Here is a 137562-nt window from a genome sequence, read left to right on the forward strand (position 1 = left end):
CGGCAAAGAGACGCAGTCGTTGAGTAGTCGGTGAGGTGGCGTAGCGGCACCGCGGTTTGCTTTAGCACGCGGAAGCCAAGAGACACAGCTGTTTGCTTGATGGCGAGGAGGGGAAGAGACGCAGCGGTTGCTTAGTTTGCGAGGCAGCGCACAGACCTAGTCGTAAGTTAGTGTGCGAGGCAGCCAAGAGACGCCGAGGTCAGTTAGTTTGCGAGGGAGCGAAGGGACGCAGCGGTTAGTTAGTTGGCGAGGCAGCGAACACATAGGAGCGGCTTGCTTGTTTGCGAGGTAGGGAAGAGCCACGGTCGTTTGCTGTTTGCTGAGGGGGCGAATAGACGCAGTGATGTGCTTTTTCGAGGCAGCCAAGAGACGCAGCGGTTTGCTTGTTCAGCAGGCAGCGAAGGGACGAAGTGGAATGCTTGTTCGCCAGGCAGTGGACAGATTAGGCAGTCTCCTTTTTCGTGAGACAGCGAACAACCGCTGTGGTTCCTCATTCTGTGAGGCAGCGAAGAGACGAAGCGGTTTGCTTCTTCGCCAGGCAGCGGACAGATTCGGCAGTCTCCTTGTTCGTGAGACAGCGAGCATCCACAGTTTTCACTCATTCTGCAAGGCAGCGAAGAGACGAGGCGGTTTGCTTGTTCGCCAGGCAGTAGACCGATTAGGCAGTCTCCTTGTTCGTGAGACAGCGAACATCCACAGTTGTCACTCATTCTGCAAGGCAGCCAAGAGACACAGCGGTTTGCTTGTTCAGCAGGCAGCGAAGGGACGAAGTGGAATGCTTGTTCGCCAGGCAGTGGACAGATTAGGCAGTCTCCTTGTTCGTGAGACAGCGAACATCCACAGTGGTTCCTCATTCTGCGAGGCAGCCAAGAGACGCAGCGGTTTGCTTGTTCAGCAGGCAGCGAAGGGACGAAGCGGTTTGCTTCTTCGCCAGGCAGTGGACAGATTCGGCAGTCTCCTTGTTCGTGAGACAGCGAACATCCACAGTTGTCACTCATTCTGCAAGGCAGCGAAGAGACACAGCGGTTTGCTTGTTCAGCAGGCAGCGAAGGGACGAAGTGGAATGCTTGTTCGCCAGGCAGTGGACAGATTAGGCAGTCTCCTTGTTCGTGAGACAGCGAACATCCACACTGGTTCCTCATTCTGCGAGGCAGCCAAGAGACGCAGCGGTCTGCTTGTTCGCCAGGCAGCGAAGATACGTAGCGGTTTGCTTCTTCGCCAGGCAGTGGACAGATTCGGCAGTCTCCTTGTTTGTGAGACAGCGAGCATCCACAGTTGTCACTCATTCTGTGAGGCAGCGAAGAGACACAGCGGTCTGCTTGTTCACCAGGCAGCGAACCGATTAGGCAGTCTCCTTGTTTGTGAGTCAGCGAACATCCACTGTGGTTCCTCATTCTGCGAGGCAGCCAAGAGACGCAGTGGTTTGCCTGTCCACCAGGTGGCAAAGCGGCATCACGCATTGCTTTTTCGTCTGGAGGCGAAGCCAGGCAGCACTTTGCTAGCTGGCGAGGCAGCGAACACATGCAGCGGTGTGCTTGTTGGCCAGCCGGCGAGGCGACGCTGCCGTCTGCTTGTTGGCGAAGCGGTGAAGAGATTCTGCCCACTGCTTGTTCGCAACGCCTCCAATAGAGGCAGCGGACTGCTTGTTGGCGAGGCGGGAAGAGATGCAGCACTTCCTTCTTTTGGCAGGCCTCAAAGAGACGCAGCGGTTAGTTAGTGCGCGAGGCGGCAAAGAGACGCAAGGGCTTGCTTGTCTGCGAGGCGGCGAAGAGACGCAGTCGTTGAGTAGTCGGCGAGGTGGCGTAGCGGCGCCGCGGTTTGCTTTAGCACGCGGAAGCCAAGAGACACAGCTGTTTGCTTGATGGCGAGGAGGGGAAGAGACGCAGCGGTTGCTTAGTTTGCGAGGCAGCGCACAGACCTAGTCGTAAGTTAGTGTGCGAGGCAGCCAAGAGACGCCGAGGTCAGTTAGTTTGCGAGGGAGCGAAGGGACGCAGCGGTTAGTTAGTTGGCGAGGCAGCGAACACATAGGAGCGGCTTGCTTGTTTGCGAGGTAGGGAAGAGCCACGGTCGTTTGCTGTTTGCTGAGGGGGCGAATAGACGCAGTGATGTGCTTTTTCGAGGCAGCCAAGAGACGCAGCGGTTTGCTTGTTCAGCAGGCAGCGAAGGGACGAAGTGGAATGCTTGTTCGCCAGGCAGTGGACCGATTCGGCAGTCTCCTTGTTCGTGAGACAGCGAACATCCACACTGGTTCCTCATTCTGCGAGGCAGCCAAGAGACGCAGCGGTTTGCTTGTTCAGCAGGCAGCGAAGGGACGAAGTGGAATGCTTGTTCGCCAGGCAGTGGACCGATTAGGCAGTCTCCTTGTTCGTGAGACAGCGAACAACCGCTGTGGTTCCTCATTCTGCGAGGCAGCGAAGAGACGAAGCGGTTTGCTTCTTCGCCAGGCAGCGGACAGATTAGGCAGTCTCCTTGTTCGTGAGACAGCGAACATCCACAGTGGTTCCTCATTCTGCGAGGCAGCCAAGAGACGCAGCGGTTTGCTTGTTCAGCAGGCAGCGAAGGGACGAAGTGGAATGCTTGTTCGCCAGGCAGTGGACAGATTAGGCAGTCTCCTTGTTCGTGAGACAGCGAACATCCACACTGGTTCCTCATTCTGCGAGGCAGCCAAGAGACGCAGCGGTCTGCTTGTTCGCCAGGCAGCGAAGATACGTAGCGGTTTGCTTCCTCGCCAGGCAGTGGACAGATTCGGCAGTCTCCTTGTTTGTGAGACAGCGAGCATCCACAGTTGTCACTCATTCTGCGAGGCAGCCAAGAGACGCAGTGGTTTGCCTGTCCACCAGGTGGCAAAGCGGCATCACGCATTGCTTTTTCGTCTGGAGGCGAAGCCAGGCAGCACTTTGCTAGCTGGCGAGGCAGCGAACACATGCAGCGGTGTGCTTGTTGGCCAGCCGGCGAGGCGACGCTGCAGTCTGCTTGTTGGCGAAGCGGTGAAGAGATTCTGCCCACTGCTTGTTCGCAACGCCTCCAATAGAGGCAGCGGACTGCTTGTTGGCGAGGCGGGAAGAGATGCAGCACTTCCTTCTTTTGGCAGGCCTCAAAGAGACGCAGCGGTTAGTTAGTGCGCGAGGCGGCAAAGAGACGCAGTCGTTGAGTAGTCGGCGAGGTGGCGTAGCGGCGCCGCGGTTTGCTTTAGCACGCGGAAGCCAAGAGACACAGCTGTTTGCTTGATGGCGAGGAGGGGAAGAGACGCAGCGGTTGCTTAGTTTGCGAGGCAGCGCACAGACCTAGTCGTAAGTTAGTGTGCGAGGCAGCCAAGAGACGCCGAGGTCAGTTAGTTTGCGAGGGAGCGAAGGGACACAGCGGTTAGTTAGTTGGCGAGGCAGCGAACACATAGGAGCGGCTTGCTTGTTTGCGAGGTAGGGAAGAGCCACGGTCGTTTGCTGTTTGCTGAGGGGGCGAATAGACGCAGTGATGTGCTTTTTCGAGGCAGCCAAGAGACGCAGCGGTTTGCTTGTTCAGCAGGCAGCGAAGGGACGAAGTGGAATGCTTGTTCGCCAGGCAGTGGACAGATTAGGCAGTCTCCTTGTTCGTGAGACAGCGAACAACCGCTGTGGTTCCTCATTCTGCGAGGCAGCGAAGAGACGAAGCGGTTTGCTTCTTCGCCAGGCAGCGGACAGATTCGGCAGTCTCCTTGTTCGTGAGACAGCGAGCATCCACAGTTTTCACTCATTCTGCAAGGCAGCGAAGAGACGAGGCGGTTTGCTTGTTCGCCAGGCAGTGGACCGATTAGGCAGTCTCCTTGTTCGTGAGTCAGCGAACATCCACTGTGGTTCCTCATTCTGCGAGGCAGCCAAGAGACGCAGTGGTTTGCCTGTCCACCAGGTGGCAAAGCGGCATCACGCATTGCTTTTTCGTCTGGAGGCGAAGCCAGGCAGCACTTTGCTAGCTGGCGAGGCAGCGAACACATGCAGCGGTGTGCTTGTTGGCCAGCCGGCGAGGCGACGCTGCAGTCTGTTTGTTGGCGAAGCGGTGAAGAGATTCTGCCCACTGCTTGTTCGCAACGCCTCCAATAGAGGCAGCGGACTGCTTGTTGGCGAGGCGGGAAGAGATGCAGCACTTCCTTCTTTTGGCAGGCCTCAAAGAGATGCAGCGGTTAGTTAGTGCGCGAGGCGGCAAAGAGACGCAAGGGCTTGCTTGTCTGCGAGGCGGCGAAGAGACGCAGTCGTTGAGTAGTCGGCGAGGTGGCGTAGCGGCACCGCGGTTTGCTTTAGCACGCGGAAGCCAAGAGACACAGCTGTTTGCTTGATGGCGAGGAGGGGAAGAGACGCAGCGGTTGCTTAGTTTGCGAGGCAGCGCACAGACCTAGTCGTAAGTTAGTGTGCGAGGCAGCCAAGAGACGCCGAGGTCAGTTAGTTTGCGAGGGAGCGAAGGGACGCAGCGGTTAGTTAGTTGGCGAGGCAGCGAACACATAGGAGCGGCTTGCTTGTTTGCGAGGTAGGGAAGAGCCACGGTCGTTTGCTGTTTGCTGAGGGGGCGAATAGACGCAGTGATGTGCTTTTTTCGAGGCAGCCAAAAGACGCAGCAGTTTGCTTGCTCGCCAGGCAGCGAAGAGACGAGGCGGTTTGCTTGTTCGCCAGGCAGTGGACAGATTCGGCAGTCTCCTTGTTCGTGAGACAGCGAACATCCACACTGGTTCCTCATTCTGGGAGGCAGCCAAGAGACGCAGCGGTTTGCTTGTTCAGCAGGCAGCGAAGGGACGAAGTGGAATGCTTGTTCGCCAGGCAGTGGACAGATTAGGCAGTCTCCTTGTTCGTGAGACAGCGAACAACCGCTGTGGTTCCTCATTCTGCGAGGCAGCGAAGAGACGAAGCGGTTTGCTTCTTCGCCAGGCAGCGGACAGATTAGGCAGTCTCCTTGTTCGTGAGACAGCGAACATCCACAGTGGTTCCTCATTCTGCGAGGCAGCCAAGAGACGCAGCGGTCTGCTTGTTCGCCAGGCAGCGAAGATACATAGCGGTTTGCTTCTTCGCCAGGCAGTGGAGAGATTAGGCAGTCTCCTTGTTTGTGAGACAGCGAGCATCCACAGTTGTCACTCATTCTGCAAGGCAGCGAAGAGACACAGCGGTCTGCTTGTTCACCAGGCAGCGAACCGATTAGGCAGTCTCCTTGTTTGTGAGTCAGCGAACATCCACTGTGGTTCCTCATTCTGCGAGGCAGCCAAGAGACGCAGTGGTTTGCCTGTCCACCAGGTGTTAAAGCGGCATCATGCATTGCTTTTTCGTCTGGAGGCGAAGCCAGGCAGCACTTTGCTAGCTGGCGAGGCAGCGAACACATGCAGCGGTGTGCTTGTTGGCCAGTCGGCGAGGCGACGCTGCCGTCTGCTTGTTGGCGAAGCGGTGAAGAGATTCTGCCCACTGCTTGTTCGCAACGCCTCCAATAGAGGCAGCGGACTGCTTGTTGGCGAGGCGGGAAGAGATGCAGCACTTCCTTCTTTTGGCAGGCCTCAAAGAGACGCAGCGGTTAGTTAGTGCGCGAGGCGGCGAAGAGACGCAGTCGTTGAGTAGTCGGCGAGGTGGCGTAGCGGCGCCGCGGTTTGCTTTAGCACGCGGAAGCCAAGAGACACAGCTGTTTGCTTGATGGCGAGGAGGGGAAGAGACGCAGCGGTTGCTTAGTTTGCGAGGCAGCGCACAGACCTAGTCGTAAGTTAGTGTGCGAGGCAGCCAAGAGACGCCGAGGTCAGTTAGTTTGCGAGGGAGCGAAGGGACGCAGCGGTTAGTTAGTTGGCGAGGCAGCGAACACATAGGAGCGGCTTGCTTGTTTGCGAGGTAGGGAAGAGCCACGGTCGTTTGCTGTTTGCTGAGGGGGCGAATAGACGCAATGATGTGCTTTTTTCGAGGCAGCCAAGAGACGCAGCAGTTTGCTTGCTCGCCAGGCAGCGAAGAGACGAGGCGGTTTGCTTGTTCGCCAGGCAGTGGACCGATTAGGCAGTCTCCTTGTTCGTGAGACAGCGAACATCCACACTGGTTCCTCATTCTGCGAGGCAGCCAAGAGACGCAGCGGTTTGCTTGTTCAGCAGGCAGCGAAGGGACGAAGCGGTTTGCTTCTTCGCCAGGCAGTGGACAGATTCGGCAGTCTCCTTGTTCGTGAGACAGCGAACATCCACAGTTGTCACTCATTCTGCAAGGCAGCGAAGAGACACAGCGGTTTGCTTGTTCAGCAGGCAGCGAAGGGACGAAGTGGAATGCTTGTTCGCCAGGCAGTGGACAGATTAGGCAGTCTCCTTGTTCGTGAGACAGCGAACATCCACACTGGTTCCTCATTCTGCGAGGCAGCCAAGAGACGCAGCGGTTTGCTTGTTCAGCAGGCAGCGAAGGGACGAAGTGGAATGCTTGTTCGCCAGGCAGTGGACAGATTAGGCAGTCTCCTTGTTCGTGAGACAGCGAACATCCACAGTGGTTCCTCATTCTGCGAGGCAGCCAAGAGACGCAGCGGTCTGCTTGTTCGCCAGGCAGCGAAGATACGTAGCGGTTTGCTTCTTCGCCAGGCAGTGGACAGATTCGGCAGTCTCCTTGTTCGTGAGACAGCGAACATCCACACTGGTTCCTCATTCTGGGAGGCAGCCAAGAGACGCAGCGGTTTGCTTGTTCAGCAGGCAGCGAAGGGACGAAGTGGAATGCTTGTTCGCCAGGCAGTGGACAGATTCGGCAGTCTCCTTGTTCGTGAGACAGCGAACAACCGCTGTGGTTCCTCATTCTGCGAGGCAGCGAAGAGACGAAGCGGTTTGCTTCTTCGCCAGGCAGCGGACAGATTAGGCAGTCTCCTTGTTCGTGAGACAGCGAACATCCACAGTGGTTCCTCATTCTGCGAGGCAGCCAAGAGAAGCAGCGGTTTGCTTGTTCAGCAGGCAGCGAAGGGACGAAGTGGAATGCTTGTTCGCCAGGCAGTGGACAGATTAGGCAGTCTCCTTGTTCGTGAGACAGCGAACATCCACAGTGGTTCCTCATTCTTCGAGGCAGCCAAGAGACGCAGCGGTCTGCTTGTTCAGCAGGCAGCGAAGATACATAGCGGTTTGCTTCTTCGCCAGGCAGTGGACAGATTCGGCAGTCTCCTTGTTTGTGAGACAGCGAACATCCACAGTTGTCACTCATTCTGCGAGGCAGCGAAGAGACACAGCGGTCTGCTTGTTCACCAGGCAGCGAACCGATTAGGCAGTCTCCTTGTTTGTGAGTCAGCGAACATCCACACTGGTTCCTCATTCTGCGAGGCAGCCAAGAGACGCAGTGGTTTGCCTGTCCACCAGGTGGCAAAGCGGCATCACGCATTGCTTTTTCGTCTGGAGGCGAAGCCAGGCAGCACTTTGCTAGCTGGCGAGGCAGCGAACACATGCAGCGGTGTGCTTGTTGGCCAGCCGGCGAGGCGACGCTGCAGTCTGCTTGTTGGCGAAGCGGTGAAGAGATTCTGCCCACTGCTTGTTCGCAACGCCTCCAATAGAGGCAGCGGACTGCTTGTTGGCGAGGCGGGAAGAGATGCAGCACTTCCTTCTTTTGGCAGGCCTCAAAGAGACGCAGCGGTTAGTTAGTGCGCGAGGCGGCGAAGAGACGCAAGGGCTTGCTTGTCTGCGAGGCGGCGAAGAGACGCAGTCGTTGAGTAGTCGGCGAGGTGGCGTAGCGGCGCCGCGGTTTGCTTTAGCACGCGGAAGCCAAGAGACACAGCTGTTTGCTTGATGGCGAGGAGGGGAAGAGACGCAGCGGTTGCTTAGTTTGCGAGGCAGCGCACAGACCTAGTCGTAAGTTAGTGTGCGAGGCAGCCAAGAGACGCCGAGGTCAGTTAGTTTGCGAGGGAGCGAAGGGACGCAGCGGTTAGTTAGTTGGCGAGGCAGCGAACACATAGGAGCGGCTTGCTTGTTTGCGAGGTAGGGAAGAGCCACGGTCGTTTGCTGTTTGCTGAGGGGGCGAATAGACGCAGTGATGTGCTTTTTCGAGGCAGCCAAGAGACGCAGCGGTTTGCTTGTTCAGCAGGCAGCGAAGGGACGAAGTGGAATGCTTGTTCGCCAGGCAGTGGACCGATTAGGCAGTCTCCTTGTTCGTGAGACAGCGAACATCCACACTGGTTCCTCATTCTGGGAGGCAGCCAAGAGACGCAGCGGTTTGCTTGTTCAGCAGGCAGCGAAGGGACGAAGTGGAATGCTTGTTCGCCAGGCAGTGGACAGATTCGGCAGTCTCCTTGTTCGTGAGACAGCGAACAACCGCTGTGGTTCCTCATTCTGCGAGGCAGCGAAGAGACGAAGCGGTTTGCTTCTTCGCCAGGCAGCGGACAGATTCGGCAGTCTCCTTGTTCGTGAGACAGCGAGCATCCACAGTTGTCACTCATTCTGCAAGGCAGCGAAGAGACACAGCGGTCTGCTTGTTCACCAGGCAGCGAACCGATTAGGCAGTCTCCTTGTTTGTGAGTCGGCGAACATCCACTGTGGTTCCTCATTCTGCGAGGCAGCCAAGAGACGCAGTGGTTTGCCTGTCCACCAGGTGGCAAAGCGGCATCACGCATTGCTTTTTCGTCTGGAGGCGAAGCCAGGCAGCACTTTGCTAGCTGGCGAGGCAGCGAACACATGCAGCGGTGTGCTTGTTGGCCAGCCGGCGAGGCGACGCTGCAGTCTGCTTGTTGGCGAAGCGGTGAAGAGATTCTGCCCACTGCTTGTTCGCAACGCCTCCAATAGAGGCAGCGGACTGCTTGTTGGCGAGGCGGGAAGAGATGCAGCACTTCCTTCTTTTGGCAGGCCTCGAAGAGACGCAGCGGTTAGTTAGTGCGCGAGGCGGCAAAGAGACGCAAGGGCTTGCTTGTCTGCGAGGCGGCGAAGAGACGCAGTCGTTGAGTAGTCGGCGAGGTGGCGTAGCGGCGCCGCGGTTTGCTTTAGCACGCGGAAGCCAAGAGACACAGCTGTTTGCTTGATGGCGAGGAGGGGAAGAGACGCAGCGGTTGCTTAGTTTGCGAGGCAGCGCACAGACCTAGTCGTAAGTTAGTGTGCGAGGCAGCCAAGAGACGCCGAGGTCAGTTAGTTTGCGAGGGAGCGAAGGGACGCAGCGGTTAGTTAGTTGGCGAGGCAGCGAACACATAGGAGCGGCTTGCTTGTTTGCGAGGTAGGGAAGAGCCACGGTCGTTTGCTGTTTGCTGAGGGGGCGAATAGACGCAGTGATGTGCTTTTTCGAGGCAGCCAAGAGACGCAGCGGTTTGCTTGTTCAGCAGGCAGCGAAGGGACGAAGTGGAATGCTTGTTCGCCAGGCAGTGGACAGATTAGGCAGTCTCCTTGTTCGTGAGACAGCGAACATCCACACTGGTTCCTCATTCTGGGAGGCAGCCAAGAGACGCAGCGGTTTGCTTGTTCAGCAGGCAGCGAAGGGACGAAGCGGTTTGCTTCTTCGCCAGGCAGTGGACAGATTCGGCAGTCTCCTTGTTCGTGAGACAGCGAACATCCACAGTTGTCACTCATTCTGCAAGGCAGCGAAGAGACACAGCAGTTTGCTTGTTCAGCAGGCAGCGAAGGGACGAAGTGGAATGCTTGTTCGCCAGGCAGTGGACAGATTCGGCAGTCTCCTTGTTCGTGAGACAGCGAGCATCCACAGTTGTCACTCATTCTGCAAGGCAGCGAAGAGACACAGCGGTCTGCTTGTTCACCAGGCAGCGAACCGATTAGGCAGTCTCCTTGTTTGTGAGTCGGCGAACATCCACTGTGGTTCCTCATTCTGCGAGGCAGCCAAGAGACGCAGTGGTTTGCCTGTCCACCAGGTGGCAAAGCGGCATCACGCATTGCTTTTTCGTCTGGAGGCGAAGCCAGGCAGCACTTTGCTAGCTGGCGAGGCAGCGAACACATGCAGCGGTGTGCTTGTTGGCCAGCCGGCGAGGCGACGCTGCAGTCTGCTTGTTGGCGAAGCGGTGAAGAGATTCTGCCCACTGCTTGTTCGCAACGCCTCCAATAGAGGCAGCGGACTGCTTGTTGGCGAGGCGGGAAGAGATGCAGCACTTCCTTCTTTTGGCAGGCCTCAAAGAGACGCAGCGGTTAGTTAGTGCGCGAGGCGGCGAAGAGACGCAAGGGCTTGCTTGTCTGCGAGGCGGCGAAGAGACGCAGTCGTTGAGTAGTCGGCGAGGTGGCGTAGCGGCGCCGCGGTTTGCTTTAGCACGCGGAAGCCAAGAGACACAGCTGTTTGCTTGATGGCGAGGAGGGGAAGAGACGCAGCGGTTGCTTAGTTTGCGAGGCAGCGCACAGACCTAGTCGTAAGTTAGTGTGCGAGGCAGCCAAGAGACGCCGAGGTCAGTTAGTTTGCGAGGGAGCGAAGGGACGCAGCGGTTAGTTAGTTGGCGAGGCAGCGAACACATAGGAGCGGCTTGCTTGTTTGCGAGGTAGGGAAGAGCCACGGTCGTTTGCTGTTTGCTGAGGGGGCGAATAGACGCAGTGATGTGCTTTTTCGAAGAAGCCAAGAGACGCAGCGGTTTGCTTGTTCAGCAGGCAGCGAAGGGACGAAGTGGAATGCTTGTTCGCCAGGCAGTGGACCGATTCGGCAGTCTCCTTGTTCGTGAGACAGCGAACATCCACACTGGTTCCTCATTCTGCGAGGCAGCCAAGAGACGCAGCGGTTTGCTTGTTCAGCAGGCAGCGAAGGGATGAAGTGGAATGCTTGTTCGCCAGGCAGTGGACCGATTAGGCAGTCTCCTTGTTCGTGAGACAGCGAACAACCGCTGTGGTTCCTCATTCTGCGAGGCAGCGAAGAGACGAAACGGTTTGCTTCTTCGCCAGGCAGCGGACAGATTAGGCAGTCTCCTTGTTCGTGAGACAGCGAACATCCACAGTGGTTCCTCATTCTGCGAGGCAGCCAAGAGACGCAGCGGTTTGCTTGTTCAGCAGGCAGCGAAGGGACGAAGTGGAATGCTTGTTCGCCAGGCAGTGGACAGATTAGGCAGTCTCCTTGTTCGTGAGACAGCGAACATCCACACTGGTTCCTCATTCTGCGAGGCAGCCAAGAGACGCAGCGGTCTGCTTGTTCGCCAGGCAGCGAAGATACGTAGCGGTTTGCTTCTTCGCCAGGCAGTGGACAGATTCGGCAGTCTCCTTGTTTGTGAGACAGCGAGCATCCACAGTTGTCACTCATTCTGCGAGGCAGCCAAGAGACGCAGTGGTTTGCCTGTCCACCAGGTGGCAAAGCGGCATCACGCATTGCTTTTTCGTCTGGAGGCGAAGCCAGGCAGCACTTTGCTAGCTGGCGAGGCAGCGAACACATGCAGCGGTGTGCTTGTTGGCCAGCCGGCGAGGCGACGCTGCAGTCTGCTTGTTGGCGAAGCGGTGAAGAGATTCTGCCCACTGCTTGTTCGCAACGCCTCCAATAGAGGCAGCGGACTGCTTGTTGGCGAGGCGGGAAGAGATGCAGCACTTCCTTCTTTTGGCAGGCCTCAAAGAGACGCAGCGGTTAGTTAGTGCGCGAGGCGGCAAAGAGACGCAAGGGCTTGCTTGTCTGCGAGGCGGCGAAGAGACGCAGTCGTTGAGTAGTCGGCGAGGTGGCGTAGCGGCGCCGCGGTTTGCTTTAGCACGCGGAAGCCAAGAGACACAGCTGTTTGCTTGATGGCGAGGAGGGGAAGAGACGCAGCGGTTGCTTAGTTTGCGAGGCAGCGCACAGACCTAGTCGTAAGTTAGTGTGCGAGGCAGCCAAGAGACGCCGAGGTCAGTTAGTTTGCGAGGGAGCGAAGGGACGCAGCGGTTAGTTAGTTGGCGAGGCAGCGAACACATAGGAGCGGCTTGCTTGTTTGCGAGGTAGGGAAGAGCCACGGTCGTTTGCTGTTTGCTGAGGGGGCGAATAGACGCAGTGATGTGCTTTTTTCGAGGCAGCCAAGAGACGCAGCAGTTTGCTTGCTCGCCAGGCAGCGAAGAGACGAGGCGGTTTGCTTGTTCGCCAGGCAGTGGACCGATTAGGCAGTCTCCTTGTTCGTGAGACAGCGAACATCCACACTGGTTCCTCATTCTGCGAGGCAGCCAAGAGACGCAGCGGTTTGCTTGTTCAGCAGGCAGCGAAGGGACGAAGTGGAATGCTTGTTCGCCAGGCAGTGGACAGATTCGGCAGTCTCCTTGTTCGTGAGACAGCGAACATCCACACTGGTTCCTCATTCTGGGAGGCAGCCAAGAGACGCAGCGGTTTGCTTGTTCAGCAGGCAGCGAAGGGACGAAGTGGAATGCTTGTTCGCCAGGCAGTGGACAGATTAGGCAGTCTCCTTGTTCGTGAGACAGCGAACAACCGCTGTGGTTCCTCATTCTGCGAGGCAGCGAAGAGACGAAGCGGTTTGCTTCTTCGCCAGGCAGCGGACAGATTAGGCAGTCTCCTTGTTCGTGAGACAGCGAACATCCACAGTGGTTCCTCATTCTGTGAGGCAGCCAAGAGACGCAGTGGTCTGCTTGTTCGCCAGGCAGCGAAGATACGTAGCGGTTTGCTTCTTCGCCAGGCAGCGGACAGATTCGGCAGTCTCCTTGTTCGTGAGACAGCGAACATCCACACTGGTTCCTCATTCTGCGAGGCAGCCAAGAGACGCAGCGGTCTGCTTGTTCGCCAGGCAGCGAAGATAAGTAGCGGTTTGCTTCTTCGCCAGGCAGTGGACAGATTCGTCAGTCTCCTTGTTTGCGAGTCAGCGAACATCCACTGTGGTTCCTCATTCTGCGAGGCAGCCAAGAGACGCAGTGGTTTGCCTGTCCACCAGGTGGCAAAGCGGCATCACGCATTGCTTTTTCGTCTGGAGGCGAAGCCAGGCAGCACTTTGCTAGCTGGCGAGGCAGCGAACACATGCAGCGGTGTGCTTGTTGGCCAGCCGGCGAGGCGACGCTGCAGTCTGCTTGTTGGCGAAGCGGTGAAGAGATTCTGCCCACTGCTTGTTCGCAACGCCTCCAATAGAGGCAGCGGACTGCTTGTTGGCGAGGCGGGAAGAGATGCAGCACTTCCTTCTTTTGGCAGGCCTCAAAGAGACGCAGCGGTTAGTTAGTGCGCGAGGCGGCAAAGAGACGCAAGGGCTTGCTTGTCTGCGAGGCGGCGAAGAGACGCAGTCGTTGAGTAGTCGGCGAGGTGGCGTAGCGGCGCCGCGGTTTGCTTTAGCACGCGGAAGCCAAGAGACACAGCTGTTTGCTTGATGGCGAGGAGGGGAAGAGACGCAGCGGTTGCTTAGTTTGCGAGGCAGCGCACAGACCTAGTCGTAAGTTAGTGTGCGAGGCAGCCAAGAGACGCCGAGGTCAGTTAGTTTGCGAGGGAGCGAAGGGACGCAGCGGTTAGTTAGTTGGCGAGGCAGCGAACACATAGGAGCGGCTTGCTTGTTTGCGAGGTAGGGAAGAGCCACGGTCGTTTGCTGTTTGCTGAGGGGGCGAATAGACGCAGTGATGTGCTTTTTCGAGGCAGCCAAGAGACGCAGCGGTTTGCTTGTTCAGCAGGCAGCGAAGGGACGAAGTGGAATGCTTGTTCGCCAGGCAGTGGACAGATTAGGCAGTCTCCTTGTTCGTGAGACAGCGAACATCCACACTGGTTCCTCATTCTGCGAGGCAGCCAAGAGACGCAGCGGTTTGCTTGTTCAGCAGGCAGCGAAGGGACGAAGCGGTTTGCTTCTTCGCCAGGCAGTGGACAGATTCGGCAGTCTCCTTGTTCGTGAGACAGCGAACATCCACAGTTGTCACTCATTCTGCAAGGCAGCGAAGAGACACAGCAGTTTGCTTGTTCAGCAGGCAGCGAAGGGACGAAGTGGAATGCTTGTTCGCCAGGCAGTGGACAGATTCGGCAGTCTCCTTGTTCGTGAGACAGCGAGCATCCACAGTTGTCACTCATTCTGCAAGGCAGCGAAGAGACACAGCGGTCTGCTTGTTCACCAGGCAGCGAACCGATTAGGCAGTCTCCTTGTTTGTGAGTCGGCGAACATCCACTGTGGTTCCTCATTCTGCGAGGCAGCCAAGAGACGCAGTGGTTTGCCTGTCCACCAGGTGGCAAAGCGGCATCACGCATTGCTTTTTCGTCTGGAGGCGAAGCCAGGCAGCACTTTGCTAGCTGGCGAGGCAGCGAACACATGCAGCGGTGTGCTTGTTGGCCAGCCGGCGAGGCGACGCTGCAGTCTGCTTGTTGGCGAAGCGGTGAAGAGATTCTGCCCACTGCTTGTTCGCAACGCCTCCAATAGAGGCAGCGGACTGCTTGTTGGCGAGGCGGGAAGAGATGCAGCACTTCCTTCTTTTGGCAGGCCTCAAAGAGACGCAGCGGTTAGTTAGTGCGCGAGGCGGCGAAGAGACGCAAGGGCTTGCTTGTCTGCGAGGCGGCGAAGAGACGCAGTCGTTGAGTAGTCGGCGAGGTGGCGTAGCGGCGCCGCGGTTTGCTTTAGCACGCGGAAGCCAAGAGACACAGCTGTTTGCTTGATGGCGAGGAGGGGAAGAGACGCAGCGGTTGCTTAGTTTGCGAGGCAGCGCACAGACCTAGTCGTAAGTTAGTGTGCGAGGCAGCCAAGAGACGCCGAGGTCAGTTAGTTTGCGAGGGAGCGAAGGGACGCAGCGGTTAGTTAGTTGGCGAGGCAGCGAACACATAGGAGCGGCTTGCTTGTTTGCGAGGTAGGGAAGAGCCACGGTCGTTTGCTGTTTGCTGAGGGGGCGAATAGACGCAGTGATGTGCTTTTTCGAAGAAGCCAAGAGACGCAGCGGTTTGCTTGTTCAGCAGGCAGCGAAGGGACGAAGTGGAATGCTTGTTCGCCAGGCAGTGGACCGATTCGGCAGTCTCCTTGTTCGTGAGACAGCGAACATCCACACTGGTTCCTCATTCTGCGAGGCAGCCAAGAGACGCAGCGGTTTGCTTGTTCAGCAGGCAGCGAAGGGATGAAGTGGAATGCTTGTTCGCCAGGCAGTGGACCGATTAGGCAGTCTGCTTGTTCGTGAGACAGCGAACAACCGCTGTGGTTCCTCATTCTGCGAGGCAGCGAAGAGACGAAACGGTTTGCTTCTTCGCCAGGCAGCGGACAGATTAGGCAGTCTCCTTGTTCGTGAGACAGCGAACATCCACAGTGGTTCCTCATTCTGCGAGGCAGCCAAGAGACGCAGCGGTTTGCTTGTTCAGCAGGCAGCGAAGGGACGAAGTGGAATGCTTGTTCGCCAGGCAGTGGACAGATTAGGCAGTCTCCTTGTTCGTGAGACAGCGAACATCCACACTGGTTCCTCATTCTGCGAGGCAGCCAAGAGACGCAGCGGTCTGCTTGTTCGCCAGGCAGCGAAGATACGTAGCGGTTTGCTTCTTCGCCAGGCAGTGGACAGATTCGGCAGTCTCCTTGTTTGTGAGACAGCGAGCATCCACAGTTGTCACTCATTCTGCGAGGCAGCCAAGAGACGCAGTGGTTTGCCTGTCCACCAGGTGGCAAAGCGGCATCACGCATTGCTTTTTCGTCTGGAGGCGAAGCCAGGCAGCACTTTGCTAGCTGGCGAGGCAGCGAACACATGCAGCGGTGTGCTTGTTGGCCAGCCGGCGAGGCGACGCTGCAGTCTGCTTGTTGGCGAAGCGGTGAAGAGATTCTGCCCACTGCTTGTTCGCAACGCCTCCAATAGAGGCAGCGGACTGCTTGTTGGCGAGGCGGGAAGAGATGCAGCACTTCCTTCTTTTGGCAGGCCTCAAAGAGACGCAGCGGTTAGTTAGTGCGCGAGGCGGCAAAGAGACGCAAGGGCTTGCTTGTCTGCGAGGCGGCGAAGAGACGCAGTCGTTGAGTAGTCGGCGAGGTGGCGTAGCGGCGCCGCGGTTTGCTTTAGCACGCGGAAGCCAAGAGACACAGCTGTTTGCTTGATGGCGAGGAGGGGAAGAGACGCAGCGGTTGCTTAGTTTGCGAGGCAGCGCACAGACCTAGTCGTAAGTTAGTGTGCGAGGCAGCCAAGAGACGCCGAGGTCAGTTAGTTTGCGAGGGAGCGAAGGGACGCAGCGGTTAGTTAGTTGGCGAGGCAGCGAACACATAGGAGCGGCTTGCTTGTTTGCGAGGTAGGGAAGAGCCACGGTCGTTTGCTGTTTGCTGAGGGGGCGAATAGACGCAGTGATGTGCTTTTTTCGAGGCAGCCAAGAGACGCAGCAGTTTGCTTGCTCGCCAGGCAGCGAAGAGACGAGGCGGTTTGCTTGTTCGCCAGGCAGTGGACCGATTAGGCAGTCTCCTTGTTCGTGAGACAGCGAACATCCACACTGGTTCCTCATTCTGCGAGGCAGCCAAGAGACGCAGCGGTTTGCTTGTTCAGCAGGCAGCGAAGGGACGAAGTGGAATGCTTGTTCGCCAGGCAGTGGACAGATTCGGCAGTCTCCTTGTTCGTGAGACAGCGAACATCCACAGTGGTTCCTCATTCTGTGAGGCAGCCAAGAGACGCAGTGGTCTGCTTGTTCGCCAGGCAGCGAAGATACGTAGCGGTTTGCTTCTTCGCCAGGCAGCGGACAGATTCGGCAGTCTCCTTGTTCGTGAGACAGCGAACATCCACACTGGTTCCTCATTCTGCGAGGCAGCCAAGAGACGCAGCGGTCTGCTTGTTCGCCAGGCAGCGAAGATAAGTAGCGGTTTGCTTCTTCGCCAGGCAGTGGACAGATTCGTCAGTCTCCTTGTTTGCGAGTCAGCGAACATCCACTGTGGTTCCTCATTCTGCGAGGCAGCCAAGAGACGCAGTGGTTTGCCTGTCCACCAGGTGGCAAAGCGGCATCACGCATTGCTTTTTCGTCTGGAGGCGAAGCCAGGCAGCACTTTGCTAGCTGGCGAGGCAGCGAACACATGCAGCGGTGTGCTTGTTGGCCAGCCGGCGAGGCGACGCTGCAGTCTGCTTGTTGGCGAAGCGGTGAAGAGATTCTGCCCACTGCTTGTTCGCAACGCCTCCAATAGAGGCAGCGGACTGCTTGTTGGCGAGGCGGGAAGAGATGCAGCACTTCCTTCTTTTGGCAGGCCTCAAAGAGACGCAGCGGTTAGTTAGTGCGCGAGGCGGCGAAGAGACGCAAGGGCTTGCTTGTCTGCGAGGCGGCGAAGAGACGCAGTCGTTGAGTAGTCGGCGAGGTGGCGTAGCGGCGCCGCGGTTTGCTTTAGCACGCGGAAGCCAAGAGACACAGCTGTTTGCTTGATGGCGAGGAGGGGAAGAGACGCAGCGGTTGCTTAGTTTGCGAGGCAGCGCACAGACCTAGTCGTAAGTTAGTGTGCGAGGCAGCCAAGAGACGCCGAGGTCAGTTAGTTTGCGAGGGAGCGAAGGGACGCAGCGGTTAGTTAGTTGGCGAGGCAGCGAACACATAGGAGCGGCTTGCTTGTTTGCGAGGTAGGGAAGAGCCACGGTCGTTTGCTGTTTGCTGAGGGGGCGAATAGACGCAGTGATGTGCTTTTTCGAAGAAGCCAAGAGACGCAGCGGTTTGCTTGTTCAGCAGGCAGCGAAGGGACGAAGTGGAATGCTTGTTCGCCAGGCAGTGGACCGATTCGGCAGTCTCCTTGTTCGTGAGACAGCGAACATCCACACTGGTTCCTCATTCTGCGAGGCAGCCAAGAGACGCAGCGGTTTGCTTGTTCAGCAGGCAGCGAAGGGATGAAGTGGAATGCTTGTTCGCCAGGCAGTGGACCGATTAGGCAGTCTCCTTGTTCGTGAGACAGCGAACAACCGCTGTGGTTCCTCATTCTGCGAGGCAGCGAAGAGACGAAGCGGTTTGCTTCTTCGCCAGGCAGCGGACAGATTAGGCAGTCTCCTTGTTCGTGAGACAGCGAACATCCACAGTGGTTCCTCATTCTGCGAGGCAGCCAAGAGACGCAGCGGTTTGCTTGTTCAGCAGGCAGCGAAGGGACGAAGTGGAATGCTTGTTCGCCAGGCAGTGGACAGATTAGGCAGTCTCCTTGTTCGTGAGACAGCGAACATCCACACTGGTTCCTCATTCTGCGAGGCAGCCAAGAGACGCAGCGGTCTGCTTGTTCGCCAGGCAGCGAAGATACGTAGCGGTTTGCTTCTTCGCCAGGCAGTGGACAGATTCGGCAGTCTCCTTGTTTGTGAGACAGCGAGCATCCACAGTTGTCACTCATTCTGCGAGGCAGCCAAGAGACGCAGTGGTTTGCCTGTCCACCAGGTGGCAAAGCGGCATCACGCATTGCTTTTTCGTCTGGAGGCGAAGCCAGGCAGCACTTTGCTAGCTGGCGAGGCAGCGAACACATGCAGCGGTGTGCTTGTTGGCCAGCCGGCGAGGCGACGCTGCAGTCTGCTTGTTGGCGAAGCGGTGAAGAGATTCTGCCCACTGCTTGTTCGCAACGCCTCCAATAGAGGCAGCGGACTGCTTGTTGGCGAGGCGGGAAGAGATGCAGCACTTCCTTCTTTTGGCAGGCCTCAAAGAGACGCAGCGGTTAGTTAGTGCGCGAGGCGGCAAAGAGACGCAGTCGTTGAGTAGTCGGCGAGGTGGCGTAGCGGCGCCGCGGTTTGCTTTAGCACGCGGAAGCCAAGAGACACAGCTGTTTGCTTGATGGCGAGGAGGGGAAGAGACGCAGCGGTTGCTTAGTTTGCGAGGCAGCGCACAGACCTAGTCGTAAGTTAGTGTGCGAGGCAGCCAAGAGACGCCGAGGTCAGTTAGTTTGCGAGGGAGCGAAGGGACGCAGCGGTTAGTTAGTTGGCGAGGCAGCGAACACATAGGAGCGGCTTGCTTGTTTGCGAGGTAGGGAAGAGCCACGGTCGTTTGCTGTTTGCTGAGGGGGCGAATAGACGCAGTGATGTGCTTTTTCGAGGCAGCCAAGAGACGCAGCGGTTTGCTTGTTCAGCAGGCAGCGAAGGGACGAAGTGGAATGCTTGTTCGCCAGGCAGTGGACCGATTAGGCAGTCTCCTTGTTCGTGAGACAGCGAAAAACCGCTGTGGTTCCTCATTCTGTGAGGCAGCGAAGAGACGAAGCGGTTTGCTTCTTCGCCAGGCAGCGGACAGATTCGGCAGTCTCCTTGTTCGTGAGACAGCGAGCATCCAGAGTTTTCACTCATTCTGCAAGGCAGCGAAGAGACGAGGCGGTTTGCTTGTTCGCCAGGCAGTAGACCGATTAGGCAGTCTCCTTGTTCATGAGACAGCGAACATCCACACTTTTTCCTCATTCTGCGAGGCAGCCAAGAGACGCAGCGGTCTGCTTGTTCGCCAGGCAGCGAAGATACATAGCGGTTTGCTTCTTCGCCAGGCAGTGGACAGATTAGGCAGTCTCCTTGTTCGTGAGACAGCGAACATCCACACTGGTTCCTCATTCTGGGAGGCAGCCAAGAGACGCAGCGGTTTGCTTGTTCAGCAGGCAGCGAAGGGACGAAGTGGAATGCTTGTTCGCCAGGCAGTGGACAGATTCGGCAGTCTCCTTGTTCGTGAGACAGCGAAAAACCGCTGTGGTTCCTCATTCTGCGAGGCAGCCAAGAGACGAAGCGGTTTGCTTCTTCGCCAGGCAGCGGACAGATTCGGCAGTCTCCTTGTTCGTGAGACAGCGAGCATCCAAAGTTGTCACTCATTCTGCAAGGCAGCGAAGAGACTCAGCGGTTTGCTTGTTCAGCAGGCAGCGAAGGGACGAAGTGGAATGCTTGTTCGCCAGGCAGTGGACAGATTAGGCAGTCTCCTTGTTCGTGAGACAGCGAACATCCACACTGGTTCCTCATTCTGCGAGGCAGCGAAGAGACGCAGCGGTTTGCTTGTTCAGCAGGCAGCGAAGGGACGAAGCGGTTTGCTTCTTCGCCAGGCAGTGGACAGATTAGGCAGTCTCCTTGTTCGTGTGACAGCGAACAACCGCTGTGGTTCCTCATTCTGTGAGGCAGCGAAGAGACGAAGCGGTTTGCTTCTTCGCCAGGCAGCGGACAGATTCGGCAGTCTCCTTGTTCGTGAGACAGCGAGCATCCACAGTTGTCACTCATTCTGCGAGGCAGCGAAGAGACACAGCGGTCTGCTTGTTCACCAGGCAGCGAACTGATTAGGCAGTCTCCTTGTTTGTGAGTCAGCGAACATCCACTGTGGTTCCTCATTCTGCGAGGCAGCCAAGAGACGCAGTGGTTTGCCTGTCCACCAGGTGGCAAAGCGGCATCACGCATTGCTTTTTCGTCTGGAGGCGAAGCCAGGCAGCACTTTGCTAGCTGGCGAGGCAGCGAACACATGCAGCGGTGTGCTTGTTGGCCAGCCGGCGAGGCGACGCTGCAGTCTGCTTGTTGGCGAAGCGGTGAAGAGATTCTGCCCACTGCTTGTTCGCAACGCCTCCAATAGAGGCAGCGGACTGCTTGTTGGCGAGGCGGGAAGAGATGCAGCACTTCCTTCTTTTGGCAGGCCTCAAAGAGACGCAGCGGTTAGTTAGTGCGCGAGGCGGCGAAGAGACGCAAGGGCTTGCTTGTCTGCGAGGCGGCGAAGAGACGCAGTCGTTGAGTAGTCGGCGAGGTGGCGTAGCGGCGCCGCGGTTTGCTTTAGCACGCGGAAGCCAAGAGACACAGCTGTTTGCTTGATGGCGAGGAGGGGAAGAGATGCAGCGGTTGCTTAGTTTGCGAGGCAGCGCACAGACCTAGTCGTAAGTTAGTGTGCGAGGCAGCCAAGAGACGCCGAGGTCAGTTAGTTTGCGAGGGAGCGAAGGGACGCAGCGGTTAGTTAGTTGGCGAGGCAGCGAACACATAGGAGCGGCTTGCTTGTTTGCGAGGTAGGGAAGAGCCACGGTCGTTTGCTGTTTGCTGAGGGGGCGAATAGACGCAGTGATGTGCTTTTTCGAGGCAGCCAAGAGACGCAGCGGTTTGCTTGTTCAGCAGGCAGCGAAGGGACGAAGTGGAATGCTTGTTCGCCAGGCAGTGGACCGATTCGGCAGTCTCCTTGTTCGTGAGACAGCGAACATCCACACTGGTTCCTCATTCTGGGAGGCAGCCAAGAGACGCAGCGGTTTGCTTGTTCAGCAGGCAGCGAAGGGACGAAGTGGAATGCTTGTTCGCCAGGCAGTGGACAGATTCGGCAGTCTCCTTGTTCGTGAGACAGCGAACAACCGCTGTGGTTCCTCATTCTGCGAGGCAGCCAAGAGACGAAGCGGTTTGCTTCTTCGCCAGGCAGCGGACAGATTCGGCAGTCTCCTTGTTCGTGAGACAGCGAGCATCCACAGTTGTCACTCATTCTGCAAGGCAGCGAAGAGACACAGCGGTCTGCTTGTTCACCAGGCAGCGAACCGATTAGGCAGTCTCCTTGTTTGTGAGTCGGCGAACATCCACTGTGGTTCCTCATTCTGCGAGGCAGCCAAGAGACGCAGTGGTTTGCCTGTCCACCAGGTGGCAAAGCGGCATCACGCATTGCTTTTTCGTCTGGAGGCGAAGCCAGGCAGCACTTTGCTAGCTGGCGAGGCAGCGAACACATGCAGCGGTGTGCTTGTTGGCCAGCCGGCGAGGCGACGCTGCAGTCTGCTTGTTGGCGAAGCGGTGAAGAGATTCTGCCCACTGCTTGTTCGCAACGCCTCCAATAGAGGCAGCGGACTGCTTGTTGGCGAGGCGGGAAGAGATGCAGCACTTCCTTCTTTTGGCAGGCCTCAAAGAGACGCAGCGGTTAGTTAGTGCGCGAGGCGGCGAAGAGACGCAAGGGCTTGCTTGTCTGCGAGGCGGCGAAGAGACGCAGTCGTTGAGTAGTCGGCGAGGTGGCGTAGCGGCGCCGCGGTTTGCTTTAGCACGCGGAAGCCAAGAGACACAGCTGTTTGCTTGATGGCGAGGAGGGGAAGAGACGCAGCGGTTGCTTAGTTTGCGAGGCAGCGCACAGACCTAGTCGTAAGTTAGTGTGCGAGGCAGCCAAGAGACGCCGAGGTCAGTTAGTTTGCGAGGGAGCGAAGGGACGCAGCGGTTAGTTAGTTGGCGAGGCAGCGAACACATAGGAGCGGCTTGCTTGTTTGCGAGGTAGGGAAGAGCCACGGTCGTTTGCTGTTTGCTGAGGGGGCGAATAGACGCAATGATGTGCTTTTTTCGAGGCAGCCAAGAGACGCAGCAGTTTGCTTGCTCGCCAGGCAGCGAAGAGACGAGGCGGTTTGCTTGTTCGCCAGGCAGTGGACCGATTCGGCAGTCTCCTTGTTCGTGAGACAGCGAACATCCACACTGGTTCCTCATTCTGGGAGGCAGCCAAGAGACGCAGCGGTTTGCTTGTTCAGCAGGCAGCGAAGGGACGAAGCGGTTTGCTTCTTCGCCAGGCAGTGGACAGATTCGGCAGTCTCCTTGTTCGTGAGACAGCGAACATCCACAGTTGTCACTCATTCTGCAAGGCAGCGAAGAGACACAGCGGTTTGCTTGTTCAGCAGGCAGCGAAGGGACGAAGTGGAATGCTTGTTCGCCAGGCAGTGGACAGATTAGGCAGTCTCCTTGTTCGTGAGACAGCGAACATCCACAGTGGTTCCTCATTCTGGGAGGCAGCCAAGAGACGCAGCGGTCTGCTAGTTCGCCAGGCAGCGAAGATACGTAGCGGTTTGCTTCTTCGCCAGGCAGTGGACAGATTCGGCAGTCTCCTTGTTCGTGAGACAGCGAACAACCGCTGTGGTTCCTCATTCTGGGAGGCAGCCAAGAGACGCAGCGGTTTGCTTGTTCAGCAGGCAGCGAAGGGACGAAGTGGAATGCTTGTTCGCCAGGCAGTGGACAGATTCGGCAGTCTCCTTGTTCGTGAGACAGCGAACAACCGCTGTGGTTCCTCATTCTGTGAGGCAGCGAAGAGACGAAGCGGTTTGCTTCTTCGCCAGGCAGCGGACAGATTAGGCAGTCTCCTTGTTCGTGAGACAGCGAACATCCACACTGGTTCCTCATTCTGCGAGGCAGCCAAGAGACGCAGCGGTTTGCTTGTTCAGCAGGCAGCGAAGGGACGAAGTGGAATGCTTGTTCGCCAGGCAGTGGACAGATTCGGCAGTCTCCTTGTTCGTGAGACAGCGAACATCCACACTGGTTCCTCATTCTGCGAGGCAGCCAAGAGACGCAGCGGTCTGCTTGTTCGCCAGGCAGCGAAGATACGTAGCGGTTTGCTTCTTCGCCAGGCAGTGGACAGATTCGGCAGTCTCCTTGTTTGTGAGACAGCGAGCATCCACAGTTGTCACTCATTCTGCGAGGCAGCCAAGAGACGCAGTGGTTTGCCTGTCCACCAGGTGGCAAAGCGGCATCACGCATTGCTTTTTCGTCTGGAGGCGAAGCCAGGCAGCACTTTGCTAGCTGGCGAGGCAGCGAACACATGCAGCGGTGTGCTTGTTGGCCAGCCGGCGAGGCGACGCTGCAGTCTGCTTGTTGGCGAAGCGGTGAAGAGATTCTGCCCACTGCTTGTTCGCAACGCCTCCAATAGAGGCAGCGGACTGCTTGTTGGCGAGGCGGGAAGAGATGCAGCACTTCCTTCTTTTGGCAGGCCTCAAAGAGACGCAGCGGTTAGTTAGTGTGCGAGGCGGCAAAGAGACGCAAGGGCTTGCTTGTCTGCGAGGCGGCGAAGAGACGCAGTCGTTGAGTAGTCGGCGAGGTGGCGTAGCGGTGCCGCGGTTTGCTTTAGCACGCGGAAGCCAAGAGACACAGCTGTTTGCTTGATGGCGAGGAGGGGAAGAGACGCAGCGGTTGCTTAGTTTGCGAGGCAGCGCACAGACCTAGTCATAAGTTAGTGTGCGAGGCAGCCAAGAGACGCCGAGGTCAGTTAGTTTGCGAGGGAGCGAAGGGACGCAGCGGTTAGTTAGTTGGCGAGGCAGCGAACACATAGGAGCGGCTTGCTTGTTTGCGAGGTAGGGAAGAGCCACGGTCGTTTGCTGTTTGCTGAGGGGGCGAATAGACGCAGTGATGTGCTTTTTCGAGGCAGCCAAGAGACGCAGCGGTTTGCTTGTTCAGCAGGCAGCGAAGGGACGAAGTGGAATGCTTGTTCGCCAGGCAGTGGACAGATTAGGCAGTCTCCTTGTTCGTGAGACAGCGAAAAACCGCTGTGGTTCCTCATTCTGTGAGGCAGCGAAGAGACGAAGCGGTTTGCTTCTTCGCCAGGCAGCGGACAGATTCGGCAGTCTCCTTGTTCGTGAGACAGCGAGCATCCACAGTTTTCACTCATTCTGCAAGGCAGCGAAGAGACGAGGCGGTTTGCTTGTTCGCCAGGCAGTAGACCGATTAGGCAGTCTCCTTGTTCGTGAGACAGCGAACATCCACACTGGTTCCTCATTCTGCGAGGCAGCCAAGAGACGCAGCGGTTTGCTTGTTCAGCAGGCAGCGAAGGGACGAAGCGGTTTGCTTCTTCGCCAGGCAGTGGACAGATTAGGCAGTCTCCTTGTTCGTGAGACAGCGAACATCCACTGTGGTTCCTCATTCTGCGAGGCAGCCAAGAGACGCAGTGGTTTGCCTGTCCACCAGGTGGCAAAGCGGCATCACGCATTGCTTTTTCGTCTGGAGGCGAAGCCAGGCAGCACTTTGCTAGCTGGCGAGGCAGCGAACACATGCAGCGGTGTGCTTGTTGGCCAGCCGGCGAGGCGACGCTGCAGTCTGCTTGTTGGCGAAGCGGTGAAGAGATTCTGCCCACTGCTTGTTCGCAACGCCTCCAATAGAGGCAGCGGACTGCTTGTTGGCGAGGCGGGAAGAGATGCAGCACTTCCTTCTTTTGGCAGGCCTCAAAGAGACGCAGCGGTTAGTTAGTGCGCGAGGCGGCAAAGAGACGCAGTCGTTGAGTAGTCGGCGAGGTGGCGTAGCGGCGCCGCGGTTTGCTTTAGCACGCGGAAGCCAAGAGACACAGCTGTTTGCTTGATGGCGAGGAGGGGAAGAGACGCAGCGGTTGCTTAGTTTGCGAGGCAGCGCACAGACCTAGTCGTAAGTTAGTGTGCGAGGCAGCCAAGAGACGCCGAGGTTAGTTAGTTTGCGAGGGAGCGAAGGGACGCAGCGGTTAGTTAGTTGGCGAGGCAGTGAACACATAGGAGCGGCTTGCTTGTTTGCGAGGTAGGGAAGAGCCACGGTCGTTTGCTGTTTGCTGAGGGGGCGAATAGACGCAATGATGTGCTTTTTTCGAGGCAGCCAAGAGACGCAGCAGTTTGCTTGCTCGCCAGGCAGCGAAGAGACGAGGCGGTTTGCTTGTTCGCCAGGCAGTGGACCGATTAGGCAGTCTCCTTGTTCGTGAGACAGCGAACATCCACACTGGTTCCTCATTCTGGGAGGCAGCCAAGAGACGCAGCGGTTTGCTTGTTCAGCAGGCAGCGAAGGGACGAAGCGGTTTGCTTCTTCGCCAGGCAGTGGACAGATTCGGCAGTCTCCTTGTTCGTGAGACAGCGAACAACCGCTGTGGTTCCTCATTCTGGGAGGCAGCCAAGAGACGCAGCGGTTTGCTTGTTCAGCAGGCAGCGAAGGGACGAAGTGGAATGCTTGTTCGCCAGGCAGTGGACAGATTCGGCAGTCTCCTTGTTCGTGAGACAGCGAACATCCACACTGGTTCCTCATTCTGTGAGGCAGCGAAGAGACGAAGCGGTTTGCTTCTTCGCCAGGCAGCGGACAGATTAGGCAGTCTCCTTGTTCGTGAGACAGCGAACATCCACACTGGTTCCTCATTCTGCGAGGCAGCCAAGAGACGCAGCGGTTTGCTTGTTCAGCAGGCAGCGAAGGGACGAAGTGGAATGCTTGTTCGCCAGGCAGTGGACAGATTCGGCAGTCTCCTTGTTCGTGAGACAGCGAACATCCACACTGGTTCCTCATTCTGCGAGGCAGCCAAGAGACGCAGCGGTCTGCTTGTTCGCCAGGCAGCGAAGATACGTAGCGGTTTGCTTCTTCGCCAGGCAGTGGACAGATTCGGCAGTCTCCTTGTTTGTGAGACAGCGAGCATCCACAGTTGTCACTCATTCTGCGAGGCAGCCAAGAGACGCAGTGGTTTGCCTGTCCACCAGGTGGCAAAGCGGCATCACGCATTGCTTTTTCGTCTGGAGGCGAAGCCAGGCAGCACTTTGCTAGCTGGCGAGGCAGCGAACACATGCAGCGGTGTGCTTGTTGGCCAGCCGGCGAGGCGACGCTGCAGTCTGCTTGTTGGCGAAGCGGTGAAGAGATTCTGCCCACTGCTTGTTCGCAACGCCTCCAATAGAGGCAGCGGACTGCTTGTTGGCGAGGCGGGAAGAGATGCAGCACTTCCTTCTTTTGGCAGGCCTCAAAGAGACGCAGCGGTTAGTTAGTGTGCGAGGCGGCAAAGAGACGCAAGGGCTTGCTTGTCTGCGAGGCGGCGAAGAGACGCAGTCGTTGAGTAGTCGGCGAGGTGGCGTAGCGGTGCCGCGGTTTGCTTTAGCACGCGGAAGCCAAGAGACACAGCTGTTTGCTTGATGGCGAGGAGGGGAAGAGACGCAGCGGTTGCTTAGTTTGCGAGGCAGCGCACAGACCTAGTCATAAGTTAGTGTGCGAGGCAGCCAAGAGACGCCGAGGTCAGTTAGTTTGCGAGGGAGCGAAGGGACGCAGCGGTTAGTTAGTTGGCGAGGCAGCGAACACATAGGAGCGGCTTGCTTGTTTGCGAGGTAGGGAAGAGCCACGGTCGTTTGCTGTTTGCTGAGGGGGCGAATAGACGCAGTGATGTGCTTTTTCGAGGCAGCCAAGAGACGCAGCGGTTTGCTTGTTCAGCAGGCAGCGAAGGGACGAAGTGGAATGCTTGTTCGCCAGGCAGTGGACCGATTAGGCAGTCTCCTTGTTCGTGAGACAGCGAACATCCACACTGGTTCCTCATTCTGCGAGGCAGCCAAGAGATGCAGCGGTTTGCTTGTTCAGCAGGCAGCGAAGGGACGAAGCGGTTTGCTTCTTCGCCAGGCAGTGGACAGATTAGGCAGTCTCCTTGTTCGTGAGACAGCGAACATCCACACTGGTTCCTCATTCTGGGAGGCAGCCAAGAGACGCAGCGGTTTGCTTGTTCAGCAGGCAGCGAAGGGACGAAGTGGAATGCTTGTTCGCCAGGCAGTGGAAAGATTCGGCAGTCTCCTTGTTCGTGAGACAGCGAGCATCCACAGTTTTCACTCATTCTGCAAGGCAGCGAAGAGACGAGGCGGTTTGCTTGTTCGCCAGGCAGTAGACCGATTAGGCAGTCTCCTTGTTCGTGAGACAGCGAACATCCACACTGGTTCCTCATTCTGCGAGGCAGCGAAGAGACGCAGCGGTTTGCTTGTTCAGCAGGCAGCGAAGGGACGAAGCGGTTTGGTTCTTCGCCAGGCAGTGGACAGATTCGGCAGTCTCCTTGTTCGTGTGACAGCGAACAACCGCTGTGGTTCCTCATTCTGCGAGGCAGCGAAGAGAGGAAGTGGAATGCTTGTTCGCCAGGCAGCGGACAGATTCGGCAGTCTCCTTGTTCGTGAGACAGCGAGCATCCACAGTTGTCACTCATTCTGCGAGGCAGCGAAGAGACACAGCGGTCTGCTTGTTCACCAGGCAGCGAACCGATTAGGCAGTCTCCTTGTTTGTGAGTCAGCGAACATCCACTGTGGTTCCTCATTCTGCGAGGCAGCCAAGAGACGCAGTGGTTTGCCTGTCCACCAGGTGGCAAAGCGGCATCACGCATTGCTTTTTCGTCTGGAGGCGAAGCCAGGCAGCACTTTGCTAGCTGGCGAGGCAGCGAACACATGCAGCGGTGTGCTTGTTGGCCAGCCGGCGAGGCGACGCTGCAGTCTGCTTGTTGGCGAAGCGGTGAAGAGATTCTGCCCACTGCTTGTTCGCAACGCCTCCAATAGAGGCAGCGGACTGCTTGTTGGCGAGGCGGGAAGAGATGCAGCACTTCCTTCTTTTGGCAGGCCTCAAAGAGACGCAGCGGTTAGTTAGTGCGCGAGGCGGCAAAGAGACGCAGTCGTTGAGTAGTCGGCGAGGTGGCGTAGCGGCGCCGCGGTTTGCTTTAGCACGCGGAAGCCAAGAGACACAGCTGTTTGCTTGATGGCGAGGAGGGGAAGAGACGCAGCGGTTGCTTAGTTTGCGAGGCAGCGCACAGACCTAGTCGTAAGTTAGTGTGCGAGGCAGCCAAGAGACGCCGAGGTCAGTTAGTTTGCGAGGGAGCGAAGGGACGCAGCGGTTAGTTAGTTGGCGAGGCAGCGAACACATAGGAGCGGCTTGCTTGTTTGCGAGGTAGGGAAGAGCCACGGTCGTTTGCTGTTTGCTGAGGGGGCGAATAGACGCAATGATGTGCTTTTTTCGAGGCAGCCAAGAGACGCAGCAGTTTGCTTGCTCGCCAGGCAGCGAAGAGACGAGGCGGTTTGCTTGTTCGCCAGGCAGTGGACAGATTCGGCAGTCTCCTTGTTCGTGAGACAGCGAACATCCACACTGGTTCCTCATTCTGGGAGGCAGCCAAGAGACGCAGCGGTTTGCTTGTTCAGCAGGCAGCGAAGGGACGAAGCGGTTTGCTTCTTCGCCAGGCAGTGGACAGATTCGGCAGTCTCCTTGTTCGTGAGACAGCGAACATCCACAGTTGTCACTCATTCTGCAAGGCAGCGAAGAGACACAGCGGTTTGCTTGTTCAGCAGGCAGCGAAGGGACGAAGTGGAATGCTTGTTCGCCAGGCAGTGGACAGATTAGGCAGTCTCCTTGTTCGTGAGACAGCGAACATCCACACTGGTTCCTCATTCTGCGAGGCAGCCAAGAGACGCAGCGGTCTGCTTGTTCGCCAGGCAGCGAAGATACGTAGCGGTTTGCTTCTTCGCCAGGCAGTGGACAGATTCGGCAGTCTCCTTGTTCGTGAGACAGCGAACATCCACACTGGTTCCTCATTCTGCGAGGCAGCCAAGAGACGCAGCGGTCTGCTTGTTCGCCAGGCAGCGAAGATACGTAGCGGTTTGCTTCTTCGCCAGGCAGTGGACAGATTCGGCAGTCTCCTTGTTTGTGAGACAGCGAGCATCCACAGTTGTCACTCATTCTGCGAGGCAGCCAAGAGACGCAGTGGTTTGCCTGTCCACCAGGTGGCAAAGCGGCATCACGCATTGCTTTTTCGTCTGGAGGCGAAGCCAGGCAGCACTTTGCTAGCTGGCGAGGCAGCGAACACATGCAGCGGTGTGCTTGTCGGCCAGCCGGCGAGGCGACGCTGCAGTCTGCTTGTTGGCGAAGCGGTGAAGAGATTCTGCCCACTGCTTGTTCGCAACGCCTCCAATAGAGGCAGCGGACTGCTTGTTGGCGAGGCGGGAAGAGATGCAGCACTTCCTTCTTTTGGCAGGCCTCAAAGAGACGCAGCGGTTAGTTAGTGCGCGAGGCGGCAAAGAGACGCAGTCGTTGAGTAGTCGGCGAGGTGGCGTAGCGGTGCCGCGGTTTGCTTTAGCACGCGGAAGCCAAGAGACACAGCTGTTTGCTTGATGGCGAGGAGGGGAAGAGACGCAGCGGTTGCTTAGTTTGCGAGGCAGCGCACAGACCTAGTCGTAAGTTAGTGTGCGAGGCAGCCAAGAGACGCCGAGTTCAGTTAGTTTGCGAGGGAGCGAAGGGACGCAGCGGTTAGTTAGTTGGCGAGGCAGCGAACACATAGGAGCGGCTTGCTTGTTTGCGAGGTAGGGAAGAGCCACGGTCGTTTGCTGTTTGCTGAGGGGGCGAATAGACGCAGTGATGTGCTTTTTCGAGGCAGCCAAGAGACGCAGCGGTTTGCTTGTTCAGCAGGCAGCGAAGGGACGAAGTGGAATGCTTGTTCGCCAGGCAGTGGACAGATTAGGCAGTCTCCTTGTTCGTGAGACAGCGAAAAACCGCTGTGGTTCCTCATTCTGCGAGGCAGCGAAGAGACGAAGCGGTTTGCTTCTTCGCCAGGCAGCGGACAGATTCGGCAGTCTCCTTGTTCGTGAGACAGCGAGCATCCACAGTTTTCACTCATTCTGCAAGGCAGCGAAGAGACGAGGCGGTTTGCTTGTTCGCCAGGCAGTGGACCGATTAGGCAGTCTCCTTGTTCGTGAGTCAGCGAACATCCACTGTGGTTCCTCATTCTGCGAGGCAGCCAAGAGACGCAGTGGTTTGCCTGTCCACCAGGTGGCAAAGCGGCATCACGCATTGCTTTTTCGTCTGGAGGCGAAGCCAGGCAGCACTTTGCTAGCTGGCGAGGCAGCGAACACATGCAGCGGTGTGCTTGTCGGCCAGCCGGCGAGGCGACGCTGCAGTCTGCTTGTTGGCGAAGCGGTGAAGAGATTCTGCCCACTGCTTGTTCGCAACGCCTCCAATAGAGGCAGCGGACTGCTTGTTGGCGAGGCGGGAAGAGATGCAGCACTTCCTTCTTTTGGCAGGCCTCAAAGAGATGCAGCGGTTAGTTAGTGCGCAAGGCGGCAAAGAGACGCAAGGGCTTGCTTGTCTGCGAGGCGGCGAAGAGACGCAGTCGTTGAGTAGTCGGCGAGGTGGCGTAGCGGCACCGCGGTTTGCTTTAGCACGCGGAAGCCAAGAGACACAGCTGTTTGCTTGATGGCGAGGAGGGGAAGAGACGCAGCGGTTGCTTAGTTTGCGAGGCAGCGCACAGACCTAGTCGTAAGTTAGTGTGCGAGGCAGCCAAGAGACGCCGAGGTCAGTTAGTTTGCGAGGGAGCGAAGGGACGCAGCGGTTAGTTAGTTGGCGAGGCAGCGAACACATAGGAGCGGCTTGCTTGTTTGCGAGGTAGGGAAGAGCCACGGTCGTTTGCTGTTTGCTGAGGGGGCGAATAGACGCAGTGATGTGCTTTTTTCGAGGCAGCCAAGAGACGCAGCAGTTTGCTTGCTCGCCAGGCAGCGAAGAGACGAGGCGGTTTGCTTGTTCGCCAGGCAGTGGACAGATTCGGCAGTCTCCTTGTTCGTGAGACAGCGAACATCCACACTGGTTCCTCATTCTGGGAGGCAGCCAAGAGACGCAGCGGTTTGCTTGTTCAGCAGGCAGCGAAGGGACGAAGTGGAATGCTTGTTCGCCAGGCAGTGGACAGATTAGGCAGTCTCCTTGTTCGTGAGACAGCGAACAACCGCTGTGGTTCCTCATTCTGCGAGGCAGCGAAGAGACGAAGCGGTTTGCTTCTTCGCCAGGCAGCGGACAGATTAGGCAGTCTCCTTGTTCGTGAGACAGCGAACATCCACAGTGGTTCCTCATTCTGCGAGGCAGCCAAGAGACGCAGCAGTCTGCTTGTTCGCCAGGCAGCGAAGATACATAGCGGTTTGCTTCTTCGCCAGGCAGTGGACAGATTCGGCAGTCTCCTTGTTTGTGAGACAGCGAGCATCCACAGTTGTCACTCATTCTGCAAGGCAGCGAAGAGACACAGCGGTCTGCTTGTTCACCAGGCAGCGAACCGATTAGGCAGTCTCCTTGTTTGTGAGTCAGCGAACATCCACTGTGGTTCCTCATTCTGCGAGGCAGCCAAGAGACGCAGTGGTTTGCCTGTCCACCAGGTGGCAAAGCGGCATCACGCATTGCTTTTTCGTCTGGAGGCGAAGCCAGGCAGCACTTTGCTAGCTGGCGAGGCAGCGAACACATGCAGCGGTGTGCTTGTTGGCCAGCCGGCGAGGCGACGCTGCAGTCTGCTTGTTGGCGAAGCGGTGAAGAGATTCTGCCCACTGCTTGTTCGCAACGCCTCCAATAGAGGCAGCGGACTGCTTGTTGGCGAGGCGGGAAGAGATGCAGCACTTCCTTCTTTTGGCAGGCCTCAAAGAGACGCAGCGGTTAGTTAGTGCGCGAGGCGGCAAAGAGACGCAGTCGTTGAGTAGTCGGCGAGGTGGCGTAGCGGCGCCGCGGTTTGCTTTAGCACGCGGAAGCCAAGAGACACAGCTGTTTGCTTGATGGCGAGGAGGGGAAGAGACGCAGCGGTTGCTTAGTTTGCGAGGCAGCGCACAGACCTAGTCGCAAGTTAGTGTGCGAGGCAGCCAAGAGACGCCGAGGTCAGTTAGTTTGCGAGGGAGCGAAGGGACGCAGCGGCTAGTTAGTTGGCAAGGCAGCGAACACATAGGAGCGGCTTGCTTGTTTGCGAGGTAGGGAAGAGCCACGGTCGTTTGCTGTTTGCTGAGGGGGCGAATAGACGCAGTGATGTGCTTTTTCGAGGCAGCCAAGAGACGCAGCGGTTTGCTTGCTCGCCAGGCAGCGAAGAGACGAGGCGGTTTGCTTGTTCGCCAGGCAGTGGACCGATTAGGCAGTCTCCTTGTTCGTGAGACAGCGAACATCCACACTGGTTCCTCATTCTGCGAGGCAGCCAAGAGACGCAGCGGTTTGCTTGTTCAGCAGGCAGCGAAGGGACGAAGCGGTTTGCTTCTTCGCCAGGCAGTGGACAGATTCGGCAGTCTCCTTGTTCGTGAGACAGCGAACATCCACAGTTGTCACTCATTCTGCAAGGCAGCGAAGAGACACAGCGGTTTGCTTGTTCAGCAGGCAGCGAAGGGACGAAGTGGAATGCTTGTTCGCCAGGCAGTGGACAGATTAGGCAGTCTCCTTGTTCGTGAGACAGCGAACATCCACAGTGATTCCTCATTCTGCGAGGCAGCCAAGAGACGCAGCGGTTTGCTTGTTCAGCAGGCAGCGAAGGGACGAAGTGGAATGCTTGTTCGCCAGGCAGTGGACAGATTAGGCAGTCTCCTTGTTCGTGAGACAGCGAACATCCACAGTGGTTCCTCATTCTGCGAGGCAGCCAAGAGACGCAGCGGTCTGCTTGTTCGCCAGGCAGCGAAGATACGTAGCGGTTTGCTTCTTCGCCAGGCAGTGGACAGATTCGGCAGTCTCCTTGTTCGTGAGACAGCGAACATCCACACTGGTTCCTCATTCTGGGAGGCAGCCAAGAGACGCAGCGGTTTGCTTGTTCAGCAGGCAGCGAAGGGACGAAGTGGAATGCTTGTTCGCCAGGCAGTGGACAGATTCGGCAGTCTCCTTGTTCGTGAGACAGCGAACAACCGCTGTGGTTCCTCATTCTGCGAGGCAGCGAAGAGACGAAGCGGTTTGCTTCTTCGCCAGGCAGCGGACAGATTAGGCAGTCTCCTTGTTCGTGAGACAGCGAACATCCACACTGGTTCCTCATTCTGCGAGGCAGCCAAGAGACGCAGCGGTTTGCTTGTTCAGCAGGCAGCGAAGGGACGAAGTGGAATGCTTGTTCGCCAGGCAGTGGACAGATTAGGCAGTCTCCTTGTTCGTGAGACAGCGAACATCCACTGTGGTTCCTCATTCTGCGAGGCAGCCAAGAGACGCAGTGGTTTGCCTGTCCACCAGGTGGCAAAGCGGCATTCACGCATTGCTTTTTCGTCTGGAGGCGAAGCCAGGCAGCACTTTGCTAGCTGGCGAGGCAGCGAACACATGCAGCGGTGTGCTTGTCGGCCAGCCGGCGAGGCGACGCTGCAGTCTGCTTGTTGGCGAAGCGGTGAAGAGATTCTGCCCACTGCTTGTTCGCAACGCCTCCAATAGAGGCAGCGGACTGCTTGTTGGCGAGGCGGGAAGAGATGCAGCACTTCCTTCTTTTGGCAGGCCTCAAAGAGACGCAGCGGTTAGTTAGTGCGCGAGGCGGCAAAGAGACGCAGTCGTTGAGTAGTCGGTGAGGTGGCGTAGCGGCACCGCGGTTTGCTTTAGCACGCGGAAGCCAAGAGACACAGCTGTTTGCTTGATGGCGAGGAGGGGAAGAGACGCAGCGGTTGCTTAGTTTGCGAGGCAGCGCACAGACCTAGTCGTAAGTTAGTGTGCGAGGCAGCCAAGAGACGCCGAGGTCAGTTAGTTTGCGAGGGAGCGAAGGGACGCAGCGGTTAGTTAGTTGGCGAGGCAGCAAACACATAGGAGCGGCTTGCTTGTTTGCGAGGTAGGGAAGAGCCACGGTCGTTTGCTGTTTGCTGAGGGGGCGAATAGACGCAGTGATGTGCTTTTTCGAGGCAGCCAAGAGACGCAGCGGTTTGCTTGTTCAGCAGGCAGCGAAGGGACGAAGTGGAATGCTTGTTCGCCAGGCAGTGGACAGATTAGGCAGTCTCCTTGTTCGTGAGACAGCGAACAACCGCTGTGGTTCCTCATTCTGTGAGGCAGCGAAGAGACGAAGCGGTTTGCTTCTTCGCCAGGCAGCGGACAGATTCGGCAGTCTCCTTGTTCGTGAGACAGCGAACATCCACAGTTGTCACTCATTCTGCAAGGCAGCCAAGAGACACAGCGGTTTGCTTGTTCAGCAGGCAGCGAAGGGACGAAGTGGAATGCTTGTTCGCCAGGCAGTGGACAGATTAGGCAGTCTCCTTGTTCGTGAGACAGCGAACATCCACAGTGGTTCCTCATTCTGCGAGGCAGCCAAGAGACGCAGCGGTTTGCTTGTTCAGCAGGCAGCGAAGGGACGAAGCGGTTTGCTTCTTCGCCAGGCAGTGGACAGATTCGGCAGTCTCCTTGTTCGTGAGACAGCGAACATCCACAGTTGTCACTCATTCTGCAAGGCAGCGAAGAGACACAGCGGTTTGCTTGTTCAGCAGGCAGCGAAGGGACGAAGTGGAATGCTTGTTCGCCAGGCAGTGGACAGATTCGGCAGTCTCCTTGTTTGTGAGACAGCGAACATCCACAGTTGTCACTCATTCTGCGAGGCAGCGAAGAGACACAGCGGTCTGCTTGTTCACCAGGCAGCGAACCGATTAGGCAGTCTCCTTGTTTGTGAGTCAGCGAACATCCACACTGGTTCCTCATTCTGCGAGGCAGCCAAGAGACGCAGTGGTTTGCCTGTCCACCAGGTGGCAAAGCGGCATCACGCATTGCTTTTTCGTCTGGAGGCGAAGCCAGGCAGCACTTTGCTAGCTGGCGAGGCAGCGAACACATGCAGCGGTGTGCTTGTTGGCCAGCCGGCGAGGCGACGCTGCCGTCTGCTTGTTGGCGAAGCGGTGAAGAGATTCTGCCCACTGCTTGTTCGCAACGCCTCCAATAGAGGCAGCGGACTGCTTGTTGGCGAGGCGGGAAGAGATGCAGCACTTCCTTCTTTTGGCAGGCCTCAAAGAGACGCAGCGGTTAGTTAGTGCGCGAGGCGGCAAAGAGACGCAGTCGTTGAGTAGTCGGCGAGGTGGCGTAGCGGCGCCGCGGTTTGCTTTAGCACGCGGAAGCCAAGAGACACAGCTGTTTGCTTGATGGCGAGGAGGGGAAGAGACGCAGCGGTTGCTTAGTTTGCGAGGCAGCGCACAGACCTAGTCGTAAGTTAGTGTGCGAGGCAGCCAAGAGACGCCGAGGTCAGTTAGTTTGCGAGGGAGCGAAGGGACGCAGCGGTTAGTTAGTTGGCGAGGCAGCGAACACATAGGAGCGGCTTGCTTGTTTGCGAGGTAGGGAAGAGCCACGGTCGTTTGCTGTTTGCTGAGGGGGCGAATAGACGCAGTGATGTGCTTTTTCGAGGCAGCCAAGAGACGCAGCGGTTTGCTTGTTCAGCAGGCAGCGAAGGGACGAAGTGGAATGCTTGTTCGCCAGGCAGTGGACAGATTAGGCAGTCTCCTTGTTCGTGAGACAGCGAACATCCACAGTGGTTCCTCATTCTGCGAGGCAGCCAAGAGACGCAGCGGTCTGCTTGTTCGCCAGGCAGCGAAGATACGTAGCGGTTTGCTTCTTCGCCAGGCAGTGGACAGATTCGGCAGTCTCCTTGTTTGTGAGACAGCGAGCATCCACAGTTGTCACTCATTCTGCGAGGCAGCCAAGAGACGCAGTGGTTTGCCTGTCCACCAGGTGGCAAAGCGGCATCACGCATTGCTTTTTCGTCTGGAGGCGAAGCCAGGCAGCACTTTGCTAGCTGGCGAGGCAGCGAACACATGCAGCGGTGTGCTTGTTGGCCAGCCGGCGAGGCGACGCTGCAGTCTGCTTGTTGGCGAAGCGGTGAAGAGATTCTGCCCACTGCTTGTTCGCAACGCCTCCAATAGAGGCAGCGGACTGCTTGTTGGCGAGGCGGGAAGAGATGCAGCACTTCCTTCTTTTGGCAGGCCTCAAAGAGACGCAGCGGTTAGTTAGTGCGCGAGGCGGCAAAGAGACGCAGTCGTTGAGTAGTCGGTGAGGTGGCGTAGCGGCACCGCGGTTTGCTTTAGCACGCGGAAGCCAAGAGACACAGCTGTTTGCTTGATGGCGAGGAGGGGAAGAGACGCAGCGGTTGCTTAGTTTGCGAGGCAGCGCACAGACCTAGTCGTAAGTTAGTGTGCGAGGCAGCCAAGAGACGCCGAGGTCAGTTAGTTTGCGAGGGAGCGAAGGGACGCAGCGGTTAGTTAGTTGGCGAGGCAGCGAACACATAGGAGCGGCTTGCTTGTTTGCGAGGTAGGGAAGAGCCACGGTCGTTTGCTGTTTGCTGAGGGGGCGAATAGAAGCAGTGATGTGCTTTTTCGAGGCAGCCAAGAGACGCAGCGGTTTGCTTGTTCAGCAGGCAGCGAAGGGACGAAGTGGAATGCTTGTTCGCCAGGCAGTGGACCGATTCGGCAGTCTCCTTGTTCGTGAGACAGCGAACATCCACACTGGTTCCTCATTCTGGGAGGCAGCCAAGAGACGCAGCGGTTTGCTTGTTCAGCAGGCAGCGAAGGGACGAAGTGGAATGCTTGTTCGCCAGGCAGTGGACCGATTAGGCAGTCTCCTTGTTCGTGAGACAGCGAACAACCGCTGTGGTTCCTCATTCTGCGAGGCAGCGAAGAGACGAAGCGGTTTGCTTCTTCGCCAGGCAGCGGACAGATTAGGCAGTCTCCTTGTTCGTGAGACAGCGAGCATCCACAGTGGTTCCTCATTCTGCGAGGCAGCCAAGAGACGCAGCGGTCTGCTTGTTCGCCAGGCAGCGAAGATACATAGCGGTTTGCTTCTTCGCCAGGCAGTGGACAGATTCGGCAGTCTCCTTGTTTGTGAGACAGCGAGCATCCACAGTTGTCACTCATTCTGCGAGGCAGCCAAGAGACGCAGTGGTTTGCCTGTCCACCAGGTGGCAAAGCGGCATTCACGCATTGCTTTTTCGTCTGGAGGCGAAGCCAGGCAGCACTTTGCTAGCTGGCGAGGCAGCGAACACATGCAGCGGTGTGCTTGTCGGCCAGCCGGCGAGGCGACGCTGCAGTCTGCTTGTTGGCGAAGCGGTGAAGAGATTCTGCCCACTGCTTGTTCGCAACGCCTCCAATAGAGGCAGCGGACTGCTTGTTGGCGAGGCGGGAAGAGATGCAGCACTTCCTTCTTTTGGCAGGCCTCAAAGAGACGCAGCGGTTAGTTAGTGCGCGAGGCGGCAAAGAGACGCAGTCGTTGAGTAGTCGGTGAGGTGGCGTAGCGGCACCGCGGTTTGCTTTAGCACGCGGAAGCCAAGAGACACAGCTGTTTGCTTGATGGCGAGGAGGGGAAGAGACGCAGCGGTTGCTTAGTTTGCGAGGCAGCGCACAGACCTAGTCGTAAGTTAGTGTGCGAGGCAGCCAAGAGACGCCGAGGTCAGTTAGTTTGCGAGGGAGCGAAGGGACGCAGCGGTTAGTTAGTTGGCGAGGCAGCGAACACATAGGAGCGGCTTGCTTGTTTGCGAGGTAGGGAAGAGCCACGGTCGTTTGCTGTTTGCTGAGGGGGCGAATAGACGCAGTGATGTGCTTTTTCGAGGCAGCCAAGAGACGCAGCGGTTTGCTTGTTCAGCAGGCAGCGAAGGGACGAAGTGGAATGCTTGTTCGCCAGGCAGTGGACAGATTAGGCAGTCTCCTTGTTCGTGAGACAGCGAACAACCGCTGTGGTTCCTCATTCTGCGAGGCAGCGAAGAGACGAAGCGGTTTGCTTCTTCGCCAGGCAGCGGACAGATTCGGCAGTCTCCTTGTTCGTGAGACAGCGAGCATCCACAGTTTTCACTCATTCTGCAAGGCAGCGAAGAGACGAGGCGGTTTGCTTGTTCGCCAGGCAGTGGACCGATTAGGCAGTCTCCTTGTTCGTGAGTCAGCGAACATCCACTGTGGTTCCTCATTCTGCGAGGCAGCCAAGAGACGCAGTGGTTTGCCTGTCCACCAGGTGGCAAAGCGGCATCACGCATTGCTTTTTCGTCTGGAGGCGAAGCCAGGCAGCACTTTGCTAGCTGGCGAGGCAGCGAACACATGCAGCGGTGTGCTTGTTGGCCAGCCGGCGAGGCGACGCTGCAGTCTGCTTGTTGGCGAAGCGGTGAAGAGATTCTGCCCACTGCTTGTTCGCAACGCCTCCAATAGAGGCAGCGGACTGCTTGTTGGCGAGGCGGGAAGAGATGCAGCACTTCCTTCTTTTGGCAGGCCTCAAAGAGACGCAGCGGTTAGTTAGTGCGCGAGGCGGCAAAGAGACGCAAGGGCTTGCTTGTCTGCGAGGCGGCGAAGAGACGCAGTCGTTGAGTAGTCGGCGAGGTGGCGTAGCGGCACCGCGGTTTGCTTTAGCACGCGGAAGCCAAGAGACACAGCTGTTTGCTTGATGGCGAGGAGGGGAAGAGACGCAGCGGTTGCTTAGTTTGCGAGGCAGCGCACAGACCTAGTCGTAAGTTAGTGTGCGAGGCAGCCAAGAGACGCCGAGGTCAGTTAGTTTGCGAGGGAGCGAAGGGACGCAGCGGTTAGTTAGTTGGCGAGGCAGCGAACACATAGGAGCGGCTTGCTTGTTTGCGAGGTAGGGAAGAGCCACGGTCGTTTGCTGTTTGCTGAGGGGGCGAATAGACGCAATGATGTGCTTTTTTCGAGGCAGCCAAGAGACGCAGCAGTTTGCTTGCTCGCCAGGCAGCGAAGAGACGAGGCGGTTTGCTTGTTCGCCAGGCAGTGGACCGATTAGGCAGTCTCCTTGTTCGTGAGACAGCGAACATCCACACTGGTTCCTCATTCTGCGAGGCAGCCAAGAGACGCAGCGGTTTGCTTGTTCAGCAGGCAGCGAAGGGACGAAGTGGAATGCTTGTTCGCCAGGCAGTGGACAGATTCGGCAGTCTCCTTGTTCGTGAGACAGCGAACAACCGCTGTGGTTCCTCATTCTGCGAGGCAGCGAAGAGACGAAGCGGTTTGCTTCTTCGCCAGGCAGCGGACAGATTAGGCAGTCTCCTTGTTCGTGAGACAGCGAACATCCACAGTGGTTCCTCATTCTGCGAGGCAGCCAAGAGACGCAGCGGTTTGCTTGTTCAGCAGGCAGCGAAGGGACGAAGTGGAATGCTTGTTCGCCAGGCAGTGGACAGATTAGGCAGTCTCCTTGTTCGTGAGACAGCGAACATCCACACTGGTTCCTCATTCTGCGAGGCAGCCAAGAGACGCAGCGGTCTGCTTGTTCGCCAGGCAGCGAAGATACATAGCGGTTTGCTTCTTCGCCAGGCAGTGGACAGATTCGGCAGTCTCCTTGTTTGTGAGACAGCGAGCATCCACAGTTGTCACTCATTCTGCGAGGCAGCCAAGAGACGCAGTGGTTTGCCTGTCCACCAGGTGGCAAAGCGGCATTCACGCATTGCTTTTTCGTCTGGAGGCGAAGCCAGGCAGCACTTTGCTAGCTGGCGAGGCAGCGAACACATGCAGCGGTGTGCTTGTCGGCCAGCCGGCGAGGCGACGCTGCAGTCTGCTTGTTGGCGAAGCGGTGAAGAGATTCTGCCCACTGCTTGTTCGCAACGCCTCCAATAGAGGCAGCGGACTGCTTGTTGGCGAGGCGGGAAGAGATGCAGCACTTCCTTCTTTTGGCAGGCCTCAAAGAGACGCAGCGGTTAGTTAGTGCGCGAGGCGGCAAAGAGACGCAGTCGTTGAGTAGTCGGTGAGGTGGCGTAGCGGCACCGCGGTTTGCTTTAGCACGCGGAAGCCAAGAGACACAGCTGTTTGCTTGATGGCGAGGAGGGGAAGAGACGCAGCGGTTGCTTAGTTTGCGAGGCAGCGCACAGACCTAGTCGTAAGTTAGTGTGCGAGGCAGCCAAGAGACGCCGAGGTCAGTTAGTTTGCGAGGGAGCGAAGGGACGCAGCGGTTAGTTAGTTGGCGAGGCAGCAAACACATAGGAGCGGCTTGCTTGTTTGCGAGGTAGGGAAGAGCCACGGTCGTTTGCTGTTTGCTGAGGGGGCGAATAGACGCAGTGATGTGCTTTTTCGAGGCAGCCAAGAGACGCAGCGGTTTGCTTGTTCAGCAGGCAGCGAAGGGACGAAGTGGAATGCTTGTTCGCCAGGCAGTGGACAGATTAGGCAGTCTCCTTGTTCGTGAGACAGCGAACAACCGCTGTGGTTCCTCATTCTGCGAGGCAGCGAAGAGACGAAGCGGTTTGCTTCTTCGCCAGGCAGCGGACAGATTAGGCAGTCTCCTTGTTCGTGAGACAGCGAACATCCACAGTGGTTCCTCATTCTGCGAGGCAGCCAAGAGACGCAGCGGTTTGCTTGTTCAGCAGGCAGCGAAGGGACGAAGTGGAATGCTTGTTCGCCAGGCAGTGGACAGATTAGGCAGTCTCCTTGTTCGTGAGACAGCGAACATCCACACTGGTTCCTCATTCTGCGAGGCAGCCAAGAGACGCAGCGGTCTGCTTGTTCGCCAGGCAGCGAAGATACATAGCGGTTTGCTTCTTCGCCAGGCAGTGGACAGATTCGGCAGTCTCCTTGTTTGTGAGACAGCGAGCATCCACAGTTGTCACTCATTCTGCGAGGCAGCCAAGAGACGCAGTGGTTTGCCTGTCCACCAGGTGGCAAAGCGGCATTCACGCATTGCTTTTTCGTCTGGAGGCGAAGCCAGGCAGCACTTTGCTAGCTGGCGAGGCAGCGAACACATGCAGCGGTGTGCTTGTCGGCCAGCCGGCGAGGCGACGCTGCAGTCTGCTTGTTGGCGAAGCGGTGAAGAGATTCTGCCCACTGCTTGTTCGCAACGCCTCCAATAGAGGCAGCGGACTGCTTGTTGGCGAGGCGGGAAGAGATGCAGCACTTCCTTCTTTTGGCAGGCCTCAAAGAGACGCAGCGGTTAGTTAGTGCGCGAGGCGGCAAAGAGACGCAGTCGTTGAGTAGTCGGTGAGGTGGCGTAGCGGCACCGCGGTTTGCTTTAGCACGCGGAAGCCAAGAGACACAGCTGTTTGCTTGATGGCGAGGAGGGGAAGAGACGCAGCGGTTGCTTAGTTTGCGAGGCAGCGCACAGACCTAGTCGTAAGTTAGTGTGCGAGGCAGCCAAGAGACGCCGAGGTCAGTTAGTTTGCGAGGGAGCGAAGGGACGCAGCGGTTAGTTAGTTGGCGAGGCAGCGAACACATAGGAGCGGCTTGCTTGTTTGCGAGGTAGGGAAGAGCCACGGTCGTTTGCTGTTTGCTGAGGGGGCGAATAGACGCAGTGATGTGCTTTTTCGAGGCAGCCAAGAGACGCAGCGGTTTGCTTGTTCAGCAGGCAGCGAAGGGACGAAGTGGAATGCTTGTTCGCCAGGCAGTGGACAGATTAGGCAGTCTCCTTGTTCGTGAGACAGCGAACAACCGCTGTGGTTCCTCATTCTGTGAGGCAGCGAAGAGACGAAGCGGTTTGCTTCTTCGCCAGGCAGCGGACAGATTCGGCAGTCTCCTTGTTCGTGAGACAGCGAGCATCCACAGTTTTCACTCATTCTGCAAGGCAGCGAAGAGACGAGGCGGTTTGCTTGTTCGCCAGGCAGTAGACCGATTAGGCAGTCTCCTTGTTCGTGAGACAGCGAACATCCACAGTTGTCACTCATTCTGCAAGGCAGCCAAGAGACACAGCGGTTTGCTTGTTCAGCAGGCAGCGAAGGGACGAAGTGGAATGCTTGTTCGCCAGGCAGTGGACAGATTAGGCAGTCTCCTTGTTCGTGAGACAGCGAACATCCACAGTGGTTCCTCATTCTGCGAGGCAGCCAAGAGACGCAGCGGTTTGCTTGTTCAGCAGGCAGCGAAGGGACGAAGCGGTTTGCTTCTTCGCCAGGCAGTGGACAGATTCGGCAGTCTCCTTGTTCGTGAGACAGCGAACATCCACAGTTGTCACTCATTCTGCAAGGCAGCGAAGAGACACAGCGGTTTGCTTGTTCAGCAGGCAGCGAAGGGACGAAGTGGAATGCTTGTTCGCCAGGCAGTGGACAGATTAGGCAGTCTCCTTGTTCGTGAGACAGCGAACATCCACACTGGTTCCTCATTCTGCGAGGCAGCCAAGAGACGCAGCGGTCTGCTTGTTCGCCAGGCAGCGAAGATACGTAGCGGTTTGCTTCTTCGCCAGGCAGTGGACAGATTCGGCAGTCTCCTTGTTTGTGAGACAGCGAGCATCCACAGTTGTCACTCATTCTGTGAGGCAGCGAAGAGACACAGCGGTCTGCTTGTTCACCAGGCAGCGAACCGATTAGGCAGTCTCCTTGTTTGTGAGTCAGCGAACATCCACTGTGGTTCCTCATTCTGCGAGGCAGCCAAGAGACGCAGTGGTTTGCCTGTCCACCAGGTGGCAAAGCGGCATCACGCATTGCTTTTTCGTCTGGAGGCGAAGCCAGGCAGCACTTTGCTAGCTGGCGAGGCAGCGAACACATGCAGCGGTGTGCTTGTTGGCCAGCCGGCGAGGCGACGCTGCCGTCTGCTTGTTGGCGAAGCGGTGAAGAGATTCTGCCCACTGCTTGTTCGCAACGCCTCCAATAGAGGCAGCGGACTGCTTGTTGGCGAGGCGGGAAGAGATGCAGCACTTCCTTCTTTTGGCAGGCCTCAAAGAGACGCAGCGGTTAGTTAGTGCGCGAGGCGGCAAAGAGACGCAAGGGCTTGCTTGTCTGCGAGGCGGCGAAGAGACGCAGTCGTTGAGTAGTCGGCGAGGTGGCGTAGCGGCGCCGCGGTTTGCTTTAGCACGCGGAAGCCAAGAGACACAGCTGTTTGCTTGATGGCGAGGAGGGGAAGAGACGCAGCGGTTGCTTAGTTTGCGAGGCAGCGCACAGACCTAGTCGTAAGTTAGTGTGCGAGGCAGCCAAGAGACGCCGAGGTCAGTTAGTTTGCGAGGGAGCGAAGGGACGCAGCGGTTAGTTAGTTGGCGAGGCAGCGAACACATAGGAGCGGCTTGCTTGTTTGCGAGGTAGGGAAGAGCCACGGTCGTTTGCTGTTTGCTGAGGGGGCGAATAGACGCAGTGATGTGCTTTTTCGAGGCAGCCAAGAGACGCAGCGGTTTGCTTGTTCAGCAGGCAGCGAAGGGACGAAGTGGAATGCTTGTTCGCCAGGCAGTGGACCGATTCGGCAGTCTCCTTGTTCGTGAGACAGCGAACATCCACACTGGTTCCTCATTCTGCGAGGCAGCCAAGAGACGCAGCGGTTTGCTTGTTCAGCAGGCAGCGAAGGGACGAAGTGGAATGCTTGTTCGCCAGGCAGTGGACCGATTAGGCAGTCTCCTTGTTCGTGAGACAGCGAACAACCGCTGTGGTTCCTCATTCTGCGAGGCAGCGAAGAGACGAAGCGGTTTGCTTCTTCGCCAGGCAGCGGACAGATTAGGCAGTCTCCTTGTTCGTGAGACAGCGAACATCCACAGTGGTTCCTCATTCTGCGAGGCAGCCAAGAGACGCAGCGGTTTGCTTGTTCAGCAGGCAGCGAAGGGACGAAGTGGAATGCTTGTTCGCCAGGCAGTGGACAGATTCGGCAGTCTCCTTGTTCGTGAGACAGCGAACATCCACACTGGTTCCTCATTCTGCGAGGCAGCCAAGAGACGCAGCGGTCTGCTTGTTCGCCAGGCAGCGAAGATACGTAGCGGTTTGCTTCCTCGCCAGGCAGTGGACAGATTCGGCAGTCTCCTTGTTTGTGAGACAGCGAGCATCCACAGTTGTCACTCATTCTGCGAGGCAGCCAAGAGACGCAGTGGTTTGCCTGTCCACCAGGTGGCAAAGCGGCATCACGCATTGCTTTTTCGTCTGGAGGCGAAGCCAGGCAGCACTTTGCTAGCTGGCGAGGCAGCGAACACATGCAGCGGTGTGCTTGTTGGCCAGCCGGCGAGGCGACGCTGCAGTCTGCTTGTTGGCGAAGCGGTGAAGAGATTCTGCCCACTGCTTGTTCGCAACGCCTCCAATAGAGGCAGCGGACTGCTTGTTGGCGAGGCGGGAAGAGATGCAGCACTTCCTTCTTTTGGCAGGCCTCAAAGAGACGCAGCGGTTAGTTAGTGCGCGAGGCGGCAAAGAGACGCAGTCGTTGAGTAGTCGGCGAGGTGGCGTAGCGGCGCCGCGGTTTGCTTTAGCACGCGGAAGCCAAGAGACACAGCTGTTTGCTTGATGGCGAGGAGGGGAAGAGACGCAGCGGTTGCTTAGTTTGCGAGGCAGCGCACAGACCTAGTCGTAAGTTAGTGTGCGAGGCAGCCAAGAGACGCCGAGGTCAGTTAGTTTGCGAGGGAGCGAAGGGACACAGCGGTTAGTTAGTTGGCGAGGCAGCGAACACATAGGAGCGGCTTGCTTGTTTGCGAGGTAGGGAAGAGCCACGGTCGTTTGCTGTTTGCTGAGGGGGCGAATAGACGCAGTGATGTGCTTTTTCGAGGCAGCCAAGAGACGCAGCGGTTTGCTTGTTCATCAGGCAGCGAAGGGACGAAGTGGAATGCTTGTTCGCCAGGCAGTGGACAGATTAGGCAGTCTCCTTGTTCGTGAGACAGCGAACAACCGCTGTGGTTCCTCATTCTGCGAGGCAGCGAAGAGACGAAGCGGTTTGCTTCTTCGCCAGGCAGCGGACAGATTCGGCAGTCTCCTTGTTCGTGAGACAGCGAGCATCCACAGTTTTCACTCATTCTGCAAGGCAGCGAAGAGACGAGGCGGTTTGCTTGTTCGCCAGGCAGTGGACCGATTAGGCAGTCTCCTTGTTCGTGAGTCAGCGAACATCCACTGTGGTTCCTCATTCTGCGAGGCAGCCAAGAGACGCAGTGGTTTGCCTGTCCACCAGGTGGCAAAGCGGCATCACGCATTGCTTTTTCGTCTGGAGGCGAAGCCAGGCAGCACTTTGCTAGCTGGCGAGGCAGCGAACACATGCAGCGGTGTGCTTGTTGGCCAGCCGGCGAGGCGACGCTGCAGTCTGCTTGTTGGCGAAGCGGTGAAGAGATTCTGCCCACTGCTTGTTCGCAACGCCTCCAATAGAGGCAGCGGACTGCTTGTTGGCGAGGCGGGAAGAGATGCAGCACTTCCTTCTTTTGGCAGGCCTCAAAGAGATGCAGCGGTTAGTTAGTGCGCGAGGCGGCAAAGAGACGCAAGGGCTTGCTTGTCTGCGAGGCGGCGAAGAGACGCAGTCGTTGAGTAGTCGGCGAGGTGGCGTAGCGGCACCGCGGTTTGCTTTAGCACGCGGAAGCCAAGAGACACAGCTGTTTGCTTGATGGCGAGGAGGGGAAGAGACGCAGCGGTTGCTTAGTTTGCGAGGCAGCGCACAGACCTAGTCGTAAGTTAGTGTGCGAGGCAGCCAAGAGACGCCGAGGTCAGTTAGTTTGCGAGGGAGCGAAGGGACGCAGCGGTTAGTTAGTTGGCGAGGCAGCGAACACATAGGAGCGGCTTGCTTGTTTGCGAGGTAGGGAAGAGCCACGGTCGTTTGCTGTTTGCTGAGGGGGCGAATAGACGCAGTGATGTGCTTTTTTCGAGGCAGCCAAAAGACGCAGCAGTTTGCTTGCTCGCCAGGCAGCGAAGAGACGAGGCGGTTTGCTTGTTCGCCAGGCAGTGGACAGATTCGGCAGTCTCCTTGTTCGTGAGACAGCGAACATCCACACTGGTTCCTCATTCTGGGAGGCAGCCAAGAGACGCAGCGGTTTGCTTGTTCAGCAGGCAGCGAAGGGACGAAGTGGAATGCTTGTTCGCCAGGCAGTGGACAGATTCGGCAGTCTCCTTGTTCGTGAGACAGCGAACAACCGCTGTGGTTCCTCATTCTGCGAGGCAGCGAAGAGACGAAGCGGTTTGCTTCTTCGCCAGGCAGCGGACAGATTAGGCAGTCTCCTTGTTCGTGAGACAGCGAACATCCACAGTGGTTCCTCATTCTGCGAGGCAGCCAAGAGACGCAGCGGTCTGCTTGTTCGCCAGGCAGCGAAGATACATAGCGGTTTGCTTCTTCGCCAGGCAGTGGACAGATTCGGCAGTCTCCTTGTTTGTGAGACAGCGAGCATCCACAGTTGTCACTCATTCTGCAAGGCAGCGAAGAGACACAGCGGTCTGCTTGTTCACCAGGCAGCGAACCGATTAGGCAGTCTCCTTGTTTGTGAGTCAGCGAACATCCACTGTGGTTCCTCATTCTGCGAGGCAGCCAAGAGACGCAGTGGTTTGCCTGTCCACCAGGTGTTAAAGCGGCATCATGCATTGCTTTTTCGTCTGGAGGCGAAGCCAGGCAGCACTTTGCTAGCTGGCGAGGCAGCGAACACATGCAGCGGTGTGCTTGTTGGCCAGTCGGCGAGGCGACGCTGCCGTCTGCTTGTTGGCGAAGCGGTGAAGAGATTCTGCCCACTGCTTGTTCGCAACGCCTCCAATAGAGGCAGCGGACTGCTTGTTGGCGAGGCGGGAAGAGATGCAGCACTTCCTTCTTTTGGCAGGCCTCAAAGAGACGCAGCGGTTAGTTAGTGCGCGAGGCGGCGAAGAGACGCAGTCGTTGAGTAGTCGGCGAGGTGGCGTAGCGGCGCCGCGGTTTGCTTTAGCACGCGGAAGCCAAGAGACACAGCTGTTTGCTTGATGGCGAGGAGGGGAAGAGACGCAGCGGTTGCTTAGTTTGCGAGGCAGCGCACAGACCTAGTCGTAAGTTAGTGTGCGAGGCAGCCAAGAGACGCCGAGGTCAGTTAGTTTGCGAGGGAGCGAAGGGACGCAGCGGTTAGTTAGTTGGCGAGGCAGCGAACACATAGGAGCGGCTTGCTTGTTTGCGAGGTAGGGAAGAGCCACGGTCGTTTGCTGTTTGCTGAGGGGGCGAATAGACGCAATGATGTGCTTTCTTCGAGGCAGCCAAGAGACGCAGCAGTTTGCTTGCTCGCCAGGCAGCGAAGAGACGAGGCGGTTTGCTTGTTCGCCAGGCAGTGGATCGATTAGGCAGTCTCCTTGTTCGTGAGACAGCGAACATCCACACTGGTTCCTCATTCTGCGAGGCAGCCAAGAGACGCAGCGGTTTGCTTGTTCAGCAGGCAGCGAAGGGACGAAGCGGTTTGCTTCTTCGCCAGGCAGTGGACAGATTCGGCAGTCTCCTTGTTCGTGAGACAGCGAACATCCACAGTTGTCACTCATTCTGCAAGGCAGCGAAGAGACACAGCGGTTTGCTTGTTCAGCAGGCAGCGAAGGGACGAAGTGGAATGCTTGTTCGCCAGGCAGTGGACAGATTAGGCAGTCTCCTTGTTCGTGAGACAGCGAACATCCACACTGGTTCCTCATTCTGCGAGGCAGCCAAGAGACGCAGCGGTTTGCTTGTTCAGCAGGCAGCGAAGGGACGAAGTGGAATGCTTGTTCGCCAGGCAGTGGACAGATTAGGCAGTCTCCTTGTTCGTGAGACAGCGAACATCCACAGTGGTTCCTCATTCTGCGAGGCAGCCAAGAGACGCAGCGGTCTGCTTGTTCGCCAGGCAGCGAAGATACGTAGCGGTTTGCTTCTTCGCCAGGCAGTGGACAGATTCGGCAGTCTCCTTGTTCGTGAGACAGCGAACATCCACACTGGTTCCTCATTCTGGGAGGCAGCCAAGAGACGCAGCGGTTTGCTTGTTCAGCAGGCAGCGAAGGGACGAAGTGGAATGCTTGTTCGCCAGGCAGTGGACAGATTCGGCAGTCTCCTTGTTCGTGAGACAGCGAACAACCGCTGTGGTTCCTCATTCTGCGAGGCAGCGAAGAAACGAAGCGGTTTGCTTCTTCGCCAGGCAGCGGACAGATTAGGCAGTCTCCTTGTTCGTGAGACAGCGAACATCCACAGTGGTTCCTCATTCTGCGAGGCAGCCAAGAGACGCAGCGGTTTGCTTGTTCAGCAGGCAGCGAAGGGACGAAGTGGAATGCTTGTTCGCCAGGCAGTGGACAGATTAGGCAGTCTCCTTGTTCGTGAGACAGCGAACATCCACAGTGGTTCCTCATTCTGCGAGGCAGCCAAGAGACGCAGCGGTCTGCTTGTTCAGCAGGCAGCGAAGATACATAGCGGTTTGCTTCTTCGCCAGGCAGTGGACAGATTCGGCAGTCTCCTTGTTTGTGAGACAGCGAACATCCACAGTTGTCACTCATTCTGCGAGGCAGCGAAGAGACACAGCGGTCTGCTTGTTCACCAGGCAGCGAACCGATTAGGCAGTCTCCTTGTTTGTGAGTCAGCGAACATCCACTGTGGTTCCTCATTCTGCGAGGCAGCCAAGAGACGCAGTGGTTTGCCTGTCCACCAGGTGGCAAAGCGGCATCACGCATTGCTTTTTCGTCTGGAGGCGAAGCCAGGCAGCACTTTGCTAGCTGGCGAGGCAGCGAACACATGCAGCGGTGTGCTTGTTGGCCAGCCGGCGAGGCGACGCTGCAGTCTGCTTGTTGGCGAAGCGGTGAAGAGATTCTGCCCACTGCTTGTTCGCAACGCCTCCAATAGAGGCAGCGGACTGCTTGTTGGCGAGGCGGGAAGAGATGCAGCACTTCCTTCTTTTGGCAGGCCTCAAAGAGACGCAGCGGTTAGTTAGTGCGCGAGGCGGCGAAGAGACGCAAGGGCTTGCTTGTCTGCGAGGCGGCGAAGAGACGCAGTCGTTGAGTAGTCGGCGAGGTGGCGTAGCGGCGCCGCGGTTTGCTTTAGCACGCGGAAGCCAAGAGACACAGCTGTTTGCTTGATGGCGAGGAGGGGAAGAGACGCAGCGGTTGCTTAGTTTGCGAGGCAGCGCACAGACCTAGTCGTAAGTTAGTGTGCGAGGCAGCCAAGAGACGCCGAGGTCAGTTAGTTTGCGAGGGAGCGAAGGGACGCAGCGGTTAGTTAGTTGGCGAGGCAGCGAACACATAGGAGCGGCTTGCTTGTTTGCGAGGTAGGGAAGAGCCACGGTCGTTTGCTGTTTGCTGAGGGGGCGAATAGACGCAGTGATGTGCTTTTTCGAGGCAGCCAAGAGACGCAGCGGTTTGCTTGTTCAGCAGGCAGCGAAGGGACGAAGTGGAATGCTTGTTCGCCAGGCAGTGGACCGATTAGGCAGTCTCCTTGTTCGTGAGACAGCGAACATCCACACTGGTTCCTCATTCTGGGAGGCAGCCAAGAGACGCAGCGGTTTGCTTGTTCAGCAGGCAGCGAAGGGACGAAGTGGAATGCTTGTTCGCCAGGCAGTGGACAGATTCGGCAGTCTCCTTGTTCGTGAGACAGCGAACAACCGCTGTGGTTCCTCATTCTGCGAGGCAGCGAAGAGACGAAGCGGTTTGCTTCTTCGCCAGGCAGCGGACAGATTCGGCAGTCTCCTTGTTCGTGAGACAGCGAGCATCCACAGTTGTCACTCATTCTGCAAGGCAGCGAAGAGACACAGCGGTCTGCTTGTTCACCAGGCAGCGAACCGATTAGGCAGTCTCCTTGTTTGTGAGTCAGCGAACATCCACTGTGGTTCCTCATTCTGCGAGGCAGCCAAGAGACGCAGCGGTTTGCTTGTTCAGCAGGCAGCGAAGGGACGAAGTGGAATGCTTGTTCGCCAGGCAGTGGACAGATTAGGCAGTCTCCTTGTTCGTGAGACAGCGAACAACCGCTGTGGTTCCTCATTCTGCGAGGCAGCGAAGAGACGAAGCGGTTTGCTTCTTCGCCAGGCAGCGGACAGATTAGGCAGTCTCCTTGTTCGTGAGACAGCGAACATCCACAGTGGTTCCTCATTCTGTGAGGCAGCCAAGAGACGCAGTGGTCTGCTTGTTCGCCAGGCAGCGAAGATACGTAGCGGTTTGCTTCTTCGCCAGGCAGCGGACAGATTCGGCAGTCTCCTTGTTCGTGAGACAGCGAACATCCACACTGGTTCCTCATTCTGCGAGGCAGCCAAGAGACGCAGCGGTCTGCTTGTTCGCCAGGCAGCGAAGATAAGTAGCGGTTTGCTTCTTCGCCAGGCAGTGGACAGATTCGTCAGTCTCCTTGTTTGCGAGTCAGCGAACATCCACTGTGGTTCCTCATTCTGCGAGGCAGCCAAGAGACGCAGTGGTTTGCCTGTCCACCAGGTGGCAAAGCGGCATCACGCATTGCTTTTTCGTCTGGAGGCGAAGCCAGGCAGCACTTTGCTAGCTGGCGAGGCAGCGAACACATGCAGCGGTGTGCTTGTTGGCCAGCCGGCGAGGCGACGCTGCAGTCTGCTTGTTGGCGAAGCGGTGAAGAGATTCTGCCCACTGCTTGTTCGCAACGCCTCCAATAGAGGCAGCGGACTGCTTGTTGGCGAGGCGGGAAGAGATGCAGCACTTCCTTCTTTTGGCAGGCCTCAAAGAGACGCAGCGGTTAGTTAGTGCGCGAGGCGGCAAAGAGACGCAAGGGCTTGCTTGTCTGCGAGGCGGCGAAGAGACGCAGTCGTTGAGTAGTCGGCGAGGTGGCGTAGCGGCGCCGCGGTTTGCTTTAGCACGCGGAAGCCAAGAGACACAGCTGTTTGCTTGATGGCGAGGAGGGGAAGAGACGCAGCGGTTGCTTAGTTTGCGAGGCAGCGCACAGACCTAGTCGTAAGTTAGTGTGCGAGGCAGCCAAGAGACGCCGAGGTCAGTTAGTTTGCGAGGGAGCGAAGGGACGCAGCGGTTAGTTAGTTGGCGAGGCAGCGAACACATAGGAGCGGCTTGCTTGTTTGCGAGGTAGGGAAGAGCCACGGTCGTTTGCTGTTTGCTGAGGGGGCGAATAGACGCAGTGATGTGCTTTTTTCGAGGCAGCCAAGAGACGCAGCAGTTTGCTTGCTCGCCAGGCAGCGAAGAGACGAGGCGGTTTGCTTGTTCGCCAGGCAGTGGACCGATTAGGCAGTCTCCTTGTTCGTGAGACAGCGAACATCCACACTGGTTCCTCATTCTGCGAGGCAGCCAAGAGACGCAGCGGTTTGCTTGTTCAGCAGGCAGCGAAGGGACGAAGTGGAATGCTTGTTCGCCAGGCAGTGGACAGATTCGGCAGTCTCCTTGTTCGTGAGACAGCGAACATCCACACTGGTTCCTCATTCTGGGAGGCAGCCAAGAGACGCAGCGGTTTGCTTGTTCAGCAGGCAGCGAAGGGACGAAGTGGAATGCTTGTTCGCCAGGCAGTGGACAGATTAGGCAGTCTCCTTGTTCGTGAGACAGCGAACAACCGCTGTGGTTCCTCATTCTGCGAGGCAGCGAAGAGACGAAGCGGTTTGCTTCTTCGCCAGGCAGCGGACAGATTAGGCAGTCTCCTTGTTCGTGAGACAGCGAACATCCACAGTGGTTCCTCATTCTGTGAGGCAGCCAAGAGACGCAGTGGTCTGCTTGTTCGCCAGGCAGCGAAGATACGTAGCGGTTTGCTTCTTCGCCAGGCAGCGGACAGATTCGGCAGTCTCCTTGTTCGTGAGACAGCGAACATCCACACTGGTTCCTCATTCTGCGAGGCAGCCAAGAGACGCAGCGGTCTGCTTGTTCGCCAGGCAGCGAAGATAAGTAGCGGTTTGCTTCTTCGCCAGGCAGTGGACAGATTCGTCAGTCTCCTTGTTTGCGAGTCAGCGAACATCCACTGTGGTTCCTCATTCTGCGAGGCAGCCAAGAGACGCAGTGGTTTGCCTGTCCACCAGGTGGCAAAGCGGCATCACGCATTGCTTTTTCGTCTGGAGGCGAAGCCAGGCAGCACTTTGCTAGCTGGCGAGGCAGCGAACACATGCAGCGGTGTGCTTGTTGGCCAGCCGGCGAGGCGACGCTGCAGTCTGCTTGTTGGCGAAGCGGTGAAGAGATTCTGCCCACTGCTTGTTCGCAACGCCTCCAATAGAGGCAGCGGACTGCTTGTTGGCGAGGCGGGAAGAGATGCAGCACTTCCTTCTTTTGGCAGGCCTCAAAGAGACGCAGCGGTTAGTTAGTGCGCGAGGCGGCAAAGAGACGCAAGGGCTTGCTTGTCTGCGAGGCGGCGAAGAGACGCAGTCGTTGAGTAGTCGGCGAGGTGGCGTAGCGGCGCCGCGGTTTGCTTTAGCACGCGGAAGCCAAGAGACACAGCTGTTTGCTTGATGGCGAGGAGGGGAAGAGACGCAGCGGTTGCTTAGTTTGCGAGGCAGCGCACAGACCTAGTCGTAAGTTAGTGTGCGAGGCAGCCAAGAGACGCCGAGGTCAGTTAGTTTGCGAGGGAGCGAAGGGACGCAGCGGTTAGTTAGTTGGCGAGGCAGCGAACACATAGGAGCGGCTTGCTTGTTTGCGAGGTAGGGAAGAGCCACGGTCGTTTGCTGTTTGCTGAGGGGGCGAATAGACGCAGTGATGTGCTTTTTCGAGGCAGCCAAGAGACGCAGCGGTTTGCTTGTTCAGCAGGCAGCGAAGGGACGAAGTGGAATGCTTGTTCGCCAGGCAGTGGACAGATTAGGCAGTCTCCTTGTTCGTGAGACAGCGAACATCCACACTGGTTCCTCATTCTGCGAGGCAGCCAAGAGACGCAGCGGTTTGCTTGTTCAGCAGGCAGCGAAGGGACGAAGCGGTTTGCTTCTTCGCCAGGCAGTGGACAGATTCGGCAGTCTCCTTGTTCGTGAGACAGCGAACATCCACAGTTGTCACTCATTCTGCAAGGCAGCGAAGAGACACAGCAGTTTGCTTGTTCAGCAGGCAGCGAAGGGACGAAGTGGAATGCTTGTTCGCCAGGCAGTGGACAGATTCGGCAGTCTCCTTGTTCGTGAGACAGCGAGCATCCACAGTTGTCACTCATTCTGCAAGGCAGCGAAGAGACACAGCGGTCTGCTTGTTCACCAGGCAGCGAACCGATTAGGCAGTCTCCTTGTTTGTGAGTCGGCGAACATCCACTGTGGTTCCTCATTCTGCGAGGCAGCCAAGAGACGCAGTGGTTTGCCTGTCCACCAGGTGGCAAAGCGGCATCACGCATTGCTTTTTCGTCTGGAGGCGAAGCCAGGCAGCACTTTGCTAGCTGGCGAGGCAGCGAACACATGCAGCGGTGTGCTTGTTGGCCAGCCGGCGAGGCGACGCTGCAGTCTGCTTGTTGGCGAAGCGGTGAAGAGATTCTGCCCACTGCTTGTTCGCAACGCCTCCAATAGAGGCAGCGGACTGCTTGTTGGCGAGGCGGGAAGAGATGCAGCACTTCCTTCTTTTGGCAGGCCTCAAAGAGACGCAGCGGTTAGTTAGTGCGCGAGGCGGCGAAGAGACGCAAGGGCTTGCTTGTCTGCGAGGCGGCGAAGAGACGCAGTCGTTGAGTAGTCGGCGAGGTGGCGTAGCGGCGCCGCGGTTTGCTTTAGCACGCGGAAGCCAAGAGACACAGCTGTTTGCTTGATGGCGAGGAGGGGAAGAGACGCAGCGGTTGCTTAGTTTGCGAGGCAGCGCACAGACCTAGTCGTAAGTTAGTGTGCGAGGCAGCCAAGAGACGCCGAGGTCAGTTAGTTTGCGAGGGAGCGAAGGGACGCAGCGGTTAGTTAGTTGGCGAGGCAGCGAACACATAGGAGCGGCTTGCTTGTTTGCGAGGTAGGGAAGAGCCACGGTCGTTTGCTGTTTGCTGAGGGGGCGAATAGACGCAGTGATGTGCTTTTTCGAAGAAGCCAAGAGACGCAGCGGTTTGCTTGTTCAGCAGGCAGCGAAGGGACGAAGTGGAATGCTTGTTCGCCAGGCAGTGGACCGATTAGGCAGTCTCCTTGTTCGTGAGACAGCGAACATCCACACTGGTTCCTCATTCTGCGAGGCAGCCAAGAGACGCAGCGGTTTGCTTGTTCAGCAGGCAGCGAAGGGATGAAGTGGAATGCTTGTTCGCCAGGCAGTGGACCGATTAGGCAGTCTCCTTGTTCGTGAGACAGCGAACAACCGCTGTGGTTCCTCATTCTGCGAGGCAGCGAAGAGACGAAACGGTTTGCTTCTTCGCCAGGCAGCGGACAGATTAGGCAGTCTCCTTGTTCGTGAGACAGCGAACATCCACAGTGGTTCCTCATTCTGCGAGGCAGCCAAGAGACGCAGCGGTTTGCTTGTTCAGCAGGCAGCGAAGGGACGAAGTGGAATGCTTGTTCGCCAGGCAGTGGACAGATTAGGCAGTCTCCTTGTTCGTGAGACAGCGAACATCCACACTGGTTCCTCATTCTGCGAGGCAGCCAAGAGACGCAGCGGTCTGCTTGTTCGCCAGGCAGCGAAGATACGTAGCGGTTTGCTTCTTCGCCAGGCAGTGGACAGATTCGGCAGTCTCCTTGTTTGTGAGACAGCGAGCATCCACAGTTGTCACTCATTCTGCGAGGCAGCCAAGAGACGCAGTGGTTTGCCTGTCCACCAGGTGGCAAAGCGGCATCACGCATTGCTTTTTCGTCTGGAGGCGAAGCCAGGCAGCACTTTGCTAGTTGGCGAGGCAGCGAACACATGCAGCGGTGTGCTTGTTGGCCAGCCGGCGAGGCGACGCTGCAGTCTGCTTGTTGGCGAAGCGGTGAAGAGATTCTGCCCACTGCTTGTTCGCAACGCCTCCAATAGAGGCAGCGGACTGCTTGTTGGCGAGGCGGGAAGAGATGCAGCACTTCCTTCTTTTGGCAGGCCTCAAAGAGACGCAGCGGTTAGTTAGTGCGCGAGGCGTCAAAGAGACGCAAGGGCTTGCTTGTCTGCGAGGCGGCGAAGAGACGCAGTCGTTGAGTAGTCGGCGAGGTGGCGTAGCGGCGCCGCGGTTTGCTTTAGCACGCGGAAGCCAAGAGACACAGCTGTTTGCTTGATGGCGAGGAGGGGAAGAGACGCAGCGGTTGCTTAGTTTGCGAGGCAGCGCACAGACCTAGTCGTAAGTTAGTGTGCGAGGCAGCCAAGAGACGCCGAGGTCAGTTAGTTTGCGAGGGAGCGAAGGGACGCAGCGGTTAGTTAGTTGGCGAGGCAGCGAACACATAGGAGCGGCTTGCTTGTTTGCGAGGTAGGGAAGAGCCACGGTCGTTTGCTGTTTGCTGAGGGGGCGAATAGACGCAGTGATGTGCTTTTTTCGAGGCAGCCAAGAGACGCAGCAGTTTGCTTGCTCGCCAGGCAGCGAAGAGACGAGGCGGTTTGCTTGTTCGCCAGGCAGTGGACCGATTAGGCAGTCTCCTTGTTCGTGAGACAGCGAACATCCACACTGGTTCCTCATTCTGCGAGGCAGCCAAGAGACGCAGCGGTTTGCTTGTTCAGCAGGCAGCGAAGGGACGAAGTGGAATGCTTGTTCGCCAGGCAGTGGACAGATTCGGCAGTCTCCTTGTTCGTGAGACAGCGAACATCCACACTGGTTCCTCATTCTGGGAGGCAGCCAAGAGACGCAGCGGTTTGCTTGTTCAGCAGGCAGCGAAGGGACGAAGTGGAATGCTTGTTCGCCAGGCAGTGGACAGATTAGGCAGTCTCCTTGTTCGTGAGACAGCGAACAACCGCTGTGGTTCCTCATTCTGCGAGGCAGCGAAGAGACGAAGCGGTTTGCTTCTTCGCCAGGCAGCGGACAGATTAGGCAGTCTCCTTGTTCGTGAGACAGCGAACATCCACAGTGGTTCCTCATTCTGTGAGGCAGCCAAGAGACGCAGTGGTCTGCTTGTTCGCCAGGCAGCGAAGATACGTAGCGGTTTGCTTCTTCGCCAGGCAGCGGACAGATTCGGCAGTCTCCTTGTTCGTGAGACAGCGAACATCCACACTGGTTCCTCATTCTGCGAGGCAGCCAAGAGACGCAGCGGTCTGCTTGTTCGCCAGGCAGCGAAGATAAGTAGCGGTTTGCTTCTTCGCCAGGCAGTGGACAGATTCGTCAGTCTCCTTGTTTGCGAGTCAGCGAACATCCACTGTGGTTCCTCATTCTGCGAGGCAGCCAAGAGACGCAGTGGTTTGCCTGTCCACCAGGTGGCAAAGCGGCATCACGCATTGCTTTTTCGTCTGGAGGCGAAGCCAGGCAGCACTTTGCTAGCTGGCGAGGCAGCGAACACATGCAGCGGTGTGCTTGTTGGCCAGCCGGCGAGGCGACGCTGCAGTCTGCTTGTTGGCGAAGCGGTGAAGAGATTCTGCCCACTGCTTGTTCGCAACGCCTCCAATAGAGGCAGCGGACTGCTTGTTGGCGAGGCGGGAAGAGATGCAGCACTTCCTTCTTTTGGCAGGCCTCAAAGAGACGCAGCGGTTAGTTAGTGCGCGAGGCGGCGAAGAGACGCAAGGGCTTGCTTGTCTGCGAGGCGGCGAAGAGACGCAGTCGTTGAGTAGTCGGCGAGGTGGCGTAGCGGCGCCGCGGTTTGCTTTAGCACGCGGAAGCCAAGAGACACAGCTGTTTGCTTGATGGCGAGGAGGGGAAGAGATGCAGCGGTTGCTTAGTTTGCGAGGCAGCGCACAGACCTAGTCGTAAGTTAGTGTGCGAGGCAGCCAAGAGACGCCGAGGTCAGTTAGTTTGCGAGGGAGCGAAGGGACGCAGCGGTTAGTTAGTTGGCGAGGCAGCGAACACATAGGAGCGGCTTGCTTGTTTGCGAGGTAGGGAAGAGCCACGGTCGTTTGCTGTTTGCTGAGGGGGCGAATAGACGCAGTGATGTGCTTTTTCGAGGCAGCCAAGAGACGCAGCGGTTTGCTTGTTCAGCAGGCAGCGAAGGGACGAAGTGGAATGCTTGTTCGCCAGGCAGTGGACCGATTCGGCAGTCTCCTTGTTCGTGAGACAGCGAACATCCACACTGGTTCCTCATTCTGGGAGGCAGCCAAGAGACGCAGCGGTTTGCTTGTTCAGCAGGCAGCGAAGGGACGAAGTGGAATGCTTGTTCGCCAGGCAGTGGACAGATTCGGCAGTCTCCTTGTTCGTGAGACAGCGAACAACCGCTGTGGTTCCTCATTCTGCGAGGCAGCCAAGAGACGAAGCGGTTTGCTTCTTCGCCAGGCAGCGGACAGATTCGGCAGTCTCCTTGTTCGTGAGACAGCGAGCATCCACAGTTGTCACTCATTCTGCAAGGCAGCGAAGAGACACAGCGGTCTGCTTGTTCACCAGGCAGCGAACCGATTAGGCAGTCTCCTTGTTTGTGAGTCGGCGAACATCCACTGTGGTTCCTCATTCTGCGAGGCAGCCAAGAGACGCAGTGGTTTGCCTGTCCACCAGGTGGCAAAGCGGCATCACGCATTGCTTTTTCGTCTGGAGGCGAAGCCAGGCAGCACTTTGCTAGCTGGCGAGGCAGCGAACACATGCAGCGGTGTGCTTGTTGGCCAGCCGGCGAGGCGACGCTGCAGTCTGCTTGTTGGCGAAGCGGTGAAGAGATTCTGCCCACTGCTTGTTCGCAACGCCTCCAATAGAGGCAGCGGACTGCTTGTTGGCGAGGCGGGAAGAGATGCAGCACTTCCTTCTTTTGGCAGGCCTCAAAGAGACGCAGCGGTTAGTTAGTGCGCGAGGCGGCGAAGAGACGCAAGGGCTTGCTTGTCTGCGAGGCGGCGAAGAGACGCAGTCGTTGAGTAGTCGGCGAGGTGGCGTAGCGGCGCCGCGGTTTGCTTTAGCACGCGGAAGCCAAGAGACACAGCTGTTTGCTTGATGGCGAGGAGGGGAAGAGACGCAGCGGTTGCTTAGTTTGCGAGGCAGCGCACAGACCTAGTCGTAAGTTAGTGTGCGAGGCAGCCAAGAGACGCCGAGGTCAGTTAGTTTGCGAGGGAGCGAAGGGACGCAGCGGTTAGTTAGTTGGCGAGGCAGCGAACACATAGGAGCGGCTTGCTTGTTTGCGAGGTAGGGAAGAGCCACGGTCGTTTGCTGTTTGCTGAGGGGGCGAATAGACGCAGTGATGTGCTTTTTCGAAGAAGCCAAGAGACGCAGCGGTTTGCTTGTTCAGCAGGCAGCGAAGGGACGAAGTGGAATGCTTGTTCGCCAGGCAGTGGACCGATTCGGCAGTCTCCTTGTTCGTGAGACAGCGAACATCCACAGTGGTTCCTCATTCTGCGAGGCAGCCAAGAGACGCAGCGGTTTGCTTGTTCAGCAGGCAGCGAAGGGACGAAGTGGAATGCTTGTTCGCCAGGCAGTGGACAGATTAGGCAGTCTCCTTGTTCGTGAGACAGCGAACATCCACACTGGTTCCTCATTCTGCGAGGCAGCCAAGAGACGCAGCGGTCTGCTTGTTCGCCAGGCAGCGAAGATACGTAGCGGTTTGCTTCTTCGCCAGGCAGTGGACAGATTCGGCAGTCTCCTTGTTTGTGAGACAGCGAGCATCCACAGTTGTCACTCATTCTGCGAGGCAGCCAAGAGACGCAGCGGTTTGCTTGTTCAGCAGGCAGCGAAGGGACGAAGTGGAATGCTTGTTCGCCAGGCAGTGGACAGATTCGGCAGTCTCCTTGTTCGTGAGACAGCGAACATCCACACTGGTTCCTCATTCTGGGAGGCAGCCAAGAGACGCAGCGGTTTGCTTGTTCAGCAGGCAGCGAAGGGACGAAGTGGAATGCTTGTTCGCCAGGCAGTGGACAGATTAGGCAGTCTCCTTGTTCGTGAGACAGCGAACAACCGCTGTGGTTCCTCATTCTGCGAGGCAGCGAAGAGACGAAGCGGTTTGCTTCTTCGCCAGGCAGCGGACAGATTAGGCAGTCTCCTTGTTCGTGAGACAGCGAACATCCACAGTGGTTCCTCATTCTGTGAGGCAGCCAAGAGACGCAGTGGTCTGCTTGTTCGCCAGGCAGCGAAGATACGTAGCGGTTTGCTTCTTCGCCAGGCAGCGGACAGATTCGGCAGTCTCCTTGTTCGTGAGACAGCGAACATCCACACTGGTTCCTCATTCTGCGAGGCAGCCAAGAGACGCAGCGGTCTGCTTGTTCGCCAGGCAGCGAAGATAAGTAGCGGTTTGCTTCTTCGCCAGGCAGTGGACAGATTCGTCAGTCTCCTTGTTTGCGAGTCAGCGAACATCCACTGTGGTTCCTCATTCTGCGAGGCAGCCAAGAGACGCAGTGGTTTGCCTGTCCACCAGGTGGCAAAGCGGCATCACGCATTGCTTTTTCGTCTGGAGGCGAAGCCAGGCAGCACTTTGCTAGCTGGCGAGGCAGCGAACACATGCAGCGGTGTGCTTGTTGGCCAGCCGGCGAGGCGACGCTGCAGTCTGCTTGTTGGCGAAGCGGTGAAGAGATTCTGCCCACTGCTTGTTCGCAACGCCTCCAATAGAGGCAGCGGACTGCTTGTTGGCGAGGCGGGAAGAGATGCAGCACTTCCTTCTTTTGGCAGGCCTCAAAGAGACGCAGCGGTTAGTTAGTGCGCGAGGCGGCAAAGAGACGCAAGGGCTTGCTTGTCTGCGAGGCGGCGAAGAGACGCAGTCGTTGAGTAGTCGGCGAGGTGGCGTAGCGGCGCCGCGGTTTGCTTTAGCACGCGGAAGCCAAGAGACACAGCTGTTTGCTTGATGGCGAGGAGGGGAAGAGACGCAGCGGTTGCTTAGTTTGCGAGGCAGCGCACAGACCTAGTCGTAAGTTAGTGTGCGAGGCAGCCAAGAGACGCCGAGGTCAGTTAGTTTGCGAGGGAGCGAAGGGACGCAGCGGTTAGTTAGTTGGCGAGGCAGCGAACACATAGGAGCGGCTTGCTTGTTTGCGAGGTAGGGAAGAGCCACGGTCGTTTGCTGTTTGCTGAGGGGGCGAATAGACGCAGTGATGTGCTTTTTCGAGGCAGCCAAGAGACGCAGCGGTTTGCTTGTTCATCAGGCAGCGAAGGGACGAAGTGGAATGCTTGTTCGCCAGGCAGTGGACAGATTAGGCAGTCTCCTTGTTCGTGAGACAGCGAACAACCGCTGTGGTTCCTCATTCTGCGAGGCAGCGAAGAGACGAAGCGGTTTGCTTCTTCGCCAGGCAGCGGACAGATTAGGCAGTCTCCTTGTTCATGAGACAGCGAACATCCACACTGGTTCCTCATTCTGCGAGGCAGCCAAGAGACGCAGCGGTCTGCTTGTTCGCCAGGCAGCGAAGATACGTAGCGGTTTGCTTCTTCGCCAGGCAGTGGACAGATTCGGCAGTCTCCTTGTTTGTGAGACAGCGAGCATCCACAGTTGTCACTCATTCTGCAAGGCAGCGAAGAGACACAGCGGTCTGCTTGTTCACCAGGCAGCGAACCGATTAGGCAGTCTCCTTGTTTGTGAGTCAGCGAACATCCACTGTGGTTCCTCATTCTGCGAGGCAGCCAAGAGACGCAGTGGTTTGCCTGTCCACCAGGTGGCAAAGCGGCATCACGCATTGCTTTTTCGTCTGGAGGCGAAGCCAGGCAGCACTTTGCTAGCTGGCGAGGCAGCGAACACATGCAGCGGTGTGCTTGTTGGCCAGCTGGCGAGGCGACGCTGCAGTCTGCTTGTTGGCGAAGCGGTGAAGAGATTCTGCCCACTGCTTGTTCGCAACGCCTCCAATAGAGGCAGCGGACTGCTTGTTGGCGAGGCGGGAAGAGATGCAGCACTTCCTTCTTTTGGCAGGCCTCAAAGAGACGCAGCGGTTAGTTAGTGCGCGAGGCGGCAAAGAGACGCAGTCGTTGAGTAGTCGGCGAGGTGGCGTAGCGGCGCCGCGGTTTGCTTTAGCACGCGGAAGCCAAGAGACACAGCTGTTTGCTTGATGGCGAGGAGGGGAAGAGACGCAGCGGTTGCTTAGTTTGCGAGGCAGCGCACAGACCTAGTCGTAAGATAGTGTGCGAGGCAGCCAAGAGACGCCGAGGTCAGTTAGTTTGCGAGGGAGCGAAGGGACGCAGCGGTTAGTTAGTTGACGAGGCAGCGAACACATAGGAGCGGCTTGCTTGTTTGCGAGGTAGGGAAGAGCCACGGTCGTTTGCTGTTTGCTGAGGGGGCGAATAGACGCAGTGATGTGCTTTTTTCGAGGCAGCCAAGAGACGCAGCAGTTTGCTTGCTCGCCAGGCAGCGAAGAGACGAGGCGGTTTGCTTGTTCGCCAGGCAGTGGACCGATTCGGCAGTCTCCTTGTTCGTGAGACAGCGAACATCCACACTGGTTCCTAATTCTGCGAGGCAGCCAAGAGACGCAGCGGTTTGCTTGTTCAGCAGGCAGCGAAGGGACGAAGTGGAATGCTTGTTCGCCAGGCAGTGGACAGATTAGGCAGTCTCCTTGTTCGTGAGACAGCGAACATCCACACTGGTTCCTCATTCTGCGAGGCAGCCAAGAGACGCAGCGGTTTGCTTGTTCAGCAGGCAGCGAAGGGACGAAGTGGAATGCTTGTTCGCCAGGCAGTGGACAGATTCGGCAGTCTCCTTGTTCGTGAGACAGCGAACAACTGCTGTGGTTCCTCATTCTGGGAGGCAGCCAAGAGACGCAGCGGTTTGCTTGTTCAGCAGGCAGCGAAGGGACGAAGTGGAATGCTTGTTCGCCAGGCAGTGGACAGATTAGGCAGTCTCCTTGTTCGTGAGACAGCGAACAACCGCTGTGGTTCCTCATTCTGCGAGGCAGCGAAGAGACGAAGCGGTTTGCTTCTTCGCCAGGCAGCGGACAGATTAGGCAGTCTCCTTGTTCGTGAGACAGCGAACATCCACAGTGGTTCCTCATTCTGTGAGGCAGCCAAGAGACGCAGTGGTCTGCTTGTTCGCCAGGCAGCGAAGATACGTAGCGGTTTGCTTCTTCGCCAGGCAGCGGACAGATTCGGCAGTCTCCTTGTTCGTGAGACAGCGAACATCCACACTGGTTCCTCATTCTGCGAGGCAGCCAAGAGACGCAGCGGTCTGCTTGTTCGCCAGGCAGCGAAGATACGTAGCGGTTTGCTTCTTCGCCAGGCAGTGGACAGATTCGTCAGTCTCCTTGTTTGCGAGTCAGCGAACATCCACTGTGGTTCCTCATTCTGCGAGGCAGCCAAGAGACGCAGTGGTTTGCCTGTCCACCAGGTGGCAAAGCGGCATCACGCATTGCTTTTTCGTCTGGAGGCGAAGCCAGGCAGCACTTTGCTAGCTGGCGAGGCAGCGAACACATGCAGCGGTGTGCTTGTTGGCCAGCCGGCGAGGCGACGCTGCAGTCTGCTTGTTGGCGAAGCGGTGAAGAGATTCTGCCCACTGCTTGTTCGCAACGCCTCCAATAGAGGCAGCGGACTGCTTGTTGGCGAGGCGGGAAGAGATGCAGCACTTCCTTCTTTTGGCAGGCCTCAAAGAGACGCAGCGGTTAGTTAGTGCGCGAGGCGGCAAAGAGACGCAAGGGCTTGCTTGTCTGCGAGGCGGCGAAGAGACGCAGTCGTTGAGTAGTCGGCGAGGTGGCGTAGCGGCACCGCGGTTTGCTTTAGCACGCGGAAGCCAAGAGACACAGCTGTTTGCTTGATGGCGAGGAGGGGAAGAGACGCAGCGGTTGCTTAGTTTGCGAGGCAGCGCACAGACCTAGTCGTAAGATAGTGTGCGAGGCAGCCAAGAGACGCCGAGGTCAGTTAGTTTGCGAGGGAGCGAAGGGACGCAGCGGTTAGTTAGTTGGCGAGGCAGCGAACACATAGGAGCGGCTTGCTTGTTTGCGAGGTAGGGAAGAGCCACGGTCGTTTGCTGTTTGCTGAGGGGGCGAATAGACGCAGTGATGTGCTTTTTCGAGGCAGCCAAGAGACGCAGCGGTTTGCTTGTTCATCAGGCAGCGAAGGGACGAAGTGGAATGCTTGTTCGCCAGGCAGTGGACAGATTAGGCAGTCTCCTTGTTCGTGAGACAGCGAACAACCGCTGTGGTTCCTCATTCTGCGAGGCAGCGAAGAGACGAAGCGGTTTGCTTCTTCGCCAGGCAGCGGACAGATTAGGCAGTCTCCTTGTTCATGAGACAGCGAACATCCACACTGGTTCCTCATTCTGCGAGGCAGCCAAGAGACGCAGCGGTCTGCTTGTTCGCCAGGCAGCGAAGATACGTAGCGGTTTGCTTCTTCGCCAGGCAGTGGACAGATTCGGCAGTCTCCTTGTTTGTGAGACAGCGAGCATCCACAGTTGTCACTCATTCTGCAAGGCAGCGAAGAGACACAGCGGTCTGCTTGTTCACCAGGCAGCGAACCGATTAGGCAGTCTCCTTGTTTGTGAGTCAGCGAACATCCACTGTGGTTCCTCATTCTGCGAGGCAGCCAAGAGACGCAGTGGTTTGCCTGTCCACCAGGTGGCAAAGCGGCATCACGCATTGCTTTTTCGTCTGGAGGCGAAGCCAGGCAGCACTTTGCTAGCTGGCGAGGCAGCGAACACATGCAGCGGTGTGCTTGTTGGCCAGCTGGCGAGGCGACGCTGCAGTCTGCTTGTTGGCGAAGCGGTGAAGAGATTCTGCCCACTGCTTGTTCGCAACGCCTCCAATAGAGGCAGCGGACTGCTTGTTGGCGAGGCGGGAAGAGATGCAGCACTTCCTTCTTTTGGCAGGCCTCAAAGAGACGCAGCGGTTAGTTAGTGCGCGAGGCGGCAAAGAGACGCAGTCGTTGAGTAGTCGGCGAGGTGGCGTAGCGGCGCCGCGGTTTGCTTTAGCACGCGGAAGCCAAGAGACACAGCTGTTTGCTTGATGGCGAGGAGGGGAAGAGACGCAGCGGTTGCTTAGTTTGCGAGGCAGCGCACAGACCTAGTCGCAAGTTAGTGTGCGAGGCAGCCAAGAGACGCGGAGGTCAGTTAGTTTGCGAGGGAGCGAAGGGACGCAGCGGTTAGTTAGTTGGCGAGGCAGCGAACACATAGGAGCGGCTTGCTTGTTTGCGAGGTAGGGAAGAGCCACGGTCGTTTGCTGTTTGCTGAGGGGGCGAATAGACGCAGTGATGTGCTTTTTTCGAGGCAGCCAAGAGACGCAGCAGTTTGCTTGCTCGCCAGGCAGCGAAGAGACGAGGCGGTTTGCTTGTTCGCCAGGCAGTGGACCGATTCGGCAGTCTCCTTGTTCGTGAGACAGCGAACATCCACACTGGTTCCTCATTCTGCGAGGCAGCCAAGAGACGCAGCGGTTTGCTTGTTCAGCAGGCAGCGAAGGGACGAAGTGGAATGCTTGTTCGCCAGGCAGTGGACAGATTCGGCAGTCTCCTTGTTCGTGAGACAGCGAACATCCACACTGGTTCCTCATTCTGCGAGGCAGCCAAGAGACGCAGCGGTTTGCTTGTTCAGCAGGCAGCGAAGGGACGAAGTGGAATGCTTGTTCGCCAGGCAGTGGACAGATTCGGCAGTCTCCTTGTTCGTGAGACAGCGAACAACCGCTGTGGTTCCTCATTCTGCGAGGCAGCCAAGAGACGAAGCGGTTTGCTTCTTCGCCAGGCAGCGGACAGATTAGGCAGTCTCCTTGTTCGTGAGACAGCGAACATCCACACTGGTTCCTCATTCTGCGAGGCAGCCAAGAGACGCAGCGGTTTGCTTGTTCAGCAGGCAGCGAAGGGACGAAGTGGAATGCTTGTTCGCCAGGCAGTGGACAGATTAGGCAGTCTCCTTGTTCGTGAGACAGCGAACAACTGCTGTGGTTCCTCATTCTGCGAGGCAGCGAAGAGACACAGCGGTCTGCTTGTTCACCAGGCAGCGAACCGATTAGGCAGTCTCCTTGTTTGTGAGTCAGCGAACATCCACTGTGGTTCCTCATTCTGCGAGGCAGCCAAGAGACGCAGTGGTTTGCCTGTCCACCAGGTGGCAAAGCGGCATCACGCATTGCTTTTTCGTCTGGAGGCGAAGCCAGGCAGCACTTTGCTAGCTGGCGAGGCAGCGAACACATGCAGCGGTGTGCTTGTCGGCCAGCCGGCGAGGCGACGCTGCAGTCTGCTTGTTGGCGAAGCGGTGAAGAGATTCTGCCCACTGCTTGTTCGCAACGCCTCCAATAGAGGCAGCGGACTGCTTGTTGGCGAGGCGGGAAGAGATGCAGCACTTCCTTCTTTTGGCAGGCCTCAAAGAGACGCAGCGGTTAGTTAGTGCGCGAGGCGTCAAAGAGACGCAAGGGCTTGCTTGTCTGCGAGGCGGCGAAGAGACGCAGTCGTTGAGTAGTCGGCGAGGTGGCGTAGCGGCGCCGCGGTTTGCTTTAGCACGCGGAAGCCAAGAGACACAGCTGTTTGCTTGATGGCGAGGAGGGGAAGAGACGCAGCGGTTGCTTAGTTTGCGAGGCAGCGCACAGACCTAGTCGCAAGTTAGTGTGCGAGGCAGCCAAGAGACGCCGAGGTCAGTTAGTTTGCGAGGGAGCGAAGGGACGCAGCGGTTAGTTAGTTGGCGAGGCAGCGAACACATAGGAGCGGCTTGCTTGTTTGCGAGGTAGGGAAGAGCCACGGTCGTTTGCTGTTTGCTGAGGGGGCGAATAGACGCAGTGATGTGCTTTTTTCGAGGCAGCCAAGAGACGCAGCAGTTTGCTTGCTCGCCAGGCAGCGAAGAGACGAGGCGGTTTGCTTGTTCGCCAGGCAGTGGACCGATTCGGCAGTCTCCTTGTTCGTGAGACAGCGAACATCCACACTGGTTCCTCATTCTGCGAGGCAGCCAAGAGACGCAGCGGTTTGCTTGTTCAGCAGGCAGCGAAGGGACGAAGTGGAATGCTTGTTCGCCAGGCAGTGGACAGATTTGGCAGTCTCCTTGTTCGTGAGACAGAGAACATCCACACTGGTTCCTCATTCTGCGAGGCAGCCAAGAGACGCAGCGGTTTGCTTGTTCAGCAGGCAGCGAAGGGACGAAGTGGAATGCTTGTTCGCCAGGCAGTGGACAGATTCGGCAGTCTCCTTGTTCGTGAGACAGCGAACATCCACACTGGTTCCTCATTCTGGGAGGCAGCCAAGAGACGCAGCGGTTTGCTTGTTCAGCAGGCAGCGAAGGGACGAAGTGGAATGCTTGTTCGCCAGGCAGTGGACAGATTCGGCAGTCTCCTTGTTCGTGAGACAGCGAACAACCGCTGTGGTTCCTCATTCTGCGAGGCAGCGAAGAGACGAAGCGGTTTGCTTCTTCGCCAGGCAGCGGACAGATTCGGCAGTCTCCTTGTTCGTGAGACAGCGAACATCCACAGTGGTTCCTCATTCTGCGAGGCAGCCAAGAGACGCAGCGGTCTGCTTGTTCGCCAGGCAGTGAAGATACGTAGCGGTTTGCTTCCTCGCCAGGCAGTGGACAGATTCGGCAGTCTCCTTGTTTGTGAGACAGCGAGCATCCACAGTTGTCACTCATTCTGCAAGGCAGCGAAGAGACACAGCGGTCTGCTTGTTCACCAGGCAGCGAACCGATTAGGCAGTCTCCTTGTTTGTGAGTCAGCGAACATCCACTGTGGTTCCTCATTCTGCGAGGCAGCCAAGAGACGCAGTGGTTTGCCTGTCCACCAGGTGGCAAAGCGGCATCACGCATTGCTTTTTCGTCTGGAGGCGAAGCCAGGCAGCACTTTGCTAGCTGGCGAGGCAGCGAACACATGCAGCGGTGTGCTTGTCGGCCAGCCGGCGAGGCGACGCTGCAGTCTGCTTGTTGGCGAAGCGGTGAAGAGATTCTGCCCACTGCTTGTTCGCAACGCCTCCAATAGAGGCAGCGGACTGCTTGTTGGCGAGGCGGGAAGAGATGCAGCACTTCCTTCTTTTGGCAGGCCTCAAAGAGACGCAGCGGTTAGTTAGTGCGCGAGGCGTCAAAGAGACGCAAGGGCTTGCTTGTCTGCGAGGCGGCGAAGAGACGCAGTCGTTGAGTAGTCGGCGAGGTGGCGTAGCGGCGCCGCGGTTTGCTTTAGCACGCGGAAGCCAAGAGACACAGCTGTTTGCTTGATGGCGAGGAGGGGAAGAGACGCAGCGGTTGCTTAGTTTGCGAGGCAGCGCACAGACCTAGTCGCAAGTTAGTGTGCGAGGCAGCCAAGAGACGCCGAGGTCAGTTAGTTTGCGAGGGAGCGAAGGGACGCAGCGGTTAGTTAGTTGGCGAGGCAGCGAACACATAGGAGCGGCTTGCTTGTTTGCGAGGTAGGGAAGAGCCACGGTCGTTTGCTGTTTGCTGAGGGGGCGAATAGACGCAATGATGTGCTTTTTTCGAGGCAGCCAAGAGACGCAGCAGTTTGCTTGCTCGCCAGGCAGCGAAGAGACGAGGCGGTTTGCTTGTTCGCCAGGCAGTGGACCGATTAGGCAGTCTCCTTGTTCGTGAGACAGCGAACATCCACACTGGTTCCTCATTCTGCGAGGCAGCCAAGAGACGCAGCGGTTTGCTTGTTCAGCAGGCAGCGAAGGGACGAAGCGGTTTGCTTCTTCGCCAGGCAGTGGACAGATTCGGCAGTCTCCTTGTTCGTGAGACAGCGAACATCCACAGTTGTCACTCATTCTGCAAGGCAGCGAAGAGACACAGCGGTTTGCTTGTTCAGCAGGCAGCGAAGGGACGAAGTGGAATGCTTGTTCGCCAGGCAGTGGACAGATTCGGCAGTCTCCTTGTTCGTGAGACAGCGAACATCCACACTGGTTCCTCATTCTGCGAGGCAGCCAAGAGACGCAGCGGTCTGCTTGTTCGCCAGGCAGCGAAGATACATAGCGGTTTGCTTCTTCGCCAGGCAGTGGACAGATTCGGCAGTCTCCTTGTTTGTGAGACAGCGAGCATCCACAGTTGTCACTCATTCTGCGAGGCAGCCAAGAGACGCAGTGGTTTGCCTGTCCACCAGGTGGCAAAGCGGCATTCACGCATTGCTTTTTCGTCTGGAGGCGAAGCCAGGCAGCACTTTGCTAGCTGGCGAGGCAGCGAACACATGCAGCGGTGTGCTTGTCGGCCAGCCGGCGAGGCGACGCTGCAGTCTGCTTGTTGGCGAAGCGGTGAAGAGATTCTGCCCACTGCTTGTTCGCAACGCCTCCAATAGAGGCAGCGGACTGCTTGTTGGCGAGGCGGGAAGAGATGCAGCACTTCCTTCTTTTGGCAGGCCTCAAAGAGACGCAGCGGTTAGTTAGTGCGCGAGGCGGCAAAGAGACGCAGTCGTTGAGTAGTCGGTGAGGTGGCGTAGCGGCACCGCGGTTTGCTTTAGCACGCGGAAGCCAAGAGACACAGCTGTTTGCTTGATGGCGAGGAGGGGAAGAGACGCAGCGGTTGCTTAGTTTGCGAGGCAGCGCACAGACCTAGTCGTAATATAGTGTGCGAGGCAGCCAAGAGACGCCGAGGTCAGTTAGTTTGCGAGGGAGCGAAGGGACGCAGCGGTTAGTTAGTTGGCGAGGCAGCAAACACATAGGAGCGGCTTGCTTGTTTGCGAGGTAGGGAAGAGCCACGGTCGTTTGCTGTTTGCTGAGGGGGCGAATAGACGCAGTGATGTGCTTTTTCGAGGCAGCCAAGAGACGCAGCGGTTTGCTTGTTCATCAGGCAGCGAAGGGACGAAGTGGAATGCTTGTTCGCCAGGCAGTGGACAGATTAGGCAGTCTCCTTGTTCGTGAGACAGCGAACAACCGCTGTGGTTCCTCATTCTGCGAGGCAGCGAAGAGACGAAGCGGTTTGCTTCTTCGCCAGGCAGCGGACAGATTAGGCAGTCTCCTTGTTCGTGAGACAGCGAACATCCACAGTGGTTCCTCATTCTGCGAGGCAGCCAAGAGACGCAGCGGTTTGCTTGTTCAGCAGGCAGCGAAGGGACGAAGTGGAATGCTTGTTCGCCAGGCAGTGGACAGATTAGGCAGTCTCCTTGTTCGTGAGACAGCGAACATCCACACTGGTTCCTCATTCTGCGAGGCAGCCAAGAGACGCAGCGGTCTGCTTGTTCGCCAGGCAGCGAAGATACATAGCGGTTTGCTTCTTCGCCAGGCAGTGGACAGATTCGGCAGTCTCCTTGTTTGTGAGACAGCGAGCATCCACAGTTGTCACTCATTCTGCGAGGCAGCCAAGAGACGCAGTGGTTTGCCTGTCCACCAGGTGGCAAAGCGGCATTCACGCATTGCTTTTTCGTCTGGAGGCGAAGCCAGGCAGCACTTTGCTAGCTGGCGAGGCAGCGAACACATGCAGCGGTGTGCTTGTCGGCCAGCCGGCGAGGCGACGCTGCAGTCTGCTTGTTGGCGAAGCGGTGAAGAGATTCTGCCCACTGCTTGTTCGCAACGCCTCCAATAGAGGCAGCGGACTGCTTGTTGGCGAGGCGGGAAGAGATGCAGCACTTCCTTCTTTTGGCAGGCCTCAAAGAGACGCAGCGGTTAGTTAGTGTGCGAGGCGGCAAAGAGACGCAGTCGTTGAGTAGTCGGTGAGGTGGCGTAGCGGCGCCGCGGTTTGCTTTAGCACGCGGAAGCCAAGAGACACAGCTGTTTGCTTGATGGCGAGGAGGGGAAGAGACGCAGCGGTTGCTTAGTTTGCGAGGCAGCGCACAGACCTAGTCGTAAGTTAGTGTGCGAGGCAGCCAAGAGACGCCGAGGTCAGTTAGTTTGCGAGGGAGCGAAGGGACGCAGCGGTTAGTTAGTTGGCGAGGCAGCAAACACATAGGAGCGGCTTGCTTGTTTGCGAGGTAGGGAAGAGCCACGGTCGTTTGCTGTTTGCTGAGGGGGCGAATAGACGCAGTGATGTGCTTTTTCGAGGCAGCCAAGAGACGCAGCGGTTTGCTTGTTCAGCAGGCAGCGAAGGGACGAAGTGGAATGCTTGTTCGCCAGGCAGTGGACAGATTAGGCAGTCTCCTTGTTCGTGAGACAGCGAACAACCGCTGTGGTTCCTCATTCTGTGAGGCAGCGAAGAGACGAAGCGGTTTGCTTCTTCGCCAGGCAGCGGACAGATTCGGCAGTCTCCTTGTTCGTGAGACAGCGAACATCCACAGTTGTCACTCATTCTGCAAGGCAGCCAAGAGACACAGCGGTTTGCTTGTTCAGCAGGCAGCGAAGGGACGAAGTGGAATGCTTGTTCGCCAGGCAGTGGACAGATTAGGCAGTCTCCTTGTTCGTGAGACAGCGAGCATCCACAGTTTTCACTCATTCTGCAAGGCAGCGAAGAGACGAGGCGGTTTGCTTGTTCGCCAGGCAGTAGACCGATTAGGCAGTCTCCTTGTTCGTGAGACAGCGAACATCCACAGTTGTCACTCATTCTGCAAGGCAGCCAAGAGACACAGCGGTTTGCTTGTTCAGCAGGCAGCGAAGGGACGAAGTGGAATGCTTGTTCGCCAGGCAGTGGACAGATTAGGCAGTCTCCTTGTTCGTGAGACAGCGAACATCCACAGTGGTTCCTCATTCTGCGAGGCAGCCAAGAGACGCAGCGGTTTGCTTGTTCAGCAGGCAGCGAAGGGACGAAGCGGTTTGCTTCTTCGCCAGGCAGTGGACAGATTCGGCAGTCTCCTTGTTCGTGAGACAGCGAACATCCACAGTTGTCACTCATTCTGCAAGGCAGCGAAGAGACACAGCGGTTTGCTTGTTCAGCAGGCAGCGAAGGGACGAAGTGGAATGCTTGTTCGCCAGGCAGTGGACAGATTAGGCAGTCTCCTTGTTCGTGAGACAGCGAACATCCACACTGGTTCCTCATTCTGCGAGGCAGCCAAGAGACGCAGCGGTCTGCTTGTTCGCCAGGCAGCGAAGATACGTAGCGGTTTGCTTCTTCGCCAGGCAGTGGACAGATTCGGCAGTCTCCTTGTTTGTGAGACAGCGAGCATCCACAGTTGTCACTCATTCTGTGAGGCAGCGAAGAGACACAGCGGTCTGCTTGTTCACCAGGCAGCGAACCGATTAGGCAGTCTCCTTGTTTGTGAGTCAGCGAACATCCACTGTGGTTCCTCATTCTGCGAGGCAGCCAAGAGACGCAGTGGTTTGCCTGTCCACCAGGTGGCAAAGCGGCATCACGCATTGCTTTTTCGTCTGGAGGCGAAGCCAGGCAGCACTTTGCTAGCTGGCGAGGCAGCGAACACATGCAGCGGTGTGCTTGTTGGCCAGCCGGCGAGGCGACGCTGCCGTCTGCTTGTTGGCGAAGCGGTGAAGAGATTCTGCCCACTGCTTGTTCGCAACGCCTCCAATAGAGGCAGCGGACTGCTTGTTGGCGAGGCGGGAAGAGATGCAGCACTTCCTTCTTTTGGCAGGCCTCAAAGAGACGCAGCGGTTAGTTAGTGCGCGAGGCGGCAAAGAGATGCAAGGGCTTGCTTGTCTGCGAGGCGGCGAAGAGACGCAGTCGTTGAGTAGTCGGCGAGGTGGCGTAGCGGCGCCGCGGTTTGCTTTAGCACGCGGAAGCCAAGAGACACAGCTGTTTGCTTGATGGCGAGGAGGGGAAGAGACGCAGCGGTTGCTTAGTTTGCGAGGCAGCGCACAGACCTAGTCGTAAGTTAGTGTGCGAGGCAGCCAAGAGACGCCGAGGTCAGTTAGTTTGCGAGGGAGCGAAGGGACGCAGCGGTTAGTTAGTTGGCGAGGCAGCGAACACATAGGAGCGGCTTGCTTGTTTGCGAGGTAGGGAAGAGCCACGGTCGTTTGCTGTTTGCTGAGGGGGCGAATAGACGCAGTGATGTGCTTTTTCGAGGCAGCTAAGAGACGCAGCGGTTTGCTTGTTCAGCAGGCAGCGAAGGGACGAAGTGGAATGCTTGTTCGCCAGGCAGTGGACCGATTCGGCAGTCTCCTTGTTCGTGAGACAGCGAACATCCACACTGGTTCCTCATTCTGCGAGGCAGCCAAGAGACGCAGCGGTTTGCTTGTTCAGCAGGCAGCGAAGGGACGAAGTGGAATGCTTGTTCGCCAGGCAGTGGACCGATTAGGCAGTCTCCTTGTTCGTGAGACAGCGAACAACCGCTGTGGTTCCTCATTCTGCGAGGCAGCGAAGAGACGAAGCGGTTTGCTTCTTCGCCAGGCAGCGGACAGATTAGGCAGTCTCCTTGTTCGTGAGACAGCGAACATCCACAGTGGTTCCTCATTCTGCGAGGCAGCCAAGAGACGCAGCGGTTTGCTTGTTCAGCAGGCAGCGAAGGGACGAAGTGGAATGCTTGTTCGCCAGGCAGTGGACAGATTAGGCAGTCTCCTTGTTCGTGAGACAGCGAACATCCACACTGGTTCCTCATTCTGCGAGGCAGCCAAGAGACGCAGCGGTTTGCTTGTTCAGCAGGCAGCGAAGATACGTAGCGGTTTGCTTCCTCGCCAGGCAGTGGACAGATTCGGCAGTCTCCTTGTTTGTGAGGCAGCGAGCATCCACAGTTGTCACTCATTCTGCGAGGCAGCCAAGAGACGCAGTGGTTTGCCTGTCCACCAGGTGGCAAAGCGGCATCACGCATTGCTTTTTCGTCTGGAGGCGAAGCCAGGCAGCACTTTGCTAGCTGGCGAGGCAGCGAACACATGCAGCGGTGTGCTTGTTGGCCAGCCGGCGAGGCGACGCTGCAGTCTGCTTGTTGGCGAAGCGGTGAAGAGATTCTGCCCACTGCTTGTTCGCAACGCCTCCAATAGAGGCAGCGGACTGCTTGTTGGCGAGGCGGGAAGAGATGCAGCACTTCCTTCTTTTGGCAGGCCTCAAAGAGACGCAGCGGTTAGTTAGTGCGCGAGGCGGCAAAGAGACGCAGTCGTTGAGTAGTCGGCGAGGTGGCGTAGCGGCGCCGCGGTTTGCTTTAGCACGCGGAAGCCAAGAGACACAGCTGTTTGCTTGATGGCGAGGAGGGGAAGAGACGCAGCGGTTGCTTAGTTTGCGAGGCAGCGCACAGACCTAGTCGTAAGTTAGTGTGCGAGGCAGCCAAGAGACGCGGAGGTCAGTTAGTTTGCGAGGGAGCGAAGGGACGCAGCGGTTAGTTAGTTGGCGAGGCAGCGAACACATAGGAGCGGCTTGCTTGTTTGCGAGGTAGGGAAGAGCCACGGTCGTTTGCTGTTTGCTGAGGGGGCGAATAGACGCAGTGATGTGCTTTTTCGAGGCAGCCAAGAGACGCAGCGGTTTGCTTGTTCAGCAGGCAGCGAAGGGACGAAGTGGAATGCTTGTTCGCCAGGCAGTGGACAGATTAGGCAGTCTCCTTGTTCGTGAGACAGCGAAAAACCGCTGTGGTTCCTCATTCTGCGAGGCAGCAAAGAGACGAAGCGGTTTGCTTCTTCGCCAGGCAGCGGACAGATTCGGCAGTCTCCTTGTTCGTGAGACAGCGAGCATCCACAGTTTTCACTCATTCTGCAAGGCAGCGAAGAGACGAGGCGGTTTGCTTGTTCGCCAGGCAGTGGACCGATTAGGCAGTCTCCTTGTTCGTGAGTCAGCGAACATCCACTGTGGTTCCTCATTCTGCGAGGCAGCCAAGAGACGCAGTGGTTTGCCTGTCCACCAGGTGGCAAAGCGGCATCACGCATTGCTTTTTCGTCTGGAGGCGAAGCCAGGCAGCACTTTGCTAGCTGGCGAGGCAGCGAACACATGCAGCGGTGTGCTTGTTGGCCAGCCGGCGAGGCGACGCTGCAGTCTGCTTGTTGGCGAAGCGGTGAAGAGATTCTGCCCACTGCTTGTTCGCAACGCCTCCAATAGAGGCAGCGGACTGCTTGTTGGCGAGGCGGGAAGAGATGCAGCACTTCCTTCTTTTGGCAGGCCTCAAAGAGATGCAGCGGTTAGTTAGTGCGCGAGGCGGCAAAGAGACGCAAGGGCTTGCTTGTCTGCGAGGCGGCGAAGAGACGCAGTCGTTGAGTAGTCGGCGAGGTGGCGTAGCGGCACCGCGGTTTGCTTTAGCACGCGGAAGCCAAGAGACACAGCTGTTTGCTTGATGGCGAGGAGGGGAAGAGACGCAGCGGTTGCTTAGTTTGCGAGGCAGCGCACAGACCTAGTCGTAAGTTAGTGTGCGAGGCAGCCAAGAGACGCCGAGGTCAGTTAGTTTGCGAGGGAGCGAAGGGACGCAGCGGTTAGTTAGTTGGCGAGGCAGCGAACACATAGGAGCGGCTTGCTTGTTTGCGAGGTAGGGAAGAGCCACGGTCGTTTGATGTTTGCTGAGGGGGCGAATAGACGCAGTGATGTGCTTTTTTCGAGGCAGCCAAGAGACGCAGCAGTTTGCTTGCTCGCCAGGCAGCGAAGAGACGAGGCGGTTTGCTTGTTCGCCAGGCAGTGGACAGATTCGGCAGTCTCCTTGTTCGTGAGACAGCGAACATCCACACTGGTTCCTCATTCTGGGAGGCAGCCAAGAGACGCAGCGGTTTGCTTGTTCAGCAGGCAGCGAAGGGACGAAGTGGAATGCTTGTTCGCCAGGCAGTGGACAGATTAGGCAGTCTCCTTGTTCGTGAGACAGCGAACAACCGCTGTGGTTCCTCATTCTGCGAGGCAGCGAAGAGACGAAGCGGTTTGCTTCTTCGCCAGGCAGCGGACAGATTAGGCAGTCTCCTTGTTCGTGAGACAGCGAACATCCACAGTGGTTCCTCATTCTGCGAGGCAGCCAAGAGACGCAGCGGTCTGCTTGTTCGCCAGGCAGCGAAGATACATAGCGGTTTGCTTCTTCGCCAGGCAGTGGACAGATTCGGCAGTCTCCTTGTTTGTGAGACAGCGAGCATCCACAGTTGTCACTCATTCTGCAAGGCAGCGAAGAGACACAGCGGTCTGCTTGTTCACCAGGCAGCGAACCGATTAGGCAGTCTCCTTGTTTCTGAGTCAGCGAACATCCACTGTGGTTCCTCATTCTGCGAGGCAGCCAAGAGACGCAGTGGTTTGCCTGTCCACCAGGTGGCAAAGCGGCATCACGCATTGCTTTTTCGTCTGGAGGCGAAGCCAGGTAGCACTTTGCTAGCTGGCGAGGCAGCGAACACATGCAGCGGTGTGCTTGTTGGCCAGTCGGCGAGGCGACGCTGCCGTCTGCTTGTTGGCGAAGCGGTGAAGAGATTCTGCCCACTGCTTGTTCGCAACGCCTCCAATAGAGGCAGCGGACTGCTTGTTGGCGAGGCGGGAAGAGATGCAGCACTTCCTTCTTTTGGCAGGCCTCAAAGAGACGCAGCGGTTAGTTAGTGCGCGAGGCGGCGAAGAGACGCAGTCGTTGAGTAGTCGGCGAGGTGGCGTAGCGGCGCCGCGGTTTGCTTTAGCACGCGGAAGCCAAGAGACACAGCTGTTTGCTTGATGGCGAGGAGGGGAAGAGACGCAGCGGTTGCTTAGTTTGCGAGGCAGCGCACAGACCTAGTCGTAAGTTAGTGTGCGAGGCAGCCAAGAGACGCGGAGGTCAGTTAGTTTGCGAGGGAGCGAAGGGACGCAGCGGTTAGTTAGTTGGCGAGGCAGCGAACACATAGGAGCGGCTTGCTTGTTTGCGAGGTAGGGAAGAGCCACGGTCGTTTGCTGTTTGCTGAGGGGGCGAATAGACGCAATGATGTGCTTTTTTCGAGGCAGCCAAGAGACGCAGCAGTTTGCTTGCTCGCCAGGCAGCGAAGAGACGAGGCGGTTTGCTTGTTCGCCAGGCAGTGGACCGATTAGGCAGTCTCCTTGTTCGTGAGACAGCGAACATCCACACTGGTTCCTCATTCTGCGAGGCAGCCAAGAGACGCAGCGGTTTGCTTGTTCAGCAGGCAGCGAAGGGACGAAGCGGTTTGCTTCTTCGCCAGGCAGTGGACAGATTCGGCAGTCTCCTTGTTCGTGAGACAGCGAACATCCACAGTTGTCACTCATTCTGCAAGGCAGCGAAGAGACACAGCGGTTTGCTTGTTCAGCAGGCAGCGAAGGGACGAAGTGGAATGCTTGTTCGCCAGGCAGTGGACAGATTAGGCAGTCTCCTTGTTCGTGAGACAGCGAACATCCACAGTGGTTCCTCATTCTGCGAGGCAGCCAAGAGACGCAGCGGTTTGCTTGTTCAGCAGGCAGCGAAGGGACGAAGTGGAATGCTTGTTCGCCAGGCAGTGGACAGATTAGGCAGTCTCCTTGTTCGTGAGACAGCGAACATCCACACTGGTTCCTCATTCTGCGAGGCAGCCAAGAGACGCAGCGGTCTGCTTGTTCGCCAGGCAGCGAAGATACATAGCGGTTTGCTTCTTCGCCAGGCAGTGGACAGATTCGGCAGTCTCCTTGTTTGTGAGACAGCGAGCATCCACAGTTGTCACTCATTCTGCGAGGCAGCCAAGAGACGCAGTGGTTTGCCTGTCCACCAGGTGGCAAAGCGGCATTCACGCATTGCTTTTTCGTCTGGAGGCGAAGCCAGGCAGCACTTTGCTAGCTGGCGAGGCAGCGAACACATGCAGCGGTGTGCTTGTCGGCCAGCCGGCGAGGCGACGCTGCAGTCTGCTTGTTGGCGAAGCGGTGAAGAGATTCTGCCCACTGCTTGTTCGCAACGCCTCCAATAGAGGCAGCGGACTGCTTGTTGGCGAGGCGGGAAGAGATGCAGCACTTCCTTCTTTTGGCAGGCCTCAAAGAGACGCAGCGGTTAGTTAGTGCGCGAGGCGGCAAAGAGACGCAGTCGTTGAGTAGTCGGTGAGGTGGCGTAGCGGCACCGCGGTTTGCTTTAGCACGCGGAAGCCAAGAGACACAGCTGTTTGCTTGATGGCGAGGAGGGGAAGAGACGCAGCGGTTGCTTAGTTTGCGAGGCAGCGCACAGACCTAGTCGTAAGTTAGTGTGCGAGGCAGCCAAGAGACGCCGAGGTCAGTTAGTTTGCGAGGGAGCGAAGGGACGCAGCGGTTAGTTAGTTGGCGAGGCAGCGAACACATAGGAGCGGCTTGCTTGTTTGCGAGGTAGGGAAGAGCCACGGTCGTTTGCTGTTTGCTGAGGGGGCGAATAGACGCAGTGATGTGCTTTTTCGAGGCAGCCAAGAGACGCAGCGGTTTGCTTGTTCAGCAGGCAGCGAAGGGACGAAGTGGAATGCTTGTTCGCCAGGCAGTGGACAGATTAGGCAGTCTCCTTGTTCGTGAGACAGCGAACATCCACACTGGTTCCTCATTCTGCGAGGCAGCCAAGAGACGCAGCGGTTTGCTTGTTCAGCAGGCAGCGAAGGGACGAAGCGGTTTGCTTCTTCGCCAGGCAGTGGACAGATTCGGCAGTCTCCTTGTTCGTGAGACAGCGAACATCCACAGTTGTCACTCATTCTGCAAGGCAGCGAAGAGACACAGCAGTTTGCTTGTTCAGCAGGCAGCGAAGGGACGAAGTGGAATGCTTGTTCGCCAGGCAGTGGACAGATTCGGCAGTCTCCTTGTTCGTGAGACAGCGAGCATCCACAGTTTTCACTCATTCTGCAAGGCAGCGAAGAGACACAGCGGTCTGCTTGTTCACCAGGCAGCGAACCGATTAGGCAGTCTCCTTGTTTGTGAGTCGGCGAACATCCACTGTGGTTCCTCATTCTGCGAGGCAGCCAAGAGACGCAGTGGTTTGCCTGTCCACCAGGTGGCAAAGCGGCATCACGCATTGCTTTTTCGTCTGGAGGCGAAGCCAGGCAGCACTTTGCTAGCTGGCGAGGCAGCGAACACATGCAGCGGTGTGCTTGTTGGCCAGCCGGCGAGGCGACGCTGCAGTCTGCTTGTTGGCGAAGCGGTGAAGAGATTCTGCCCACTGCTTGTTCGCAACGCCTCCAATAGAGGCAGCGGACTGCTTGTTGGCGAGGCGGGAAGAGATGCAGCACTTCCTTCTTTTGGCAGGCCTCAAAGAGACGCAGCGGTTAGTTAGTGCGCGAGGCGGCAAAGAGACGCAAGGGCTTGCTTGTCTGCGAGGCGGCGAAGAGACGCAGTCGTTGAGTAGTCGGCGAGGTGGCGTAGCGGCGCCGCGGTTTGCTTTAGCACGCGGAAGCCAAGAGACACAGCTGTTTGCTTGATGGCGAGGAGGGGAAGAGATGCAGCGGTTGCTTAGTTTGCGAGGCAGCGCACAGACCTAGTCGTAAGTTAGTGTGCGAGGCAGCCAAGAGATGCCGAGGTCAGTTAGTTTGCGAGGGAGCGAAGGGACGCAGCGGTTAGTTAGTTGGCGAGGCAGCGAACACATAGGAGCGGCTTGCTTGTTTGCGAGGTAGGGAAGAGCCACGGTCGTTTGCTGTTTGCTGAGGGGGCGAATAGACGCAGTGATGTGCTTTTTCGAGGCAGCCAAGAGACGCAGCGGTTTGCTTGTTCATCAGGCAGCGAAGGGACGAAGTGGAATGCTTGTTCGCCAGGCAGTGGACCGATTCGGCAGTCTCCTTGTTCGTGAGACAGCGAACATCCACACTGGTTCCTCATTCTGGGAGGCAGCCAAGAGACGCAGCGGTTTGCTTGTTCAGCAGGCAGCGAAGGGACGAAGTGGAATGCTTGTTCGCCAGGCAGTGGACAGATTCGGCAGTCTCCTTGTTCGTGAGACAGCGAACAACCGCTGTGGTTCCTCATTCTGCGAGGCAGCCAAGAGACGAAGCGGTTTGCTTCTTCGCCAGGCAGCGGACAGATTCGGCAGTCTCCTTGTTCGTGAGACAGCGAGCATCCACAGTTGTCACTCATTCTGCAAGGCAGCGAAGAGACACAGCGGTCTGCTTGTTCACCAGGCAGCGAACCGATTAGGCAGTCTCCTTGTTTGTGAGTCGGCGAACATCCACTGTGGTTCCTCATTCTGCGAGGCAGCCAAGAGACGCAGTGGTTTGCCTGTCCACCAGGTGGCAAAGCGGCATCACGCATTGCTTTTTCGTCTGGAGGCGAAGCCAGGCAGCACTTTGCTAGCTGGCGAGGCAGCGAACACATGCAGCGGTGTGCTTGTTGGCCAGCCGGCGAGGCGACGCTGCAGTCTGCTTGTTGGCGAAGCGGTGAAGAGATTCTGCCCACTGCTTGTTCGCAACGCCTCCAATAGAGGCAGCGGACTGCTTGTTGGCGAGGCGGGAAGAGATGCAGCACTTCCTTCTTTTGGCAGGCCTCAAAGAGACGCAGCGGTTAGTTAGTGCGCGAGGCGGCAAAGAGACGCAAGGGCTTGCTTGTCTGCGAGGCGGCGAAGAGACGCAGTCGTTGAGTAGTCGGCGAGGTGGCGTAGCGGCGCCGCGGTTTGCTTTAGCACGCGGAAGCCAAGAGACACAGCTGTTTGCTTGATGGCGAGGAGGGGAAGAGACGCAGCGGTTGCTTAGTTTGCGAGGCAGCGCACAGACCTAGTCGTAAGTTAGTGTGCGAGGCAGCCAAGAGACGCCGAGGTCAGTTAGTTTGCGAGGGAGCGAAGGGACGCAGCGGTTAGTTAGTTGGCGAGGCAGCGAACACATAGGAGCGGCTTGCTTGTTTGCGAGGTAGGGAAGAGCCACGGTCGTTTGCTGTTTGCTGAGGGGGCGAATAGACGCAGTGATGTGCTTTTTCGAGGCAGCCAAGAGACGCAGCGGTTTGCTTGTTCATCAGGCAGCGAAGGGACGAAGTGGAATGCTTGTTCGCCAGGCAGTGGACAGATTAGGCAGTCTCCTTGTTCGTGAGACAGCGAACATCCACACTGGTTCCTCATTCTGCGAGGCAGCCAAGAGACGCAGCGGTTTGCTTGTTCAGCAGGCAGCGAAGGGACGAAGCGGTTTGCTTCTTCGCCAGGCAGTGGACAGATTCGGCAGTCTCCTTGTTCGTGAGACAGCGAACATCCACAGTTGTCACTCATTCTGCAAGGCAGCGAAGAGACACAGCAGTTTGCTTGTTCAGCAGGCAGCGAAGGGACGAAGTGGAATGCTTGTTCGCCAGGCAGCGGACAGATTCGGCAGTCTCCTTGTTCGTGAGACAGCGAGCATCCACAGTTGTCACTCATTCTGCAAGGCAGCGAAGAGACACAGCGGTCTGCTTGTTCACCAGGCAGCGAACCGATTAGGCAGTCTCCTTGTTTGTGAGTCGGCGAACATCCACTGTGGTTCCTCATTCTGCGAGGCAGCCAAGAGACGCAGTGGTTTGCCTGTCCACCAGGTGGCAAAGCGGCATCACGCATTGCTTTTTCGTCTGGAGGCGAAGCCAGGCAGCACTTTGCTAGCTGGCGAGGCAGCGAACACATGCAGCGGTGTGCTTGTTGGCCAGCCGGCGAGGCGACGCTGCAGTCTGCTTGTTGGCGAAGCGGTGAAGAGATTCTGCCCACTGCTTGTTCGCAACGCCTCCAATAGAGGCAGCGGACTGCTTGTTGGCGAGGCGGGAAGAGATGCAGCACTTCCTTCTTTTGGCAGGCCTCAAAGAGACGCAGCGGTTAGTTAGTGCGCGAGGCGGCGAAGAGACGCAAGGGCTTGCTTGTCTGCGAGGCGGCGAAGAGACGCAGTCGTTGAGTAGTCGGCGAGGTGGCGTAGCGGCGCCGCGGTTTGCTTTAGCACGCGGAAGCCAAGAGACACAGCTGTTTGCTTGATGGCGAGGAGGGGAAGAGACGCAGCGGTTGCTTAGTTTGCGAGGCAGCGCACAGACCTAGTCGTAAGTTAGTGTGCGAGGCAGCCAAGAGACGCGGAGGTCAGTTAGTTTGCGAGGGAGCGAAGGGACGCAGCGGTTAGTTAGTTGGCGAGGCAGCGAACACATAGGAGCGGCTTGCTTGTTTGCGAGGTAGGGAAGAGCCACGGTCGTTTGCTGTTTGCTGAGGGGGCGAATAGACGCAATGATGTGCTTTTTTCGAGGCAGCCAAGAGACGCAGCAGTTTGCTTGCTCGCCAGGCAGCGAAGAGACGAGGCGGTTTGCTTGTTCGCCAGGCAGTGGACCGATTAGGCAGTCTCCTTGTTCGTGAGACAGCGAACATCCACACTGGTTCCTCATTCTGCGAGGCAGCCAAGAGACGCAGCGGTTTGCTTGTTCAGCAGGCAGCGAAGGGACGAAGCGGTTTGCTTCTTCGCCAGGCAGTGGACAGATTCGGCAGTCTCCTTGTTCGTGAGACAGCGAACATCCACAGTTGTCACTCATTCTGCAAGGCAGCGAAGAGACACAGCGGTTTGCTTGTTCAGCAGGCAGCGAAGGGACGAAGTGGAATGCTTGTTCGCCAGGCAGTGGACAGATTAGGCAGTCTCCTTGTTCGTGAGACAGCGAACATCCACAGTGGTTCCTCATTCTGCGAGGCAGCCAAGAGACGCAGCGGTTTGCTTGTTCAGCAGGCAGCGAAGGGACGAAGTGGAATGCTTGTTCGCCAGGCAGTGGACAGATTAGGCAGTCTCCTTGTTCGTGAGACAGCGAACATCCACACTGGTTCCTCATTCTGCGAGGCAGCCAAGAGACGCAGCGGTCTGCTTGTTCGCCAGGCAGCGAAGATACATAGCGGTTTGCTTCTTCGCCAGGCAGTGGACAGATTCGGCAGTCTCCTTGTTTGTGAGACAGCGAGCATCCACAGTTGTCACTCATTCTGCGAGGCAGCCAAGAGACGCAGTGGTTTGCCTGTCCACCAGGTGGCAAAGCGGCATTCACGCATTGCTTTTTCGTCTGGAGGCGAAGCCAGGCAGCACTTTGCTAGCTGGCGAGGCAGCGAACACATGCAGCGGTGTGCTTGTCGGCCAGCCGGCGAGGCGACGCTGCAGTCTGCTTGTTGGCGAAGCGGTGAAGAGATTCTGCCCACTGCTTGTTCGCAACGCCTCCAATAGAGGCAGCGGACTGCTTGTTGGCGAGGCGGGAAGAGATGCAGCACTTCCTTCTTTTGGCAGGCCTCAAAGAGACGCAGCGGTTAGTTAGTGCGCGAGGCGGCAAAGAGACGCAGTCGTTGAGTAGTCGGTGAGGTGGCGTAGCGGCACCGCGGTTTGCTTTAGCACGCGGAAGCCAAGAGACACAGCTGTTTGCTTGATGGCGAGGAGGGGAAGAGACGCAGCGGTTGCTTAGTTTGCGAGGCAGCGCACAGACCTAGTCGTAAGTTAGTGTGCGAGGCAGCCAAGAGACGCCGAGGTCAGTTAGTTTGCGAGGGAGCGAAGGGACGCAGCGGTTAGTTAGTTGGCGAGGCAGCGAACACATAGGAGCGGCTTGCTTGTTTGCGAGGTAGGGAAGAGCCACGGTCGTTTGCTGTTTGCTGAGGGGGCGAATAGACGCAGTGATGTGCTTTTTCGAGGCAGCCAAGAGACGCAGCGGTTTGCTTGTTCAGCAGGCAGCGAAGGGACGAAGTGGAATGCTTGTTCGCCAGGCAGTGGACAGATTAGGCAGTCTCCTTGTTCGTGAGACAGCGAACAACCGCTGTGGTTCCTCATTCTGTGAGGCAGCGAAGAGACGAAGCGGTTTGCTTCTTCGCCAGGCAGCGGACAGATTCGGCAGTCTCCTTGTTCGTGAGACAGCGAGCATCCACAGTTTTCACTCATTCTGCAAGGCAGCGAAGAGACGAGGCGGTTTGCTTGTTCGCCAGGCAGTAGACCGATTAGGCAGTCTCCTTGTTCGTGAGACAGCGAACATCCACAGTTGTCACTCATTCTGCAAGGCAGCCAAGAGACACAGCGGTTTGCTTGTTCAGCAGGCAGCGAAGGGACGAAGTGGAATGCTTGTTCGCCAGGCAGTGGACAGATTAGGCAGTCTCCTTGTTCGTGAGACAGCGAACATCCACAGTGGTTCCTCATTCTGCGAGGCAGCCAAGAGACGCAGCGGTTTGCTTGTTCAGCAGGCAGCGAAGGGACGAAGCGGTTTGCTTCTTCGCCAGGCAGTGGACAGATTCGGCAGTCTCCTTGTTCGTGAGACAGCGAACATCCACAGTTGTCACTCATTCTGCAAGGCAGCGAAGAGACACAGCGGTTTGCTTGTTCAGCAGGCAGCGAAGGGACGAAGTGGAATGCTTGTTCGCCAGGCAGTGGACAGATTAGGCAGTCTCCTTGTTCGTGAGACAGCGAACATCCACACTGGTTCCTCATTCTGCGAGGCAGCCAAGAGACGCAGCGGTCTGCTTGTTCGCCAGGCAGCGAAGATACGTAGCGGTTTGCTTCTTCGCCAGGCAGTGGACAGATTCGGCAGTCTCCTTGTTTGTGAGACAGCGAGCATCCACAGTTGTCACTCATTCTGTGAGGCAGCGAAGAGACACAGCGGTCTGCTTGTTCACCAGGCAGCGAACCGATTAGGCAGTCTCCTTGTTTGTGAGTCAGCGAACATCCACTGTGGTTCCTCATTCTGCGAGGCAGCCAAGAGACGCAGTGGTTTGCCTGTCCACCAGGTGGCAAAGCGGCATCACGCATTGCTTTTTCGTCTGGAGGCGAAGCCAGGCAGCACTTTGCTAGCTGGCGAGGCAGCGAACACATGCAGCGGTGTGCTTGTTGGCCAGCCGGCGAGGCGACGCTGCCGTCTGCTTGTTGGCGAAGCGGTGAAGAGATTCTGCCCACTGCTTGTTCGCAACGCCTCCAATAGAGGCAGCGGACTGCTTGTTGGCGAGGCGGGAAGAGATGCAGCACTTCCTTCTTTTGGCAGGCCTCAAAGAGACGCAGCGGTTAGTTAGTGCGCGAGGCGGCAAAGAGACGCAAGGGCTTGCTTGTCTGCGAGGCGGCGAAGAGACGCAGTCGTTGAGTAGTCGGCGAGGTGGCGTAGCGGCGCCGCGGTTTGCTTTAGCACGCGGAAGCCAAGAGACACAGCTGTTTGCTTGATGGCGAGGAGGGGAAGAGACGCAGCGGTTGCTTAGTTTGCGAGGCAGCGCACAGACCTAGTCGTAAGTTAGTGTGCGAGGCAGCCAAGAGACGCCGAGGTCAGTTAGTTTGCGAGGGAGCGAAGGGACGCAGCGGTTAGTTAGTTGGCGAGGCAGCGAACACATAGGAGCGGCTTGCTTGTTTGCGAGGTAGGGAAGAGCCACGGTCGTTTGCTGTTTGCTGAGGGGGCGAATAGACGCAGTGATGTGCTTTTTCGAGGCAGCCAAGAGACGCAGCGGTTTGCTTGTTCAGCAGGCAGCGAAGGGACGAAGTGGAATGCTTGTTCGCCAGGCAGTGGACAGATTAGGCAGTCTCCTTGTTCGTGAGACAGCGAACATCCACACTGGTTCCTCATTCTGCGAGGCAGCCAAGAGACGCAGCGGTTTGCTTGTTCAGCAGGCAGCGAAGGGACGAAGCGGTTTGCTTCTTCGCCAGGCAGTGGACAGATTCGGCAGTCTCCTTGTTCGTGAGACAGCGAACATCCACAGTTGTCACTCATTCTGCAAGGCAGCGAAGAGACACAGCAGTTTGCTTGTTCAGCAGGCAGCGAAGGGACGAAGTGGAATGCTTGTTCGCCAGGCAGTGGACAGATTCGGCAGTCTCCTTGTTCGTGAGACAGCGAGCATCCACAGTTTTCACTCATTCTGCAAGGCAGCGAAGAGACACAGCGGTCTGCTTGTTCACCAGGCAGCGAACCGATTAGGCAGTCTCCTTGTTTGTGAGTCGGCGAACATCCACTGTGGTTCCTCATTCTGCGAGGCAGCCAAGAGACGCAGTGGTTTGCCTGTCCACCAGGTGGCAAAGCGGCATCACGCATTGCTTTTTCGTCTGGAGGCGAAGCCAGGCAGCACTTTGCTAGCTGGCGAGGCAGCGAACACATGCAGCGGTGTGCTTGTTGGCCAGCCGGCGAGGCGACGCTGCAGTCTGCTTGTTGGCGAAGCGGTGAAGAGATTCTGCCCACTGCTTGTTCGCAACGCCTCCAATAGAGGCAGCGGACTGCTTGTTGGCGAGGCGGGAAGAGATGCAGCACTTCCTTCTTTTGGCAGGCCTCAAAGAGACGCAGCGGTTAGTTAGTGCGCGAGGCGGCAAAGAGACGCAAGGGCTTGCTTGTCTGCGAGGCGGCGAAGAGACGCAGTCGTTGAGTAGTCGGCGAGGTGGCGTAGCGGCGCCGCGGTTTGCTTTAGCACGCGGAAGCCAAGAGACACAGCTGTTTGCTTGATGGCGAGGAGGGGAAGAGATGCAGCGGTTGCTTAGTTTGCGAGGCAGCGCACAGACCTAGTCGTAAGTTAGTGTGCGAGGCAGCCAAGAGATGCCGAGGTCAGTTAGTTTGCGAGGGAGCGAAGGGACGCAGCGGTTAGTTAGTTGGCGAGGCAGCGAACACATAGGAGCGGCTTGCTTGTTTGCGAGGTAGGGAAGAGCCACGGTCGTTTGCTGTTTGCTGAGGGGGCGAATAGACGCAGTGATGTGCTTTTTCGAGGCAGCCAAGAGACGCAGCGGTTTGCTTGTTCATCAGGCAGCGAAGGGACGAAGTGGAATGCTTGTTCGCCAGGCAGTGGACCGATTCGGCAGTCTCCTTGTTCGTGAGACAGCGAACATCCACACTGGTTCCTCATTCTGGGAGGCAGCCAAGAGACGCAGCGGTTTGCTTGTTCAGCAGGCAGCGAAGGGACGAAGTGGAATGCTTGTTCGCCAGGCAGTGGACAGATTCGGCAGTCTCCTTGTTCGTGAGACAGCGAACAACCGCTGTGGTTCCTCATTCTGCGAGGCAGCCAAGAGACGAAGCGGTTTGCTTCTTCGCCAGGCAGCGGACAGATTCGGCAGTCTCCTTGTTCGTGAGACAGCGAGCATCCACAGTTGTCACTCATTCTGCAAGGCAGCGAAGAGACACAGCGGTCTGCTTGTTCACCAGGCAGCGAACCGATTAGGCAGTCTCCTTGTTTGTGAGTCGGCGAACATCCACTGTGGTTCCTCATTCTGCGAGGCAGCCAAGAGACGCAGTGGTTTGCCTGTCCACCAGGTGGCAAAGCGGCATCACGCATTGCTTTTTCGTCTGGAGGCGAAGCCAGGCAGCACTTTGCTAGCTGGCGAGGCAGCGAACACATGCAGCGGTGTGCTTGTTGGCCAGCCGGCGAGGCGACGCTGCAGTCTGCTTGTTGGCGAAGCGGTGAAGAGATTCTGCCCACTGCTTGTTCGCAACGCCTCCAATAGAGGCAGCGGACTGCTTGTTGGCGAGGCGGGAAGAGATGCAGCACTTCCTTCTTTTGGCAGGCCTCAAAGAGACGCAGCGGTTAGTTAGTGCGCGAGGCGGCAAAGAGACGCAAGGGCTTGCTTGTCTGCGAGGCGGCGAAGAGACGCAGTCGTTGAGTAGTCGGCGAGGTGGCGTAGCGGCGCCGCGGTTTGCTTTAGCACGCGGAAGCCAAGAGACACAGCTGTTTGCTTGATGGCGAGGAGGGGAAGAGACGCAGCGGTTGCTTAGTTTGCGAGGCAGCGCACAGACCTAGTCGTAAGTTAGTGTGCGAGGCAGCCAAGAGACGCCGAGGTCAGTTAGTTTGCGAGGGAGCGAAGGGACGCAGCGGTTAGTTAGTTGGCGAGGCAGCGAACACATAGGAGCGGCTTGCTTGTTTGCGAGGTAGGGAAGAGCCACGGTCGTTTGCTGTTTGCTGAGGGGGCGAATAGACGCAGTGATGTGCTTTTTCGAGGCAGCCAAGAGACGCAGCGGTTTGCTTGTTCATCAGGCAGCGAAGGGACGAAGTGGAATGCTTGTTCGCCAGGCAGTGGACAGATTAGGCAGTCTCCTTGTTCGTGAGACAGCGAACATCCACACTGGTTCCTCATTCTGCGAGGCAGCCAAGAGACGCAGCGGTTTGCTTGTTCAGCAGGCAGCGAAGGGACGAAGCGGTTTGCTTCTTCGCCAGGCAGTGGACAGATTCGGCAGTCTCCTTGTTCGTGAGACAGCGAACATCCACAGTTGTCACTCATTCTGCAAGGCAGCGAAGAGACACAGCAGTTTGCTTGTTCAGCAGGCAGCGAAGGGACGAAGTGGAATGCTTGTTCGCCAGGCAGCGGACAGATTCGGCAGTCTCCTTGTTCGTGAGACAGCGAGCATCCACAGTTGTCACTCATTCTGCAAGGCAGCGAAGAGACACAGCGGTCTGCTTGTTCACCAGGCAGCGAACCGATTAGGCAGTCTCCTTGTTTGTGAGTCGGCGAACATCCACTGTGGTTCCTCATTCTGCGAGGCAGCCAAGAGACGCAGTGGTTTGCCTGTCCACCAGGTGGCAAAGCGGCATCACGCATTGCTTTTTCGTCTGGAGGCGAAGCCAGGCAGCACTTTGCTAGCTGGCGAGGCAGCGAACACATGCAGCGGTGTGCTTGTTGGCCAGCCGGCGAGGCGACGCTGCAGTCTGCTTGTTGGCGAAGCGGTGAAGAGATTCTGCCCACTGCTTGTTCGCAACGCCTCCAATAGAGGCAGCGGACTGCTTGTTGGCGAGGCGGGAAGAGATGCAGCACTTCCTTCTTTTGGCAGGCCTCAAAGAGACGCAGCGGTTAGTTAGTGCGCGAGGCGGCGAAGAGACGCAAGGGCTTGCTTGTCTGCGAGGCGGCGAAGAGACGCAGTCGTTGAGTAGTCGGCGAGGTGGCGTAGCGGCGCCGCGGTTTGCTTTAGCACGCGGAAGCCAAGAGACACAGCTGTTTGCTTGATGGCGAGGAGGGGAAGAGACGCAGCGGTTGCTTAGTTTGCGAGGCAGCGCACAGACCTAGTTGTAAGTTAGTGTGCGAGGCAGCCAAGAGACGCCGAGGTCAGTTAGTTTGCGAGGGAGCGAAGGGACGCAGCGGTTAGTTAGTTGGCGAGGCAGCGAACACATAGGAGCGGCTTGCTTGTTTGCGAGGTAGGGAAGAGCCACGGTCGTTTGCTGTTTGCTGAGGGGGCGAATAGACGCAGTGATGTGCTTTTTCGAAGAAGCCAAGAGACGCAGCGGTTTGCTTGTTCAGCAGGCAGCGAAGGGACGAAGTGGAATGCTTGTTCGCCAGGCAGTGGACCGATTCGGCAGTCTCCTTGTTCGTGAGACAGCGAACATCCACACTGGTTCCTCATTCTGCGAGGCAGCCAAGAGACGCAGCGGTTTGCTTGTTCAGCAGGCAGCGAAGGGATGAAGTGGAATGCTTGTTCGCCAGGCAGTGGACCGATTAGGCAGTCTCCTTGTTCGTGAGACAGCGAACAACCGCTGTGGTTCCTCATTCTGCGAGGCAGCGAAGAGACGAAGCGGTTTGCTTCTTCGCCAGGCAGCGGACAGATTAGGCAGTCTCCTTGTTCGTGAGACAGCGAACATCCACAGTGGTTCCTCATTCTGCGAGGCAGCCAAGAGACGCAGCGGTTTGCTTGTTCAGCAGGCAGCGAAGGGACGAAGTGGAATGCTTGTTCGCCAGGCAGTGGACAGATTAGGCAGTCTCCTTGTTCGTGAGACAGCGAACATCCACACTGGTTCCTCATTCTGCGAGGCAGCCAAGAGACGCAGCGGTCTGCTTGTTCGCCAGGCAGCGAAGATACGTAGCGGTTTGCTTCTTCGCCAGGCAGTGGACAGATTCGGCAGTCTCCTTGTTTGTGAGACAGCGAGCATCCACAGTTGTCACTCATTCTGCGAGGCAGCCAAGAGACGCAGTGGTTTGCCTGTCCACCAGGTGGCAAAGCGGCATCATGCATTGCTTTTTCGTCTGGAGGCGAAGCCAGGCAGCACTTTGCTAGCTGGCGAGGCAGCGAACACATGCAGCGGTGTGCTTGTTGGCCAGCCGGCGAGGCAACGCTGCAGTCTGCTTGTTGGCGAAGCGGTGAAGAGATTCTGCCCACTGCTTGTTCGCAACGCCTCCAATAGAGGCAGCGGACTGCTTGTTGGCGAGGCGGGAAGAGATGCAGCACTTCCTTCTTTTGGCAGGCCTCAAAGAGACGCAGCGGTTAGTTAGTGCGCGAGGCGGCAAAGAGACGCAGTCGTTGAGTAGTCGGCGAGGTGGCGTAGCGGCGCCGCGGTTTGCTTTAGCACGCGGAAGCCAAGAGACACAGCTGTTTGCTTGATGGCGAGGAGGGGAAGAGACGCAGCGGTTGCTTAGTTTGCGAGGCAGCGCACAGACCTAGTCGTAAGTTAGTGTGCGAGGCAGCCAAGAGACGCCGAGGTCAGTTAGTTTGCGAGGGAGCGAAGGGACGCAGCGGTTAGTTAGTTGGCGAGGCAGCGAACACATAGGAGCGGCTTGCTTGTTTGCGAGGTAGGGAAGAGCCACGGTCGTTTGCTGTTTGCTGAGGGGGCGAATAGACGCAGTGATGTGCTTTTTCGAGGCAGCCAAGAGACGCAGCGGTTTGCTTGTTCAGCAGGCAGCGAAGGGACGAAGTGGAATGCTTGTTCGCCAGGCAGTGGACCGATTAGGCAGTCTCCTTGTTCGTGAGACAGCGAACATCCACACTGGTTCCTCATTCTGGGAGGCAGCCAAGAGACGCAGCGGTTTGCTTGTTCAGCAGGCAGCGAAGGGACGAAGTGGAATGCTTGTTCGCCAGGCAGTGGACAGATTCGGCAGTCTCCTTGTTCGTGAGACAGCGAACAACCGCTGTGGTTCCTCATTCTGCGAGGCAGCCAAGAGACGAAGCGGTTTGCTTCTTCGCCAGGCAGCGGACAGATTCGGCAGTCTCCTTGTTCGTGAGACAGCGAGCATCCACAGTTGTCACTCATTCTGCAAGGCAGCGAAGAGACACAGCGGTCTGCTTGTTCACCAGGCAGCGAACCGATTAGGCAGTCTCCTTGTTTGTGAGTCGGCGAACATCCACTGTGGTTCCTCATTCTGCGAGGCAGCCAAGAGACGCAGTGGTTTGCCTGTCCACCAGGTGGCAAAGCGGCATCACGCATTGCTTTTTCGTCTGGAGGCGAAGCCAGGCAGCACTTTGCTAGCTGGCGAGGCAGCGAACACATGCAGCGGTGTGCTTGTTGGCCAGCCGGCGAGGCGACGCTGCAGTCTGCTTGTTGGCGAAGCGGTGAAGAGATTCTGCCCACTGCTTGTTCGCAACGCCTCCAATAGAGGCAGCGGACTGCTTGTTGGCGAGGCGGGAAGAGATGCAGCACTTCCTTCTTTTGGCAGGCCTCAAAGAGACGCAGCGGTTAGTTAGTGCGCGAGGCGGCGAAGAGACGCAAGGGCTTGCTTGTCTGCGAGGCGGCGAAGAGACGCAGTCGTTGAGTAGTCGGCGAGGTGGCGTAGCGGCGCCGCGGTTTGCTTTAGCACGCGGAAGCCAAGAGACACAGCTGTTTGCTTGATGGCGAGGAGGGGAAGAGACGCAGCGGTTGCTTAGTTTGCGAGGCAGCGCACAGACCTAGTCGTAAGTTAGTGTGCGAGGCAGCCAAGAGACGCCGAGGTCAGTTAGTTTGCGAGGGAGCGAAGGGACGCAGCGGTTAGTTAGTTGGCGAGGCAGCGAACACATAGGAGCGGCTTGCTTGTTTGCGAGGTAGGGAAGAGCCACGGTCGTTTGCTGTTTGCTGAGGGGGCGAATAGACGCAGTGATGTGCTTTTTCGAAGAAGCCAAGAGACGCAGCGGTTTGCTTGTTCAGCAGGCAGCGAAGGGACGAAGTGGAATGCTTGTTCGCCAGGCAGTGGACCGATTCGGCAGTCTCCTTGTTCGTGAGACAGCGAACATCCACACTGGTTCCTAATTCTGCGAGGCAGCCAAGAGACGCAGCGGTTTGCTTGTTCAGCAGGCAGCGAAGGGATGAAGTGGAATGCTTGTTCGCCAGGCAGTGGACCGATTAGGCAGTCTCCTTGTTCGTGAGACAGCGAACAACCGCTGTGGTTCCTCATTCTGCGAGGCAGCGAAGAGACGAAGCGGTTTGCTTCTTCGCCAGGCAGCGGACAGATTCGGCAGTCTCCTTGTTCGTGAGACAGCGAACATCCACAGTGGTTCCTCATTCTGCGAGGCAGCCAAGAGACGCAGCGGTTTGCTTGTTCAGCAGGCAGCGAAGGGACGAAGTGGAATGCTTGTTCGCCAGGCAGTGGACAGATTAGGCAGTCTCCTTGTTCGTGAGACAGCGAACATCCACACTGGTTCCTCATTCTGCGAGGCAGCCAAGAGACGCAGCGGTCTGCTTGTTCGCCAGGCAGCGAAGATACGTAGCGGTTTGCTTCTTCGCCAGGCAGTGGACAGATTCGGCAGTCTCCTTGTTTGTGAGACAGCGAGCATCCACAGTTGTCACTCATTCTGCGAGGCAGCCAAGAGACGCAGTGGTTTGCCTGTCCACCAGGTGGCAAAGCGGCATCATGCATTGCTTTTTCGTCTGGAGGCGAAGCCAGGCAGCACTTTGCTAGCTGGCGAGGCAGCGAACACATGCAGCGGTGTGCTTGTTGGCCAGCCGGCGAGGCAACGCTGCAGTCTGCTTGTTGGCGAAGCGGTGAAGAGATTCTGCCCACTGCTTGTTCGCAACGCCTCCAATAGAGGCAGCGGACTGCTTGTTGGCGAGGCGGGAAGAGATGCAGCACTTCCTTCTTTTGGCAGGCCTCAAAGAGACGCAGCGGTTAGTTAGTGCGCGAGGCGGCAAAGAGACGCAGTCGTTGAGTAGTCGGCGAGGTGGCGTAGCGGCGCCGCGGTTTGCTTTAGCACGCGGAAGCCAAGAGACACAGCTGTTTGCTTGATGGCGAGGAGGGGAAGAGACGCAGCGGTTGCTTAGTTTGCGAGGCAGCGCACAGACCTAGTCGTAAGTTAGTGTGCGAGGCAGCCAAGAGACGCCGAGGTCAGTTAGTTTGCGAGGGAGCGAAGGGACGCAGCGGTTAGTTAGTTGGCGAGGCAGCGAACACATAGGAGCGGCTTGCTTGTTTGCGAGGTAGGGAAGAGCCACGGTCGTTTGCTGTTTGCTGAGGGGGCGAATAGACGCAGTGATGTGCTTTTTCGAGGCAGCCAAGAGACGCAGCGGTTTGCTTGTTCAGCAGGCAGCGAAGGGACGAAGTGGAATGCTTGTTCGCCAGGCAGTGGACCGATTAGGCAGTCTCCTTGTTCGTGAGACAGCGAACATCCACACTGGTTCCTCATTCTGGGAGGCAGCCAAGAGACGCAGCGGTTTGCTTGTTCAGCAGGCAGCGAAGGGACGAAGTGGAATGCTTGTTCGCCAGGCAGTGGACAGATTCGGCAGTCTCCTTGTTCGTGAGACAGCGAACAACCGCTGTGGTTCCTCATTCTGCGAGGCAGCCAAGAGACGAAGCGGTTTGCTTCTTCGCCAGGCAGCGGACAGATTCGGCAGTCTCCTTGTTCGTGAGACAGCGAGCATCCACAGTTGTCACTCATTCTGCAAGGCAGCGAAGAGACACAGCGGTCTGCTTGTTCACCAGGCAGCGAACCGATTAGGCAGTCTCCTTGTTTGTGAGTCAGCGAACATCCACTGTGGTTCCTCATTCTGCGATGCAGCCAAGAGACGCAGTGGTTTGCCTGTCCACCAGGTGGCAAAGCGGCATCACGCATTGCTTTTTCGTCTGGAGGCAAAGCCAGGCAGCACTTTGCTAGCTGGCGAGGCAGCGAACACATGCAGCGGTGTGCTTGTTGGCCAGCCGGCGAGGCGACGCTGCAGTCTGCTTGTTGGCGAAGCGGTGAAGAGATTCTGCCCACTGCTTGTTCGCAACGCCTCCAATAGAGGCAGCGGACTGCTTGTTGGCGAGGCGGGAAGAGATGCAGCACTTCCTTCTTTTGGCAGGCCTCAAAGAGACGCAGCGGTTAGTTAGTGCGCGAGGCGGCGAAGAGACGCAAGGGCTTGCTTGTCTGCGAGGCGGCGAAGAGACGCAGTCGTTGAGTAGTCGGCGAGGTGGCGTAGCGGCGCCGCGGTTTGCTTTAGCACGCGGAAGCCAAGAGACACAGCTGTTTGCTTGATGGCGAGGAGGGGAAGAGACGCAGCGGTTGCTTAGTTTGCGAGGCAGCGCACAGACCTAGTCGTAAGTTAGTGTGCGAGGCAGCCAAGAGACGCCGAGGTCAGTTAGTTTGCGAGGGAGCGAAGGGACGCAGCGGTTAGTTAGTTGGCGAGGCAGCGAACACATAGGAGCGGCTTGCTTGTTTGCGAGGTAGGGAAGAGCCACGGTCGTTTGCTGTTTGCTGAGGGGGCGAATAGACGCAGTGATGTGCTTTTTCGAAGAAGCCAAGAGACGCAGCGGTTTGCTTGTTCAGCAGGCAGCGAAGGGACGAAGTGGAATGCTTGTTCGCCAGGCAGTGGACCGATTCGGCAGTCTCCTTGTTCGTGAGACAGCGAACATCCACACTGGTTCCTAATTCTGCGAGGCAGCCAAGAGACGCAGCGGTTTGCTTGTTCAGCAGGCAGCGAAGGGATGAAGTGGAATGCTTGTTCGCCAGGCAGTGGACCGATTAGGCAGTCTCCTTGTTCGTGAGACAGCGAACAACCGCTGTGGTTCCTCATTCTGCGAGGCAGCGAAGAGACGAAGCGGTTTGCTTCTTCGCCAGGCAGCGGACAGATTAGGCAGTCTCCTTGTTCGTGAGACAGCGAACATCCACAGTGGTTCCTCATTCTGCGAGGCAGCCAAGAGACGCAGCGGTTTGCTTGTTCAGCAGGCAGCGAAGGGACGAAGTGGAATGCTTGTTCGCCAGGCAGTGGACAGATTAGGCAGTCTCCTTGTTCGTGAGACAGCGAACATCCACACTGGTTCCTCATTCTGCGAGGCAGCCAAGAGACGCAGCGGTCTGCTTGTTCGCCAGGCAGCGAAGATACGTAGCGGTTTGCTTCTTCGCCAGGCAGTGGACAGATTCGGCAGTCTCCTTGTTTGTGAGACAGCGAGCATCCACAGTTGTCACTCATTCTGCGAGGCAGCCAAGAGACGCAGTGGTTTGCCTGTCCACCAGGTGGCAAAGCGGCATCATGCATTGCTTTTTCGTCTGGAGGCGAAGCCAGGCAGCACTTTGCTAGCTGGCGAGGCAGCGAACACATGCAGCGGTGTGCTTGTTGGCCAGCCGGCGAGGCAACGCTGCAGTCTGCTTGTTGGCGAAGCGGTGAAGAGATTCTGCCCACTGCTTGTTCGCAACGCCTCCAATAGAGGCAGCGGACTGCTTGTTGGCGAGGCGGGAAGAGATGCAGCACTTCCTTCTTTTGGCAGGCCTCAAAGAGACGCAGCGGTTAGTTAGTGCGCGAGGCGGCAAAGAGACGCAGTCGTTGAGTAGTCGGCGAGGTGGCGTAGCGGCGCCGCGGTTTGCTTTAGCACGCGGAAGCCAAGAGACACAGCTGTTTGCTTGATGGCGAGGAGGGGAAGAGACGCAGCGGTTGCTTAGTTTGCGAGGCAGCGCACAGACCTAGTCGTAAGTTAGTGTGCGAGGCAGCCAAGAGACGCCGAGGTCAGTTAGTTTGCGAGGGAGCGAAGGGACGCAGCGGTTAGTTAGTTGGCGAGGCAGCGAACACATAGGAGCGGCTTGCTTGTTTGCGAGGTAGGGAAGAGCCACGGTCGTTTGCTGTTTGCTGAGGGGGCGAATAGACGCAGTGATGTGCTTTTTCGAGGCAGCCAAGAGACGCAGCGGTTTGCTTGTTCAGCAGGCAGCGAAGGGACGAAGTGGAATGCTTGTTCGCCAGGCAGTGGACCGATTAGGCAGTCTCCTTGTTCGTGAGACAGCGAACATCCACACTGGTTCCTCATTCTGGGAGGCAGCCAAGAGACGCAGCGGTTTGCTTGTTCAGCAGGCAGCGAAGGGACGAAGTGGAATGCTTGTTCGCCAGGCAGTGGACAGATTCGGCAGTCTCCTTGTTCGTGAGACAGCGAACAACCGCTGTGGTTCCTCATTCTGCGAGGCAGCCAAGAGACGAAGCGGTTTGCTTCTTCGCCAGGCAGCGGACAGATTCGGCAGTCTCCTTGTTCGTGAGACAGCGAGCATCCACAGTTGTCACTCATTCTGCAAGGCAGCGAAGAGACACAGCGGTCTGCTTGTTCACCAGGCAGCGAACCGATTAGGCAGTCTCCTTGTTTGTGAGTCGGCGAACATCCACTGTGGTTCCTCATTCTGCGAGGCAGCCAAGAGACGCAGTGGTTTGCCTGTCCACCAGGTGGCAAAGCGGCATCACGCATTGCTTTTTCGTCTGGAGGCGAAGCCAGGCAGCACTTTGCTAGCTGGCGAGGCAGCGAACACATGCAGCGGTGTGCTTGTTGGCCAGCCGGCGAGGCGACGCTGCAGTCTGCTTGTTGGCGAAGCGGTGAAGAGATTCTGCCCACTGCTTGTTCGCAACGCCTCCAATAGAGGCAGCGGACTGCTTGTTGGCGAGGCGGGAAGAGATGCAGCACTTCCTTCTTTTGGCAGGCCTCAAAGAGACGCAGCGGTTAGTTAGTGCGCGAGGCGGCAAAGAGACGCAAGGGCTTGCTTGTCTGCGAGGCGGCGAAGAGACGCAGTCGTTGAGTAGTCGGCGAGGTGGCGTAGCGGCGCCGCGGTTTGCTTTAGCACGCGGAAGCCAAGAGACACAGCTGTTTGCTTGATGGCGAGGAGGGGAAGAGACGCAGCGGTTGCTTAGTTTGCGAGGCAGCGCACAGACCTAGTCGTAAGTTAGTGTGCGAGGCAGCCAAGAGACGCCGAGGTCAGTTAGTTTGCGAGGGAGCGAAGGGACGCAGCGGTTAGTTAGTTGGCGAGGCAGCGAACACATAGGAGCGGCTTGCTTGTTTGCGAGGTAGGGAAGAGCCACGGTCGTTTGCTGTTTGCTGAGGGGGCGAATAGACGCAGTGATGTGCTTTTTCGAAGAAGCCAAGAGACGCAGCGGTTTGCTTGTTCAGCAGGCAGCGAAGGGACGAAGTGGAATGCTTGTTCGCCAGGCAGTGGACAGATTCGGCAGTCTCCTTGTTCGTGAGACAGCGAACATCCACACTGGTTCCTCATTCTGGGAGGCAGCCAAGAGACGCAGCGGTTTGCTTGTTCAGCAGGCAGCGAAGGGACGAAGTGGAATGCTTGTTCGCCAGGCAGTGGACAGATTAGGCAGTCTCCTTGTTCGTGAGACAGCGAACAACCGCTGTGGTTCCTCATTCTGCGAGGCAGCGAAGAGACGAAGCGGTTTGCTTCTTCGCCAGGCAGCGGACAGATTAGGCAGTCTCCTTGTTCGTGAGACAGCGAACATCCACAGTGGTTCCTCATTCTGTGAGGCAGCCAAGAGACGCAGTGGTCTGCTTGTTCGCCAGGCAGCGAAGATACGTAGCGGTTTGCTTCTTCGCCAGGCAGCGGACAGATTCGGCAGTCTCCTTGTTCGTGAGACAGCGAACATCCACACTGGTTCCTCATTCTGCGAGGCAGCCAAGAGACGCAGCGGTCTGCTTGTTCGCCAGGCAGCGAAGATACGTAGCGGTTTGCTTCTTCGCCAGGCAGTGGACAGATTCGTCAGTCTCCTTGTTTGCGAGTCAGCGAACATCCACTGTGGTTCCTCATTCTGCGAGGCAGCCAAGAGACGCAGTGGTTTGCCTGTCCACCAGGTGGCAAAGCGGCATCACGCATTGCTTTTTCGTCTGGAGGCGAAGCCAGGCAGCACTTTGCTAGCTGGCGAGGCAGCGAACACATGCAGCGGTGTGCTTGTTGGCCAGCCGGCGAGGCGACGCTGCAGTCTGCTTGTTGGCGAAGCGGTGAAGAGATTCTGCCCACTGCTTGTTCGCAACGCCTCCAATAGAGGCAGCGGACTGCTTGTTGGCGAGGCGGGAAGAGATGCAGCACTTCCTTCTTTTGGCAGGCCTCAAAGAGACGCAGCGGTTAGTTAGTGCGCGAGGCGGCAAAGAGACGCAAGGGCTTGCTTGTCTGCGAGGCGGCGAAGAGACGCAGTCGTTGAGTAGTCGGCGAGGTGGCGTAGCGGCGCCGCGGTTTGCTTTAGCACGCGGAAGCCAAGAGACACAGCTGTTTGCTTGATGGCGAGGAGGGGAAGAGACGCAGCGGTTGCTTAGTTTGCGAGGCAGCGCACAGACCTAGTCGTAAGTTAGTGTGCGAGGCAGCCAAGAGACGCCGAGGTCAGTTAGTTTGCGAGGGAGCGAAGGGACGCAGCGGTTAGTTAGTTGGCGAGGCAGCGAACACATAGGAGCGGCTTGCTTGTTTGCGAGGTAGGGAAGAGCCACGGTCGTTTGCTGTTTGCTGAGGGGGCGAATAGACGCAGTGATGTGCTTTTTCGAGGCAGCCAAGAGACGCAGCGGTTTGCTTGTTCATCAGGCAGCGAAGGGACGAAGTGGAATGCTTGTTCGCCAGGCAGTGGACAGATTCGGCAGTCTCCTTGTTTGTGAGACAGCGAGCATCCACAGTTGTCACTCATTCTGCAAGGCAGCGAAGAGACACAGCGGTCTGCTTGTTCACCAGGCAGCGAACCGATTAGGCAGTCTCCTTGTTTGTGAGTCAGCGAACATCCACTGTGGTTCCTCATTCTGCGAGGCAGCCAAGAGACGCAGTGGTTTGCCTGTCCACCAGGTGGCAAAGTGGCATCACGCATTGCTTTTTCGTCTGGAGGCGAAGCCAGGCAGCACTTTGCTAGCTGGCGAGGCAGCGAACACATGCAGCGGTGTGCTTGTTGGCCAGCCGGCGAGGCGACGCTGCAGTCTGCTTGTTGGCGAAGCGGTGAAGAGATTCTGCCCACTGCTTGTTCGCAACGCCTCCAATAGAGGCAGCGGACTGCTTGTTGGCGAGGCGGGAAGAGATGCAGCACTTCCTTCTTTTGGCAGGCCTCAAAGAGACGCAGCGGTTAGTTAGTGCGCGAGGCGGCAAAGAGACGCAGTCGTTGAGTAGTCGGCGAGGTGGCGTAGCGGCGCCGCGGTTTGCTTTAGCACGCGGAAGCCAAGAGACACAGCTGTTTGCTTGATGGCGAGGAGGGGAAGAGACGCAGCGGTTGCTTAGTTTGCGAGGCAGCGCACAGACCTAGTCGTAAGATAGTGTGCGAGGCAGCCAAGAGACGCCGAGGTCAGTTAGTTTGCGAGGGAGCGAAGGGACGCAGCGGTTAGTTAGTTGACGAGGCAGCGAACACATAGGAGCGGCTTGCTTGTTTGCGAGGTAGGGAAGAGCCACGGTCGTTTGCTGTTTGCTGAGGGGGCGAATAGACGCAGTGATGTGCTTTTTTCGAGGCAGCCAAGAGACGCAGCAGTTTGCTTGCTCGCCAGGCAGCGAAGAGACGAGGCGGTTTGCTTGTTCGCCAGGCAGTGGACCGATTCGGCAGTCTCCTTGTTCGTTGGACAGCGAACATCCACACTGGATCCTCATTCTGCGAGGCAGCCAAGAGACGCAGCGGTTTGCTTGTTCAGCAGGCAGCGAAGGGACGAAGTGGAATGCTTGTTCGCCAGGCAGTGGACAGATTAGGCAGTCTCCTTGTTCGTGAGACAGCGAACATCCACACTGGTTCCTCATTCTGCGAGGCAGCCAAGAGACGCAGCGGTCTGCTTGTTCGCCAGGCAGCGAAGATACGTAGCGGTTTGCTTCTTCGCCAGGCAGTGGACAGATTCGGCAGTCTCCTTGTTTGTGAGACAGCGAGCATCCACAGTTGTCACTCATTCTGCGAGGCAGCCAAGAGACGCAGTGGTTTGCCTGTCCACCAGGTGGCAAAGCGGCATCATGCATTGCTTTTTCGTCTGGAGGCGAAGCCAGGCAGCACTTTGCTAGCTGGCGAGGCAGCGAACACATGCAGCGGTGTGCTTGTTGGCCAGCCGGCGAGGCAACGCTGCAGTCTGCTTGTTGGCGAAGCGGTGAAGAGATTCTGCCCACTGCTTGTTCGCAACGCCTCCAATAGAGGCAGCGGACTGCTTGTTGGCGAGGCGGGAAGAGATGCAGCACTTCCTTCTTTTGGCAGGCCTCAAAGAGACGCAGCGGTTAGTTAGTGCGCGAGGCGGCAAAGAGACGCAGTCGTTGAGTAGTCGGCGAGGTGGCGTAGCGGCGCCGCGGTTTGCTTTAGCACGCGGAAGCCAAGAGACACAGCTGTTTGCTTGATGGCGAGGAGGGGAAGAGACGCAGCGGTTGCTTAGTTTGCGAGGCAGCGCACAGACCTAGTCGTAAGTTAGTGTGCGAGGCAGCCAAGAGACGCCGAGGTCAGTTAGTTTGCGAGGGAGCGAAGGGACGCAGCGGTTAGTTAGTTGGCGAGGCAGCGAACACATAGGAGCGGCTTGCTTGTTTGCGAGGTAGGGAAGAGCCACGGTCGTTTGCTGTTTGCTGAGGGGGCGAATAGACGCAGTGATGTGCTTTTTCGAGGCAGCCAAGAGACGCAGCGGTTTGCTTGTTCAGCAGGCAGCGAAGGGACGAAGTGGAATGCTTGTTCGCCAGGCAGTGGACCGATTAGGCAGTCTCCTTGTTCGTGAGACAGCGAACATCCACACTGGTTCCTCATTCTGGGAGGCAGCCAAGAGACGCAGCGGTTTGCTTGTTCAGCAGGCAGCGAAGGGACGAAGTGGAATGCTTGTTCGCCAGGCAGTGGACAGATTCGGCAGTCTCCTTGTTCGTGAGACAGCGAACAACCGCTGTGGTTCCTCATTCTGCGAGGCAGCCAAGAGACGAAGCGGTTTGCTTCTTCGCCAGGCAGCGGACAGATTCGGCAGTCTCCTTGTTCGTGAGACAGCGAGCATCCACAGTTGTCACTCATTCTGCAAGGCAGCGAAGAGACACAGCGGTCTGCTTGTTCACCAGGCAGCGAACCGATTAGGCAGTCTCCTTGTTTGTGAGTCGGCGAACATCCACTGTGGTTCCTCATTCTGCGAGGCAGCCAAGAGACGCAGTGGTTTGCCTGTCCACCAGGTGGCAAAGCGGCATCACGCATTGCTTTTTCGTCTGGAGGCGAAGCCAGGCAGCACTTTGCTAGCTGGCGAGGCAGCGAACACATGCAGCGGTGTGCTTGTTGGCCAGCCGGCGAGGCGACGCTGCAGTCTGCTTGTTGGCGAAGCGGTGAAGAGATTCTGCCCACTGCTTGTTCGCAACGCCTCCAATAGAGGCAGCGGACTGCTTGTTGGCGAGGCGGGAAGAGATGCAGCACTTCCTTCTTTTGGCAGGCCTCAAAGAGACGCAGCGGTTAGTTAGTGCGCGAGGCGGCAAAGAGACGCAAGGGCTTGCTTGTCTGCGAGGCGGCGAAGAGACGCAGTCGTTGAGTAGTCGGCGAGGTGGCGTAGCGGCGCCGCGGTTTGCTTTAGCACGCGGAAGCCAAGAGACACAGCTGTTTGCTTGATGGCGAGGAGGGGAAGAGACGCAGCGGTTGCTTAGTTTGCGAGGCAGCGCACAGACCTAGTCGTAAGTTAGTGTGCGAGGCAGCCAAGAGACGCCGAGGTCAGTTAGTTTGCGAGGGAGCGAAGGGACGCAGCGGTTAGTTAGTTGGCGAGGCAGCGAACACATAGGAGCGGCTTGCTTGTTTGCGAGGTAGGGAAGAGCCACGGTCGTTTGCTGTTTGCTGAGGGGGCGAATAGACGCAGTGATGTGCTTTTTCGAGGCAGCCAAGAGACGCAGCGGTTTGCTTGTTCAGCAGGCAGCGAAGGGACGAAGTGGAATGCTTGTTCGCCAGGCAGTGGACAGATTAGGCAGTCTCCTTGTTCGTGAGACAGCGAACATCCACACTGGTTCCTCATTCTGCGAGGCAGCCAAGAGACGCAGCGGTTTGCTTGTTCAGCAGGCAGCGAAGGGACGAAGCGGTTTGCTTCTTCGCCAGGCAGTGGACAGATTCGGCAGTCTCCTTGTTCGTGAGACAGCGAACATCCACAGTTGTCACTCATTCTGCAAGGCAGCGAAGAGACACAGCAGTTTGCTTGTTCAGCAGGCAGCGAAGGGACGAAGTGGAATGCTTGTTCGCCAGGCAGTGGACAGATTCGGCAGTCTCCTTGTTCGTGAGACAGCGAGCATCCACAGTTGTCACTCATTCTGCAAGGCAGCGAAGAGACACAGCGGTCTGCTTGTTCACCAGGCAGCGAACCGATTAGGCAGTCTCCTTGTTTGTGAGTCAGCGAACATCCACTGTGGTTCCTCATTCTGCGAGGCAGCCAAGAGACGCAGTGGTTTGCCTGTCCACCAGGTGGCAAAGCGGCATCACGCATTGCTTTTTCGTCTGGAGGCGAAGCCAGGCAGCACTTTGCTAGCTGGCGAGGCAGCGAACACATGCAGCGGTGTGCTTGTTGGCCAGCCGGCGAGGCGACGCTGCAGTCTGCTTGTTGGCGAAGCGGTGAAGAGATTCTGCCCACTGCTTGTTCGCAACGCCTCCAATAGAGGCAGCGGACTGCTTGTTGGCGAGGCGGGAAGAGATGCAGCACTTCCTTCTTTTGGCAGGCCTCAAAGAGACGCAGCGGTTAGTTATTGCGCGAGGCGGCGAAGAGACGCAAGGGCTTGCTTGTCTGCGAGGCGGCGAAGAGACGCAGTCGTTGAGTAGTCGGCGAGGTGGCGTAGCGGCGCCGCGGTTTGCTTTAGCACGCGGAAGCCAAGAGACACAGCTGTTTGCTTGATGGCGAGGAGGGGAAGAGACGCAGCGGTTGCTTAGTTTGCGAGGCAGCGCACAGACCTAGTCGTAAGTTAGTGTGCGAGGCAGCCAAGAGACGCCGAGGTCAGTTAGTTTGCGAGGGAGCGAAGGGACGCAGCGGTTAGTTAGTTGGCGAGGCAGCGAACACATAGGAGCGGCTTGCTTGTTTGCGAGGTAGGGAAGAGCCACGGTCGTTTGCTGTTTGCTGAGGGGGCGAATAGACGCAGTGATGTGCTTTTTCGAGGCAGCCAAGAGACGCAGCGGTTTGCTTGTTCAGCAGGCAGCGAAGGGACGAAGCGGTTTGCTTCTTCGCCAGGCAGTGGACAGATTCGGCAGTCTCCTTGTTCGTGAGACAGCGAACATCCACAGTTGTCACTCATTCTGCAAGGCAGCGAAGAGACACAGCGGTTTGCTTGTTCAGCAGGCAGCGAAGGGACGAAGTGGAATGCTTGTTCGCCAGGCAGTGGACAGATTCGGCAGTCTCCTTGTTCGTGAGACAGCGAACAACCGCTGTGGTTCCTCATTCTGCGAGGCAGCCAAGAGACGAAGCGGTTTGCTTCTTCGCCAGGCAGCGGACAGATTCGGCAGTCTCCTTGTTCGTGAGACAGCGAACATCCACAGTGGTTCCTCATTCTGCAAGGCAGCGAAGAGACACAGCGGTCTGCTTGTTCACCAGGCAGCGAACCGATTAGGCAGTCTCCTTGTTTGTGAGTCGGCGAACATCCACTGTGGTTCCTCATTCTGCGAGGCAGCCAAGAGACGCAGTGGTTTGCCTGTCCACCAGGTGGCAAAGTGGCATCACGCATTGCTTTTTCGTCTGGAGGCGAAGCCAGGCAGCACTTTGCTAGCTGGCGAGGCAGCGAACACATGCAGCGGTGTGCTTGTTGGCCAGCCGGCAAGGCGACGCTGCAGTCTGCTTGTTGGCGAAGCGGTGAAGAGATTCTGCCCACTGCTTGTTCGCAACGCCTCCAATAGAGGCAGCGGACTGCTTGTTGGCGAGGCGGGAAGAGATGCAGCACTTCCTTCTTTTGGCAGGCCTCAAAGAGACGCAGCGGTTAGTTAGTGCGCGAGGCGGCAAAGAGACGCAAGGGCTTGCTTGTCTGCGAGGCGGCGAAGAGACGCAGTCGTTGAGTAGTCGGCGAGGTGGCGTAGCGGCGCCGCGGTTTGCTTTAGCACGCGGAAGCCAAGAGACACAGCTGTTTGCTTGATGGCGAGGAGGGGAAGAGACGCAGCGGTTGCTTAGTTTGCGAGGCAGCGCACAGACCTAGTCGTAAGTTAGTGTGCGAGGCAGCCAAGAGACGCCGAGGTCAGTTAGTTTGCGAGGGAGCGAAGGGACGCAGCGGTTAGTTAGTTGGCGAGGCAGCGAACACATAGGAGCGGCTTGCTTGTTTGCGAGGTAGGGAAGAGCCACGGTCGTTTGCTGTTTGCTGAGGGGGCGAATAGACGCAGTGATGTGCTTTTTTCGAGGCAGCCAAGAGACGCAGCAGTTTGCTTGCTCGCCAGGCAGCGAAGAGACGAGGCGGTTTGCTTGTTCGCCAGGCAGTGGACCGATTAGGCAGTCTCCTTGTTCGTGAGACAGCGAACATCCACACTGGTTCCTCATTCTGGGAGGCAGCCAAGAGACGCAGCGGTTTGCTTGTTCAGCAGGCAGCGAAGGGACGAAGTGGAATGCTTGTTCGCCAGGCAGTGGACAGATTCGGCAGTCTCCTTGTTCGTGAGACAGCGAACATCCACACTGGTTCCTCATTCTGGGAGGCAGCCAAGAGACGCAGCGGTTTGCTTGTTCAGCAGGCAGCGAAGGGACGAAGTGGAATGCTTGTTCGCCAGGCAGTGGACAGATTAGGCAGTCTCCTTGTTCGTGAGACAGCGAACAACCGCTGTGGTTCCTCATTCTGCGAGGCAGCGAAGAGACGAAGCGGTTTGCTTCTTCGCCAGGCAGCGGACAGATTAGGCAGTCTCCTTGTTCGTGAGACAGCGAACATCCACAGTGGTTCCTCATTCTGTGAGGCAGCCAAGAGACGCAGTGGTCTGCTTGTTCGCCAGGCAGCGAAGATACGTAGCGGTTTGCTTCTTCGCCAGGCAGCGGACAGATTCGGCAGTCTCCTTGTTCGTGAGACAGCGAACATCCACACTGGTTCCTCATTCTGCGAGGCAGCCAAGAGACGCAGCGGTCTGCTTGTTCGCCAGGCAGCGAAGATACGTAGCGGTTTGCTTCTTCGCCAGGCAGTGGACAGATTCGTCAGTCTCCTTGTTTGCGAGTCAGCGAACATCCACTGTGGTTCCTCATTCTGCGAGGCAGCCAAGAGACGCAGTGGTTTGCCTGTCCACCAGGTGGCAAAGCGGCATCACGCATTGCTTTTTCGTCTGGAGGCGAAGCCAGGCAGCACTTTGCTAGCTGGCGAGGCAGCGAACACATGCAGCGGTGTGCTTGTTGGCCAGCCGGCGAGGCGACGCTGCAGTCTGCTTGTTGGCGAAGCGGTGAAGAGATTCTGCCCACTGCTTGTTCGCAACGCCTCCAATAGAGGCAGCGGACTGCTTGTTGGCGAGGCGGGAAGAGATGCAGCACTTCCTTCTTTTGGCAGGCCTCAAAGAGACGCAGCGGTTAGTTAGTGCGCGAGGCGGCAAAGAGACGCAAGGGCTTGCTTGTCTGCGAGGCGGCGAAGAGACGCAGTCGTTGAGTAGTCGGCGAGGTGGCGTAGCGGCGCCGCGGTTTGCTTTAGCACGCGGAAGCCAAGAGACACAGCTGTTTGCTTGATGGCGAGGAGGGGAAGAGACGCAGCGGTTGCTTAGTTTGCGAGGCAGCGCACAGACCTAGTCGTAAGTTAGTGTGCGAGGCAGCCAAGAGACGCCGAGGTCAGTTAGTTTGCGAGGGAGCGAAGGGACGCAGCGGTTAGTTAGTTGGCGAGGCAGCGAACACATAGGAGCGGCTTGCTTGTTTGCGAGGTAGGGAAGAGCCACGGTCGTTTGCTGTTTGCTGAGGGGGCGAATAGACGCAGTGATGTGCTTTTTCGAGGCAGCCAAGAGACGCAGCGGTTTGCTTGTTCATCAGGCAGCGAAGGGACGAAGTGGAATGCTTGTTCGCCAGGCAGTGGACAGATTAGGCAGTCTCCTTGTTTGTGAGACAGCGAGCATCCACAGTTGTCACTCATTCTGCAAGGCAGCGAAGAGACACAGCGGTCTGCTTGTTCACCAGGCAGCGAACCGATTAGGCAGTCTCCTTGTTTGTGAGTCAGCGAACATCCACTGTGGTTCCTCATTCTGCGAGGCAGCCAAGAGACGCAGTGGTTTGCCTGTCCACCAGGTGGCAAAGCGGCATCACGCATTGCTTTTTCGTCTGGAGGCGAAGCCAGGCAGCACTTTGCTAGCTGGCGAGGCAGCGAACACATGCAGCGGTGTGCTTGTTGGCCAGCTGGCGAGGCGACGCTGCAGTCTGCTTGTTGGCGAAGCGGTGAAGAGATTCTGCCCACTGCTTGTTCGCAACGCCTCCAATAGAGGCAGCGGACTGCTTGTTGGCGAGGCGGGAAGAGATGCAGCACTTCCTTCTTTTGGCAGGCCTCAAAGAGACGCAGCGGTTAGTTAGTGCGCGAGGCGGCAAAGAGACGCAGTCGTTGAGTAGTCGGCGAGGTGGCGTAGCGGCGCCGCGGTTTGCTTTAGCACGCGGAAGCCAAGAGACACAGCTGTTTGCTTGATGGCGAGGAGGGGAAGAGACGCAGCGGTTGCTTAGTTTGCGAGGCAGCGCACAGACCTAGTCGTAAGATAGTGTGCGAGGCAGCCAAGAGACGCCGAGGTCAGTTAGTTTGCGAGGGAGCGAAGGGACGCAGCGGTTAGTTAGTTGACGAGGCAGCGAACACATAGGAGCGGCTTGCTTGTTTGCGAGGTAGGGAAGAGCCACGGTCGTTTGCTGTTTGCTGAGGGGGCGAATAGACGCAGTGATGTGCTTTTTTCGAGGCAGCCAAGAGACGCAGCAGTTTGCTTGCTCGCCAGGCAGCGAAGAGACGAGGCGGTTTGCTTGTTCGCCAGGCAGTGGACCGATTCGGCAGTCTCCTTGTTCGTGAGACAGCGAACATCCACACTGGATCCTCATTCTGCGAGGCAGCCAAGAGACGCAGCGGTTTGCTTGTTCAGCAGGCAGCGAAGGGACGAAGTGGAATGCTTGTTCGCCAGGCAGTGGACAGATTAGGCAGTCTCCTTGTTCGTGAGACAGCGAACATCCACACTGGTTCCTCATTCTGCGAGGCAGCCAAGAGACGCAGCGGTTTGCTTGTTCAGCAGGCAGCGAAGGGACGAAGTGGAATGCTTGTTCGCCAGGCAGTGGACAGATTCGGCAGTCTCCTTGTTCGTGAGACAGCGAACATCCACACTGGTTCCTCATTCTGGGAGGCAGCCAAGAGATGCAGCGGTTTGCTTGTTCAGCAGGCAGCGAAGGGACGAAGTGGAATGCTTGTTCGCCAGGCAGTGGACAGATTAGGCAGTCTCCTTGTTCGTGAGACAGCGAACAACCGCTGTGGTTCCTCATTCTGCGAGGCAGCGAAGAGACGAAGCGGTTTGCTTCTTCGCCAGGCAGCGGACAGATTAGGCAGTCTCCTTGTTCGTGAGACAGCGAACATCCACAGTGGTTCCTCATTCTGTGAGGCAGCCAAGAGACGCAGTGGTCTGCTTGTTCGCCAGGCAGCGAAGATACGTAGCGGTTTGCTTCTTCGCCAGGCAGCGGACAGATTCGGCAGTCTCCTTGTTCGTGAGACAGCGAACATCCACACTGGTTCCTCATTCTTCGAGGCAGCCAAGAGACGCAGCGGTCTGCTTGTTCGCCAGGCAGCGAAGATACGTAGCGGTTTGCTTCTTCGCCAGGCAGTGGACAGATTCGTCAGTCTCCTTGTTTGCGAGTCAGCGAACATCCACTGTGGTTCCTCATTCTGCGAGGCAGCCAAGAGACGCAGTGGTTTGCCTGTCCACCAGGTGGCAAAGCGGCATCACGCATTGCTTTTTCGTCTGGAGGCGAAGCCAGGCAGCACTTTGCTAGCTGGCGAGGCAGCGAACACATGCAGCGGTGTGCTTGTTGGCCAGCCGGCGAGGCGACGCTGCAGTCTGCTTGTTGGCGAAGCGGTGAAGAGATTCTGCCCACTGCTTGTTCGCAACGCCTCCAATAGAGGCAGCGGACTGCTTGTTGGCGAGGCGGGAAGAGATGCAGCACTTCCTTCTTTTGGCAGGCCTCAAAGAGACGCAGCGGTTAGTTAGTGCGCGAGGCGGCAAAGAGACGCAGTCGTTGAGTAGTCGGCGAGGTGGCGTAGCGGCGCCGCGGTTTGCTTTAGCACGCGGAAGCCAAGAGACACAGCTGTTTGCTTGATGGCGAGGAGGGGAAGAGACGCAGCGGTTGCTTAGTTTGCGAGGCAGCGCACAGACCTAGTCGTAAGTTAGTGTGCGAGGCAGCCAAGAGACGCCGAGGTCAGTTAGTTTGCGAGGGAGCGAAGGGACGCAGCGGTTAGTTAGTTGGCGAGGCAGCGAACACATAGGAGCGGCTTGCTTGTTTGCGAGGTAGGGAAGAGCCACGGTCGTTTGCTGTTTGCTGAGGGGGCGAATAGACGCAGTGATGTGCTTTTTCGAGGCAGCCAAGAGACGCAGCGGTTTGCTTGTTCAGCAGGCAGCGAAGGGACGAAGTGGAATGCTTGTTCGCCAGGCAGTGGACAGATTAGGCAGTCTCCTTGTTTGTGAGACAGCGAGCATCCACAGTTGTCACTCATTCTGCAAGGCAGCGAAGAGACACAGCGGTCTGCTTGTTCACCAGGCAGCGAACCGATTAGGCAGTCTCCTTGTTTGTGAGTCAGCGAACATCCACTGTGGTTCCTCATTCTGCGAGGCAGCCAAGAGACGCAGTGGTTTGCCTGTCCACCAGGTGGCAAAGCGGCATCACGCATTGCTTTTTCGTCTGGAGGCGAAGCCAGGCAGCACTTTGCTAGCTGGCGAGGCAGCGAACACATGCAGCGGTGTGCTTGTTGGCCAGCCGGCGAGGCGACGCTGCAGTCTGCTTGTTGGCGAAGCGGTGAAGAGATTCTGCCCACTGCTTGTTCGCAACGCCTCCAATAGAGGCAGCGGACTGCTTGTTGGCGAGGCGGGAAGAGATGCAGCACTTCCTTCTTTTGGCAGGCCTCAAAGAGACGCAGCGGTTAGTTAGTGCGCGAGGCGGCAAAGAGACGCAGTCGTTGAGTAGTCGGCGAGGTGGCGTAGCGGCGCCGCGGTTTGCTTTAGCACGCGGAAGCCAAGAGACACAGCTGTTTGCTTGATGGCGAGGAGGGGAAGAGACGCAGCGGTTGCTTAGTTTGCGAGGCAGCGCACAGACCTAGTCGTAAGATAGTGTGCGAGGCAGCCAAGAGACGCCGAGGTCAGTTAGTTTGCGAGGGAGCGAAGGGACGCAGCGGTTAGTTAGTTGACGAGGCAGCGAACACATAGGAGCGGCTTGCTTGTTTGCGAGGTAGGGAAGAGCCACGGTCGTTTGCTGTTTGCTGAGGGGGCGAATAGACGCAGTGATGTGCTTTTTTCGAGGCAGCCAAGAGACGCAGCAGTTTGCTTGCTCGCCAGGCAGCGAAGAGACGAGGCGGTTTGCTTGTTCGCCAGGCAGTGGACCGATTCGGCAGTCTCCTTGTTCGTGAGACAGCGAACATCCACACTGGATCCTCATTCTGCGAGGCAGCCAAGAGACGCAGCGGTTTGCTTGTTCAGCAGGCAGCGAAGGGACGAAGTGGAATGCTTGTTCGCCAGGCAGTGGACAGATTAGGCAGTCTCCTTGTTCGTGAGACAGCGAACATCCACACTGGTTCCTCATTCTGCGAGGCAGCCAAGAGACGCAGCGGTTTGCTTGTTCAGCAGGCAGCGAAGGGACGAAGTGGAATGCTTGTTCGCCAGGCAGTGGACAGATTCGGCAGTCTCCTTGTTCGTGAGACAGCGAACATCCACACTGGTTCCTCATTCTGGGAGGCAGCCAAGAGATGCAGCGGTTTGCTTGTTCAGCAGGCAGCGAAGGGACGAAGTGGAATGCTTGTTCGCCAGGCAGTGGACAGATTAGGCAGTCTCCTTGTTCGTGAGACAGCGAACAACCGCTGTGGTTCCTCATTCTGCGAGGCAGCGAAGAGACGAAGCGGTTTGCTTCTTCGCCAGGCAGCGGACAGATTAGGCAGTCTCCTTGTTCGTGAGACAGCGAACATCCACAGTGGTTCCTCATTCTGTGAGGCAGCCAAGAGACGCAGTGGTCTGCTTGTTCGCCAGGCAGCGAAGATACGTAGCGGTTTGCTTCTTCGCCAGGCAGCGGACAGATTCGGCAGTCTCCTTGTTCGTGAGACAGCGAACATCCACACTGGTTCCTCATTCTGCGAGGCAGCCAAGAGACGCAGCGGTCTGCTTGTTCGCCAGGCAGCGAAGATACGTAGCGGTTTGCTTCTTCGCCAGGCAGTGGACAGATTCGTCAGTCTCCTTGTTTGCGAGTCAGCGAACATCCACTGTGGTTCCTCATTCTGCGAGGCAGCCAAGAGACGCAGTGGTTTGCCTGTCCACCAGGTGGCAAAGCGGCATCACGCATTGCTTTTTCGTCTGGAGGCGAAGCCAGGCAGCACTTTGCTAGCTGGCGAGGCAGCGAACACATGCAGCGGTGTGCTTGTTGGCCAGCCGGCGAGGCGACGCTGCAGTCTGCTTGTTGGCGAAGCGGTGAAGAGATTCTGCCCACTGCTTGTTCGCAACGCCTCCAATAGAGGCAGCGGACTGCTTGTTGGCGAGGCGGGAAGAGATGCAGCACTTCCTTCTTTTGGCAGGCCTCAAAGAGACGCAGCGGTTAGTTAGTGCGCGAGGCGGCAAAGAGACGCAAGGGCTTGCTTGTCTGCGAGGCGGCGAAGAGACGCAGTCGTTGAGTAGTCGGCGAGGTGGCGTAGCGGCGCCGCGGTTTGCTTTAGCACGCGGAAGCCAAGAGACACAGCTGTTTGCTTGATGGCGAGGAGGGGAAGAGACGCAGCGGTTGCTTAGTTTGCGAGGCAGCGCACAGACCTAGTCGTAAGTTAGTGTGCGAGGCAGCCAAGAGACGCCGAGGTCAGTTAGTTTGCGAGGGAGCGAAGGGACGCAGCGGTTAGTTAGTTGGCGAGGCAGCGAACACATAGGAGCGGCTTGCTTGTTTGCGAGGTAGGGAAGAGCCACGGTCGTTTGCTGTTTGCTGAGGGGGCGAATAGACGCAGTGATGTGCTTTTTCGAGGCAGCCAAGAGACGCAGCGGTTTGCTTGTTCATCAGGCAGCGAAGGGACGAAGTGGAATGCTTGTTCGCCAGGCAGTGGACAGATTAGGCAGTCTCCTTGTTCGTGAGACAGCGAACAACCGCTGTGGTTCCTCATTCTGCGAGGCAGCGAAGAGACGAAGCGGTTTGCTTCTTCGCCAGGCAGCGGACAGATTAGGCAGTCTCCTTGTTCATGAGACAGCGAACATCCACACTGGTTCCTCATTCTGCGAGGCAGCCAAGAGACGCAGCGGTCTGCTTGTTCGCCAGGCAGCGAAGATACGTAGCGGTTTGCTTCTTCGCCAGGCAGTGGACAGATTCGGCAGTCTCCTTGTTTGTGAGACAGCGAGCATCCACAGTTGTCACTCATTCTGCAAGGCAGCGAAGAGACACAGCGGTCTGCTTGTTCACCAGGCAGCGAACCGATTAGGCAGTCTCCTTGTTTGTGAGTCAGCGAACATCCACTGTGGTTCCTCATTCTGCGAGGCAGCCAAGAGACGCAGTGGTTTGCCTGTCCACCAGGTGGCAAAGCGGCATCACGCATTGCTTTTTCGTCTGGAGGCGAAGCCAGGCAGCACTTTGCTAGCTGGCGAGGCAGCGAACACATGCAGCGGTGTGCTTGTTGGCCAGCCGGCGAGGCGACGCTGCAGTCTGCTTGTTGGCGAAGCGGTGAAGAGATTCTGCCCACTGCTTGTTCGCAACGCCTCCAATAGAGGCAGCGGACTGCTTGTTGGCGAGGCGGGAAGAGATGCAGCACTTCCTTCTTTTGGCAGGCCTCAAAGAGACGCAGCGGTTAGTTAGTGCGCGAGGCGGCAAAGAGACGCAGTCGTTGAGTAGTCGGCGAGGTGGCGTAGCGGCGCCGCGGTTTGCTTTAGCACGCGGAAGCCAAGAGACACAGCTGTTTGCTTGATGGCGAGGAGGGGAAGAGACGCAGCGGTTGCTTAGTTTGCGAGGCAGCGCACAGACCTAGTCGCAAGTTAGTGTGCGAGGCAGCCAAGAGACGCCGAGGTCAGTTAGTTTGCGAGGGAGCGAAGGGACGCAGCGGTTAGTTAGTTGGCGAGGCAGCGAACACATAGGAGCGGCTTGCTTGTTTGCGAGGTAGGGAAGAGCCACGGTCGTTTGCTGTTTGCTGAGGGGGCGAATAGACGCAGTGATGTGCTTTTTTCGAGGCAGCCAAGAGACGCAGCAGTTTGCTTGCTCGCCAGGCAGCGAAGAGACGAGGCGGTTTGCTTGTTCGCCAGGCAGTGGACAGATTCGGCAGTCTCCTTGTTCGTGAGACAGCGAACATCCACACTGGTTCCTCATTCTGCGAGGCAGCCAAGAGACGCAGCGGTTTGCTTGTTCAGCAGGCAGCGAAGGGACGAAGTGGAATGCTTGTTCGCCAGGCAGTGGACCGATTCGGCAGTCTCCTTGTTCGTGAGACAGCGAACATCCACACTGGTTCCTCATTCTGCGAGGCAGCCAAGAGACGCAGTGGTTTGCTTGTTCAGCAGGCAGCGAAGGGACGAAGTGGAATGCTTGTTCGCCAGGCAGTGGACAGATTCGGCAGTCTCCTTGTTCGTGAGACAGCGAACAACCGCTGTGGTTCCTCATTCTGGGAGGCAGCCAAGAGACGCAGCGGTTTGCTTGTTCAGCAGGCAGCGAAGGGACGAAGTGGAATGCTTGTTCGCCAGGCAGTGGACAGATTAGGCAGTCTCCTTGTTCGTGAGACAGCGAACAACTGCTGTGGTTCCTCATTCTGCGAGGCAGCCAAGAGACGCAGCGGTCTGCTTGTTCGCCAGGCAGCGAAGATACGTAGCGGTTTGCTTCTTCGCCAGGCAGTGGGCAGATTCGGCAGTCTCCTTGTTTGTGAGACAGCGAGCATCCACAGTTGTCACTCATTCTGCAAGGCAGCGAAGAGACACAGCGGTCTGCTTGTTCACCAGGCAGCGAACCGATTAGGCAGTCTCCTTGTTTGTGAGTCAGCGAACATCCACTGTGGTTCCTCATTCTGCGAGGCAGCCAAGAGACGCAGTGGTTTGCCTGTCCACCAGGTGGCAAAGCGGCATCACGCATTGCTTTTTCGTCTGGAGGCGAAGCCAGGCAGCACTTTGCTAGCTGGCGAGGCAGCGAACACATGCAGCGGTGTGCTTGTTGGCCAGCCGACGAGGCGACACTGCAGTCTGCTTGTTGGCGAAGCGGTGAAGAGATTCTGCCCACTGCTTGTTCGCAACGCCTCCAATAGAGGCAGCGGACTGCTTGTTGGCGAGGCGGGAAGAGATGCAGCACTTCCTTCTTTTGGCAGGCCTCAAAGAGACGCAGCGGTTAGTTAGTGCGCGAGGCGGCAAAGAGACGCAAGGGCTTGCTTGTCTGTGAGGCGGCGAAGAGACGCAGTCGTTGAGTAGTCGGCGAGGTGGCGTAGCGGCGCCGCGGTTTGCTTTAGCACGCGGAAGCCAAGAGACACAGCTGTTTGCTTGATGGCGAGGAGGGGAAGAGACGCAGCGGTTGCTTAGTTTGCGAGGCAGCGCACAGACCTAGTCGTAAGTTAGTGTGCGAGGCAGCCAAGAGACGCGGAGGTCAGTTAGTTTGCGAGGGAGCGAAGGGACGCAGCGGTTAGTTAGTTGGCGAGGCAGCGAACACATAGGAGCGGCTTGCTTGTTTGCGAGGTAGGGAAGAGCCACGGTCGTTTGCTGTTTGCTGAGGGGGCGAATAGACGCAGTGATGTGCTTTTTTCGAGGCAGCCAAGAGACGCAGCAGTCTGCTTGCTCGCCAGGCAGCGAAGAGACGAGGCGGTTTGCTTGTTCGCCAGGCAGTGGACCGATTCGGCAGTCTCCTTGTTCGTGAGACAGCGAACATCCACACTGGTTCCTCATTCTGCGAGGCAGCCAAGAGACGCAGCGGTTTGCTTGTTCAGCAGGCAGCGAAGGGACGAAGTGGAATGCTTGTTCGCCAGGCAGTGGACAGATTCGGCAGTCTCCTTGTTCGTGAGACAGCGAACATCCACACTGGTTCCTCATTCTGCGAGGCAGCCAAGAGATGCAGCGGTTTGCTTGTTCAGCAGGCAGCGAAGGGACGAAGTGGAATGCTTGTTCGCCAGGCAGTGGACAGATTCGGCAGTCTCCTTGTTCGTGAGACAGCGAACAACCGCTGTGGTTCCTCATTCTGCGAGGCAGCGAAGAGACGAAGCGGTTTGCTTCTTCGCCAGGCAGCGGACAGATTCGGCAGTCTCCTTGTTCGTGAGACAGCGAACATCCACAGTGGTTCCTCATTCTGCGAGGCAGCCAAGAGACGCAGCGGTCTGCTTGTTCGCCAGGCAGTGAAGATACGTAGCGGTTTGCTTCCTCGCCAGGCAGTGGACAGATTCGGCAGTCTCCTTGTTTGTGAGACAGCGAGCATCCACAGTTGTCACTCATTCTGCAAGGCAGCGAAGAGACACAGCGGTCTGCTTGTTCACCAGGCAGCGAACCGATTAGGCAGTCTCCTTGTTTGTGAGTCAGCGAACATCCACTGTGGTTCCTCATTCTGCGAGGCAGCCAAGAGACGCAGTGGTTTGCCTGTCCACCAGGTGGCAAAGCGGCATCACGCATTGCTTTTTCGTCTGGAGGCGAAGCCAGGCAGCACTTTGCTAGCTGGCGAGGCAGCGAACACATGCAGCGGTGTGCTTGTCGGCCAGCCGGCGAGGCGACGCTGCAGTCTGCTTGTTGGCGAAGCGGTGAAGAGATTCTGCCCACTGCTTGTTCGCAACGCCTCCAATAGAGGCAGCGGACTGCTTGTTGGCGAGGCGGGAAGAGATGCAGCACTTCCTTCTTTTGGCAGGCCTCAAAGAGACGCAGCGGTTAGTTAGTGCGCGAGGCGTCAAAGAGACGCAAGGGCTTGCTTGTCTGCGAGGCGGCGAAGAGACGCAGTCGTTGAGTAGTCGGCGAGGTGGCGTAGCGGCGCCGCGGTTTGCTTTAGCACACGGAAGCCAAGAGACACAGCTGTTTGCTTGATGGCGAGGAGGGGAAGAGACGCAGCGGTTGCTTAGTTTGCGAGGCAGCGCACAGACCTAGTCGCAAGTTAGTGTGCGAGGCAGCCAAGAGACGCCGAGGTCAGTTAGTTTGCGAGGGAGCGAAGGGACGCAGCGGTTAGTTAGTTGGCGAGGCAGCGAACACATAGGAGCGGCTTGCTTGTTTGCGAGGTAGGGAAGAGCCACGGTCGTTTGCTGTTTGCTGAGGGGGCGAATAGACGCAGTGATGTGCTTTTTTCGAGGCAGCCAAGAGACGCAGCAGTTTGCTTGCTCGCCAGGCAGCGAAGAGACGAGGCGGTTTGCTTGTTCGCCAGGCAGTGGACCGATTCGGCAGTCTCCTTGTTCGTGAGACAGCGAACATCCACACTGGTTCCTCATTCTGCGAGGCAGCCAAGAGACGCAGCGGTTTGCTTGTTCAGCAGGCAGCGAAGGGACGAAGTGGAATGCTTGTTCGCCAGGCAGTGGACAGATTTGGCAGTCTCCTTGTTCGTGAGACAGAGAACATCCACACTGGTTCCTCATTCTGCGAGGCAGCCAAGAGACGCAGCGGTTTGCTTGTTCAGCAGGCAGCGAAGGGACGAAGTGGAATGCTTGTTCGCCAGGCAGTGGACAGATTCGGCAGTCTCCTTGTTCGTGAGACAGCGAACATCCACACTGGTTCCTCATTCTGGGAGGCAGCCAAGAGACGCAGCGGTTTGCTTGTTCAGCAGGCAGCGGACAGATTCGGCAGTCTCCTTGTTCGTGAGACAGCGAACATCCACAGTGGTTCCTCATTCTGCGAGGCAGCCAAGAGACGCAGCGGTCTGCTTGTTCGCCAGGCAGTGAAGATACGTAGCGGTTTGCTTCCTCGCCAGGCAGTGGACAGATTCGGCAGTCTCCTTGTTTGTGAGACAGCGAGCATCCACAGTTGTCACTCATTCTGCAAGGCAGCGAAGAGACACAGCGGTCTGCTTGTTCACCAGGCAGCGAACCGATTAGGCAGTCTCCTTGTTTGTGAGTCAGCGAACATCCACTGTGGTTCCTCATTCTGCGAGGCAGCCAAGAGACGCAGTGGTTTGCCTGTCCACCAGGTGGCAAAGCGGCATCACGCATTGCTTTTTCGTCTGGAGGCGAAGCCAGGCAGCACTTTGCTAGCTGGCGAGGCAGCGAACACATGCAGCGGTGTGCTTGTCGGCCAGCCGGCGAGGCGACGCTGCAGTCTGCTTGTTGGCGAAGCGGTGAAGAGATTCTGCCCACTGCTTGTTCGCAACGCCTCCAATAGAGGCAGCGGACTGCTTGTTGGCGAGGCGGGAAGAGATGCAGCACTTCCTTCTTTTGGCAGGCCTCAAAGAGACGCAGCGGTTAGTTAGTGCGCGAGGCGTCAAAGAGACGCAAGGGCTTGCTTGTCTGCGAGGCGGCGAAGAGACGCAGTCGTTGAGTAGTCGGCGAGGTGGCGTAGCGGCGCCGCGGTTTGCTTTAGCACACGGAAGCCAAGAGACACAGCTGTTTGCTTGATGGCGAGGAGGGGAAGAGACGCAGCGGTTGCTTAGTTTGCGAGGCAGCGCACAGACCTAGTCGCAAGTTAGTGTGCGAGGCAGCCAAGAGACGCCGAGGTCAGTTAGTTTGCGAGGGAGCGAAGGGACGCAGCGGTTAGTTAGTTGGCGAGGCAGCGAACACATAGGAGCGGCTTGCTTGTTTGCGAGGTAGGGAAGAGCCACGGTCGTTTGCTGTTTGCTGAGGGGGCGAATAGACGCAGTGATGTGCTTTTTTCGAGGCAGCCAAGAGACGCAGCAGTTTGCTTGCTCGCCAGGCAGCGAAGAGACGAGGCGGTTTGCTTGTTCGCCAGGCAGTGGACCGATTCGGCAGTCTCCTTGTTCGTGAGACAGCGAACATCCACACTGGATCCTCATTCTGCGAGGCAGCCAAGAGACGCAGCGGTTTGCTTGTTCAGCAGGCAGCGAAGGGACGAAGTGGAATGCTTGTTCGCCAGGCAGTGGACAGATTAGGCAGTCTCCTTGTTCGTGAGACAGCGAACATCCACACTGGTTCCTCATTCTGCGAGGCAGCCAAGAGACGCAGCGGTTTGCTTGTTCAGCAGGCAGCGAAGGGACGAAGTGGAATGCTTGTTCGCCAGGCAGTGGACAGATTTGGCAGTCTCCTTGTTCGTGAGACAGAGAACATCCACACTGGTTCCTCATTCTGCGAGGCAGCCAAGAGACGCAGCGGTTTGCTTGTTCAGCAGGCAGCGAAGGGACGAAGTGGAATGCTTGTTCGCCAGGCAGTGGACAGATTCGGCAGTCTCCTTGTTCGTGAGACAGCGAACATCCACACTGGTTCCTCATTCTGGGAGGCAGCCAAGAGACGCAGCGGTTTGCTTGTTCAGCAGGCAGCGAAGGGACGAAGTGGAATGCTTGTTCGCCAGGCAGTGGACAGATTAGGCAGTCTCCTTGTTCGTGAGACAGCGAACAACCGCTGTGGTTCCTCATTCTGCGAGGCAGCGAAGAGACGAAGCGGTTTGCTTCTTCGCCAGGCAGCGGACAGATTAGGCAGTCTCCTTGTTCATGAGACAGCGAACATCCACAGTGGTTCCTCATTCTGCGAGGCAGCCAAGAGACGCAGCGGTCTGCTTGTTCGCCAGGCAGCGAAGATACATAGCGGTTTGCTTCTTCGCCAGGCAGTGGACAGATTCGGCAGTCTCCTTGTTTGTGAGACAGCGAGCATCCACAGTTGTCACTCATTCTGCAAGGCAGCGAAGAGACACAGCGGTCTGCTTGTTCACCAGGCAGCGAACCGATTAGGCAGTCTCCTTGTTTGTGAGTCAGCGAACATCCACTGTGGTTCCTCATTCTGCGAGGCAGCCAAGAGACGCAGTGGTTTGCCTGTCCACCAGGTGGCAAAGCGGCATCATGCATTGCTTTTTCGTCTGGAGGCGAAGCCAGGCAGCACTTTGCTAGCTGGCGAGGCAGCGAACACATGCAGCGGTGTGCTTGTTGGCCAGCCGGCGAGGCGACGCTGCAGTCTGCTTGTTGGCGAAGCGGTGAAGAGATTCTGCCCACTGCTTGTTCGCAACGCCTCCAATAGAGGCAGCGGACTGCTTGTTGGCGAGGCGGGAAGAGATGCAGCACTTCCTTCTTTTGGCAGGCCTCAAAGAGACGCAGCGGTTAGTTAGTGCGCGAGGCGGCGAAGAGACGCAGTCGTTGAGTAGTCGGCGAGGTGGCGTAGCGGCACCGCGGTTTGCTTTAGCACGCGGAAGCCAAGAGACACAGCTGTTTGCTTGATGGCGAGGAGGGGAAGAGACGCAGCGGTTGCTTAGTTTGCGAGGCAGCGCACAGACCTAGTCGCAAGTTAGTGTGCGAGGCAGCCAAGAGACGCCGAGGTCAGTTAGTTTGCGAGGGAGCGAAGGGACGCAGCGGTTAGTTAGTTGGCGAGGCAGCGAACACATAGGAGCGGCTTGCTTGTTTGCGAGGTAGGGAAGAGCCACGGTCGTTTGCTGTTTGCTGAGGGGGCGAATAGACGCAGTGATGTGCTTTTTCGAGGCAGCCAAGAGACGCAGCGGTTTGCTTGTTCAGCAGGCAGCGAAGGGACGAAGTGGAATGCTTGTTCGCCAGGCAGTGGACAGATTAGGCAGTCTCCTTGTTCGTGAGACAGCGAACATCCACACTGGTTCCTCATTCTGCGAGGCAGCCAAGAGACGCAGCGGTTTGCTTCTTCGCCAGGCAGCGGACAGATTAGGCAGTCTCCTTGTTCGTGAGACAGCGAACATCCACAGTGGTTCCTCATTCTGCGAGGCAGCCAAGAGACGCAGCGGTTTGCTTGTTCAGCAGGCAGCGAAGGGACGAAGTGGAATGCTTGTTCGCCAGGCAGTGGACAGATTAGGCAGTCTCCTTGTTCGTGAGACAGCGAACATCCACACTGGTTCCTCATTCTGCGAGGCAGCCAAGAGACGCAGCGGTCTGCTTGTTCGCCAGGCAGCGAAGATACATAGCGGTTTGCTTCTTCGCCAGGCAGTGGACAGATTCGGCAGTCTCCTTGTTTGTGAGACAGCGAGCATCCACAGTTGTCACTCATTCTGCGAGGCAGCCAAGAGACGCAGTGGTTTGCCTGTCCACCAGGTGGCAAAGCGGCATTCACGCATTGCTTTTTCGTCTGGAGGCGAAGCCAGGCAGCACTTTGCTAGCTGGCGAGGCAGCGAACACATGCAGCGGTGTGCTTGTCGGCCAGCCGGCGAGGCGACGCTGCAGTCTGCTTGTTGGCGAAGCGGTGAAGAGATTCTGCCCACTGCTTGTTCGCAACGCCTCCAATAGAGGCAGCGGACTGCTTGTTGGCGAGGCGGGAAGAGATGCAGCACTTCCTTCTTTTGGCAGGCCTCAAAGAGACGCAGCGGTTAGTTAGTGCGCGAGGCGGCAAAGAGACGCAGTCGTTGAGTAGTCGGTGAGGTGGCGTAGCGGCACCGCGGTTTGCTTTAGCACGCGGAAGCCAAGAGACACAGCTGTTTGCTTGATGGCGAGGAGGGGAAGAGACGCAGCGGTTGCTTAGTTTGCGAGGCAGCGCACAGACCTAGTCGTAAGTTAGTGTGCGAGGCAGCCAAGAGACGCCGAGGTCAGTTAGTTTGCGAGGGAGCGAAGGGACGCAGCGGTTAGTTAGTTGGCGAGGCAGCAAACACATAGGAGCGGCTTGCTTGTTTGCGAGGTAGGGAAGAGCCACGGTCGTTTGCTGTTTGCTGAGGGGGCGAATAGACGCAGTGATGTGCTTTTTCGAGGCAGCCAAGAGACGCAGCGGTTTGCTTGCTCGCCAGGCAGCGAAGAGACGAGGCGGTTTGCTTGTTCGCCAGGCAGTGGACCGATTCGGCAGTCTCCTTGTTCGTGAGACAGCGAACATCCACACTGGATCCTCATTCTGCGAGGCAGCCAAGAGACGCAGCGGTTTGCTTGTTCAGCAGGCAGCGAAGGGACGAAGTGGAATGCTTGTTCGCCAGGCAGTGGACAGATTAGGCAGTCTCCTTGTTCGTGAGACAGCGAACATCCACACTGGTTCCTCATTCTGCGAGGCAGCCAAGAGACGCAGCGGTTTGCTTGTTCAGCAGGCAGCGAAGGGACGAAGTGGAATGCTTGTTCGCCAGGCAGTGGACAGATTCGGCAGTCTCCTTGTTCGTGAGACAGCGAACATCCACACTGGTTCCTCATTCTGGGAGGCAGCCAAGAGATGCAGCGGTTTGCTTGTTCAGCAGGCAGCGAAGGGACGAAGTGGAATGCTTGTTCGCCAGGCAGTGGACAGATTAGGCAGTCTCCTTGTTCGTGAGACAGCGAACAACCGCTGTGGTTCCTCATTCTGCGAGGCAGCGAAGAGACGAAGCGGTTTGCTTCTTCGCCAGGCAGCGGACAGATTAGGCAGTCTCCTTGTTCGTGAGACAGCGAACATCCACAGTGGTTCCTCATTCTGTGAGGCAGCCAAGAGACGCAGTGGTCTGCTTGTTCGCCAGGCAGCGAAGATACGTAGCGGTTTGCTTCTTCGCCAGGCAGCGGACAGATTCGGCAGTCTCCTTGTTCGTGAGACAGCGAACATCCACACTGGTTCCTCATTCTGCGAGGCAGCCAAGAGACGCAGCGGTCTGCTTGTTCGCCAGGCAGCGAAGATACGTAGCGGTTTGCTTCTTCGCCAGGCAGTGGACAGATTCGTCAGTCTCCTTGTTTGCGAGTCAGCGAACATCCACTGTGGTTCCTCATTCTGCGAGGCAGCCAAGAGACGCAGTGGTTTGCCTGTCCACCAGGTGGCAAAGCGGCATCACGCATTGCTTTTTCGTCTGGAGGCGAAGCCAGGCAGCACTTTGCTAGCTGGCGAGGCAGCGAACACATGCAGCGGTGTGCTTGTTGGCCAGCCGGCGAGGCGACGCTGCAGTCTGCTTGTTGGCGAAGCGGTGAAGAGATTCTGCCCACTGCTTGTTCGCAACGCCTCCAATAGAGGCAGCGGACTGCTTGTTGGCGAGGCGGGAAGAGATGCAGCACTTCCTTCTTTTGGCAGGCCTCAAAGAGACGCAGCGGTTAGTTAGTGCGCGAGGCGGCAAAGAGACGCAAGGGCTTGCTTGTCTGCGAGGCGGCGAAGAGACGCAGTCGTTGAGTAGTCGGCGAGGTGGCGTAGCGGCGCCGCGGTTTGCTTTAGCACGCGGAAGCCAAGAGACACAGCTGTTTGCTTGATGGCGAGGAGGGGAAGAGACGCAGCGGTTGCTTAGTTTGCGAGGCAGCGCACAGACCTAGTCGTAAGTTAGTGTGCGAGGCAGCCAAGAGACGCCGAGGTCAGTTAGTTTGCGAGGGAGCGAAGGGACGCAGCGGTTAGTTAGTTGGCGAGGCAGCGAACACATAGGAGCGGCTTGCTTGTTTGCGAGGTAGGGAAGAGCCACGGTCGTTTGCTGTTTGCTGAGGGGGCGAATAGACGCAGTGATGTGCTTTTTCGAGGCAGCCAAGAGACGCAGCGGTTTGCTTGTTCATCAGGCAGCGAAGGGACGAAGTGGAATGCTTGTTCGCCAGGCAGTGGACAGATTAGGCAGTCTCCTTGTTCGTGAGACAGCGAACAACCGCTGTGGTTCCTCATTCTGCGAGGCAGCGAAGAGACGAAGCGGTTTGCTTCTTCGCCAGGCAGCGGACAGATTAGGCAGTCTCCTTGTTCATGAGACAGCGAACATCCACACTGGTTCCTCATTCTGCGAGGCAGCCAAGAGACGCAGCGGTCTGCTTGTTCGCCAGGCAGCGAAGATACGTAGCGGTTTGCTTCTTCGCCAGGCAGTGGACAGATTCGGCAGTCTCCTTGTTTGTGAGACAGCGAGCATCCACAGTTGTCACTCATTCTGCAAGGCAGCGAAGAGACACAGCGGTCTGCTTGTTCACCAGGCAGCGAACCGATTAGGCAGTCTCCTTGTTTGTGAGTCAGCGAACATCCACTGTGGTTCCTCATTCTGCGAGGCAGCCAAGAGACGCAGTGGTTTGCCTGTCCACCAGGTGGCAAAGCGGCATCACGCATTGCTTTTTCGTCTGGAGGCGAAGCCAGGCAGCACTTTGCTAGCTGGCGAGGCAGCGAACACATGCAGCGGTGTGCTTGTTGGCCAGCCGGCGAGGCGACGCTGCAGTCTGCTTGTTGGCGAAGCGGTGAAGAGATTCTGCCCACTGCTTGTTCGCAACGCCTCCAATAGAGGCAGCGGACTGCTTGTTGGCGAGGCGGGAAGAGATGCAGCACTTCCTTCTTTTGGCAGGCCTCAAAGAGACGCAGCGGTTAGTTAGTGCGCGAGGCGGCAAAGAGACGCAGTCGTTGAGTAGTCGGCGAGGTGGCGTAGCGGCGCCGCGGTTTGCTTTAGCACGCGGAAGCCAAGAGACACAGCTGTTTGCTTGATGGCGAGGAGGGGAAGAGACGCAGCGGTTGCTTAGTTTGCGAGGCAGCGCACAGACCTAGTCGCAAGTTAGTGTGCGAGGCAGCCAAGAGACGCCGAGGTCAGTTAGTTTGCGAGGGAGCGAAGGGACGCAGCGGTTAGTTAGTTGGCGAGGCAGCGAACACATAGGAGCGGCTTGCTTGTTTGCGAGGTAGGGAAGAGCCACGGTCGTTTGCTGTTTGCTGAGGGGGCGAATAGACGCAGTGATGTGCTTTTTTCGAGGCAGCCAAGAGACGCAGCAGTTTGCTTGCTCGCCAGGCAGCGAAGAGACGAGGCGGTTTGCTTGTTCGCCAGGCAGTGGACAGATTCGGCAGTCTCCTTGTTCGTGAGACAGCGAACATCCACACTGGTTCCTCATTCTGCGAGGCAGCCAAGAGACGCAGCGGTTTGCTTGTTCAGCAGGCAGCGAAGGGACGAAGTGGAATGCTTGTTCGCCAGGCAGTGGACCGATTCGGCAGTCTCCTTGTTCGTGAGACAGCGAACATCCACACTGGTTCCTCATTCTGCGAGGCAGCCAAGAGACGCAGTGGTTTGCTTGTTCAGCAGGCAGCGAAGGGACGAAGTGGAATGCTTGTTCGCCAGGCAGTGGACAGATTCGGCAGTCTCCTTGTTCGTGAGACAGCGAACAACCGCTGTGGTTCCTCATTCTGGGAGGCAGCCAAGAGACGCAGCGGTTTGCTTGTTCAGCAGGCAGCGAAGGGACGAAGTGGAATGCTTGTTCGCCAGGCAGTGGACAGATTAGGCAGTCTCCTTGTTCGTGAGACAGCGAACAACTGCTGTGGTTCCTCATTCTGCGAGGCAGCCAAGAGACGCAGCGGTCTGCTTGTTCGCCAGGCAGCGAAGATACGTAGCGGTTTGCTTCTTCGCCAGGCAGTGGGCAGATTCGGCAGTCTCCTTGTTTGTGAGACAGCGAGCATCCACAGTTGTCACTCATTCTGCAAGGCAGCGAAGAGACACAGCGGTCTGCTTGTTCACCAGGCAGCGAACCGATTAGGCAGTCTCCTTGTTTGTGAGTCAGCGAACATCCACTGTGGTTCCTCATTCTGCGAGGCAGCCAAGAGACGCAGTGGTTTGCCTGTCCACCAGGTGGCAAAGCGGCATCACGCATTGCTTTTTCGTCTGGAGGCGAAGCCAGGCAGCACTTTGCTAGCTGGCGAGGCAGCGAACACATGCAGCGGTGTGCTTGTTGGCCAGCCGACGAGGCGACACTGCAGTCTGCTTGTTGGCGAAGCGGTGAAGAGATTCTGCCCACTGCTTGTTCGCAACGCCTCCAATAGAGGCAGCGGACTGCTTGTTGGCGAGGCGGGAAGAGATGCAGCACTTCCTTCTTTTGGCAGGCCTCAAAGAGACGCAGCGGTTAGTTAGTGCGCGAGGCGGCAAAGAGACGCAAGGGCTTGCTTGTCTGTGAGGCGGCGAAGAGACGCAGTCGTTGAGTAGTCGGCGAGGTGGCGTAGCGGCGCCGCGGTTTGCTTTAGCACGCGGAAGCCAAGAGACACAGCTGTTTGCTTGATGGCGAGGAGGGGAAGAGACGCAGCGGTTGCTTAGTTTGCGAGGCAGCGCACAGACCTAGTCGTAAGTTAGTGTGCGAGGCAGCCAAGAGACGCGGAGGTCAGTTAGTTTGCGAGGGAGCGAAGGGACGCAGCGGTTAGTTAGTTGGCGAGGCAGCGAACACATAGGAGCGGCTTGCTTGTTTGCGAGGTAGGGAAGAGCCACGGTCGTTTGCTGTTTGCTGAGGGGGCGAATAGACGCAGTGATGTGCTTTTTTCGAGGCAGCCAAGAGACGCAGCAGTCTGCTTGCTCGCCAGGCAGCGAAGAGACGAGGCGGTTTGCTTGTTCGCCAGGCAGTGGACCGATTCGGCAGTCTCCTTGTTCGTGAGACAGCGAACATCCACACTGGTTCCTCATTCTGCGAGGCAGCCAAGAGACGCAGCGGTTTGCTTGTTCAGCAGGCAGCGAAGGGACGAAGTGGAATGCTTGTTCGCCAGGCAGTGGACAGATTCGGCAGTCTCCTTGTTCGTGAGACAGCGAACATCCACACTGGTTCCTCATTCTGCGAGGCAGCCAAGAGACGCAGCGGTTTGCTTGTTCAGCAGGCAGCGAAGGGACGAAGTGGAATGCTTGTTCGCCAGGCAGTGGACAGATTCGGCAGTCTCCTTGTTCGTGAGACAGCGAACAACCGCTGTGGTTCCTCATTCTGCGAGGCAGCGAAGAGACGAAGCGGTTTGCTTCTTCGCCAGGCAGCGGACAGATTCGGCAGTCTCCTTGTTCGTGAGACAGCGAACATCCACAGTGGTTCCTCATTCTGCGAGGCAGCCAAGAGACGCAGCGGTCTGCTTGTTCGCCAGGCAGTGAAGATACGTAGCGGTTTGCTTCCTCGCCAGGCAGTGGACAGATTCGGCAGTCTCCTTGTTTGTGAGACAGCGAGCATCCACAGTTGTCACTCATTCTGCAAGGCAGCGAAGAGACACAGCGGTCTGCTTGTTCACCAGGCAGCGAACCGATTAGGCAGTCTCCTTGTTTGTGAGTCAGCGAACATCCACTGTGGTTCCTCATTCTGCGAGGCAGCCAAGAGACGCAGTGGTTTGCCTGTCCACCAGGTGGCAAAGCGGCATCACGCATTGCTTTTTCGTCTGGAGGCGAAGCCAGGCAGCACTTTGCTAGCTGGCGAGGCAGCGAACACATGCAGCGGTGTGCTTGTCGGCCAGCCGGCGAGGCGACGCTGCAGTCTGCTTGTTGGCGAAGCGGTGAAGAGATTCTGCCCACTGCTTGTTCGCAACGCCTCCAATAGAGGCAGCGGACTGCTTGTTGGCGAGGCGGGAAGAGATGCAGCACTTCCTTCTTTTGGCAGGCCTCAAAGAGACGCAGCGGTTAGTTAGTGCGCGAGGCGGCAAAGAGACGCAGTTGTTGAGTAGTCGGCGAGGTGGCGTAGCGGCACCGCGGTTTGCTTTAGCACGCGGAAGCCAAGAGACACAGCTGTTTGCTTGATGGCGAGGAGGGGAAGAGACGCAGCGGTTGCTTAGTTTGCGAGGCAGCGCACAGACCTAGTCGTAAGTTAGTGTGCGAGGCAGCCAAGAGACGCCGAGGTCAGTTAGTTTGCGAGGGAGCGAAGGGACGCAGCGGTTAGTTAGTTGGCGAGGCAGCGAACACATAGGAGCGGCTTGCTTGTTTGCGAGGTAGGGAAGAGCCACGGTCGTTTGCTGTTTGCTGAGGGGGCGAATAGACGCAGTGATGTGCTTTTTTCGAGGCAGCCAAGAGACGCAGCAGTTTGCTTGCTCGCCAGGCAGCGAAGAGACGAGGCGGTTTGCTTGTTCGCCAGGCAGTGGACCGATTCGGCAGTCTCCTTGTTCGTGAGACAGCGAACATCCACACTGGTTCCTCATTCTGCGAGGCAGCCAAGAGACGCAGCGGTTTGCTTGTTCAGCAGGCAGCGAAGGGACGAAGTGGAATGCTTGTTCGCCAGGCAGTGGACAGATTTGGCAGTCTCCTTGTTCGTGAGACAGAGAACATCCACACTGGTTCCTCATTCTGCGAGGCAGCCAAGAGACGCAGCGGTTTGCTTGTTCAGCAGGCAGCGAAGGGACGAAGTGGAATGCTTGTTCGCCAGGCAGTGGACAGATTCGGCAGTCTCCTTGTTCGTGAGACAGCGAACATCCACACTGGTTCCTCATTCTGGGAGGCAGCCAAGAGACGCAGCGGTTTGCTTGTTCAGCAGGCAGCGGACAGATTCGGCAGTCTCCTTGTTCGTGAGACAGCGAACATCCACAGTGGTTCCTCATTCTGCGAGGCAGCCAAGAGACGCAGCGGTCTGCTTGTTCGCCAGGCAGTGAAGATACGTAGCGGTTTGCTTCCTCGCCAGGCAGTGGACAGATTCGGCAGTCTCCTTGTTTGTGAGACAGCGAGCATCCACAGTTGTCACTCATTCTGCAAGGCAGCGAAGAGACACAGCGGTCTGCTTGTTCACCAGGCAGCGAACCGATTAGGCAGTCTCCTTGTTTGTGAGTCAGCGAACATCCACTGTGGTTCCTCATTCTGCGAGGCAGCCAAGAGACGCAGTGGTTTGCCTGTCCACCAGGTGGCAAAGCGGCATCACGCATTGCTTTTTCGTCTGGAGGCGAAGCCAGGCAGCACTTTGCTAGCTGGCGAGGCAGCGAACACATGCAGCGGTGTGCTTGTCGGCCAGCCGGCGAGGCGACGCTGCAGTCTGCTTGTTGGCGAAGCGGTGAAGAGATTCTGCCCACTGCTTGTTCGCAACGCCTCCAATAGAGGCAGCGGACTGCTTGTTGGCGAGGCGGGAAGAGATGCAGCACTTCCTTCTTTTGGCAGGCCTCAAAGAGACGCAGCGGTTAGTTAGTGCGCGAGGCGTCAAAGAGACGCAAGGGCTTGCTTGTCTGCGAGGCGGCGAAGAGACGCAGTCGTTGAGTAGTCGGCGAGGTGGCGTAGCGGCGCCGCGGTTTGCTTTAGCACACGGAAGCCAAGAGACACAGCTGTTTGCTTGATGGCGAGGAGGGGAAGAGACGCAGCGGTTGCTTAGTTTGCGAGGCAGCGCACAGACCTAGTCGCAAGTTAGTGTGCGAGGCAGCCAAGAGACGCCGAGGTCAGTTAGTTTGCGAGGGAGCGAAGGGACGCAGCGGTTAGTTAGTTGGCGAGGCAGCGAACACATAGGAGCGGCTTGCTTGTTTGCGAGGTAGGGAAGAGCCACGGTCGTTTGCTGTTTGCTGAGGGGGCGAATAGACGCAGTGATGTGCTTTTTTCGAGGCAGCCAAGAGACGCAGCAGTTTGCTTGCTCGCCAGGCAGCGAAGAGACGAGGCGGTTTGCTTGTTCGCCAGGCAGTGGACCGATTCGGCAGTCTCCTTGTTCGTGAGACAGCGAACATCCACACTGGATCCTCATTCTGCGAGGCAGCCAAGAGACGCAGCGGTTTGCTTGTTCAGCAGGCAGCGAAGGGACGAAGTGGAATGCTTGTTCGCCAGGCAGTGGACAGATTAGGCAGTCTCCTTGTTCGTGAGACAGCGAACATCCACACTGGTTCCTCATTCTGCGAGGCAGCCAAGAGACGCAGCGGTTTGCTTGTTCAGCAGGCAGCGAAGGGACGAAGTGGAATGCTTGTTCGCCAGGCAGTGGACAGATTTGGCAGTCTCCTTGTTCGTGAGACAGAGAACATCCACACTGGTTCCTCATTCTGCGAGGCAGCCAAGAGACGCAGCGGTCTGCTTGTTCGCCAGGCAGCGAAGATACATAGCGGTTTGCTTCTTCGCCAGGCAGTGGACAGATTCGGCAGTCTCCTTGTTTGTGAGACAGCGAGCATCCACAGTTGTCACTCATTCTGCAAGGCAGCGAAGAGACACAGCGGTCTGCTTGTTCACCAGGCAGCGAACCGATTAGGCAGTCTCCTTGTTTGTGAGTCAGCGAACATCCACTGTGGTTCCTCATTCTGCGAGGCAGCCAAGAGACGCAGTGGTTTGCCTGTCCACCAGGTGGCAAAGCGGCATCATGCATTGCTTTTTCGTCTGGAGGCGAAGCCAGGCAGCACTTTGCTAGCTGGCGAGGCAGCGAACACATGCAGCGGTGTGCTTGTTGGCCAGCCGGCGAGGCGACGCTGCAGTCTGCTTGTTGGCGAAGCGGTGAAGAGATTCTGCCCACTGCTTGTTCGCAACGCCTCCAATAGAGGCAGCGGACTGCTTGTTGGCGAGGCGGGAAGAGATGCAGCACTTCCTTCTTTTGGCAGGCCTCAAAGAGACGCAGCGGTTAGTTAGTGCGCGAGGCGGCGAAGAGACGCAGTCGTTGAGTAGTCGGCGAGGTGGCGTAGCGGCACCGCGGTTTGCTTTAGCACGCGGAAGCCAAGAGACACAGCTGTTTGCTTGATGGCGAGGAGGGGAAGAGACGCAGCGGTTGCTTAGTTTGCGAGGCAGCGCACAGACCTAGTCGCAAGTTAGTGTGCGAGGCAGCCAAGAGACGCCGAGGTCAGTTAGTTTGCGAGGGAGCGAAGGGACGCAGCGGTTAGTTAGTTGGCGAGGCAGCGAACACATAGGAGCGGCTTGCTTGTTTGCGAGGTAGGGAAGAGCCACGGTCGTTTGCTGTTTGCTGAGGGGGCGAATAGACGCAGTGATGTGCTTTTTCGAGGCAGCCAAGAGACGCAGCGGTTTGCTTGTTCAGCAGGCAGCGAAGGGACGAAGTGGAATGCTTGTTCGCCAGGCAGTGGACAGATTAGGCAGTCTCCTTGTTCGTGAGACAGCGAACATCCACACTGGTTCCTCATTCTGCGAGGCAGCCAAGAGACGCAGCGGTTTGCTTCTTCGCCAGGCAGCGGACAGATTAGGCAGTCTCCTTGTTCGTGAGACAGCGAACATCCACAGTGGTTCCTCATTCTGCGAGGCAGCCAAGAGACGCAGCGGTTTGCTTGTTCAGCAGGCAGCGAAGGGACGAAGTGGAATGCTTGTTCGCCAGGCAGTGGACAGATTAGGCAGTCTCCTTGTTCGTGAGACAGCGAACATCCACACTGGTTCCTCATTCTGCGAGGCAGCCAAGAGACGCAGCGGTCTGCTTGTTCGCCAGGCAGCGAAGATACATAGCGGTTTGCTTCTTCGCCAGGCAGTGGACAGATTCGGCAGTCTCCTTGTTTGTGAGACAGCGAGCATCCACAGTTGTCACTCATTCTGCGAGGCAGCCAAGAGACGCAGTGGTTTGCCTGTCCACCAGGTGGCAAAGCGGCATTCACGCATTGCTTTTTCGTCTGGAGGCGAAGCCAGGCAGCACTTTGCTAGCTGGCGAGGCAGCGAACACATGCAGCGGTGTGCTTGTCGGCCAGCCGGCGAGGCGACGCTGCAGTCTGCTTGTTGGCGAAGCGGTGAAGAGATTCTGCCCACTGCTTGTTCGCAACGCCTCCAATAGAGGCAGCGGACTGCTTGTTGGCGAGGCGGGAAGAGATGCAGCACTTCCTTCTTTTGGCAGGCCTCAAAGAGACGCAGCGGTTAGTTAGTGCGCGAGGCGGCAAAGAGACGCAGTCGTTGAGTAGTCGGTGAGGTGGCGTAGCGGCACCGCGGTTTGCTTTAGCACGCGGAAGCCAAGAGACACAGCTGTTTGCTTGATGGCGAGGAGGGGAAGAGACGCAGCGGTTGCTTAGTTTGCGAGGCAGCGCACAGACCTAGTCGTAAGTTAGTGTGCGAGGCAGCCAAGAGACGCCGAGGTCAGTTAGTTTGCGAGGGAGCGAAGGGACGCAGCGGTTAGTTAGTTGGCGAGGCAGCAAACACATAGGAGCGGCTTGCTTGTTTGCGAGGTAGGGAAGAGCCACGGTCGTTTGCTGTTTGCTGAGGGGGCGAATAGACGCAGTGATGTGCTTTTTCGAGGCAGCCAAGAGACGCAGCGGTTTGCTTGTTCAGCAGGCAGCGAAGGGACGAAGTGGAATGCTTGTTCGCCAGGCAGTGGACAGATTAGGCAGTCTCCTTGTTCGTGAGACAGCGAACAACCGCTGTGGTTCCTCATTCTGCGAGGCAGCGAAGAGACGAAGCGGTTTGCTTCTTCGCCAGGCAGCGGACAGATTAGGCAGTCTCCTTGTTCGTGAGACAGCGAACATCCACAGTGGTTCCTCATTCTGCGAGGCAGCCAAGAGACGCAGCGGTTTGCTTGTTCAGCAGGCAGCGAAGGGACGAAGTGGAATGCTTGTTCGCCAGGCAGTGGACAGATTAGGCAGTCTCCTTGTTCGTGAGACAGCGAACATCCACACTGGTTCCTCATTCTGCGAGGCAGCCAAGAGACGCAGCGGTCTGCTTGTTCGCCAGGCAGCGAAGATACATAGCGGTTTGCTTCTTCGCCAGGCAGTGGACAGATTCGGCAGTCTCCTTGTTTGTGAGACAGCGAGCATCCACAGTTGTCACTCATTCTGCGAGGCAGCCAAGAGACGCAGTGGTTTGCCTGTCCACCAGGTGGCAAAGCGGCATTCACGCATTGCTTTTTCGTCTGGAGGCGAAGCCAGGCAGCACTTTGCTAGCTGGCGAGGCAGCGAACACATGCAGCGGTGTGCTTGTCGGCCAGCCGGCGAGGCGACGCTGCAGTCTGCTTGTTGGCGAAGCGGTGAAGAGATTCTGCCCACTGCTTGTTCGCAACGCCTCCAATAGAGGCAGCGGACTGCTTGTTGGCGAGGCGGGAAGAGATGCAGCACTTCTTCTTTTGGCAGGCCTCAAAGAGAAGCAGCGGTTAGTTAGTGCGCGAGGCGGCAAAGAGACGCAGTCGTTGAGTAGTCGGTGAGGTGGCGTAGCGGCACCGCGGTTTGCTTTAGCACACGGAAGCCAAGAGACACAGCTGTTTGCTTGATGGCGAGGAGGGGAAGAGACGCAGCGGTTGCTTAGTTTGCGAGGCAGCGCACAGACCTAGTCGTAAGTTAGTGTGCGAGGCAGCCAAGAGACGCCGAGGTCAGTTAGTTTGCGAGGGAGCGAAGGGACGCAGCGGTTAGTTGGCGAGGCAGCAAACACATAGGAGCGGCTTGCTTGTTTGCGAGGTAGGGAAGAGCCACGGTCGTTTGCTGTTTGCTGAGGGGGCGAATAGACGCAGTGATGTGCTTTTTCGAGGCAGCCAAGAGACGCAGCGGTTTGCTTGTTCAGCAGGCAGCGAAGGGACGAAGTGGAATGCTTGTTCGCCAGGCAGTGGACAGATTAGGCAGTCTCCTTGTTCGTGAGACAGCGAACAACCGCTGTGGTTCCTCATTCTGTGAGGCAGCGAAGAGACGAGGCGGTTTGCTTGTTCGCCAGGCAGTAGACCGATTAGGCAGTCTCCTTGTTCGTGAGACAGCGAACATCCACAGTTGTCACTCATTCTGCAAGGCAGCGAAGAGACACAGCGGTTTGCTTGTTCAGCAGGCAGCGAAGGGACGAAGTGGAATGCTTGTTCGCCAGGCAGTGGACAGATTAGGCAGTCTCCTTGTTCGTGAGACAGCGAACATCCACAGTGGTTCCTCATTCTGCGAGGCAGCCAAGAGACGCAGCGGTTTGCTTGTTCAGCAGGCAGCGAAGGGACGAAGCGGTTTGCTTCTTCGCCAGGCAGTGGACAGATTCGGCAGTCTCCTTGTTCGTGAGACAGCGAACATCCACAGTTGTCACTCATTCTGCAAGGCAGCGAAGAGACACAGCGGTTTGCTTGTTCAGCAGGCAGCGAAGGGACGAAGTGGAATGCTTGTTCGCCAGGCAGTGGACAGATTAGGCAGTCTCCTTGTTCGTGAGACAGCGAACATCCACACTGGTTCCTCATTCTGCGAGGCAGCCAAGAGACGCAGCGGTCTGCTTGTTCGCCAGGCAGCGAAGATACGTAGCGGTTTGCTTCTTCGCCAGGCAGTGGACAGATTCGGCAGTCTCCTTGTTTGTGAGACAGCGAGCATCCACAGTTGTCACTCATTCTGTGAGGCAGCGAAGAGACACAGCGGTCTGCTTGTTCACCAGGCAGCGAACCGATTAGGCAGTCTCCTTGTTTGTGAGTCAGCGAACATCCACTGTGGTTCCTCATTCTGCGAGGCAGCCAAGAGACGCAGTGGTTTGCCTGTCCACCAGGTGGCAAAGCGGCATCACGCATTGCTTTTTCGTCTGGAGGCGAAGCCAGGCAGCACTTTGCTAGCTGGCGAGGCAGCGAACACATGCAGCGGTGTGCTTGTTGGCCAGCCGGCGAGGCGACGCTGCAGTCTGCTTGTTGGCGAAGCGGTGAAGAGATTCTGCCCACTGCTTGTTCGCAACGCCTCCAATAGAGGCAGCGGACTGCTTGTTGGCGAGGCGGGAAGAGATGCAGCACTTCCTTCTTTTGGCAGGCCTCAAAGAGACGCAGCGGTTAGTTAGTGCGCGAGGCGGCAAAGAGACGCAAGGGCTTGCTTGTCTGCGAGGCGGCGAAGAGACGCAGTCGTTGAGTAGTCGGCGAGGTGGCGTAGCGGCGCCGCGGTTTGCTTTAGCACGCGGAAGCCAAGAGACACAGCTGTTTGCTTGATGGCGAGGAGGGGAAGAGACGCAGCGGTTGCTTAGTTTGCGAGGCAGCGCACAGACCTAGTCGTAAGTTAGTGTGCGAGGCAGCCAAGAGACGCCGAGGTCAGTTAGTTTGCGAGGGAGCGAAGGGACGCAGCGGTTAGTTAGTTGGCGAGGCAGCGAACACATAGGAGCGGCTTGCTTGTTTGCGAGGTAGGGAAGAGCCACGGTCGTTTGCTGTTTGCTGAGGGGGCGAATAGACGCAGTGATGTGCTTTTTCGAGGCAGCCAAGAGACGCAGCGGTTTGCTTGTTCAGCAGGCAGCGAAGGGACGAAGTGGAATGCTTGTTCGCCAGGCAGTGGACCGATTCGGCAGTCTCCTTGTTCGTGAGACAGCGAACATCCACACTGGTTCCTCATTCTGCGAGGCAGCCAAGAGACGCAGCGGTTTGCTTGTTCAGCAGGCAGCGAAGGGACGAAGTGGAATGCTTGTTCGCCAGGCAGTGGACCGATTAGGCAGTCTCCTTGTTCGTGAGACAGCGAACAACCGCTGTGGTTCCTCATTCTGCGAGGCAGCGAAGAGACGAAGCGGTTTGCTTCTTCGCCAGGCAGCGGACAGATTAGGCAGTCTCCTTGTTCGTGAGACAGCGAACATCCACAGTGGTTCCTCACTCTGCGAGGCAGCCAAGAGACGCAGCGGTTTGCTTGTTCAGCAGGCAGCGAAGGGATGAAGTGGAATGCTTGTTCGCCAGGCAGTGGACAGATTAGGCAGTCTCCTTGTTCGTGAGACAGCGAACATCCACACTGGTTCCTCATTCTGCGAGGCAGCCAAGAGACGCAGCGGTCTGCTTGTTCGCCAGGCAGCGAAGATACGTAGCGGTTTGCTTCTTCGCCAGGCAGTGGACAGATTCGGCAGTCTCCTTGTTTGTGAGACAGCGAGCATCCACAGTTGTCACTCATTCTGCGAGGCAGCCAAGAGACGCAGTGGTTTGCCTGTCCACCAGGTGGCAAAGCGGCATTCACGCATTGCTTTTTCGTCTGGAGGCGAAGCCAGGCAGCACTTTGCTAGCTGGCGAGGCAGCGAACACATGCAGCGGTGTGCTTGTTGGCCAGCCGGCGAGGCGACGCTGCAGTCTGCTTGTTGGCGAAGCGGTGAAGAGATTCTGCCCACTGCTTGTTCGCAACGCCTCCAATAGAGGCAGCGGACTGCTTGTTGGCGAGGCGGGAAGAGATGCAGCACTTCCTTCTTTTGGCAGGCCTCAAAGAGACGCAGCGGTTAGTTAGTGCGCGAGGCGGCAAAGAGACGCAGTCGTTGAGTAGTCGGCGAGGTGGCGTAGCGGCGCCGCGGTTTGCTTTAGCACGCGGAAGCCAAGAGACACAGCTGTTTGCTTGATGGCGAGGAGGGGAAGAGACGCAGCGGTTGCTTAGTTTGCGAGGCAGCGCACAGACCTAGTCGTAAGTTAGTGTGCGAGGCAGCCAAGAGACGCCGAGGTCAGTTAGTTTGCGAGGGAGCGAAGGGACACAGCGGTTAGTTAGTTGGCGAGGCAGCGAACACATAGGAGCGGCTTGCTTGTTTGCGAGGTAGGGAAGAGCCACGGTCGTTTGCTGTTTGCTGAGGGGGCGAATAGACGCAGTGATGTGCTTTTTCGAGGCAGCCAAGAGACGCAGCGGTTTGCTTGTTCAGCAGGCAGCGAAGGGACGAAGTGGAATGCTTGTTCGCCAGGCAGTGGACAGATTAGGCAGTCTCCTTGTTCGTGAGACAGCGAAAAACCGCTGTGGTTCCTCATTCTGCGAGGCAGCGAAGAGACGAAGCGGTTTGCTTCTTCGCCAGGCAGCGGACAGATTCGGCAGTCTCCTTGTTCGTGAGACAGCGAGCATCCACAGTTTTCACTCATTCTGCAAGGCAGCGAAGAGACGAGGCGGTTTGCTTGTTCGCCAGGCAGTGGACCGATTAGGCAGTCTCCTTGTTCGTGAGTCAGCGAACATCCACTGTGGTTCCTCATTCTGCGAGGCAGCCAAGAGACGCAGTGGTTTGCCTGTCCACCAGGTGGCAAAGCGGCATCACGCATTGCTTTTTCGTCTGGAGGCGAAGCCAGGCAGCACTTTGCTAGCTGGCGAGGCAGCGAACACATGCAGCGGTGTGCTTGTTGGCCAGCCGGCGAGGCGACGCTGCAGTCTGCTTGTTGGCGAAGCGGTGAAGAGATTCTGCCCACTGCTTGTTCGCAACGCCTGCAATAGAGGCAGCGGACTGCTTGTTGGCGAGGCGGGAAGAGATGCAGCACTTCCTTCTTTTGGCAGGCCTCAAAGAGACGCAGCGGTTAGTTAGTGCGCGAGGCGGCAAAGAGACGCAAGGGCTTGCTTGTCTGCGAGGCGGCGAAGAGACGCAGTCGTTGAGTAGTCGGCGAGGTGGCGTAGCGGCACCGCGGTTTGCTTTAGCACGCGGAAGCCAAGAGACACAGCTGTTTGCTTGATGGCGAGGAGGGGAAGAGACGCAGCGGTTGCTTAGTTTGCGAGGCAGCGCACAGACCTAGTCGTAAGTTAGTGTGCGAGGCAGCCAAGAGACGCCGAGGTCAGTTAGTTTGCGAGGGAGCGAAGGGACGCAGCGGTTAGTTAGTTGGCGAGGCAGCGAACACATAGGAGCGGCTTGCTTGTTTGCGAGGTAGGGAAGAGCCACGGTCGTTTGCTGTTTGCTGAGGGGGCGAATAGACGCAGTGATGTGCTTTTTTCGAGGCAGCCAAGAGACGCAGCAGTTTGCTTGCTCGCCAGGCAGCGAAGAGACGAGGCGGTTTGCTTGTTCGCCAGGCAGTGGACAGATTCGGCAGTCTCCTTGTTCGTGAGACAGCGAACATCCACACTGGTTCCTCATTCTGGGAGGCAGCCAAGAGACGCAGCGGTTTGCTTGTTCAGCAGGCAGCGAAGGGACGAAGTGGAATGCTTGTTCGCCAGGCAGTGGACAGATTCGGCAGTCTCCTTGTTCGTGAGACAGCGAACAACCGCTGTGGTTCCTCATTCTGCGAGGCAGCGAAGAGACGAAGCGGTTTGCTTCTTCGCCAGGCAGCGGACAGATTAGGCAGTCTCCTTGTTCGTGAGACAGCGAACATCCACAGTGGTTCCTCATTCTGCGAGGCAGCCAAGAGACGCAGCGGTCTGCTTGTTCGCCAGGCAGCGAAGATACATAGCGGTTTGCTTCTTCGCCAGGCAGTGGACAGATTCGGCAGTCTCCTTGTTTGTGAGACAGCGAGCATCCACAGTTGTCACTCATTCTGCAAGGCAGCGAAGAGACACAGCGGTCTGCTTGTTCACCAGGCAGCGAACCGATTAGGCAGTCTCCTTGTTTGTGAGTCAGCGAACATCCACTGTGGTTCCTCATTCTGCGAGGCAGCCAAGAGACGCAGTGGTTTGCCTGTCCACCAGGTGGCAAAGCGGCATCATGCATTGCTTTTTCGTCTGGAGGCGAAGCCAGGCAGCACTTTGCTAGCTGGCGAGGCAGCGAACACATGCAGCGGTGTGCTTGTTGGCCAGCCGGCGAGGCGACGCTGCCGTCTGCTTGTTGGCGAAGCGGTGAAGAGATTCTGCCCACTGCTTGTTCGCAACGCCTCCAATAGAGGCAGCGGACTGCTTGTTGGCGAGGCGGGAAGAGATGCAGCACTTCCTTCTTTTGGCAGGCCTCAAAGAGACGCAGCGGTTAGTTAGTGCGCGAGGCGGCAAAGAGACGCAAGGGCTTGCTTGTCTGCGAGGCGGCGAAGAGACGCAGTCGTTGAGTAGTCGGCGAGGTGGCGTAGCGGCGCCGCGGTTTGCTTTAGCACGCGGAAGCCAAGAGACACAGCTGTTTGCTTGATGGCGAGGAGGGGAAGAGACGCAGCGGTTGCTTAGTTTGCGAGGCAGCGCACAGACCTAGTCGTAAGTTAGTGTGCGAGGCAGCCAAGAGACGCCGAGGTCAGTTAGTTTGCGAGGGAGCGAAGGGACGCAGCGGTTAGTTAGTTGGCGAGGCAGCGAACACATAGGAGCGGCTTGCTTGTTTGCGAGGTAGGGAAGAGCCACGGTCGTTTGCTGTTTGCTGAGGGGGCGAATAGACGCAGTGATGTGCTTTTTCGAGGCAGCCAAGAGACGCAGCGGTTTGCTTGTTCAGCAGGCAGCGAAGGGACGAAGTGGAATGCTTGTTCGCCAGGCAGTGGACAGATTAGGCAGTCTCCTTGTTCGTGAGACAGCGAACATCCACACTGGTTCCTCATTCTGCGAGGCAGCCAAGAGACGCAGCGGTCTGCTTGTTCGCCAGGCAGCGAAGATACATAGCGGTTTGCTTCTTCGCCAGGCAGTGGACAGATTCGGCAGTCTCCTTGTTTGTGAGACAGCGAGCATCCACAGTTGTCACTCATTCTGCGAGGCAGCCAAGAGACGCAGTGGTTTGCCTGTCCACCAGGTGGCAAAGCGGCATTCACGCATTGCTTTTTCGTCTGGAGGCGAAGCCAGGCAGCACTTTGCTAGCTGGCGAGGCAGCGAACACATGCAGCGGTGTGCTTGTCGGCCAGCCGGCGAGGCGACGCTGCAGTCTGCTTGTTGGCGAAGCGGTGAAGAGATTCTGCCCACTGCTTGTTCGCAACGCCTCCAATAGAGGCAGCGGACTGCTTGTTGGCGAGGCGGGAAGAGATGCAGCACTTCCTTCTTTTGGCAGGCCTCAAAGAGACGCAGCGGTTAGTTAGTGCGCGAGGCGGCAAAGAGACGCAGTCGTTGAGTAGTCGGTGAGGTGGCGTAGCGGCACCGCGGTTTGCTTTAGCACGCGGAAGCCAAGAGACACAGCTGTTTGCTTGATGGCGAGGAGGGGAAGAGACGCAGCGGTTGCTTAGTTTGCGAGGCAGCGCACAGACCTAGTCGTAAGTTAGTGTGCGAGGCAGCCAAGAGACGCGGAGGTCAGTTAGTTTGCGAGGGAGCGAAGGGACGCAGCGGTTAGTTAGTTGGCGAGGCAGCGAACACATAGGAGCGGCTTGCTTGTTTGCGAGGTAGGGAAGAGCCACGGTCGTTTGCTGTTTGCTGAGGGGGCGAATAGACGCAGTGATGTGCTTTTTCGAGGCAGCCAAGAGACGCAGCGGTTTGCTTGTTCAGCAGGCAGCGAAGGGACGAAGTGGAATGCTTGTTCGCCAGGCAGTGGACAGATTAGGCAGTCTCCTTGTTCGTGAGACAGCGAACAACCGCTGTGGTTCCTCATTCTGTGAGGCAGCGAAGAGACGAAGCGGTTTGCTTCTTCGCCAGGCAGCGGACAGATTCGGCAGTCTCCTTGTTCGTGAGACAGCGAGCATCCACAGTTTTCACTCATTCTGCAAGGCAGCGAAGAGACGAGGCGGTTTGCTTGTTCGCCAGGCAGTAGACCGATTAGGCAGTCTCCTTGTTCGTGAGACAGCGAACATCCACAGTTGTCACTCATTCTGCAAGGCAGCGAAGAGACACAGCGGTTTGCTTGTTCAGCAGGCAGCGAAGGGACGAAGTGGAATGCTTGTTCGCCAGGCAGTGGACAGATTAGGCAGTCTCCTTGTTCGTGAGACAGCGAACATCCACAGTGGTTCCTCATTCTGCGAGGCAGCCAAGAGACGCAGCGGTTTGCTTGTTCAGCAGGCAGCGAAGGGACGAAGCGGTTTGCTTCTTCGCCAGGCAGTGGACAGATTCGGCAGTCTCCTTGTTCGTGAGACAGCGAACATCCACAGTTGTCACTCATTCTGCAAGGCAGCGAAGAGACACAGCGGTTTGCTTGTTCAGCAGGCAGCGAAGGGAAGAAGTGGAATGCTTGTTCACCAGGCAGTGGACAGATTAGGCAGTCTCCTTGTTCGTGAGACAGCGAACATCCACACTGGTTCCTCATTCTGCGAGGCAGCCAAGAGACGCAGCGGTCTGCTTGTTCGCCAGGCAGCGAAGATACGTAGCGGTTTGCTTCTTCGCCAGGCAGTGGACAGATTCGGCAGTCTCCTTGTTTGTGAGACAGCGAACATCCACAGTTGTCACTCATTCTGCGAGGCAGCGAAGAGACACAGCGGTCTGCTTGTTCACCAGGCAGCGAACCGATTAGGCAGTCTCCTTGTTTGTGAGTCAGCGAACATCCACTGTGGTTCCTCATTCTGCGAGGCAGCCAAGAGACGCAGTGGTTTGCCTGTCCACCAGGTGGCAAAGCGGCATCACGCATTGCTTTTTCGTCTGGAGGCGAAGCCAGGCAGCACTTTGCTAGCTGGCGAGGCAGCGAACACATGCAGCGGTGTGCTTGTTGGCCAGCCGGCGAGGCGACGCTGCCGTCTGCTTGTTGGCGAAGCGGTGAAGAGATTCTGCCCACTGCTTGTTCGCAACGCCTCCAATAGAGGCAGCGGACTGCTTGTTGGCGAGGCGGGAAGAGATGCAGCACTTCCTTCTTTTAGCAGGCCTCAAAGAGACGCAGCGGTTAGTTAGTGCGCGAGGCGGCAAAGAGACGCAAGGGCTTGCTTGTCTGCGAGGCGGCGAAGAGACGCAGTCGTTGAGTAGTCGGCGAGGTGGCGTAGCGGCGCCGCGGTTTGCTTTAGCACGCGGAAGCCAAGAGACACAGCTGTTTGCTTGATGGCGAGGAGGGGAAGAGACGCAGCGGTTGCTTAGTTTGCGAGGCAGCGCACAGACCTAGTCGTAAGTTAGTGTGCGAGGCAGCCAAGAGACGCCGAGGTCAGTTAGTTTGCGAGGGAGCGAAGGGACGCAGCGGTTAGTTAGTTGGCGAGGCAGCGAACACATAGGAGCGGCTTGCTTGTTTGCGAGGTAGGGAAGAGCCACGGTCGTTTGCTGTTTGCTGAGGGGGCGAATAGACGCAGTGATGTGCTTTTTCGAGGCAGCCAAGAGACGCAGCGGTTTGCTTGTTCAGCAGGCAGCGAAGGGACGAAGTGGAATGCTTGTTCGCCAGGCAGTGGACCGATTAGGCAGTCTCCTTGTTCGTGAGACAGCGAACATCCACACTGGTTCCTCATTCTGGGAGGCAGCCAAGAGACGCAGCGGTTTGCTTGTTCAGCAGGCAGCGAAGGGACGAAGTGGAATGCTTGTTCGCCAGGCAGTGGACAGATTCGGCAGTCTCCTTGTTCGTGAGACAGCGAACAACTGCTGTGGTTCCTCATTCTGCGAGGCAGCCAAGAGACGAAGCGGTTTGCTTCTTCGCCAGGCAGCGGACAGATTCGGCAGTCTCCTTGTTCGTGAGACAGCGAGCATCCACAGTTGTCACTCATTCTGCAAGGCAGCGAAGAGACACAGCGGTCTGCTTGTTCACCAGGCAGCGAACCGATTAGGCAGTCTCCTTGTTTGTGAGTCGGCGAACATCCACTGTGGTTCCTCATTCTGCGAGGCAGCCAAGAGACGCAGTGGTTTGCCTGTCCACCAGGTGGCAAAGCGGCATCACGCATTGCTTTTTCGTCTGGAGGCGAAGCCAGGCAGCACTTTGCTAGCTGGCGAGGCAGCGAACACATGCAGCGGTGTGCTTGTTGGCCAGCCGGCGAGGCGACGCTGCAGTCTGCTTGTTGGCGAAGCGGTGAAGAGATTCTGCCCACTGCTTGTTCGCAACGCCTCCAATAGAGGCAGCGGACTGCTTGTTGGCGAGGCGGGAAGAGATGCAGCACTTCCTTCTTTTGGCAGGCCTCAAAGAGACGCAGCGGTTAGTTAGTGCGCGAGGCGGCAAAGAGACGCAAGGGCTTGCTTGTCTGCGAGGCGGCGAAGAGACGCAGTCGTTGAGTAGTCGGCGAGGTGGCGTAGCGGCGCCGCGGTTTGCTTTAGCACGCGGAAGCCAAGAGACACAGCTGTTTGCTTGATGGCGAGGAGGGGAAGAGACGCAGCGGTTGCTTAGTTTGCGAGGCAGCGCACAGACCTAGTCGTAAGTTAGTGTGCGAGGCAGCCAAGAGACGCCGAGG

This window comes from Apteryx mantelli, chromosome 4, assembly GCF_036417845.1.
Source record: "Apteryx mantelli isolate bAptMan1 chromosome 4, bAptMan1.hap1, whole genome shotgun sequence".
NCBI lineage: Eukaryota > Metazoa > Chordata > Aves > Apterygiformes > Apterygidae > Apteryx > Apteryx mantelli.